Below are 144179 nucleotides of genomic sequence, written 5' to 3' on the forward strand. Positions count from 1 at the left end.
GAAGGACACTCCACTGGACAACACTCCAATCTACATCATTTCACTGTATGACTGCCACTCTGACACTCCACTCTGTGCCACTCCACTCTACAAATTTGTATTCCATTCTAAATATGATCAGATAGCATTGTACTGGTCTCTCATTATCTTACCATCTACTATGAAACCACCATAAGACACACCTTTAATTACGTTACATTTACAATTTATCTCTATATTAATTACAATGCTGCATTTCTGATACCTGAAAAATATGGTTAATAGTGCTACAATCTCTTTCTCTTTTGAGACATTTGATTAGTTCTTAGCAAATCTTTTTTGTCTTTTTTTATGATATTTTTCTGGAAGTTTTTTTCTTCACATGATCAACATGTTAGGCCTGACAGCCTTAGGGTGGTCACCCCCAACGTTTTGCCTGCCTCCCTCCACTTTGTGACACAGTTTTTGCTGGTTTTAGGACTCTGTGCATTTTACCACTGCTAACCAGTACTAAAGTGCATATGCTCTCTCCCTTAAAACATGGTACCATTGGTTCATTCCCCATTGGCATGTTTGATCTACTTGTAAGTCCCTAGTAAAGTGCACTATATGCCCCCAGAGCATTTATATTGAATGGTACTAGTGGGCCTGCAGCACTGATTCTGCCACTGACATAAGTAGCCTCTTAACCATGTCTCAGGCCAGCCTTTGCAAGGGCTGTGTGTGCAGTTTCACTGCCACTTTGACTTGGCAGTTAAAAGTACTTGCCAAGCCTTAAACTCCCCTTTTTCTGCATATGAGTCACCCCTAAGGTAGGCCCTAGGTAACCCATAGGGCAGGGTGATAAGTAGGTAAAAGGCAGGACATGTAGCTGTGTGCCTTTTATGTTCTGCCAGTGAAAACTCCTAAATTAATTTTCCACTGCTGTAAGGCCGGCTGCTTTCCTAGGCTAACATTAGGGCTACCCTCATATACTGTTTGAGTGGTAGATTCTGATCAAAAAGGGGTAGACAGGTCATATTTAGTATGCCTAGAACGGTAATACAAAATCCTGCTGACTGGTGAAGTTGGATTTTATATTACTATTTTAGAAGTGCTACTCTTAGAAAGTGAGCATTTCTTTGCACTTAAATCCTTCTGTGCCTTACAGCCTGTCTCCAAGCCATGTCTGGGGTTGTTGACAGCTCCCTTGTGCATTTCACTCAGACAACCACAAACACAGAATGCTCACTCACACCTGCACACATCTGTATTCTGAATAGGTCTTCCTGGGCTGGAAGGGCAGAGGGCCTGACACCTAATTTTCAAAGGACAGTGGCCTGCCCTCACACAATGGACTGCCAGACACCCTACTTTGACCCTGGCAGATAGGGTTGTACTGAAAGGGGACCATGTGCACTTCAAAACCACTCTTTGAAGTCTTCCCCACTTCAAAGGCACTTTTGGGCATATTAACTGGGTCCCCGACCCCACCACCTCAGACACTTCCTGGGACAGATACTCTGCACCAGAGTGTGCAACCTGCCAAGAGGAGCTGCCTGGCTGCCCAACGGACTCACCTGGACTGCTTTGCTGTGAAGGACTGCTGCCTTGCTGTTGCCCTGCTGCCTTGCTGGCCTCTGGTTCTGCTGAGAAGTGCTGTCCAAGGGCTTGGATTGAGCTAGCCTCCTGTTTCCTTAAGTCTCAAGGCCAAAAAGACTTCATCTCTGCAAAGGAACTCCTTGTGCGGCGAAATTCAACCCATAGCCTTCCGGAATCAACACACAGCCTGCCTAGCGGTGAAAGAATCACTGCATCATCGAGCTGGCACAACGCAGCCCGGCTCCCCGAATGGAGATTGATGCAGCACCAGCGTAGTGACTGGAACTTTGACACACAGCCCGCTGGATCGACACATCAACGAGCCGGAACGATGCAGCCTGCATTCCTGCAGGAGGAATTGATGCAGTGCTGGCTGTGCGACAGAAACTCCGACGAATCACCCACCAGATCGACAGAGCACCTGTGACTTCTTCATGCATGCCCATGATTTCCATGCATCGTCCCTGGGCGTCAAAAGACCCTGCATCATAAAGAGGATTGAAGCCTAAGTGCTGGAATTCGACACAAGGTCCTTGCCATGTGGAAAATAATCGATGCATCATCTGTGTGCCCCCTGGAAATCTGACGCACACCCTTTGTTTTCCTCGCATACCCTCCTCTGCGGTCTCCATGTGTGTAATTTTGACACATACCAGGTACTTTGTTCTTGCAAGAGACACTTGTTGCTTTTTATAGACTGTAGACTCTTCTTATCATTGCAAAGGTGATATTTCAGCTTTTTCTTATTACATTTTGATTGTTTTGACCTTAATTTACTCAGATAAATAGCTTACATTTTTCTAAACCTGTGTGGTGTATTTTTGTTGTGTTTTCAATGTGTTATTGCATGATTTGTTGCACAAATACTTTACACATTGCCTTATAAGATAAGCCTGACTGCTCAGTGCCAATCTACCAGAGGGTGGGCACAGGATAATTTGGATTGTGTGTAACTTACCCTGACTAGGATTGTGGTCCCTACTTGGATAAGGGTGTATACCTCTGCCAACTAGAGACCCCATCTCTAACAATGACCAAACAAAACATCAGTCTAGATAGGAGGCAATTAATGAACATAAGTGCATTGGGGAGGACATTGGTGAGCTATGGCCAGCTCTTGATCTATCCTCGTGTCCTTCTCTTTGGCAGCAATAACAGTAAGGCAAAGGAGACAGTATGTTGAAGTACTGTCATACTACTTGATAATTTCCCTATTCTGCCTCAAAAATTGGACTAACACCGCGGTACCAAGATAATGTAAGGCCAGATGCACCAGTTCATGGTTGAGGGACAGATGTAGCTGAAGAAGTTAAAAGTGCTACTGGGGAGACAGACGCACTAGGTGGTGGGGGAGGTGCTGACGATGCAGAAGAAGTTCAGCTGATCTTTCTGCTTCGGGCTTTCCAAGCACCTTATAATGCCTTCTTTCGGCATACGCCAACCTAATTGAAAGTATTGCCTGCAGGTGTTTCCTCAGTCCTCATTCCTGTGGTCCCAAATGAGTCCCAAATGAGTACTGCTGCAATGAGAACAGGGGTAGGTTTGACTATTGGGCACACTAAGGCCCATATTTATACTTTTTGGCGCAAACCAGCGCCTGCGCTGGTTTGCGTAAGAAAATGTACCACCGGCTAACGCCATTCCTACGCGCCAGGCAGGTGTCTTATTTAAGGATTGACTCTAACCAGGCAGCGCAGGCGTAGGGGAAAATGGGGGTTGTGCCTCAAAAAATGGTGCAAGTCAGGTTAGAGTAAAAAATCATGGCTCTAACCGGACTTGCGCCATTTTTTGACTCACAACCCCCATGGAAATAGCTCCTGTCTTAGCAAAGACAGGAGTCAGGCCCCCCTGCCCAATGTCCATGCCTAGGGGACTTCAGTCCCCTGGGCATGGCCATTGGGCACAGTGGCATGTAGGGGGGCCCAAGTTATGCCACTAAAGAAAATTGAAAACAATACTTACCTCAACTTACCTGTTCTTACCTGGGATGGGTCTCCTCCAGGAGTTGGTGGGGGTGGCAGGGGGTGTCCCTGGGGGCAGGGAAGGGCACCTGTGGACTGCTTCCATGGTCAGAGACCATGAACATGAGCCCACAGGTCCCTTAATGCCTGCCCTCACCCAGATGTTACAAAACGGCGCACATCAGACTGGGTACCGGTTTTTAAGGCCCGCCCCCTCCTGTGCGTTAAAAAGACGCAGGAGTATTAATAAGGCGCACAGGCCTTAAAGTCATTTTTTGGACGGGAACGCCTACCTTGCATGTCATTAACGCAAGGCGGTTTCCCGCATCCAGAAAATGGCGCACATGGCGTAATTTTGACAATCGCCCAGTCGGGCGTCATAGTTTAAATATGGTGCAAGGTTTGCGCCAAATGTGCGTCAAAAGTTTTGACACACATTCGGTGCAAACAGAGTATAAATATACCCCTCAGTATTGTTTATACTGGGTATCACTGTGTTATACATGGAGTCAACTGCATCAAGAACATCTGAATGCCAAATGAGATGTATTATTGTGCAAGGTCTCCCATCTCCTCTAACACTGATCATATTTCTGTGCATTCATTTCACACATTTTAACTGAAGGGTAGCACCAGTACATGACTAATTTAGCCATTGCTTCTTCAACTGCCAGTAATCTGACTGTGATACTCGTTTTCCCTTATATCACCTTTTCTTCCCCTCATAAACTGCTGCTGTTCCTCCTCAAATGTATTTCCTACCTTTCTGCACCCTGAGATGAAATCAGGGTTCCCCAATATGGGTGTGAATGTGATGGAAACATAGATAGACTTAGGGCCCCATTTATTAGGAAATGGCTCAGCATTGTGCCATAAGCAATATTGCTGCGCCAAGCTGCCTCCTTTCTAAAATGCAGGAATGCAAAGTATTTTCAAGAAAAGGTGCATCCCTGTGTTTACCTCTGCGCCAGCGCTAAATCAACTGCCTAGCTCGAACGCAGGCACCCTTGTGCCATGGTGCAAGGATGCCTACATTGCGGTGGTGATTCTTTATGTGCAGGAAGGCAAACCTTCAGGCACATAGACGATCATTCATGGCCTTTTACTGTTTCTAAGTGTGCTGCAAAAATAAGGAGAAATAAAAGTATTTCTCCTTGTTGTGCCATTCTAATGCCACCCCTGGGGAGGTCTTAGATTTTGGCGCTGCCTCAGGTTTATGATTTCTCCTAAATCTGGGGCAGCATAAAAAAGCAATGGTTGTTTCGTGGGTACGTCCACAGCAACACTCATTGCACATCTCGTTGTTTCAGAAGACTGCGCGTGGCAGCCCATATTTACAAGGCGGCCTTAAGCCATGAAAAGGGCTTAACACCACCTTGTAAATATGAAGCAGGGCACAGAGCCACCGGAGCATCGCTAAAAGTGACACTCCAATGGCACAAGGGACTCATAAATGAAGACCTTAGTTTTAAAACGACTCAATCCCACACTCCAGGAATAGCTCCAGTGATAGATTGATGAACAGTCAAACATCCAAGATCAATGCTTTTATTCAAGTTGTGGCACTTTCCATATTGTGCGCCCTAGATATTGTTAAATGCTCAAAGCTCAATTGCCTCTTGAACCTCACTCTCTTCCCTTCCAGCAAATAGTGTAGCTGTCCAACCTAATAATATGTTACTAGGCAAGATAGCCCTTGTCTTCCTGTCTGAGAAGGTAAAATCTTTGAGCATCAATCTTTGAGCATCAAGCAATTCTCAATCTCTTCCCCACCCATATAACAATATCAGCAGCTTCTTTGATGGTCTGGAAAGTTCAAGGAGGGAGGGGCAAGATAAAATCTGAAATAATATGAGGAATTTAATCAGACCAATTGTATTTACAGCTGCGAGTCTACCCGGTCATGGCAGGCCCCCATACCAGCAGCGTAGATCACTGCTTGCTGATCAAAGAAGTGGATTTTCATTACCTGAGGTCTTCTGTTACTGTGTAGGAGTGATTCAAGCTCCCTATTAGTGTACTGATTTTGCTGCTATTTAAAAGAAAATGTTGTATCACATAAGCAAAACATTAAGTTTTAAACATTTGGGATGTCTGTCCATTAGCTTTAAACCCTAATACTTCCCATATTTATCAAAATCTTTCATCATTATGGGGGGCCGAGTAGATTGGTTCAGTTCTAGATATTAGGATTTCATCCGCATACATGCCCATTTTATATCCACCTTTCACTATACACATTTGCTTGATGTTATCAATCTAGTGGACTCTTTCAATTAGCAGCTCCATTGAGAGAGGAAATATCAGCGGGGAGAGAATGCATCCTTGCCAGGTTCCTATTTGTATCTCAAATGGGTGTGAGGAGACTAGGCTGTCTGCATCACAAGTGCAGGGTTTCATATATCCACACACAGCCCACTCTCTGATCCTGGTCCACAGTTCTTCAATCAGTCTGATTTAGGCCCTCATTATAACTCCGGCAGTCTACAATGTGGACAGCCAAAGTCCTGCAAGCCACAGGACCGCCAGTGATGGCGGTCATCCGACCGCCATATTATGACTGCTGGCGGCTCTCCGCCCAATTTATTTACAGCAGCCATACTGGCGGTTGGCAGTGCAGTGGAGATTGCTCTGCTGGCACCACCACGTCAACACATTACCGCCACGCCTATTACCACTTAGTAGTAGGCGTGGTGGTGTTGTGTTGGTGGGGCGCTGGCGGCAGAGCAAGCACCATAGACCCCATTCCCTCCTGGACGACCACCACGAGCACCAGGTAAGGTGACGGTCCGACTGGGGAGAGGGAAGGGGTGTTAAGTGTTGTGTGAGTGAATGGGGGGGTGTTTGTGTGAATGGAGGGGTGTGGGGTTGACGTGCGTGTTTGTGTGTGTGTGTATGCAAGTGTATGTGTGCGTGTGTGAATGCATGTTTGCGGGGGTGTCAAGGCTGTGTGTGCATGTGTGTGTGAATGAGTGAGTGTGTATGTGTGCGTGTATGTATGTATTTGTGATGTGTGCCTGCATGGATATACGGGGTTAGGGGATGGGGGGTTTGGAATGGGGATCGGGCTGGGGGTGTCACTGCTTGGAGGGGTGGGGGTCTTCAGGTGGGGTTGGGTCCTACATGGAGAAGGGATTGGGGAGTCCTTCAGTGGCGACAGGAATGAGCATTCCTGTCGCCAGTATCCTTACCGCCGGGGATTTTGTGGTGGGGCTGCGCCACGGAATCCCTGACGGTAAGGATGCACAAAATACCACGGGCGGTGTTAGGTGGACCACTGGGTCAAAGGTGGTCAACCTTCGGCCAGGCAGTCCTACCACCCTGGCGGTACAGGTGGGGAACTGGCTGCAGTACAGCCAGTTCACTTCCATTGTAAAAATGTGGCAGTCCTGCACCGCCACGCTGTCGGCAGTCTGGCCGCCACCACCGGCATGGCGGAGCAGAACCGCCAGGGTCAAAATGACCCCTATAATGTCTATTCAGTATCAAGGGAAATCAATACATCATTTTACTCCATTCAGTGAACATTACCTATTATATGTTATTCCTGTAGCTCCTCCCTGTGATAAAATCAGACTAATTAAGGTAGACCAAGCCTGGAAGAATTGGTCCTGCTGGCTGCCAGGACACTCATGAATAACTTTGCATCTACATTCAGTAGTAAGTTTGGTGCATATGAACTTTAGTTTGGAGGTGGTAATGGTTCTAGCAAAGGGATTAAAGTGGTCTGCTAGAACCAGGACGAAACTGCCACAGAACATTTTGTAAAAAAAGTACACTACAGCCATCAAAACCTGCATATTTACCATATTTCAGTCTCTCTATTGTGGAGAGCTCCTCTTCAATGTTTATGGGTTAATATAAATGCTCCACTGGTTTGGGTCTTTATATCTCTACCCGTGAGTCATTTGTATTTGCTTTGAGATCTATCATCAACCTTATGTAGGTTTGTGTTAAAATTTCCAAATGCATCTGCCATCTCTGGAGTATTGACTTACAGTGCCATGTCACTTTTATGAGCTTTGCCTTTACTTTACAAATCAGTAATTTGCTGTCTTGTTCATTTCTGACACAATTGCTGTTAGATGTTCCCCCATAATTGATTTCAGCAGATCCCATAAGGTATTCATGCATACCTGTATGTTATCATTTTCAGCCATAAAAGAGCCTACACAGCTGCATATTTCCTTCATGGCCACATCATCAAGGAGGAATGTTAGCTATCAAAATCCATCATCTATCCACCCAGAACGTCTCGGACGTGGAAAATGCCAGTGAGAATGAGGCGTGATCTGCCAATTCCATAGAGCTCTATGTCTGAGTCAAGCATTCAAGGCAGAGTAGCAGAGGATATAAAAGGTGATCCACTCTGGTATAAATACAATGATATGCACAGAAGCAAGTGAAATCAACTAGCTCTGACAGTGCCATACGCCTACTCATCTCATGTGGCCAACCCAATTAGTGCTATCTTCTATGAGTGACCAAGCTTGCAGCAACCTCAGAGATGGTCTGGCCTTGAGTTTGTCCTTGACTATGTTAAGGTCTCTTCCTACACATGTGTCCCCCATATGCCAATTGAATTACATCAGTGACCACATCTTTAAGAAATTTCTGTGGATTTCTGTTGGGTACATAAAAGTTCGCTACCATGAAAACTGTTGAGGTCTGCTTGAGAATCAGGGTCAGGAATGTACTAATAATATGCAGCATGGGATGCACATATCTTTGTATGTCTGTTTCCATCCTTTTACTACTCCAGCTCTCCGGAGCATACATGTCTTCAGAAGCAGAAGAGAGTGACTACACGCTCAGAGTATGGATACCGATTGGATAAAGGTGTCCCACCTTACAAAGAAGTATTACACTTAACAAGTGGCTAAGGCATGATTGACTACATGTTCATTGAACCAAGGGACTCCCAAAAATGTAAAAATGTTGACAGCTACTTGTAAACCTAGACTATAAGTCCCTAGTGGCCCATAGGGTCATGATAAGCAATTGTGATAGTTGTTTCAGAGTAGACCTAATGGTTTGAACTTATAATCAGAGCAATATTCTTACAGAACAGTTGTAAAGCAGAATGAAGGTCCTATGAACTAAATACACACACATGCTCTGTCTCGCTCTTTCTTTCTCATACTCTGTCTCCCTGCCTCTCTCTCTCATTTCTCTTGGCTTGACATTGAAGAGTATTCCCTCCTTTGAAAAGGTAAGTCAAAAATTACCACAGCTCTGAATTTTTTAAACCTGTAGCTTTTTCTAGGATTGTGCCTACAAAAAGAGCATTCCACTAGTCTAATTTCGGAACTATAACATCTTTAGTTATCATGGCCTTTATTTTCTCCTTAGGAAGAGGACACAATCTTTTCATGTACTTTAGGGGGTTAATACGACACTGCCACAGTAGCATTTATCAACTTAACTTATGCTACACCTCCAGAGCTGACTAATCGTTGGCGCCATGACATCAACATATATTAGTGTCCGATTCATCATTTTGCACACAAAGTGGGAATACTGGATACAAAAGACTTTGCACCTATTGTATTCCTTCTTTCTTTGCACACCTGACACTCCATTTTGCCACCAGATATCCTCTGTAACAAAGGAGCAAAAAACTAGACCGAGTGAACATTATGGTTGCTGAACTCACAATAGACTGTATTGTTACAACGCATACAGAGACTGATTACAACCATTGTTTACATTTACACCCCTAACCATGACCTCTAAAACACCTACACCAATTTCAAACAAGTTTCAAACAAGTTTTTGTGCAGTAAAAGTGAGATACGCTGAACTTAGAGTGGGTAAAAAGAGCAAGACCGGATGGTTTCCTCAACCTGTATGATTCTAGGGGACAGGTTCTTCTGTAGCTTTACGGTGAGAGTGAAGCTCCTTTGATGGATCGACAAAGGTTGGAGGGATAGCAGGGTTTGGACTGCAATTTGCTTGTTTGAGGCTAGTTGTTCATAGTACACGTCACACAAGAAAAACATGATATTAATAAATATATTAGCCTAAAACAATATCATCTTAAAGCCAATATCGAAACATATTCAATGCAAGTGATCTTTGGCTAACCACTCATTCACAGTACACAGAAGAGAAGGTGAATAAATAATGTTTCTCTATTTAGTGACACATTCCTCAGAGAAAATATAGGTTTGGTGGGATAACCTATGAATATTATTGTCTCCAAATCTGGCAAGAACTGGACGCGTATGGAGGTAAAACCTTTACCTATGAGGTGGATGTTATCAGAAATGTGCCTCGGCAAAATCAGACAAATTTTAGCAAAATCACATTCAGAATTTTGCCTCAGCTAATTCGGGTAAGCTTTATGAAATTCACCCCATTTTTCTGACACAAAGGGCCGGATTTAACAAAAAGTGTCACAGCACGGTGCTGTGCCAAAATTTGCAGCGCCTGCGCTGCATCACTTTAGAAATGCAGGGATGCACCGTATTTACTAAAATATGCTGCACCCCTGTGTTTTCCTCTGGTGCAGCATCAAAAGCATTAGGTGTTGCAGTACAGCACACACAGTAACACCCATTGCATGCCCCTATGATGCAGAAAACCGCGTAGGAGAGCCCCATATTTATAAAGTGGCGTTAAGCCACAAAAAGTGGCTTAGCGCCACCTTGTTAATGTGGCACACTGCACAGCGCCACCGGAGCATCACAAAAAGGGACACTCCTGTGTATCAAGGGAGGTGTAAGTCACAAACAGGGCTGTCTTCCAGGTGCAGGATGTTCTGCCATGATCGGCGGGGCATCCTGCAACTGGAAAACAGCCAGATAACCCAAAGGTTTGGTGGGAGATGGAGCCTGAAAGCTGGAGCTTCGGAGGGAATACAAAGGGTTGGAAGGATATGCCCATGGGGACAATGATAGGAAGGTAGGGAGCATGTCCAATGCGCAGTGCAGAGTGAGAAGGGTTGTGGGTAGTGTAGGATACTTGTCAAAGACAGCTTCCAGGTGACACTGGTTCATTAGCACCCCCTAACAGTCTAGTGCCATCGTAGGGGCTGCTTTTTGCTGTTGCAAAAGGCTGCTGAAGTTGCCGCTGTTTGCATTTTTGTTTAGTTTTGCAAAATTCCCACTTTGCGAATCTCACGTGAAAAAAAAAAAAAAAAATGATGTTATGAGTTGATGGGATAAGAAACATTGCTCACCTCAGCGAAAACACCCCGCAGTGCTTCAGCAAAAGACGTCTTCTCCAGCATGCCTCAGCCTGTCCCATACAATGAGAAGTTATGAACTGAGTTCCTCATCAATGCTTTTCAGCACCTACGATTCCCAAAGCAAATGGTGCTGATTGGATTCTATGAGGCAAAAGTGATAATCCCTTGCCTTAAACGTGGAACGTTTGTCAACCTGACACCTTGTAGGAGAGTTTTATTCCAAATAATGGAGGCATTCTAGGATTTTACCAGCCATGCAGCAAAGAAAATATGCCCTAAAAATGACCCTGTTGAGCATTGCAGGTTTGGAAATTATTGCTGGTAATTGGTAAAGTGTTGTAAAGACTACATTAACCAGTTTATGTTTGCTTACTGGAAACCCAGGCACAGTAGCGTCAAACAGTGCAGAATTCGAATGCAAACACACTTCCTCCCTGAAATGGGATCTACAACAGTTCTTATGGCTCGAGTAAACGGCCTAGTTATATGTGCCCATATGCTTTTCCCACATGCTCGTTCAACTATTATCGTGAAAGTTTTAAAAGCTATGTTAATGCTCGTTTTATGTTAAGGGTATGTGTGCAGAATTTGTATATTTCGATTTTTATGTTGACTTTGGCTTTGTTGGACCGTTTTTTATTTTTCTAAGAAATGTCCTTATAACTGTCTTATTCCTTGTACAAATTCTTTTTCTAAAGAAAGACGTTTGAATGCAGTGTTTTTTCCAAAATAGTAATGTCTCCATCCTCCTCTTAATGTATTTAAAAATACAGCATTTATTTCTTGCTGATAACAAAATAAAAAGCTTGACATAGTCCCTTAGTAGTTACATTATGGCTATTAACAAAATCTAGTTACTTCACATTCAATGTCTATTTAGATCAATGAATAGACATAAAAAGAACAGATAATTCCTGCAGACTGTCAAAAATGTTTGATAACTGCGCAATCTATTAAAGTTGATTTTTGTGCTACAACTGTTTGGGGATGGCTAATCTGGCTGCACTTAATTTCAAAGGATATACAGATATCACAAAAATACATAGTTATAGAAGATCTAGGTATCATTCGCACCACTTTTTCTCCCGCTATCACCCTTCCAGTAAGTCGCGAAGATATTGCTTGGTCTCCTGACTTCACTGACGGTCCTCAATATTGTGAACACATGCAGCACCGAGGCTAGGGTTTCAGAGTGCCTGATGCATGCGCCTCCTTGTTGAGGAGGTTGGTGCGTGTGCGCCTGTCTGAAGCACAGATACTTAGGCCCATATTTATACTCGGTTTGCGCTGAATTAGCGTAATTTGTTTTACGCTAATTCAGTGTAAACCGAGCTCCATATGTATACTTTGGCACTAGACACGTCTAGCACCAAAGTAATAGAGTTTACGTTGTTTTCTGGAGGGGAAAGCCTACCTTGCGTCAATGAGATGCAAGGTAGGCGTTCCCGCACAGAAACGGGCGATATGGCCTTTGTGCCATATTTATCCCCGTGCTAAAATCCAGCACGGCGGCCTTAAATAATGACGCTAAGCTTGCTTAGCATGATTATTTAACGCCTGGGTCTGGGCAGGCGTAAGGGAACCTGTAGGCAGATTTCTATGGTCAGAGTTTACCATGGTCAGAGACCATGGAAATTGCCCACAGCCCTTCCCTGTCCCCAGGGACACCCCCACCCACCCCTACCCACACCAGAAGGTCACCTAAGGATGGGGGACCCATCCAAGGTAAGTCCAGGTGAGTATTTTTGTTTTTTTTTGCCCAACACTGCTAGGGGGCCCTGACTTGGGGCCCCCTGCACGGGGCTGGCCCAATGGCCTTTTGGGTGGTAGGCATGGCTCCTGTCGTTACTAAGACCGGAGCCATGTCAATGGGGCTTGTGCTCCAGAAAATGGTGATACACTGCCTAGAGGCAATTTTTTTTGCCTCTGAACAGTGTAGCGCCATAATCTAGTGCACAAGCCCCGGTTCCCCCTACGCCTCCCCGTCCCTGTTAGCATCCTTTCCAAGGACGCTAACGGGGCCTTAGCGACGGCTAGCACCATTCCATAAATATGGTGCCCGGCCGTCGTCTAGGAATGGCGCTGGCCGGCGCTATACTTTTTGGCGCAAACCTGTGTTAATGCAGGTTTGCGCCAAAAAGTATAAATATGGGCCTTAGGCTGTGGCTGGGCTGCTCCAAATAACAATGACCTACTAGGTAACAGATGCTTCTCAGTGAATGGAAAACCAAAGAATCAACACGAAATGCAGTAATTTGTAAAGGGCTCCAAACTTTCATTTTGCTCCGGTTTCCCAACTAAAAATCCCAGTTTCACCACGGCATTGTTGTTTTTTTAGTTTGAAAAGGCTTTATTCATTTTATAATAACATTGGTACCTAGTAAATATTACTATAAATTTTGTCATCATTACAATGATATGATACATGATAAAACGTCAGTTCAGAGTGGGTAAAACCAACAACTTAGTTCTTAAAAAAACAGACTTTCAGATACATTTAAAACTGCAAAGTTGTATCAAAATAGATTTAAGATCCAAGAATGATACAGCGAGTGATACATTATGAATGGATTACGAGGACAAAAACACCTTAATCTTCTGACTTAGTGCAAAATGATCATTACAGTGCTAAGAATGTTTTTAAAAAGTCTGATCTCACAATGAAAACCGCCATGTTATGACCACAACATTGATCCCTCCCATATACAGCCAATGCACCGCCTGAACTGCCAGTGTATTCCGGCCACCGACCACGGTGGTCTCGATCTTCAGCCCAGAGGAACACTATTTACCACCCACCATATTACGACGTGGCACACTGCCAGGATTTCCAGGGCGGGACCAAGGTCAAGAAAAGCCTGCCGCAAACGACCCATATAAAAGGAGACACTCACCTCTAGGGACACAGAGGAGTCCGCGACCGCCATGGAACCCTAACTAGACGTCCTGCCAATGCTGTACCAAGCTATGGGAGTCCAGGAGCAGCAACACTGACGAAGATGACGATGGTGAGTACAGCCGCCTAGCACACAAGGGAGGGAGGGGAGAGTGACACACCCACATGCACAACACATACCGCACACATGGAGAACAATCTGCTGAAAAGTACAATAACATAAGCCAGATGAAAAGAAAGCCAGGACAAATACCTGTGATTTAACCACTGTATTCCGGTAGGAATAGCACCCACAACAAAACAAGAACTATATACAAAGGGCCATTGGCCACTCCTATTGTCAATGGCAAACCACAGGGCAACAAAATAGGCCCAACTTGACTCCTGACAGCTCAAGTGACTCCACTGGACAGGGACATCAATGTGGGAGGCAGGCACCTGAGGGGGCAGGGGTGGGGATGGTTTCTTCTTGGAAGGGGGCTTTGGACTTTGATTCGGGATGGGGTGGGCTTTTGCTCCTCTGTTTAGGGGGCCAGGAGTGGGTCTGGAGCGGGAGGTGGGAGTGGCTGCCCTGTGAACCATAGTGGAAGGTTTTTTAGTGGAGAAGGAACAATTACACCAGTAGGGGGCCGCAAGAGAACTGGGAGCTGGAGGGACTGGGCTGGGGGAGCGGGACCTTACTTTTCAGGACAACAAGTGGAAGGTCAGGAGGAGAGAAGAGGTCAAGGTGGGAAAGGAAACGTTTTTTAGGTACAGTGAGGCGGAGTGTGGGAGGAGGTTTGGGAGTGGAGGTAGAGGGAGTGGTTGTAGGAGGTGTAGGTGTGCTGGATTGGGTTATAGGTGCTTGTAAATTGTGTGTGTGTGAGGTAGATGGCTGTTGAGTGTCTGAGTGTGAGCATTTATGTGTTTTAGGAGGAGGGGCAGAGAGGGAGGGAGAGGACAAACAGGTCGTGTCCATGTATGTTGGGGTGGGGTCTGCAAGTGAGGTGGGTGTGCTGCATGTGGTTGTGATGTTGTTGGTGGTGACTGCGCATGTGGTGAATGGGGAGCTAGTCTGTGTGTCTGCTGTTTTGGTGACTCTGGGCAAGGCTGAACAGGTGGCAGGATCTGGGACTGAGGATTCAGTGCTTGCAGGTGTGAGTGCTGATGTGACTGTGAGGGAGGAGGTGGATGGAGAGACAGTGGAAGCAGTGGCAGTTGTTATGTGTGCTTCTGTGAGTTGGCTGTATGCATGCTTGTGGGCGGTCTATGGTGCTTGTGCTTGTCTTTGCGAGTCCTGTCTGTTGTCTTGGATGCATGCTTGTTTGATTGTGTGCTTGGGATGGGTGGGGGGAGAGGGCTCTGGCACTGGGTACAGGTAGTTGCAGGGGGGACATAAAAACTAGGGACATGGCTGCCATCAAAGATGAGGCCAGAGCCTGAAACGATCTCTGTAGGCCTGCAAAGCCACTGTGAATGCCCTCCAGATAGACATTGCATTGCTGCATCTGGGATGCTAGCCCCTGGATGGCATTCACTGTGGTTGACTGCCCTACAGAGATATAGATGGATCTCAGGAGCTCAATAGCCTCCTCAGTGAGGGCAGCAGGGCTGACTGGGACTGGGGCTAAGGTGCCGAAGGACATGCCCACCCTTCTGGGTGAGTGGGCACGAGCAACTGGGTGGGTGGCAACTGGGAGGGTGGTGCTAGAACGAGGGTGGCAGAAGATGATGATGCTGGGGGTGGTCCCAGAGGGGTCCGCCACCACCAGGGAGCTCCTATTGGAGGAAGAATCAGAGTCAGTTGTTGTAGCTCCTGTCTCCCCCGTGGTACTCCCCTCGCCCTCCAACCCACTGGTCCCTTTGGTGTCAGTGGACACTGCCTCCTGGGTCCTGTGGATCACAGCCCCCCACCCCACTCACTGGTGCCCCTGCTCCTGCGCCAGATGATGCTAATGCACACAAAGACAGGAGAAGAAAAGGAGGGAGGGTGGGGAGAAAGAAAGGGAGCACAGGGACAATAACAGCAACAACAGCACAAATGGCATACACATCACAATGACACTGGTAATTATACTAAGCAGTAACAACCACAATACCATACCATTGCCTGAGAACAACAGCTGAAATGGACTCTGCAGACACAACCACCTGAGACTCACTAATCCATGTCTGCCGGTTGACAAAGGTACAGCTACACTACTCGAACAAAGTTACTGCACAGCCTGCTTTTGCCATGTCACACCACATAGGCAGAGCTTCACTCCAACAGTGGTGAGTCAGGATGTAGGCCTTTACTGAAGCTGGAATACCAGTAAATGACCAATACCAATTGTACATGCCACTCACCATAGCTATGCAGAACTTGACAACATAACTTACAGGGGCATACTAAGGCACACACTGACTAGTACCTTACATCCAAAGACCATGCCAGGCATCAGGAAAGAAATGCACACAGTGTGTACTCACCCTCTTGTGGCTGCTGTGCTGCCCTCAAGTGCCCATCCAACTCTGGATTGGCCCCCGCCATTGGAGGGGTCAGGGTCCAACTGGTACCCCTCTTTCATTGGGAGGACATCCCCGGCTGGGCCTCTGCGGTCTTCCGGGCTCAGCATCGCAGATCCGCACACCTCATTCTGCAGTGGTTGGTCCGCCGACTATGGACCCCCAGGGTCTGCACGTCCTTGCATGCCATGCCATAACACTTTCTTCTGATGGGTGCTGACCTGCATAGGACAAACAGACAGAAGGACACCATTAAATACACACTACATTCTGTTACAGCAATGGACTACATACTGCATTGATCCCACAGTCATCTTAAACATCACTCGTACCTCTGTGTACATATTGCATACAACAAACAACACTCCCTAAAGGACACACTGCATGCACACACATACATCTGCATACAGCCATGTCGCATCCAAAATACCTAAAAGGTGCTCACCTGTTGATCTGGAGGCCCATACAACTGTCCAAACAAGGGTAGGACCCCATCCACAAGCTTCTCCAGTTCCTCAGATGTGAAGGCTGGGGCTAGACAGAGGACACAGCAGCTCACGCAGTGGAGGTCTTGATAGGCTGAAGTCAGGAGACAAGTGACATGGGCATCTGAAAATGGCGGTCACATCTGCACCAGTATTTACTGTCACCGCCGGCTGTGATCATCATTGGCCTCTGTGCTCCATAGACTGCAATGTTAACCAACGAGGAGTTCCGACCTCCCTCCACCATGACGACAAACGCCGGCGCAGTGAGGTCATTTTCACCTGTCCTCTGCATGCAGGGCAGACGGGTGCAATTTCCTGATGATAGTACTCATGTTAGTGAAGTAAATGTGCGTCATAGGAACAGATGGTACTTACCCAGGCAATTCCAACTGGTCTAGATTTTAGGTTTGGTGGGTGGGAGACTCTGGCTCTCCAATGAGAACTCATACCAGTGCACTGCTTGCAGAAGAGTAGTTTACAAAACATAAAATTTGAGGGTACAAATCATGTCTCACGACTTCGACTACATCTGTGAGGCAGTATGGCACATGAATGAGACTGTAGAGTTTCAGAAGTCTGTTTGCATGTAGAGTACACCAGAGCAGATTCCAATCATTGGTTGCCTGAAATGTATGAGACAGCTCTGTTTACTGTGATATTGTGTGTGTATCCTTCCTTATATCACACTTGTGATGTTTGGTTTGTTTAGATACCAACCACTGCGGAGGAGGTGGAGGAATGCACCTATGTACAGACCCCCAGTCGACTTGGCTACACTGGTGGAACCCCATATAATTTACACTTATTGTCTGGACAGGTCCACAATCATTGAATTGTGTGCACAATTGGAACCAGATCTCATTCCTGCTCTTCGTAGTCCTACTGAAATACCTCTTACAGTACAGGTGCTGTCAGTGCTCTGCTTCCTGACCAGTGGATCATTTCAGGTGACTGTGGGCTTAGCTGCAGGTATGTCACAGCCAATGTTTTCTAATGTGCTGAGTAGAGTTTTGACTGCCTTGCTGAACCACATGAGCAGCTATATCTCATTCCCCCAAAGGGATGATTTGCCCACGGTTTAGGCTGATTTCTATACAATGGGACACATTCTACATGTGATTGGGGCCATTGACAGGATCCATATTGCTTTGGTCCCTCCCAGGATAAATGAGCAGGTGTTCCGAAATAGAAAGAATTACCATTCCATAAATGTGCAGATGGTGTGACTTGCTGATCAATATATATCCCACGTTACTGCCAAGTTTCCAGGTTCTGTGCATGATGCCTATGTAATTAGGAACAGCAGTACCCCACAGATGATGGCACAACTACAGAGCGAGAGAGTCTGGCTCATTGGTGAGCATGATGTTTCACACAATGTATGTCACTGTATGTCACCTGGAGTTGTCCTCTGTGCAATTGTACACAAGTAATGTGTGTTTCTCACTATTTCCAGGTGACTTCGGCCACCCAAGCCTATACTGGCTGTTGACACCAGTGAGGAATCTGAGGACAGGGGGCAGAGAATGGACACAATGAGGCACATGGACAGACCAGAAGAGTCATTGAAAGAACATTTGGGCTACTGAAAGCCAGGTTCAGGTGCCTCCATATTTCTGGTGGATCCGTACTCTACTCGCCTGGAAAGGTCTGCCAGATAGAGGTGGCCTGCTACATGCTTCACAATTTGGCCCTCAGACGACATGTGCCATTCCGGCAGGAGGAGGGGGGAGACAATGCACCTGTGGCAGCAGAGTACATTCAAGACAGTGATGAAGATGGGAAGGAGGAGGATGTGGACAACAGGACACATTTGATACACCAGTACTTCCAATGACACTCAGGTAAGACTGTAGTTCTGTTCACACCACCATTTCAATGAAGACCTGTGTGGCACCTATGTTATACCAATCACAAATATATGCATTCTGTAATCTGACACTGTTCCATCTGTGGTCAGTCGTGCCAGTGATATGATGACTGTGAAAAGCTTATTCTGCCTATACAATGAACCAGCTGTTTTGCAGTTTAAAATATATGCCCACATCAAACTGTGTCCTCATTCCATACAGTACTTAGAATTTGTTGCTGGGAATCTTGTGTGACTTACAATGTGCTTGCACAACCGCTCTGTGTCTTCATTGTGCCTGACAATTTGGCCTGGACTAGGTGGTCCAGAGGAGGGATTGGCATACTGACAATATGGCATAGCTAAAATTATGGTATCTTGTCTGAGGCCCTTACATAAGTTGTTTCTCTTCATGTTAGATTTGGGGTTTTTGTTTGGCAGTCAGGTTACCCGGTGTCCTAGCAAGGACCCTCACTCTAGCCAAGGTAACGGAGAATCACCCTCAGCTAACCCCCGCTCACCCCCTTGGTAGCTTGGCACGAGCAGGCAGGTTTAATTTCAGAGTGCTAGATGTAAAGTGTTTGTACCAACACACACAGTAATTCAAATGAAAACACTACAAAATGACACAACACAGGTTTAGAAAAATAGGAAATATTTATCTAAACAAGACTGAAACAACAAAAATCCACCATACACAAGTCAAGTTATCAATTTAAAACTAAAAAGAGTCTTCATGTGATTTTAAACACAACTCTAATGCTGTTAGTGTGGAAATGTACCTGGGCGTGTCAAAAATAACCCTGCACTGGCGAGTGTGCGTCAAAAGGGGCTTGCGATGAGTCGATATCACGAGGGAGCACGACTGCGCGTCATTTCTGCTACGGTTGGGTCAGGGTGTGTCGTTTCTTCTCTCTGCAGGAGAGTGATGTGTTGATCCGAACAGGCCTTGCGTCGTTTTAACACGCCCAGAGATGTTTGTGTCGGAAATCTTTCCACACGATGCTTCAAAAACCACGCAGAGCTGGTTGCGATCTCACCAGCCTCCATCGGCGATGCTGCGTGTCGTTCCTCCAGCCGCGTGCATCAACCTTCCAGCTGTGCTGCAGTCGAGCGTCGATTTTCAGCCGCGAAATCGGCGGCGCGTCGATTTTTTATCTGCGTCTCAGAATTGCGTTGATCTTTTCCCCGTGTGGCAGTCTGTGCGGGAATTTCTTACTCTTGTTCTGCCAGCTTCTCCTCTCAGGGTCCCAGGAACTGGATGGACACCACTTGGAAAGGTAGGAGTCTCAGCAGAGGCTCCAGGTGCTGTCAGAGAGAGGTCTTTGCTGTACCTCAGACTTCAACAACAGGAGGCAAGCTCTATTTCAAGCCCTTGGAGAGTTCTTCTCAAGCAGGAAGGCACACAAAGTCCAGTCTTTGTCCTCTTTCACAGGCAGAAGCAGCAACTGTAGGATAGATCCACAAAGCACAGTCACAGGCAAGGCAGCCATTCTTCCTCAGCTCTTCTCCAGGTAGAGGTTCCTCTTGGTTTCCAAAAGTGATATAAAATCTGTGGTTTTGGGTGCCCTTCTTATTCCCATTTTGACCTTTGAAGTAGGATTACTTCAAAGCAAAGTCTGTCTTGTTTGTGAAATCCTGCCTTGCCCAGGCCAGGCCCCAGGCACACACCAGGGGGTTGGAGAATGCATTGTGTGAGGCCAGGCACGCCCTTTCAGGTGTGAGTGACCACTCCTCCCCTCTCTCCTAGCACAGATGGCTCATCTGGTTATGCAGGCTACACCCCAGCTACCTTTGTGGCACTGTCTAGAGAGAGGTGCAAACAGCCCAACTGTCAAACTGACTCAGATAGGGAATCCACAAACAGGCAGAGTCACAGAATGGTTTAAGCAAGAAAATGCTCACTTTCTAAAACTGGCATTCTCAAACACACAAGCTTAAAATCAACTTTACTGAAAGATGTATTTTTAAATTGTGAGCTCAGAGACCCCAAACTCCACATGTCTATCCGCTCCCAAAGGGAATCTACACTGTAATCATATTTAAAGGCAGCTCCCATGTTAACCTATGAGAGGGATAGGCCTTGCAACAATGAAAACTGAATGTCGCAGTATTTCACTGTTAGGACATATAAAACACATTAATATGTGTCCTACCTTAAACATACACTGCACCTTGCCCATGGGGATACCTACGGCCTACCTTAGGGGTGTCTTACATGTAAGAAAAGGGAAGGTTTAAGTCTGGCAAGTTGGTACACTTGCCAAGTCGAATTGGCAGTTTAAAACTGCACACAGACACTGCAGTGGCAGGTCTGAGCAATGTTTACAGAGCTACTAATGCGGGTGGCACAACCAGTGCTGTGGGCCCACTAGTAGCATTTGATTTACAGGCCCTGGGCACCTCTAGTGCACTGTACTAGGGACTTACCAGCAAATCAAATATGCCAATCATGGATGAACCAATTACATACACATTTTGTATAGGAGCACTTGCACCTTAGCACTGGTTAGCAGTGGTAAAGTGCCCAGAGTAACAAAAACAGCAAAAACAGTGTCCAGCACACATCAACAACCTGGGAAACAGAGGCAAAAAGTTAAGGGAGTTCACGCCAAGGATGAAAAGTCTAACACTTCACATCTGGTGTTTTGAGTTAATTGCAGTGCAAAATGTTGAGCTGATGTGACCAGATGAATGTAGGCTGTTATGTTACAGGGGCTCATGTTGCTTTACTTTCTTTTACTTCTCATTTGAATGTTACTAAGGGTTTCCCTTTTTACAGATGTTGGTGTGGTCACTACTGTGAACTCATGTAATGCCTACAGACTGCTTTCACACAGTTTGGTGGTTGGTGTATTGTGGCATGCTCTTACACTGGCAATGTGTTCCCCAAGCTGACTGTACATTAGATGGATTCCCACTTTACAATACATTTGCACAGGATAATTAAGGTGAAGTCATTGCATATTGATGTAATAAAAGCGCAAATCCTTCAATTCTGTTTAAGTGTGTTTATTGAAATGACAAAAAGGAAGGGATAGTGCAAGAGAGTGGGGCGATGGTGGACGAAATCCTCAGTGTTGTGGCCCAGTTAGTTTGTAGCAGAGGTCCAGTATCCCTGGGGCCATAGGAAAAAGGAGCAATGGCAGTCCAAAGTAAACAAGGTGTCTCAGTGGCACACAAGGGAGACAAGTAGGAGAGGCTCACTTCCTGGCAGTGGTTTGGGTCTTGGCTACAGTCTCTGGTAGATGTCTAGCTCACAGGGAACGTTTGCGGGGTGGTTAGTCTGCTGCAGAGGGAGGAGTGATGGTGGTCTGTGAGTCCTGTGGCAGGTCCTCCTGTTCACTAGCTGCAGCAGATGGGGAGGGCTGGTCAGTACACTGGCTAGTGGTAGGGGCCCACTGGTGTGTTGTGAACTCATGCATGATGGTAGCCATATCATTGAGCACCCCTGCAATGGAGGCCATGGTGGCATTGAAGGCCTGCAACCTTTGCATGACCTCCTCTTGGTGTCCCCCCTGCAGCTTCTGGTTCTCCTGCAAGATGGTAAGTACCTGGCCCATCCTGTCTTGTGATTTCTGGTATTCTCCCAGGACATGTGACAGTGCCTCCTGGGTAGTCGGTTCCCTGGGTTGGCCCACCCCTCGGCACACAGATATCCTCCCACTGGCCCTGGCCACATGTGCATGTGCCCCTGAACTGTGTGCCCACTTCCACTAACACCAGGACCTTCTTCGTCTGCCTGTGAGGTGTTGACTCGGGTCCCTGTACAGGTGGGCACACTGTTGATTGGCGTGTCCTGGGGACCGAGGTTTGGCGATGTTGGGTGGCTGCTCTGGTAGTGGAGTCCGATGTGGGGTGCTCTAGGGTGGACTGGGTGTTGCCTGTGGTATCTGACTGACCAGTGGTACCAGATGGGCCAGAGAGATCTTCCAGATCTAGACATCCAGAGTTGATGTCATCACTGGGGCCTTTTTCTGGTGGAGGACTGGGTTAACGTGGCACATGCTGTCAGCTGACATTGGCTTGGGTACCTGTGGACATGTATGATATTTGTTAACTGCATTCTCAGATACATATTCCGCATTTATGGGTTTCCCTGTAAGATGGGTGTGGTTTGTCCACCTCTGGATTGTGTTTGGTGATGCATTGTGTGATTGGTAATGCTTAATGCTGAACATGCATTACTCATTTGTGTGAATGATGACCTTGGAGAGGTGTGCTTGAAGTGAGTAGGGCACGCGGAGGGAAAATTGTTGAGGGTGGTTATGGGGGTCGTTCTCAGTTTGGGATGGAGTGGGTTGAAGGGTGGTAGGGTGATGGGGAGACATGCCATGCAGGTGTACGTAGTGGTGGAGAAGTAATGGTGACTTACCAGTGTCCAGCCCTCCAGTGATTCCAGTGAGGCCCTCAGGATGTAGGATAGCCAATACTTTCTCCTCCCATATTGTCAACTGTGGGAGAGGAGGTGGGGGTACACCTCCAGTCTTCATTATGGCAATGTGGTGCCTGGATGTCATTGCACGCACCTTCCCCCGTAGGTCGTTTCACCTCCTTCTAATGTCATCCCTTGTGCGTGGGTAGGTTCCCACGGAGTTTACCTTGTCCATGATTCTACGTCTTCCTGGTAATGGAGATCTGCTGGACATGTGCACCGAACAGCTGTGGCTCTACCCTGACGATTTTGTCTACCATGACCCGCAACTCCTCATCAGTGAAACTGTGGTTCTTTTGTGGGGACATGCCAATTGTGTAATGAGTGTAGTGTGTGTGTGTGTGTGCAGAGGGTGGAATGTTTGGTGGGGGTGCAGGTTGTGCGACTTTGTGGGATGCTCTGAAGTAGTGATTGAATGCAGTGTTGTTCTGTGTGTTTGGTGTTGATGTATGATGTGTGGTGTGTGATGCGTGAAGGGTGTATAGGTGGCTGTGGTTTGTGTGTGCAGTTCTGGAGATATGTGGGCTGGCAACGCATAGCAGAATTTTGGGGTTTGCAAAGAATTGTGGGTTGTGTGGGGGTGTGTTTTATAGTGATGTTGATGGGTGCATACGATGTGTGTATGTGTGTCAGGTGTGGGTTTTTCATTCTGGCCAATGTTGGCTTCTGTTAGTGTGCAGTGGCAAATTTGACCGCGGAGGTCCACACCGTCAATGGGTAACTGCAATTGAGTGACCGCTGTGGTTATTTTTGGATCATTATTTGGAGGGCGGTTTGTTGTAGGCGTGGCGGGTAGTGGGACCGACTCTCTCCCGCCTTCGTTGGCTCTGACGGGATTGTAATTTTTTGTACTTTTTGGCGGTTTTGTGTTTGTGACTCATGATATGGTGGGCGAATTGCAGCCTCAGCTGGGGTCTTTTGGCGGCTGTTACCACAGCGGTCTTCAGTAAAGACCGCCAAAGTCATAATGAGGGCCTAAGTAGTTAAAAAACTTCACTGGCTCAAACCTGATGGATGTCGCGGCCTGTTAGGCTCAAGTCATCATTACAATCAAAACAATGTATTATATAGCATATAATTGAGTGCAAAAAATGGAATTGAACTATATAACTAAAATAATATAAACTACAGTACCTTACAATATAGCTTTTTTTATTTTTTTTATTTTTTGTGGATTGTAGAAAGAAGAAAAGAAAGGAAATAAGAGAAGAAGTGAGGAACAGAAGGAAGAAGAAAATTAACAAAATCGTGTAACTTTACTTTAAACTGATTGTCAAAGTACTATATTCCATAAATAATGTGAATATGCTTAGCCATAGGTCTGAATAACGTCATAAAATAACTCAAAGAACTTGAAATGTGGCAATTGTGGCCAATGTTTGAGCATGAGTGTTAATTGGGAAAGTAGTAAGTGGTAACCAGATTGAATCCTCTTTTATGAGTTATTGCGTGGAGGCAGCATATATTCTATCAAGTCTGTAATGATAACAGGAAGTTTCACCATCTATTAAAGGTTATCAGAGTTGTGTCTTTCCAGCTGGAGGTGATGCCCTGTAAAGCAATGACAATAAGCAAATCTACAATCTTGCCCAGGACTACGATTGCTAATCCAGATGCGAGATTAGCTTCCCAAAAAAATATGTTGTATTTCAGAATGAAAGGTAATATTTCAGATTTGTTAGATTGTGTTCCAGACTTCAAACCAAAAAGCTGTAATAGAAGAACAATTAAAAAACATATGCATATAACCTTCAGCTGTTACTTTACAAGTTCAACATGACGTATCGATGTTATTATGCTTCTGAAAAAAACGGGGGTTATAAATAACCTGCTATGAAAATAGTATAAGATTTGTGTAGTGCTTCCTGTTCTAGAGGTGTGATGAATCTTGGAGCAGAGTAAATTCCAGGTTTGTAATGAAAAGGAACATTGTAAGTCTAACGCCAACAAAAGTTCAGTTTTAGGATGGGTAGGAAGTATATATATTAGGTGCTGCTAATAATAGATGATGCCTTAGTAGCTAGGGGGTAGGGGGTAAATGCATCAGGAAGTGAATTTGAAGTGGAGGAAAGGTATGAGTTAATATATATTGTAAAGCAGAATTCTTTAAAGGTTCATACTTGTGAGTGGAAGTAGTGGAAAGGCCATTTTTCAGTTGAAGTTCGGGTGAGGAAACAATTGGCACCCTGAAATAACTGTTTAAATTGAATAATACCCCTTTTCACCCATTTGTTCTGATAAATTGGTTATTTTGCCAGTGGAGGACTCTAGGAATGCTTGTTTTGATAGTAGTGATTTAGTAAGAATGGGGTGTGCAAGTAATATTGAATTCTTGAAAGTGGGGGAGGAGAAGGATCTAGGGAGGCATGGGAAGTGAAAAAGGTGATATTGTTGAATCTTCCAATTCACTCCAAACAGAAAGAGGAGTATAATCATCTCCATTCAAATGAGGCAAGATTTGTTTCAATACACAGGAGGAGTTGTAATGTAGGTTGGGGAAATTAACCCCTCCCTGATCAGTAGTTTTACATAAAGAAATTAGGAAGATACGTGCCTTATGGCCATTACATAGACATTTTCAAAGAAAACAATTAAGGCATTTGAAAAACTTCATTGGGAGCTTCACGGGCAGCATAAATAAGTAGAAGTTTATGACAGGTAACATCATCATTATCATTGTAGTCAGTCTGCCCCACCCAGACAAATAAGGAGGAGACAACCTATCTGCCATACTAAGGGCTTCATTACGACTTTCGACTTTTGTGGTCAGAATGATCAGACCGCCAAAGACACTGGGAGGAGGCTGAGGTCATACCAACGGCCTCCTCCCCCCAGTCGTATTACGATGTTTCCACCGGGCTGACCGGCCGAAACATTGCCAAGGGAGCCTAGGCCAATGCAGTGGCACAACACCACCCTCAGAATGCACAGTGTCTTCATTGAAGACAGTGAGCATTCTGAAAGTGCCGGTAGGGGTGGCACCTCATTGCCCATGCCATGTCAGATACCAAGTCAAAGTCAGAAACATGATCATTGTATAGTGAATGTGTAAAAGGCACAATACCATATTCTGAACAGTGATATTTAGCTTATTAAAATAGAACCAGTGAGAACCAGAAAAATCCTTGTAACAACAGTATTGAACATCAACAAGAGGGAGAGTAGATGAAAAGATTATAGTAAAGGATAAAAAAGTAAGATTATGAAAAGGGGAAAGGGAAGGATTGAGTCTGAAAGAGGAAGAGAATATAGTAAAACCTAAAAAAGGTTTTAACCATAAGGTGAAACATGTGAATTAATAGATGTGGAGAAAACAGACAGCCAACAGAAATCACCAAAAAGATGATGGGAAGGACACTCAGAGACACACATATATATATATTTATATATATATATATATACCTTCTGGGATGTAAGTAAGACAAGAATTTAGAGAGGGATTCAATAACACCATTTCAGGGCTATATCGTTAGGAAAACTCGGAGCACTTACCGACATGAAGTGAACAAAGTACAGAGACCAGATGAAGGGAAGGGTACACTTAATGCAGAAGACATTCACAGACCTTGAATGAAGATTGATGTATGTACAGAGGATTCCTACAAAAACAAGAAAACTTAATAAGAACTAAAGGAGCATATTTAGATAAGAGAACTCTCAGAGAAAAAGTAGTGCATTAAACAACTGAGACAAAATACAACAAACATTGGATTACATTTCACCAAGATCTATATCTTGTCCTTTGTGAAGAAAAATAAACGTTTTTAAGTAATCTTGAGATTCAAAGGGCAAAGTTTTCTTTTTATAAGTAACCCTAAACAAGCAGGGATGTTCAAGGCTGTATGGAGCATTCATGGATCGTAAAGCAGGACGGAGCAAAAGAAATTCTGGTTTGTCATGTAGCTGTCACTTTTGCCACATCCTGTGAAAAAAATTCCTTTTGGTCTGATGAAAGCATCTGTTTTCTGGGTTTGGCCACTGAGAGAAAGTTCGTTAAATAAGAATATTATAGAAAAGGAACTATAATTAACCTTGATCGATTCATTGAGGATGTTGTGTAAGATCTAGGGCCAACATGATGTCCTCTTTGTATATTTAGATCAGTTTCTTCCTTGAGGCCAACAATGTTTGGGATGTGTAACTTTAGAAAGGATATCATGACAGAGCCCTCTTCTCTTTCAAGAATTCCATTTATGCATCAATTATTTCACCCATTACGATTTTTTCCAAGTCTTCAGCTTTTTGTTGAAGAATAGAAATTTCCTTAGACGTTGTATCAACTTAAGATGATATATATTGGATATCACTAATTCTCAGTACTATCTCATTCACCCTTAATTCCAAGCTTGACCATTTCTCTTTTATCATCCGGACCATAGCGTTGTTTTCCATCACAAAAGGTTTTAAATTCCTAATTTCTTTCATTAGGTCCTCAGGTGTTAGTGGTAGAGGTGTCTTTATCAGAGATGTAGGATCTGTCTTTAGTCTCTTATTATTGTTAATGTTAGAGTCTTTGTGATGAAGAGTTATTGTTGTAGGTCATGGTGCTGTTTTTAACAAGAAGGACACAACAGGGTCCGTGTTTGAAGACATGAGTTTGGAGAGTCTCAGACACAAAAAGAGTTAAAAGTCACTATTAGGATGCCCATACAGTCAAAGGTATTGTTAGCGGGCAAAACAATCCAGATTGTAAAAGGGATTGACAATAACAATTAAATTTTGCCAAGCCTAAACCTTCCTTTGTAAAACATACTTGTCACAGTTAAGGTAAGCCCTAAACAGCCCATATAGCAGGGTGCAGTGTATTTAAAAGGTTGGACATCTACATTTAACGTTTAAATGTCCTGGTAATGAAAAACTCTTAAGTATTTTTTTTTCACTACTGAAAGGTCTACCTCTACCCTAGGAAAACATTGGGCTACCTTATTACAAGTTGTAACTTTCAAGATAGAGCAGGTAGGAAGGTCAAATTTGGTGTCTAAAGAATTGCGATTTAAACCCTTCTTTAGTGAAAAAGGCAGATTTTAAGTCACAATTCTGAAAATGACACTTTTAGAAAGTTGGCATTTTCTTCTCCGAAGCACTTGGTGCCTGTAGCCTGTATCCTAGGTCACATCCCTAGATGTAGCTGGCAGTTGGTCTTTATGTATTGCTCCCAGACAGTTAGACAAAGGGGGGATGGGTGTTGCCAGAATGGAGAATTTCTGCTAGGATGAGGGGAGGAGCTGTCACCTACCATGCTTTCACATTACAAACACTATGCCTCGGAAAGGCACAACGAGTTTCAACCTAATCGTTTGTGTCCACAGACAAGCTGGGGCCAGGGAAGGGACAGAGGCAGCTCCAAACTCTTCAGTGGGCAGAGGCCTCAAGAAATGTCTCCTACTTCAAACTGGCACCAAGGATAAATAGTGGACCTCAGACCAAACTCCTCATTATGCTCGTTGACCTGTGGATACTACTGAAGAAGGACACACTACTGCCCTGCTGCTTGAGCCTGCCCTGTTTGCTGAGAAGGAAGACTGGAGCTGCACTCTTCATCCCAGGCAGAAGGGACTCCCAGTGTCAGTTGACTGTCCTCCTGTTAGAGCTACAGGGACATAAGAAGCTAGAGAGGCCTTCCTGCAACTGCTAAGCTGGCTTTCTGCACTGAACCTCCTGGGTCTGCAACTGGATCTGCCTGAGCCCTGCTGGCCTCTGTTGGAGTAAGTTACTGATCCCCAAGTGGTGCCTCTCCATGACCTGAGACCTTGACTGGAATGTGAAAGAGCTCCTCTTGGCCTAACTGAAAGTTCCAGCAAATCTGACGCAAAGCGAGCTGAAGCCGTACAAAACCTCAGTGCACAACTGCCAGCTTCATCAGAATCGATGCTAAGCGATGCAAAGCTGCCTGTATAGCTGCCAGCTTCATCAAAACCTACACAGAGCAATACAAAGCCTCACCGGACAGCTAATTGGAACCAATGCAGAGTGATACAAAGCCCCGCAAAGTACTGCTGCATGTGTTCATCAAAACTAACGCTGGACAACACAAAGCCGCACAAAGCAATGTTGCATCAACTATGTACAAAGGATATACAGTACAATTCTCAGAGGACAATACTTAGACCCTTGTCTGGCCAGCACGCTATTGTGGTCAGCCTGAACTTGTGACTTTGTCCCGGTCCAGCGTGACCAGGTAGCCTCATTTTGCACTTTGCGCCTTTTGGTACTTCTTCTAGCTGAACCTTTACAATTTCATATCTCCAGCTCTTTCTATTTTTAGTTAAAAATATGTCTCTTCACTTTATGCTTTTGATTTCCCATATGAATAGCTTTCCCTGGAGTGGAATCATAGTGCTGGAACACTTCAATGAAATAGCTGTGCACTTTATAAATATTTATTATTATTATTATTATTATTATTATTATTATTTTTATTATACCGGCCTGTGATATTTGTTTGGAAAAAACATATTTACTTTGTCACTTCGATGCATCCATAATGATATAACTGTGTTTGCCACTTATTTTTTAAATAAGGATACAGCCAACAGAACGGTGTAGAGTTCACATTTGTTCCTTCTTGCAGCCTTTCTATATGACATTTTTTCAATAAAAAATAGGAAAAACTTGCAAATGAGACTATGAACTGGAAAATCTGCTGTAATCACATTTATTAGTTTGAGATTAAAAAGTATTTGAAAGCAGACACATGTATTGGAACTTACATAGTACTTACCTTGCCGACAAGTGATGGACCTCAATGCATTGTAGCAAGAAAGAAAGAAACAGTTCACAATCATATTCATACCTTAAGTGGGAGAGCTCCTTATGTGTCAGCCAGGAGGGTATGATGCTCTTAATCAGTGACAGATAAAGTGAGTGATTAAATACTTGGAACAGTAGAACAAAAAAATGATCAGTACATTGCAGGTGCCACTGACATTTATGAGAATTGGATCTGCGCCCTCCATTTTTTCTGGACCCTGTTTTAAATCATTCTCATAGAGAACAATAGGCTACTGCTTACTATTATTTTAATGGCAAAACATGCAGAACATAGCTACTGATGGTGAGTCAAGCAGGGGGCTGAGACAGAAAGTGACATCTGTCTGATGGCTGGTGCAGGTGCATGAACGCAGTGAGATTGCCAAGTTCTTCGTGAGACTTATTGTGTGAGAATGATTGAAAGTATGAGTGAGTGAAGGTGAGCATGATTGAGAAATAATGAAAAAGAATTACTGTAAGTGAGTGTGTTACAGTGTGAGGGAGTGGAGATGTGAGAGTGAGAGTAAGTTAAAATGAGTGTGATTGTGTGACAATGAGAGCAGGAATGAGCGAGTCACAGTGAATGAGAATGAGGGAGACAGACTGAGAATGAGTGAGTCCAGGTGAATGTAACTGAGAGCGTGATTGATTGTGAAAGAGTCAGAGAATAGGACTGAGTGCAAGTCTTAATGAATAAGTGAGTGAGAGTAAGAGTGATTGTGAGAGAGTGAGTAAATGAGAATGAGCCAGTGTGAGGAGTTTGAGTGAGTGAGAATTTGTAAAAGGAAATGAATGTGATCATGAGAAATAATTTGTGTGTGTGTGTGTGTGTTCCATATGTGTTTTTTGGCTTCCAGAGACACACTTTCAAAATGCTGCTTGGTTGAGTTTTCTTCTGCTTATCATACATTAATAAAACCTTAGACGTGCTGTAAAAACACAGTTAATCTGTTATGAGTACTAGCAATGCAGAAAAAACTCTGACATTTTCTAGCTACGGTTAACTGAGAAAATGATTACTCATGCTGCTACTCCACAAACCAAACCAAACACCACAAATGTATGCTCATGCCTTAACAAGGTATAGTAATGAATAATAATAACATAATTAATTAAACATACATATCCAACATACATGAGTAGTTTTATTGGAGAGTAACTCAGTTTTTAATATATTGTACACCCAGAATTTTGTTAAATTACTAATACCATTATTCCTAGACGTAATAACCACTATGGGTTCATAATTCCTATTTGCACTCAGCCAGGATTCATTGGCATCAAATACGAACCGCAGGGGCTTTTGTGCCATGATTTGCACCAGGTTTTACTTGGCACAAATCAAGTAGGCAAAAGCTCCTGGGGTTCGTACCAAGTCCTCCCCAAGCGCTACACTGGCCAAGCCCTGTGACTGAGCACCAGTGGGTGTCGGTGTCCACTTGGGACATTTGGGGTGCCCCCTCATGTGACCCGCTTGATCACATGCAATACACTTGCAGGGACCCTTCTCTGCAGGTTTCCCTGTAGAGACCCATTGTTTCTTCTCACCTAGTGGCTAGGAATCTTTACCCTTGGAACAAGGTTGGGGCCCTCTAGAGAACTCCCACTGTTTACCTTTACACCCCCAATTCTTCTTATGGGAACCCTGCCCACCCTTGGCGGAGTCTCCACCATACCTATTTTGGATCCTGGTGCTCTCCCACCAGACCGCTTCCTAGGCAAGCTTACTGGGGTCAGTCAGCTTGCTGTCAATTAGGTGCTGGTGCAGCTCTGGAAAACAAAGACTACACAAGTGCTCCCATGCAATCAAATTGTACAACCCCTCATAAGTTGTTACCTTGCTGCCCTTCACCCAACCACCCAGTGACCTGCAGAAAGATCCTACACATTCCAACCATGTTTGTGATTCCTTTTTCTCATATGACCTAAGATTCTCTTTGTACTGTTCAGGGGTGAAACCATACCTAGTGAGTAAAGCGTCCTTCATGATAGAATAGGTGAGTCTCTGAGGATCCCCTAAGGATGTCAGGGTGTCCTTCCACTCTACCTCAAAGTGCTTTCACAGACCATCCCCAGTGTACCTCAGGGACTATGTTCATGTGGAGAGCTGACTCGTACCCCTTGAACCACAGGTTTATGTCATCCTTACTTTTGCAATCCTTCACTAAATACTTTGAGATGTGTACCCTACTTTCAGGCTGTTCTGTGGTATTTCTGCCACCTTCTCTGCTGGACTACCATTTTTAAGATTCCTTTAAAGTATTAAATACAACTATCAAGTACAATTGTATTATTTAATGAAAAAAATTCCAAATTAGCACTTTACAAAGAAACACTGCTACCCTCCTAGAGCACCTGCGATATCAGGGGGGGCTTTAGCCCTGGTGGTGCCTGGTGCGACTATCTTTTTTGGTGTCCCCTTGCACCCATGATCTCCTCCTCAAGTTCAGATGAGAGGCAAATGTTTCTCAGTTGCCCCTCTCTCACATACATTTCATTTGTTTTAAAGCACCGGTAAAGGCTGGTGTTAATAATCCACTCAGCTATCCATATAAAATACAGATCTCTTCCTTGCAACCTTCTATGCTAATTTATGGTGAGTCAAAACTGCCACTTGACAAAACTCTGATCTTCATCTCTCTCTAGCAGAAACATCACAAGAGTTATCTTGACACAAGAAACTGTGCAGCAGGCGCTTTTACATTGTAAGTTCCTGCTCAACACAGCACCTCTCCTGATGTCAGAGCACCCCTCCAGATCAGCTCTCAGTGTGGCTTCACCAATTGCACTGCCCTAAAACAGGCCTTGTGCTACGACTTGATTGGTCCTCAAACATTGCAAAAACTCATGATAAAGTAGACAAATACTGAAGATAATTAGCATTAGAAAAACATTTGATCTAGTTCAATGGGAAGCATTGTTTATGGTTGTAGGCAAGTTCGGTTTTCCAGGGAAATTTATCCAGACGTTGCGAAGGTTATCCACAGGGGCCCAAGCCAAGGTTTTGGTAAACGCCCACATAGCAGGACTGGTGCAGATATCATGAGGCACGTGATAAGGCTGTACTCTATCTCCAGTGCTCTTTGCGCTCTTTATCGAGCCTTTGGCCGCAGCAATTTGACAGGACTAATATATACAGGCTCCGCTTCCCCTAGCGCCCAAAGTGAAATTATTCACTGATAATATGATTTCATATCTTCGTGCGGATTTGCAAAATATTGACAGAGCATTTTTAAAGTTCAAGGCTTTTTCGGATTTAAGGAGTTATAAAATCAATCTGTCCAAATCAGAAGCTCTTTTGTATAATGCAGCAATATCAGTTTTACCAAAAGATATTCGGGTATTATCCTCCTCTTCTAGCCCCATTAGTTATCTAGGCGTATATGTGTCTAAAAATCCAGCAGACTTATTTCAGTTGAACTACATGAGGGTTCTTAAAAAGATTCAAGGATTATTAATGAAATGGCAGGAATCCACCATGACAAATATAGGAAGTACTGCAATGGTCAAAATGATGATTCTCCCTTTGTTGTTATTTGTATTCTCTAGTACAGTTTTGAGAGTATGGAAAAAGTTCTTCCAAGAGCTGGATTCACTAATTAGACAATTCATATGGAACCATAACAAACCTCGGTTATCGTTAGAGAAGTTAACCTCTTCAGTGGAAGATGGGGGGCTGGCACTCCCCAATACTCAAACTTATTAAGAAGCTACTATTCTGGATTGGGCGTCAAGAGCGGAGCAAAAGGCAAATCTTAATTTCTACCTCAGTCAAATGCTGGCAGAAACGAATACCCAGCTTTCATGATTTCTTAAGTAACCCCGCCTCCCAAAAAGGGTAAGATATAAAGTACAAATAATGTTACAATCTAGTTTATCATTAATACAGGCTAAAGATCAAATGGGTAAGATTCACCCATTAATGAGACTTAGAGATACATGGATGATAGGTTTGGAAATTAGTCAAAGAAATGTTCAAAAGTGGGAAGAAGCAGGGATTAGGACCCTAGCGGACTTTCTCATAGGAGTTCGTATCAAACCTTGGACCTAGTGCGTGAGGGAAAAAAATGACATTTCAGAGAGTTTAAAATTCTCTTACTGCCAAATCCAACACTTTTTAAAATCAGTGGAAAAACTAATAGATGGCTTCAATTAAGGTATCTTTCAGGCCTTTTATAAAACCAAATAGGCATTAGCAGATGGTAGAAACTGCTCCAGGGAGGGTGTTCAATTAAGGCAATATCCCAACTTTTGCTCATAAAAGAAGATATTACCAGGAGTAAAATAGGAATGTAACAATGGTGAAAGCACAACGCAGTTTCACAAAAAGCACTTAGAGGGGTGAATCTTAAAAGAATTACACTTTATTCCAAATGGATGCAATATTATACCCCTGCCAGAATAAAGAAAATGTACCCGGAGGCATCAGGGCTGTGTCCGCGCTGTCAAACGACCTAGGGGGATTGGCTACATATGTGCTTCTCATGCATTCAATTGGTAGGGTATTAGGATAAGATCTTCCAAAGGATTAGTGTCATGTTATCGCACGACCTAGCTCCTAGTCGATTAGTGGCACTATGGAGTATTACGCAAAACATAGATTTGTCCATTTCCGCTATACAAATAGTATTTGTGGGCACCTTGATAGCCAAATCACTGATTCTTCAGGCGTGGAAATCACCAGCACCCCCACTTGTGCGGCATGGGTGGCGAGGATGGAGCAAATACGTGCAAAAGAAAAGCTGTATACTCAGCAAATCGGAGCATTACTGAGATACCAGGGTATATGGGGGAAGATGAGCAATGTGTAAAACGACTGGGCCAGGGCGGGAGATAGAGATTAAGCTAGAAGGCCGCTCCTACAGATTTATTTACAGATGTATCGGCCCAATTATTAATGGGATAAGCGCACTCGCAAGAATAGTAATTTATTAGATTGATCTTCAGAAAATGTATGTCGTGATGATGCAATAGGATTAAGTTGTGAATTATGGAGTGTAATTGCACCTGCAGTAAAATAATTTGTTTTAATAAAAAAAGAAGATAATTAGCATGGTTTAAACATCTCAAGTACTCAGAGATTCCCATACATTCCATTAGGGACCAACCTACTATTAAGGGAACTTATTCCAAGTGAGAGCATCTCCTCCTGCTGCACATACTATGTCTCCCTGTATGAAGGAAGTGAACCTTGTGCAGCTGAGACCCTCAGAAACTTCTTGAAGGGAGTCAACCTGCATTAAGTCTCCAAAACACACAAATATGCTCTTGAGTCCTGAAATTGGGTATAAGAAATTAGAAACACAATCTGCTTCCTTCCCAGATGATGAACACCTTGATCAGAAGACTTCCTATTGAATTATATGCAGTATTTGAGTGCAGCTCATTCCCAGACTCCATAAGCTTTTTAACACCTCCAAGAGGCTTGGTGCTCTCCTGTCCTCCACTGGTGAAGAACTGTGTATCCCAATATTGGTGCTCAGATGAGACTGTTCATGTTTATCCTCCTATCAACCAATTTTCCTCCTAAACTCTGATTGCAAAATCTTCAGTAACATATTAGCCAAATGCATTCTCATCCTTCTACCAGAACTAGTTCACCTAGACCAAACAGGTTTATCCCAAGGCAGAATACCTCCTTAAACATGAGACATTTTTGTTTGATCATGAAGTGCCACTGCAGGAGTGTCCCTGATCCACATGTCTTTCTCTTGTTTTGGCACACACATTTGACACTTTGAATTGGAACTGTAAGCTCTATGCCCTGCAGCATTTTGGGTTTTGCTCACAACTGCTTGGATAGATTTGGGCCCATATTTATACTCCCTTTGCGCCGGATTAGTGTCCCGTCTAGAGTCAACATTTCAGAGTTTGCGTCATTTTCTGGATGCGTGAAACCACCTTGCGTCAATGAGATGCAAGGTAGGCGTTCCCGTCCAAAAAATGACTCAAACACCAGTGTGCCATATTTATCCAACTGGGCAAAAATGATGCACTGCTGGGGAGCGGACCCAGAAAATGATGCCCGATTTGCGTCAAATTTTAATGCCTGGGTCAGGGCAGGCTTTAAAATGGGGCAAACACACACTACTCAATGAAAACTTACACAAGCAACATCATTGCTCAAGGACAACATGGAGGTGCTACTCATGCAGCATGCCATGTGACGCAGAGCACAGGACCAAAAGGCAATGCATAAGGCAGGAGAGGCTATTCAGGACCAGGACAACCCTCCTTGGCCTCAGGGAACATGATATTATCCGGGGGTACAGACTCAACTGGCAAGCCATACAGCGGCTCCTGCGTCAAAGAGAGCCACGGTTAACAGCCAGCCTGCAGACACCCACATTATTCCGCCAGAGACCAAGCTGCTAGCTGTCCTGCACATGTTGGCAAGTGGCTCATTTCAAACTACCGGTGCCCTGGTTGCTGGGGTCTCTCAGCCCTCATTCTCCACCTTCCTTCCGAAGGTTCTTGATGCCATCATCTTTCTCACACCCGCTACATCAGCTTCCCCAACATACAGCAGAAGCATCAGGAGAACAAACAGGGGTTTTACCAAATAATTGGCTTTCCGCATGTGCTTGGTGCCATTGACTGCATACATGTCCAGATTGTACCACCTGCTGCAACCAAGCACCTATACCGCAACAGAAAGAACACCCACTCCATCAATGTGCAGGCCATTGTTGATCACCGGGGATTGTTCACCAACATCATGGCAAAGTATCCAGGGAGTGTACATGATTCCTTCATCTTCTGCCACAGTACCATCAATCGCCACTTCCAGGATGGACGATATGGCAATGGCCTTCTTGTCTGTAAGTCCAGAAACCTAGTAAGATACACACAGCACAGCAACCCTGTAGGACACACAATAAGTACACCACTACATTGACATATGGCCAGGAAGACACTGAGGTGTGACACTGGTAGTTATGTTTGATAACCTGACCCAATGGGATTCACACCAATGGACAAATGACGGCTGCCAATAACAATAGATGCCACTCTAGAGCCACAAGGGACCAATTTAAAACCACACAGTGACAATGACATGGCCTGCACTGTCAGTACAACGTGGCAGATTAACCATTCAATATCACATAAGGCCACATAGTCAATCCCACACCCTTCCAAGCAATATGTACTGTGTAAGGGGTGTGCAATGAGTGTTGCTGCAGGTCAAACACCACAATACACTTAGCATGATGACGCTGAAATGAAGATGACATGGAATTATTGAGGCAGTACCAACATCTCACATCACTCCTGGGGTGACATTGCCAGCTAGCAATATGGAAGTGGACTGTGCTATGAAAACATGTTGATGTGAAACTAATGCAAAGTGCACACTGCTACACATACTGAAAGAGATAATTCCCCATCTACAAAACAGATGTACAGGGAGATGGACCTTCCTACACAAATACATCCACCTCCACAACCATGTTCGCCAGATCACCTGGAGCAAGTTCAGTAGTGTAGGTGCACAGTTGCACATGAGGCAACGGGCAGAGGGAACAAAAAAGGTTTGCATAGAACTAGTCACACATGGGACAATTGTGCATTGTCAATACTGAACACCTCAGTGCTGCCAACGTATGGAGATGTGTTGTGCATTGTCACCCAGCCAAATCAAAGGGCCTCACTGTTGTATTTAATCTGAAATTACATATCTCTAATTGGATGAGATGTCCAGGCCATGTAGTGCAACCATGTTTCCACCACATTGGAATCTATTGTGTGTGTGGAATTATCATGTCACCTCCAGTGAATGCACACTAGAACATCTTGCTCACTACATAACGCATGGGAGATACACACTGAACTGCAAATTTGAAAGCATGCCAGAGATATCAGGTCAATTAGCCAAACACATGTTTTTCAAGGCAAACAACCCAATGCAGAAAGAACCTCACAGAAATCCAGGGTCCCACACAATACCACAAACACATATGAGTCACAGATGACACAAGATAACAACTGACGTGCAAAATGAAATTCAGGTGCCTGGATATCACCGGAGGCAGACTTCTATATTCCCCAGAAATGGTCTGCAAGATCATTTTGACCTGTGCCACCCTGCACAACATTTGTGTTAGGAGCAACATTCCCCTATATGAACCTCAACAAAAACTGCCTGAAGAGGAGGAGGAGGTCCCAGACAACAGATAGTACAAAATGTATTCCAACAATTGTCATTATCAACACTTTGTCACAATATGGAATTAAACACCTCACTGTATCACTCAGTCATGCTCTGGGTATTTATTTATGCATCACATGTTCTCTAGGAATCAGGGTATTACCTCAGAGAGCACTGCAGAAAGACAAAATTTGCCTACTTCTGACGCCACATCACATTTGATGGGTGTGAATGTACAGCAAACATCACACACAGTTTGTTTGAAAAACACCTTGTCTATTTCACATTTGAAGGGCATATTTATAGGACTACAGCTATGAAACACATCCATGTTGCCAACATGGTCCATTGCAGCACATGACACCCAACTATGACACCATCAATCATAAGGTAAAAAAGTGCATCATATATGTGGCAGTGGATGTGAAATAGCATCGATAAAAGGAATGTATGACCAGACCCTTGACATCAGTAAGTGTGACATCAGCTATCTCTGCAAGGAGCATGTGTGACAAGAAGTGCATCAATCCTGAAAATGGATAGCACAAGTGCCCCAGGTATGACAAGCAATGCTCACAAGACATGCCCTGCGCAGTCCATCCGAGGTAATAAGTCCTGCCACTGCCATGTTTTAAGTCTCTGCTCACCCTTCTCTAATGGGCGCAGTAAATGGACTATCTGTACCCTGGGAATCATCATCTACACTCACCCAGACTCCCATTTTGACTCCTGTGTGCTTCCTTTTTCAGTATAGCATGGCATAGTTCTAATTCATCAGCCGGCATGGACTTCATGTCCCATAATGCACTGCCTGGTAGTCGGTAAGACCTGAAATCGTCTGTCCATTGCTTCCCATGGGAAAAGTCTGGTTGGCCGCTAATACTGGATTCTCTACTCCAGGACTTGTGAGAGATTGAAGCTGCACACACATGTGAGCTCTCTCATGCAGGCCAGCCATTTGACTCTACCCTGCCCTTGCTGCTGCCTGGAACTGCTTAGAATCTGCCATTCCCTGAAGCTCCTTGTTGTGCATTGGAGTACAATTCATTTGTGTTTCAGAGCCCTTGTTGTATTGTGTTACAGTGCTGAGTACACTGAAACTGCTCTTTGTTTCCACAGTGTTGTTCCTGCATGTTCCAGTCAGACTCTGCTCCCTGTTTTTCTGCCTTGTTCATGTTTGTTCCTGACAGATCCTGCTTCCTGCTAGCCAGACTGGTTCCAGTCTTTGCGTTAACCAGAGCCATTCCCTGTGCCTACATTTGCCTCATAGGTGGTTTCCATGCCCTCCGTTTCCTCTTGGGGTATTGTGTCTGGTAAGTCTACAATCAGTCCTCAACTGTATAGAATAGTTTAATTTGTTTTTTTTGTTGTTTTTTTTTGTACCGGGACATGTTTTCTAGGAGGTGAATCCAGCCCCCATCCTTTGTCTGGTTTTAGATGTATTCATTAGTGCCAAACAGTGACAGTGTGCTATGGCTGTATTCCTGGATTTATTTCTGTGCCTCCAGCCCAACAAGCAAGGGCTGCTAATGTATATGTAAGGACAATACCTGTTTGTGCCCTGATGGTCCAGACACAGATTCACTTGCATTGTGAATAGCTGTGAGATTAATCTGCACAGAGGCACTGATGTTCCCTGGTGCTGTGGGAAGTTCAGAGCCCTACCCTGTGTACAGATGTAGTGATGAAACCTGCCTGTTTGTCTTTTACTGATCCATGACATATTTGACCACAATAAGGTTGCTCTGTCGTCACTCTTCTGTAATATCTGCTGTACCATAGCTGCGCTATCCCCTTGTACACCAGTACGCCCCCTGATCTTTGGCTTCAGGTCAAATCTTCTTTGAAAGATACTCTGTTAACCCAAGGGTTTGCTCCACAGACTCCTGACTAGACCTGCATGTAACCGTTACACCATGGAGGCAAATACTGACACAGGGTACACATGGCCACACACTTGAACTGGACCCTTTTGTGCAATGAACCACTGGAAATATGTGAACACATGCAGCCTGGGCTGCTGGTCTACCACAGCCACAGCCACAGGAGGAACATAGGTCATTTACATTGGTCAAACTGTGGTGTACATAACAATGTTATGACTGGATTTGAGGCTCTGTGTCACAAACACTGTATCTACCAAAATATTTCAAATGCCTGACTCATGGGTAGTATACACACAAGTGACCATGAAGTGGTAGCCAACAATTCATGACATGTGGGTGGTAACATGTCTGACACAGCCCTCATCCGCCATCCTCGATCTTTTCTGTGTATCGTTTGTCATGGGAAATGTATTGTCCTCAAAGTCAAGCAACTACACACAGCAAAAGAGGCAACAGATATTACAAACACATTTCATGACTGTTGTACCTAATTGATTGGCATCTGATGGTGATACCCATTTGTAACACATTCATACATGAACATTACGCCAAATGTATTGCATGCCGTTCCAACAAAGGCACACAAATAGTTTTAACAGTCAATTCACACACAGAACACACAGGCCATGATTCATATTTTTGTAGCGTAGCTTTGCTGTCCTCTACTGATGCAACACCTGCGCAAACTTAAAATTTCCATTTTAATTTCCAAAGTTTGCGCTGCTGTTGCGTCAGTTAAGAAAGCTAATCCTGCACAACAATATGAGTATTGTGGGCCGCAGTAGCATGGTCTGCCACATGTGGCCAAACATAAAACACACACACTGCAGGTCATACCATCCTATCTTTCTCTAGTTATAGGCTGCATGCATGTTAAAATATGAAAAATGACGCAAACACAGTTTGAGTCAGAAATATTGATGCAAACGCATCAAAAAATTACACAAACGTACAATATACATCAATGGGTCCCTAGTGTTAATACCATTAGCGCACCCCAGGCATGGGGATATCCATCGAAAATTTATTGATCCATGAATGGCTGGGATTTTGATGCATATGCGTAAAAATATTTGACGCAAACTACGTAAGTGGCAAAAATTTACGCACAAGACAAAAAACAGGCCGCAAATGAGACAGGAAGTGATGTGATAGGATATCCTGTTTACAGAAATGGTACAGTGGGTGTACTTTCACTTTCACTTTGCAGTCTGTGATTTTTCTAGACTGTGTGGCTGTGTGTTGGATTGTTTCTGTGTGGATTTTGTGATTTTGTCGCCTGTGTGGTCTATATTTTGTCTTTTGGTGTTTAGTAAGTGTAATTTGTGCCTGTGTAAGTGTTTTTGTGTCTTTTATTGTAGTTAGATTTGTATTTGTACTGTTGGGAGTCGGTTTGTGGGTAGGATTAGTTGGGGTTGCTGGAGGCTTTAATTGGGTTAGATAAGTTTCCTTTTTCTACCTCCTTTCCCTGTTTTTCCCTATTTACTTTCATAAATAGTGTTTTGTATGATGTGGGGAAGGGCGCGGCTGGGGCGCATGGGTGAGGAGAAGCTTGGGGCATTTGTGTGGCTGGTGTGCCACTTCCTCCTCATGATGTTGGAGGCTGGAGGCCGTGTGATACAGGAAGACGGCTGCGCTGGGCAAAGGTGCTGTTCCACCTGAGGAGGATTTTCAACACAGCACGTAATGAGCACCAGCTGAAGCATCACTGGCTGACCTGGTGGCCCGAGAGAAGGACCTGCTGGACCACCTGGGTGTGATGATTGGTGGACCTGTTGGTGAGTACCAAATTGACAAATGTGTGCAGTTCAATGCTCTGGAGTGAGTGCCTTGAAGTTGATCCAGATGATAGGGATTGGGTGGCCTGGCACATGTTGAGTACTTACAGCAATTCTAATGTGACCAATAGCACTACATATATGCACGGATCAGTTAATTTGGTACACACCTTGTTGTCCATTGTTGTGCTGTTAGATAGTTGATGGGTAGGCTGCGTTGGCATGTCATTCCTCAGGGACACATTCTATCATCTGTACTGTGATTTGGACTGCATGTGCTATTTGTGAGGAAGTGTTAGATTATCATCTGCACATGTATCACACAATGATGACACTAATGTTTGCCTGTCTCTTTTTTACAGCTGCCCACATGAATGCCCAGGAAATTTGTGAGTTTCAGGGGCGGGCATCCTCAATTTGGAGGCTGGGTATCGCATGATGGGAAGGCAGTATCATCAAGAAAGAGCCACAGGAGCATAGAGGGCTTTTAGCCAAGGGGGGCCAGCATTGGCCACAACAGGTGCTGCCACCACACCAACTTCAGGCACAGTGGACACTGGAATATCAGCCACTCTAGCTGGACCCTTAACATCAGCAGCACAAGGCACTACTGCTGCGCCATCTATACCACCACCCCCAACCACGGCACCAGCACCTGCAACATCCAGTGTGACACAAACCACTACAGCAGGTGGTATGGACATGGCTGCATTGTGCCACCTACAATGGGACATGCAAAAGATGATTAGGCACATGGACAGTCTCCAGCAAGAGGTGGCCCGCAACAGCAGGAGACTGAGATCTATCAAAAAAAACTCTGAGGAGGGCAAACCTCTGAGTACAGTTTTTCTCACCCCTAATTCCATCCCCTCCCTCCTCTTTTCTCATACTGTTTTTTAGTGGGTTTAGGGGGTTTAGTGATAGGTTAGAGTAGGCTATTAGTTTAGATCGGATAAGTTGGTTGGGTGGTGGGGGAGTTACATTATTACATGTTGGTTTGTGGGTGGGTGGGTGGCTGTGGGTTTATGTGTATTCCAAAAAAAGATATATATAAAAAATAAAAAAATACAAAATACAAAACAAATATATATTTGTTTAGGATTAATTAGAATGTGTTTAGGTTAGTATATTTGTCCTACACGTGTCCCATCATATAAGGGGGGTTGGGGAGTTGATGTTTGGAGTGTTTAGTTACATGTGGTAAATAAGTTTAGCATAGGGTAGTTAGGCCCAGTTGTGGGTAATGTATAGTTAGGATAGGTGTTTAAGCTTTCTTTCATACATATGTAATAAAGTTTTAGGTGCTCCTTTCCGGCATGTGTCATATGCTTGGGGATCTGGGCCTTTGCATGAGTGTACAGTGGCAAATTTGAGTTTACCTGTATGTTCTATCCTGCATCCATATCCCATTCTTGACATGTTTATTCCCCCTTCTCAATGAGCTGTCACATTGGCAACTACAACAAAGCTACATGTCTATGCATCTGCCATCCATTGAACCCACCACTCAAGGTGACTATGGTTCCCATGTATTGGAGAGGTAGGTGTGATTTTAAAGCTGTCATCGTTTGGGTCCTGTGTTGGAATCATGGGCATTGTGGGATGCCTGCCTGTAGCCTGATGTTCATGTGAACCCTGATAAGCTGAGTAGTGTCATAATCTTATGAAGTTCAGTATACATAAATTACACCTATGATTTTTTTTCATTGTACTCCCAGGTGATGTTATTGTCCAAACACTGTTACACATCCATTCCTACTGTATGGTGTGGTTGTGGGATTTAAGTTTAGAGTCATATGTCATATACACAATGATTGTCTTGTGGGGGATGTGGGCAGCATTGAGTTTAATCTTGTAGATACCTTGGGCCTGACATATATAATTTGTACACAGCATTATACTGATGTGATGCTTTAACTTCAGAAATGAGCCACAAGCAGCACAGATGATTGTAAAATCCAGACCCTTGTGCATAGACATCAGACCACATTCTTTCTACACTATTGTATTGACATTCTGTGGCTATTGACATGTTACATGCATCACAAAACTCCTGCACAGTAGATGTGTCACATTACACAGAGACAAAGTGGTTGAGTAGGTGCTGTTTATTTTAAAGGGCTGTAGTGCAATATTTACATTGTCCAGGATTGTAAGTCCATTAGTGTGACACATTCATTTGTGATGCAACACAAATGCAATGTTGAGAGACATGTCATTGGACATTCTGCGATTCAGTGCAGAGGAACATGAATTGCGAATTTGGTAGTGAGATACAATTGCAGTCCATAGTGGTAAGGTAAACAGTGTGTTGGAGAACAGTGCATGTTACCAAATGTAGCAAGACTGGCATGTTGTCAAGCACAGGACATAGGAAAATCACTGCCCATGTGGCATGGACTGGTGCTACCGGGTACTCCTACGGGTGAATGTGATCTGTTCCACGATTTCCCTCACTGGGGCTAGATACTTTCCTTGGACTATTGTCACTACCTTTCTTGGTGACTGCTTGCCTCTGGATGGCTAAGCAGCCTATCTTTATGTTCTACGGTGCCCTAATGGAATTGTTGGTGGATCGTTTTATGTGTAAGATTTGTATATAAGTAGTTTAGTTATATACGTTTTTTTGTTATATAATATTTGTGAATTGGCTTTTTAGGTTTATAGGTAATTTGTTGACACTTTGATTGAATTGATTTAATTGTAATAAAGAAATTACGTTCAGTGAAAATTTGATTTTTTTGCTTAGATATTTGTCTTTATATTTATCCCTGTTGGATATTTTGATTGCTGTATTGCAATTAACATTTAGGCATTCTTTTCCCCATTCAACTTACCCTGCATATGTGTTGTTTCTTTGTAGTCTAGCTGTCCTGTCCTGCGATTCCTGTGATGATCTCCTCCAGTATGACGGCTGCAACCATCTCCTCCATCTCCCGTCTGCAGTGCTGCCTTCCTTGCCATTTTTTCCTTTGTCCTGCACTTGCAGTCATGCCAGCGTTTCTTGCACTCCGTGACAGTTCTCCTGACCTCTGCCATACTGTTTATCTTGTCAACAATGTGTTGCCAAATTGCCTCTCTCCTCCCAATTGGCATTTTAGAGGTAATGAAAAGTTGATGCTGGTGCTCCGTCACCTCTCTGACCAGTATTTCATGCTCCTCTGCGCTGAAACGACACTTCCTTTTCTTCTTGTCTCTCCACTGGGTCTTGTCTGTGTCCTCCTGGCTGGTTCCTGGTAGACTGAGGTCTCCCTTGCTTCTCCCCTGGCATCTGGGATCCATTTTGGGGCTTCTTAGCACTGTTTGCTGCATTTGCACTGCTTTTTGATGCTACTGCGGTGGAAAATGGCGCATATCCGGTTTGTGACGTCATAAACCAGATTAGAGTCATTTTCCCTGCGTTAACGTTGTTTTGCTTTATGGCGCGGCGCAATGGTTAGAGTAAAAAAAAATGACTCTAAACCATGCAATGTTTAGCATTAAAAAAATGACTCAAAACGATGCTTAGCGCCACCGTGCGTCAAAGTATAAATTTGATGCATGGGTGGCGCTAAGAAATGGCATTAGCCTGCGTTACATTTTGTGACACAAAACTGCGTAAGCGCAGTTTTGCGTAAAAAAAAGTATAAATATGGCCTTTAGTTGCTCCATAATAACCCCACATCAAAAGTGCAGACCACACAACATGTGTCTGATCACTATTCAGTATCCAGAGGTACAAATCAGGGATGCCCCATCACCACTGTATAGGTTGTTCAGGCCCTCAAGCTCTTTGCGACTTTTATAGGAGCTCAAGGGTCAAGACTGCAGTAATACACTATGCTATCACACCCACACCGTCATCCTTTATTCATATCATATTATCCTCTATATCCATAACATACATGCTAATCTAAACCGCTGGGTGAATTTACTTCATTGGTTTGGTGTTTTGTCTGGGCTCAAAGTTAACTACAATAAATCCCTAATATTTTCCTTCTGGAAAATCCTACCGGAATATAGACACTGTCTATATTAAAGCTGCCAACCTCGAGCGGCAGAATTAGGAGCTATCAATTTTTTCACTTATAACCTTTCAGCACAAATCCAGTGCATAGTGTATTAGCTAGCTGCCACCACCGAGGGGAGATAGGTCTCTCATGCACAGATACAAGAATTGTTCTAAGATCAATATTTCCTAAAATCCATCTACCCTCAATATCATTACGTCACAGACAAATTATATCTACATTTAAGGATTCTAAAAGTTATAAAATGACCTATTGCTTGTGGCCATAAGATATAGAAATGTACTGCCCACTCATTGATATTCAAATTTCTCAGCTTCTAAAACTAAACATTTAGGATTAGATGTACTAAGATAATGGTCGCAAAAGTGGGCTCAAATTACACAAATCTACTTTCTGCAACGGGTATTTTATTTTGTGAAATTACTTATGTACTAAAAGGTTGGTTAGCAAAAATCACAGGGGGTCACAGGAAGACCTGACTGATTAATATTCATTAGGCAGTCCACAAACTGTTAGTCCCTTCCATTTGCTACCCCCATAGGGATGGTGGTCTGCCAGGAACAGAAGACTACCATTCCCACCATGACTACATTTCAAAATTATTTAAAGAAGCCTGATTTAGTTAAGGAAAATAGGTTGATGATTTTTAAAAAGCACTATTAGTGCCAATAGGTCTGACTTTAAAGGAATGTTATATGATAATGTGAAGCATCAGAAGTAAATAACATCGAGTTGCTATGTAGTTGTATGAAAGCAAATAACTGTAGAATAATACTGATAGGTTAAAAGGTCAAGTGGCAGGTGCACTGTAAAGCCATACCTAAACATCTATGTAGGCTAATGAATACCCTCCTCCCATCTGTTCTGTTGCCAGAGAAAACACTTATCAATGGTTTGAAACTAGAGTACCAGTCGCAAATCATTGATATATAAGGTATCAAATTGCAGTTTGGAAGAGTCATTCTAAACATGACTCTTCCAAATTGTGATTTAATATAAATTGTTATACCAATTTTAAACTTAACTGATACTTGAAATGCGTTCAATTCATAGAAAATAAATTTCTGTGGTCTCAAACCCCCTGTTTTTAGGTTAGGAAAGTTTGCAGTGATTAAAAAAATGATTACAGCTGGCCTAAGTCTCCCAAAAGAAACAATTATCTGGGTAATTCCACCAGCCTTCAACATTAAATTGTATTTCATTGATCACAGTGCAGATTATAATTTAAATATAAAATAGCTAAAGTTATTAATAATGTAACAATGCAATTAATAGAAAAATAAACATTTAGCAAAAGCAAAAAACAGGCAACACGTTTGCATCTACTTTAAGGACCATGTTAAAACGTGCATGAAACTTAACAATGGACTTGTAAGAGAGAAACATTGGGCCAGATGTATCAAGCGAATTTGCATTCGCAAACGGTGCGAATGGCCGTTTGCGAATGCAAAAATGCCTTTCATTATGTATGAAAGGCATTTGCTATGCAATTTTAAGGAATCGCTAAAATAGCGATTCCTTAAAATTGCGAGGCTATTTAGAGAATCGCAAATTGCGATTCTCTAAATAAGAAATTGCAAATAAGGAATCCTTATTTGCGATTTCTTAAGCACATGTATCAAGCTTTTCCTTAATGCGAATTGGGCATTAAGGAATCGCAATTACTACCAAGTAAAACTTGGTGGTAACTATGTGCAAATTAAAAAAATGCAGAAAAAATGCATTTTTAAAATTGACATGTAACGCACACATGCCCCTTTGGCATGTCTGCCCTTCCATGTCCTCAAATATTTTTGGGGGTGCAGCAGAGGGGGCCTTAGGCCCCCAGCACCCTGGGGTTTTGCATTTCCTAAATTGCGAATTCCAGTTAGGAATTCGCAATTTGGGAAATGCAAAAAATTTGCAAATATGGCCCTTCAGGCCCATAGGTGCGAATGGGCTCAGAATCACTATTTGCGATTCGGTAATAGCATTTGCGATTTTTAAGAAATCGCTATTACTGAATCGCAAATATGATACATACCATTTTGCGAATCAGAAATAGCGATTTCTTAAAAATTGCTATTAGAGATTCTCAAAGTGGTTTCTTCATACATTTGGCCCATTGTGATGTGGAATAAATAAGGAAAAAGAGAAGGAAAGCTAAAAAAGGTGGTCAATAATGTGACAGAAACCAGGACTGATAGATCTAATAATCGTGAGAAAACATACTCTCTCTAAAATATATCACACAGCCAGTACTGAAGGATGTAAAGTAGGATTTTTCACCCTTACTAACGACTCCAAGACGGGGCTCTTCTGATTGCCCTAGGTTCAACAATCTTGATGTAAGTTTAGTATCTTTGTTTACCGACTGCCCACCATTTCTGTCTTTTAAGATGGAATTATTTGCAACTTCAAATGACACACTTCTCTGGTTAGATGTGTGATATTGATAAAGCGTTCAAATTTCAGACTGACTCAAACAATATTAACTAACTCTATGGTGTTTGTCCTTCTACTTGTGGCCTGTTGTTGGCTTCATAACACATTAGTCAACAGCTTAATGGATGGAGGAACCAGACCCTAGCTTGGTCAATAAGATTGGGGGTGGGGTGGGCTTCAGATTTTCCGGCAATCAGACTAACATATAGGGGGTTATTCCAACTTTGGAGGAGGTGGTAATCCGTCCCAAATGTGACGGATTTACCACCAGCCGTATTACGAGTTCCATAGGATATAATGGACTCGTAATACGGCTGGTGGTATATCCGTCACTTTACCGTCACTTTTGGGACGGATTACCACTTCCTCCAAAGTTGGAATAACCCCCATAATGTTTAAATACATTATATAACAAGAGGGGAGTATGAGAGGGGCCTGGGGGGGGAGGGGAAAAGGAGAGGAAAAGAGAAAACACAATATTTTGTAAAATAACCAATATTTGTAGGACTTTGAGAGTGAGAGTGTGTAGGCGCGCTTTTGTCTGTGTGTATGTACAAATTCCCACTGAAATCCGACTGAAATCTCACAATACATGAGTGAAAGCACCTGTAGTCAACTATTTATCAGAAAATATATTAGGGAATGTAACATCCCAAATGCCCCCCCTAAAGCTACACCCGTGTGAGGAACTGATCACCTGATTTTTTTATGAATAGATAGTTTTGTCAAGAAATCGTTTTTTTTTATTTTTTTTATTTCCACCTTAACTGCCAATCATTTATAAATTCAGGGGCAGATTTAAGAAAAATGGCACTGCACATAGTGCAGTGCCACTTTCCTTGTACCACATAGCTCCCCCTACCGCCACCATGTGTGCACCGTATTTAAAACACAGTGCACTACGGTGCAGAGTAGGGAGACAATAGTGTGATTTTGTTTACGCCATTATGTACTCTGCAGGAGTAGTGCCAACATTTTGGAGCTACTCCTGTAGAATACATAGAGGCCCATTGTAAATAACGAAAGCCCTCTTTTAAAGCCTGCTCTGAGCAGGCATTAAAAGTGCCGAAAACAATGATGCACGGAAATCTCCTAGATTTCCTTGTGCCATTTTTTCGCCCCCACCAATGAGGGAATGCCCCCTTTGCACACATTGGCCCTCATCCTGACCTTGGCGGGCGGCGGAGGCCGCCCGCCAAAGTCCCGCCGTCAGGTTACCGTTCCGCGGTCGAAAGACCGCGGCGGTAATTCTGACATTCCCGCTGGGCTGCCGGGCGGCCGCCTTCAGGCCGCCCGCCAGCCCAGCGGGAATGAGGCTTCCACGATGAAGCCGGCTCGGAATCGAGCCGGCGGAGTGGAAGCTGTGCGACGGGTGCAGTTGCACCCGTCGCGTATTTCACTGTCTGCGCAGCAGACAGTGAAATACATTTAGGGGCCCTCTTACGGGGGCCCCTGCAGTGCCCATGCCAGTGGCATGGGCACTGCAGGGGCCCCCAGGGGCCCCGCGACCCCCCCTACCGCCATCCGGTTCCCGGCGGGCGGACCGCCGGGAACTGGATGGCGGTAGGGGGGGTCGGAATCCCCTCGGCGGCGCAGCAAGCTGCGCCGCCTTGGAGGATTCCAAGGGGCAGCGGAAAACCGGCGGGAGCCCGCCGGTTTTCCTGCACTGACCGCGGCCAAAGCGCCGCGGTCAGAATGCCCTGCGGGGCACCGCCGGTCTGTCGGCGGTGCTCCCGCCGACCCTGGCCCCGGCGGTCTAAGACCGCCGGGGTTAGAATCACCCCCATTATGTCTTGCGCAGGCATAATGTGGAGAAAGGGTTTATAAAGTGGCACAATGCATGCATTGCGTGAGAGGTGCAACCAGCCCAACTATCAAACTGGCCCAGAGAGGGAATCCACAAACAGGCAGAGACACAGAAATGGTTTAAGCAAGAAAATGTTCACTTTCTAAAAGTGACATTTTCCAACACACAATCTTAAAATCAACTTTACTAAAAGATTTATTTTTAAATTGTGAGCTTAGAGACCCCAAACTCCATTTCTGGCCGCTCCCAAAGGGAATCTACACTTTAATCATATTTAAAGGTAGCCCCCATTTTAACCTATGAGAGGGACAGGCCTTGCAACAGTGAAAAACGAATTTAGCAGTATTTCACTGTCAGGACATATAAAACACATTACTATTTGTCCTACCTTAACCATACACTGCACCCTGCCCTTGGGGCTACTGAGGGCCTACCTTAGGGGTGTCTTACATGTAAGAAAAGGGGAGGTTTAGGCCTGGCAATTGGGTCCACTTGCCAAGTCAACTTTACAGTTTAAAACTGCACACACAGACACTGCAGTTCCAGGTCTGAGCCATGTTTACAGAGACACTAATGTGTGTGGCACAACCAGTGCTGCAGGCCCACTAGTGGCATTTGATTTACACACCCTGGGCACCTCTAGTGCACTGTACTAGGGACTTACTAGTAAATCAAATATGCCAATCAAGGATGAACCAATTACATACACATTTTGTATAGGAGCACTTGCACTTCAGCACTGGTTAGCAGTGGTAAAGTGCCCAGAGTAACAAAAACAGCAAAAACAGAGTCCAGCGCACATCAACAACCTGGGAAACAGAGGCAAAATGTTAAGGGAGACCACGCCAAGGATGAAAAGTCTAACAGCGCCACTTTGTAAGCATGGCCACTTTAGTGCCGCCATAACATAAAAAAAAGAAATTACGCTATGGCAGTGCTAAGGTGGCGCTAGGGGCTCTTAAATATGCCTCTCAGTGTCTAAAAAGACTAGTTTTGTCTCAGTATATTTCCTGTAGTTTTAGTCATTCTATATCACAAGACTGACCAGTTTTTTCTTGAATTCACTTTCTTTTTTGTTTATTTGTTTGGTGACATGTCATCTTCCAATTTTCTGCTCTCACCTTTGAGAAATATGAATAACAAATAACACACAATATCTACAGCCAAGCAGAAGCGATTATTGAAAACATCCAATTCCAACCCCCACCTCCTCTGATAGCTACTACATATTTAAAAGTAAATCAAGATAAGACTAAGGCACTCATTTACAAGAAATGGTGCATCGCTGACGCAACACAGCACTGCATAAAAAATGTTAACTCTGCGGTACAACAAATCCTAATGCCATGCCTGCGCCGAATTTTCAATTTGGTGCACCATGGCATTAGGTTCTGGGCTGTGTAAAAAAATGAATGATGCCAGACTGCACCGCGTCAGAATAAAAAATGACGCTACTGCCGCAAAAGTACAGCTAGGATGAATTGCAGCACGTAATTTGAAGCAAGTCATTCCATTGTCACTTTTGAGCGCCAAAAGTGTTAATAAAACAGTCAAAAAATGCTGCTTCAAAAAAAAAAAAAAACAGGAGACACTCCAGAATCAAACATGGAGAAAACAGAACACCAGAGATACTTGGACAACCCCAGCAACCCCAGTACCAGCCAGGATGTCCAGACAGACTCCAGGAGAAGGGAAGTGGAAGTGCAAGTTCAGTGAGGAGGAGAATGCCACCCTGATGACTGAGGTGACAGAGCAGCAACATAACCTCTTCATCATCTCAAAATTGCCATTAGGAAGGAAAAAGGCCATATGGCAGCGCATTACCAACAAGGTCAACAGTGTGACAGAGGTCAAGAGGACAGTCATCAGTTGTAAGAAACACTTGCATAATTGCAAGCACAGAACAAAGGAGAAACCTGCCAGCAACTGCAAGGCAGCATTGCAGACCGGAGGTGAAAGTCCTGCACCCCAGGAGCTGCCGGATTAGTTGGAGGAGATGGTGGCAGCCGTCATCCCTGAGGAGTTTGTGCAGGAGTCCCAGGGCAGGAGAGTGCAGCATATGACGAACAACAAGAACCACAGGGTAAGTTGCAGGGAGAGGCAATGTGGCAACTAGTCAATGTCATAAGATGCAGGCAGCTCCCAGCACTAAAAGCCACTGTCTGCAGGCCAAAGGGTAGTATTCTGTGAAACTTAGAGTTAAACAACAATGATGTGTAATACTCACTGACCTCCCACAATTTGCACAGCCCAGTCCCGAACTGTCACCTCACTCTCTTCAATGTGTGAAGTGCAGCATCAGTCCACTTTGACCTTACTTTATATTCTGGCATGTGCAAGACAGTGCTCACCAAAACTACAAATCCCACAATAAACTTAAAAAAACATGGTCTAGAACAATACACCAGGCATGCACACTGCTATCTTGCACAACATGAATGTTACAATTCAAGACACTTTGCACCATATAGCTACTCGGTCTCACTTGGCCCTATGCATACTAATCTCATCTGAGAGGGGGCCAGGTGTTGGCAATGGGAGTTATCCACACATAAGGACATGACAAGAGACATGTCTATAGTACCCTGCCTTAAACCATATTACTCATAGCTGACATGGTGGGTAGGGTGAGTGCACAGAGTGTTAGCTGCAATTGAAGGGACCACAGGAACTCCTTGCAAATATTCATTTGGAGGGGAGGGGAAATGTACGAGATGCACACCACAGGACCATGTGTGTACAAACTAATGATGATGTGTGTGCATGGTGGACCGCTGCTACTGTTCTGCATGGTAGGTGCTGACTGTGCATGGCAAAATCACATTTGCTTTGAATGGGGATATTGTGTATACTGAGAAGATGGGAATGGGCATGTGTACTTCATAACACATGCACTACTGGGTCTGACTGTGCAACACTTGTGGCACACCTGGGAAGGGATGGCAGAGAACAACCCATTGGGAGACTGCAACCTATATGTCATGTGGATCGGGGGAACATGTAGCAAGTGCCAAGAGGGTGTCATGTAACATTGTCTCATAGTGCCACATGTAGAAGTTGGAGAATGTCAAACAGGGACTGCACAAGGGATACCAAGAACCACTTAGCCATCACAAATGATAGGACCCAGGACCGAACCCTGGCTGAAGTTGGTGGGCCTAATGATGTGAGGTTCAGATGTAGGTACTTGCCACTAATTACACCACTACTACCATGTGGGGTTAGGCCTCAACAATATCATTATATAACAAAGTAACATATATGAACCCTGGATATGGTCATAAATAATACATGTGTTTTAGGCATGTGAGAACAAACATATGATCTGTGTAGGATAACTTTGTGGCGCTTACCCATGCACCAGGACCCAAAGTGGGTAATCAGCTGAGGCATGTACACAAACAATGCTGTGGACCTGAGTCTCATGACGTGTGCCACTCTGCAGATAAACAACTCTGATTATGATGATCTGGGGGAATGCCAGTAAGTTAAACTACCCAGTAGGACAGGGTCCATCTCCTCAGAGTAGGCACACAGAGCTTGTGAGAACAATACAGAGATACTGCCATTTATTAAGGAATACGGTGAAACTGTGCATCAAAACCCATGCCTAACAGATGTACTACACATCACTGTCGAAATGAGGGCCTCATGTATGAGGAAATGATGCAGTGTGGTGCAATAAAGCAGCTTGCTTTGCTGCTCTGCATCATTTTGAAAGTGCAAAGATGCGTTGCATTTACCAAAATACAATGCATTCCTGTACTTTCCTCAGTGCTGGTGCACAAACTGCTGCCTAGTGCCAACACAGACACCCTTGCACCATGGTGCAAGGGTGCTTGCATTGCAGGGATGATTCCTTATGTGCAGGAAGGATACCTTCCTGCACATAAACAATCCTTGATGGCGTCTTCCTCTTCTAATGTGTGCTGCAGAATGCAGCATACATAGATATAGGAAAAAACAGGGAGAGCATTTTTATTTCTCACTGTTGCACCACATAAACCCCACCCCTGATGTGGTGTGGGAATCTGATGCATTAGCAGTCTTGTAAATCAGGGAATGCATCAGATTCCTTACGATTCTGTGGGTGTTGAGTGGGAACACCCATAGCAGCACCCCTAGAATACACCTTTCATGCAGTGTCATGCGTGAAACGGAGCCATATTTACAGGGCCATGAAAAGCCACACAATATGAATTTGCATGGCCTTGTAAATATGGGCTGGCACACTGCACCGCTGAGCATAAAAAACAATGACACTCTGATTGTGCAGTGTGCTGCATACCTACCATCCAGCTATCACTGGATGTGCCACATACATCAGAGGAAGAAGATGTGGAACAAACATCTTTTACAAGAAAAACTGCTGGTAGCATTTCTCTGTGCCGATTTCCTCTTTCACCTTTGCTCTGTGCTTTAGATCATGCCAATGTACAAATAACTGGCAATGTTCTCAATTTGACTTCCCTTCTGTTGACCTCTCACAGTTGTGGACTGTCATTGCGGTCAATATCTACCCTAACGGCAATGTGGTCCTCCTCTTCACTGGTGCACTCCTCTCCTACACATTTCCCATGTCACATTCTCACCATGGACTCTGTCTGGGCATCTAATGGCTGGAGACATCTGATGGGGTTGTTGTCTCATTAAATGTAAATCAGTACATCATGTAAATGTGCACCTGTAATTAAAGCCACTAACTACAACCTGTGTGTTGTATGTGTGTCTGAAACATGACAAATTTGGACATGTTGCATTGCGTGAAGCAAATACACTGACTACGTGCCAAAGGAATGTATGAATTGGAGCAACAGACAAAGCCACACAGACTGAGTGAAACATATTTGATTAAATTATATGCATGTTGACTATCAAGCAGTTTATGAGGCTCCCAAGCATGTAGTGCAACAGGTATCATGCAGACATTGTGTAAACTGATGTGACTCACACCACAGGTGGCTGGTCTAAGTATGGATCCTCTGAATAAAACCACATTGCTGTGACAACCAAATGATACAATTGTGAATGTGTGTGAGGGGCAGGCATAAGTATGTGTGTGACAAATCCTAGATTAAGGGTGACTGCATTCCACCAATGCTTGTCATATGACCTATCTTCATAGATCAACTGCATATTAATTCCTGTTTTGTGATATGTATCCATTCAGATTGACACATTCACTGCTTAACGATGTTTGTAGATAGCTTATCTGATTCCATTGTCAACCTGACAGTTGCTTGCCAATAGAGAATTCACCTAGTCACACATGCTGCCTAATGACGCCAGCAAAGCCAGAGGTATGTACCTAACATAAGCTGAGCAGAAATGCTAACCCCCAGACAGTAAATCATGATGGAGCCTCAAATGTAGGAAACAACAACATTTAATGAAACCATAAATATGTTACTAAAACCACATAAACTACAAAATCCAACTATCCTTTCCTAACCTACACTACCTAACACTAGATAATACCTACAACTATCTCAACTTTATCTAACTTATACTATACACTTAACACAGTATCAAAACCAACAAACCCGCCCCTGTTAATACACATCTTCAGACAAGGACAACAGTAACCACAGCTAGACATAAACTAAATAAACATCTAGGCCTAAATAATGATATATTTTTTGCATTTTTAAAATGTTTTGGATTTTTTATTCTCCTAGAAATACATACCTTAAACATCAAGCCCCACCCACTAAATACACCTAATAAACCAAACCCCTAAAAATTGACCAACCTTTAAGTTAGTAAAACTGCAATATACTACTACTAACTACCCTACACTAACATATTGAAATTAAGCTATCTATAAACACCAACAATAAAAACAACTATCCACAAGGGGAAGGGATGAAAACATCCATTTGGCTCATCTTGCTCCTCATGGTTAGTGTCCCACCTGCTTTATTTCCTGGAGCAGGACAAGCATGGTGTTCATGTTGTCTGTGGCCAGAGCCTTGCTAGTGGTTGGTGCTCCCAATGTGGGAGCCCCTTGGGTAAAGGCACTCCAGGACCCCAATGCTTTTTCCTTTTCAAAGTTCTTTGCCATCCTCTTATAGGCCTTGTGCACTTGTAGGATGTGGAAATACCTTTCCTCCCTCAGCTCATGCTTTTTCTTCTATTTTGGGATCATGTGCCTTGTGTAATCATAAAGAAAACATATCATACAAAGGTTATCTTGGTAAATGAACATCAACCATGCCATCTAAATAACATTTTTAGACATCACACGTAGCACTATACAATTCAGAAATACATCTTAAAGGTCAAAGTGAACTTATGTCTGCTCAATATCCATCATTTCCCATTTTTTTATGGTAAGGGACCAATACTAAGCTAATGTTGCATAATAGCAATGTCCCATCTTGGGACATCTTGGCGTGACAATGTCAGCAGTGAGTGTGCTGAGGAGCAATGCTGTTGTATGACCATGGTATGGCACACTCATCATGTTGTATTGATCATCAATGTTTCTTCTGTATCCTGCAATGTCCTTGATTCCAATGGCATTAGTCAAAGTAATTTGAGCAATGACTGGAAATTACATGTATTGTTTCACAACAGTATGTGCCTGATATGGCAAGGACACATATCTGGTCACATTGCTACATAGAATCTACATGTGCCAGGTATCATATGTGATATTGGAGGGTGAATAGCTCACTCACATCACAGAGAGATGTATGAAACAAGTCCTATATCAACTCCTGTCAGTACATCGTGGGATGTGCCACCACTTCTTGTATACTCCCCATGTAATTGAATGTGTCCCACTATGCAGTGCATTGCTTGTATACACGTGGCCGATATTCATGTCACCCTGCTGCACACCAACACTCAGTACAACCATTTGATGGGTGTGTGCATGCATGCCCTACATCTCTTCTGCACAGTGATCTTGAGATGGCAATGGCAAACACTGTTCATTGTGTGATCCTGTTTGCAGTGCATTTAGGAGACTGGAATGGCCAACAGTATCTGAAGATGGAGTGGGCATTGTCATGTTGTATGCTGCACAGACATTCCTCCGGTCTAACACACATTGCCAGATCTGGGAAGTTGACAGGGGATAGCAATGTTGATCTATCCAACATTAAGTATGGGGCATCACACCACATGAGTTGCCAATTCAACTGTGTTTCCAAGTGTGGAATGTTGACCTCTGTCCTACCTACACTTAGGGCCTTATTCACAAGTCCCTCAGTCCCGAAAGAACATGATTTTCGGTGAGCTTCCTGTGGCCCACACAGCAGCAACATATTCTGCTGACTACATGATGTCACCCTGCAAATATTTGCAGGACCCTGCAAATCTGGCATATGTCCTTACTGCCATCACTGTGTTCTGACTCATCCCCCATGTGGGCTACCCATACACATTGAACATAGACTGTACTATGAGAAACAACTGCCTATCTGTGGATCTGAAATATATTTGTTAGGTATACCATCCCCTGCCCTGTTCATATATGAACCAACCACCACATATGTTCACAGATCCTGGCACTGTGGTCATTGCTCTTTGTTCATACCAGCAAATATTTGGGCCCTCAGTGATAGAAATTAGATCCTCCTTGACATTAGTCAGATACAAATGCACATCCCTGACACAACCTCTACCTTACTAACCATATTCTTGTACAACATATGGAATTTGAATTTGGATACATGCGTTTTGAACATGGCATTGCACACAGCATACAACATCACACACAACCCGTGCACTACCCATTAGACATACAGGATGACACTCACTGGTAGCATTGGGGTTGCTTACGCTCTCAACCTTCCCAGTGGTGTAAGTCTTGGGTCCGCCTACAAGACATAACATGGCACTATGATTGTTAAAAAATACTGGTTGGCTAGGGTATGCACCTCAGCCAGGCAGAACTTACCCACTCTAGTCAGAGCAAGGGAGTTACACGTCCAAGATAACCGCTGCTCACCCCTTGGTAGCTTGGCACGAGCAGTCAGGCTTATCCCAGAGGCAATGTGTAAGGTGTTTGCACAACACACACACAACACATGGGACGCAATATCCCCACCACAAAGGAAACACAACAACAGATTATATGAAAATATACTGTATTGTACACAACGCAATTATCAGACCAAACATCACATATCAGTACTATCCTGCTACCTTAGCAGTTGTCAGAACATTACACATTAGTTACTCTGCAAACGAGCAGTAGTCACACCTAACACACAGGTTACTTAGTATTCTGCAACATAAGCAGTAGTCAGGAAAACACGTTATTACACCAAAGCACTTGTCATAAGAATATCATACAATGCCCATAATAGGAACATTAGAAAACATATGGCAAGTTAGAAGAACATATTAGCAAGCATGTCCCTAAACTGAACATTTGCATATGCACACAGAAACATCATAAAACAGGTAGGCAATATATCAATCAGCCAAAGTCTGTAGTAAGAACTTTAGGTTATATATATGGACCCCTTTTAGGGAGTACCTGTTTTGATGGTAAAGGCACCTCCATGAAAAATGGGGCCCGGGCGCTCCTCTGCACCGAACGGGGGCCTCCCTGCTCCTTAAACCAGAGGAGGGTGGCACACACCTCCTCTCTTTGGTAGACGGGCCCCTCCGGGGACCCGTGATCATTAGGGGCCCCCCTGGACCTCAACCGGCCCTCATGAGGGAGGGCCAAAGTCAGGGAGTCGTTTCTCAGTGAAGGAGGGGGTTGCCACGCACCCCCTCTGTTCTCAGGGTGGACCCCTCCGGGGCCCACAGTCACTGGGCCCCACCGGGGCCTCCACTGGCCCTCCCATGCGGGGGCACCCTAATAAGCCCAGAGCACCAAACACGGGGCTCGACGGTGCGGGGAGCCTGCGATGAGGCTTCCATCCCGCCCGTTCTGCCCAGGAGGTTGACCGGGCCCCTCCTGGGGCCCGAGATCGGGGCACGGCTCACACAAGGGTTCTGGTGGGGCAGGGAGCCTCGGACGAGGCTTCTCTCCCTGCCCGCCTTTTACTTGTACGCTGCGGCCCGTCCGGGCTGCAGCCGACGGCAGGCGCCCAGGTAGGTGCCTGCTTGTGCCCCGGGGGCGCTCCCTAGAGCGAACCTCCTCCCGGGGACACGCTAGGAGCACGTTTGCTCTGATAGCTTTCCTGAAGGTGCCCCGGGGGCACAAACTGCAGCGCGTCTCCGACACGCTCGGAACTCCAAAGAAACCCGGGTTGCGGCTGTGAATCTTCCCTTTTTAGAATGCTTACGAGAGCGAGGGATTCCTAGCGAGCCCGGTTGCGGCGGTGATTATTTTTAAAGGGAACAATGCAGCAAGGAGCCTTCGAGCTCCCAGGGCTCCATAAGCACACTGCAATCAGCGCTATGGCAGCCACAACCACGGAGAATCACCCCTTGTGAAGAAATGGATGCATGGGTCAGGGGCCACTGCACCCTGCCCCTGGGGAACAGTCTTAAGAAAAGGTCCTAAGGTGGAGGGCCCAGCAGCAGGCCAGCACAAGGGAAAGGCAGCAAGTGCCAAGTCCTTCACAGTGACCAGGCAGGTCACAGGTCAGCACAGCAGCAGCAGTCCATGGCGGTTCCTGGTGAGTCCCTTCAGCCTTTGGGGTCCAGTTGCAAGATGATTCCAAGAGTCTCCAAATTGTGGGGAAAATTCCCCTTTACTTATACTCAGTCCTTATAATGTTTTGCAATGGTAGGGAGAGGAGGTTCCAGCCAGTTACAACTGGTTCTGGGATTGCCCCCTCTCCTTTCAGCACAGGCTCCAAACATCAGTGGGGGGTTAACGACCCTATTGTGTGAGGCCAGGGCATGGCCTTTACAAATGTAGGTGTGCCCCGCCTCTCCCTTCTCTCAGCCCAGGAAGACTATTCAGTATGCAGATGCACCTCTGTGACACCTCCACCCTCCCTGTGTACAGGCTGTCTGAAAAGTATGCACAAAGCCCCAACTGTCACTCTGCCCAGACGTGGATTGGAGTCAAGCTGCAAAACACCAGAGTCATAAGCACAGATAAATGTGCACTTTCTACAAGTGGTATTTCTGTGATAGTAATAAAAAATACACCCACACTAGTAAGCAGCATTTATTATTACCATCACAACCATACCAAACACGCCTCGCTACCCCTCATTAATCAGACAATACCCCTTACACATAAGGCAGGGCATTTCTAATGCAATCTTATGAGAAGGCAGCACTCACAGCAGTGAGACACCAAGTTAGGCTGTTTGTCATTACCAGGACAGGCCACGCAACCTGGCACATGTCCTGCCTTTCTACATACGTGGCACCCTGCCCATAGGGCTAGCTAGGGTGTACCTTAGAGGTGACTTACATGTAGTAAAAGGGGAGTTCTGGGCCTGGCAAGTAAATTTAGGTGCCAGGTCCTTGTGGCAGAAAACTGCGCACACAGGCAGGCCTGAGACAGGTTTGAAAGTCTACTTCAGTGGGTGGCGCAAGCAGCACTGCAGGCCCACTAGTAGTATTTAATTTACAGGCCCTGGGTATAGAGATACCACTGTACAAGGGACTTATAGGTAAATTAAATATGCCAATTAGGTATAAGCCCATCATACCAACTTTAGATGGGAGAGCACCTGCACTTTAGCACTGGTCAGCAGTGATAAAGTGCTCAGAGTCCTAGAGCCATCAGCGAGATGTCAGAAAAACCAGGAGGAAGGAGGCAAAAAGACTGGGATGACCCTGTGTAAGGAAAAAAGCCCAACAACTATGCTACAAAAGGCACTTGTTAGATGTCCTTGAACCCTCATTTCACAGACATTAGCATATATCATTGCTGCATAGCCATAGACACCAAACATACATGTCTTGTCCATCCCCAAACCTCAACATTTTGAAATCAGATACACATGTGTGTGACTTATACAAATGTTTGACAGTCCGCATGTCACAACTATGTACATAGTCACATACATTATGCCTCATCTACATGAAAATCAAAATAGGATAGGTCCTGCTAAAGCACGTCCCAAAGGATGGCAAAAGCTAGCAAATGCAGCAGACCATGGATTGTAAATGTGCACACTTCCTCAGTTTCACCACAGCACATCTGTTGACATGTGCACAGTGGTGCTGACAGCTAAAGTGGCCAACTGGTATGCTAGGGACACTGCAGGACACTGTGGGTGCATGACAGCCTAGTTTTTGGAATCCTCTGTGTCATTCCCTGTCTCTGAAAACCTGTATTGGGGTGTGATGGCCTTTGTGCCTTGACATATTTGAAGCACTAACACTATGGGCCTCATTTACAAGCCCAAGTGTCACCGTGCACCACCAGAGCAACATTTCTGAGATGTTTCTATGGCACAGTGTACCAGGCCATGATCACAAGGCTGGAAATGCATCAGATTAAAATGCCACCTCAGGGATACTGTCACAGTGGTCCAATGGGAATGAAATAGATGACTTCTCCACATTTTTATCTTCCTATGTGTGCTGCTTTCTACAGCACACTTCGACCAAGGAAAACGGAAATTGATGATTGTGTATATGCAGGAAGGTATCCCTTCATACACATGTCAAACATTCCTGTCAACCATGCCCCCTTGCACAAGGGTGCCTGCATTAGTGCTCAACAGCAACTTGTGCTTCAGCGGAGGGGACAAGGACTGTCATTCTTGCAGCGCATTGCTGCGCTCGTTATGTATGCAGGTCAGCGCAGCAACACGACTTAAGGCCCTGCCCTGCCCTGAGTACAAACTTAATAATAACGTAGGCCAAAGGCCACCAAACATCTAAATGCAAGTGCAAGCCAAAGAATCATTCACAAAGAATGTGTACTTGCCAACAGTTTCCCCGACTTAATGTCAAGCTTGTCCAGGAGGTCACATTGCCTGCTTATGGCGTCTGCCCAGGGATGTTTGAGCTGGTGGGGTGGTTGCTCCACCTTGAAGATCCGCTGCATGAGGAAGTGGACCTTCTTCCACCACAGCTTTCAAGCCTCAGTCTTGTAGCCCTGGATTACACGTCCTACCATGGCTACCATGTTCAGCAGGTAGTGGGTCACCAGACAGAAGAACACTCTAAACTCCTGCGTACTCGTATTCTTGGCCCTTCCTTCCCCGACATGTCCCATCGGATATGCACATTTAACAACCTAAAAAAAAAGCTACCCCCAACTACACCTAAGAACTAATCTACCCCAAAGATAAATACCCAAAAATACACAGTAATATATGACACAAAATACAAATGCAAATGAGGGCTAGGGCAGCGCAAGGAGGTGCAAGGGGCTTGTAAATATACCCTCTAAGTGAGTATACTGTTGCATTTAAGGTGCCATTTCCAAATGGGGTTGAATGTGCAGGTACTCTGACTAGTCCATTTCACATGATTTGTGGTGCACATGATTTTCACTCATGCTGAGGTTGCAAAGAAACACACCATGCCTTTGCATGACCTCTGACATACTACATTCTGCATCAGGGGGTTGTTGCTTGTGCATAGCAGTGGGATCACACATGCAATACCCATCTATTTTAACATTTTGACAGGTAATGGTACTCATGAAGACCAAGCTCAGTCCCAAACTAGTCAGACATCCACAGTAGAACATAGACAAGAATGTATTATTTGATGTAATCTTAGACCATCTGCTTCAATGTGTTGTGCATCTTGTAGCTCACATTGGCAAAGTTGGACTGGGCCATTGGTGTTACATGTGCATGAAGGTGTTGAATGAACTGTTGCAAAATGACAGACGATTGTAAAGATATGTAAGCCCCTTATACAGCCCCATGTTGACATCCACATGTTTACATTGGGCATCCAGATTATACATGCGGGTTGTCCAGCACTGATGCACCAAAATGTTCCTCCAAAACACCCATTACACTAAGTGATACTTATGGGATTCTTAGGGGACACACGGTTACTCCATGGCTATGAGTCCATGATGTGCCACACAGCTGGACTTTGAAAGGCCTCATGGATATTGTTGAGAGGCTTGTTCCACCAGATGGTCCATGGGAGAGGTGGCACCAGCATCATCATCCTGTGGTACCTAGGTTCATATATGTATGACTTTCCATCCTAGTAGAGCCCACTAGCAGCTTGGTTTTGGCTTACAGTTTAGGAAGACTTAGGGCCGCATGTACATAGCTTTTTTCTAGTCGCAAACAGCCCAACTCGCAGAATCGGGCCGTTTGTGACAAGAAAAAAAGATTTTTGTTTGTACAGACCCTATTTTGCGATTGAATAATCTATTTACCGAATCGAAAAATAGATTTGCGAGTTGCAGATAGGAAGGGGCGTTTCCTTCCTAATTGTGAGTCACAGTGCAATGTGAGATTGTTTTGTGACCGTGAATGCGGTCACACAAAAATCGCAGTTAGCACCAATTTCAAATTGGTGCTATTCCATTTGCAAATAGGAAGGGGTCCTCATGGTGAATGGTAGCGAAAATATTTCCCTTCCCCTTTGTGAATGGTAGAGAAACCTTTCATTTATGTTTTTGAAATGCATCCCGTTTTCCTTTGAGGAAAACGGGATGCATTTAAAGAAAAAACTGCTTTCTTCAAAATCAGTCACAGATATGGTGGTCTGCTGCCCCCAGCATGCTACCATCCCTGTGAGTGCAGCCGTTTCTAATGGGCTTGCAAAATGCGACCTACCTCATGAATATTAATGAGGTAGGTCATTTGCGACCCCATTGAGAATCGCAAACAGTGTGAAGTACACTGTTGTACATATGGTTTTGCGACAAGCAATTTCCGACTCACAAATGAGTCACAAATTTTGAGTCGCAAAATGCTGGGTCGTATATCTGGCCCTAAGTATTTCTTTCTGGTATTAGTTACGATGAAGTCAACAGTGCAGGTTGTTGGATTTCTCACTGCCAATCTTTGGAGTCCTTTCATGACACATGAAGCTCCTTCCTATGAATATTTGGGTTTAAGTCATACATTTCCACGTTATCCTATGGAGCTAAGTTTCTACTATGCGAATAAACTTTGATGTGCAGTACTCCCCTCACCACGGCATATCACACATCTTTTGAGAAGTACCTGCTTATAGTTACATGGCATACCATCCTTGAGGAGCCTAGGGGAGACCTTAGTTGTGAATTTTATGTAAGAGTAAGGTGGATTCACACTTTGGAAGTACATTTTCTTCCAAAATCTAATTTGCACACATTTAATGTTTTGAAGACAGTCTGCAAGACAGGGCTGACTTCTAAAATGATAGCAGGTAACATAGCAGTGGGCACGCCAGTGCAGGAAATCTACTGGGCCTCTAAATTTCCCTGCCCTATTATATACTAGAGACTTACAGGAGTTTACCATTGGCAATTGTAATTGTGCCACTTTACCATGCATCTTTTATTCAGAGGAGTGGCCTTGGGCCTGGTTAGCAGACCCAGGGTACAGCCAGGGTCAGTCACCACCACTGTCAGTCATTGAAATTTGGGTGAACATGCTAAAAGTATAACTTTCTCACACTGTGACAGGACAGGTAAATTCCCTACAAACTAGTTGTGCTTCTATGTGTTGTTTTATTTTGGTACAATGATACTTGTCACCATACTCTTATGACACTGTGAGAGTCATTCATGCATGTCCCACACATAACTAGTATATGGTACGTCAGAAATTATGCTGCTATTTATGATAAATTGTATGCTTGCTCCTCATCTTCCCCATATGCATCATCCATTACTTCCTACTCCTCATTGTCTTTGGTCCAAGGAAGATCTTGGCCTGCACATATATTCAGCAATATGCAGCACATTAGTATTAGTTTAGTTACCATTGTTGGTAAGTAACGTAAAGTAATTGATCCCCAAGCATACCCAGACTCCTGAAGTAGTACTTGTGTACTCTGGAAGTCCCCTCCACAATGTAATAGGTCTTGTTTAGGACATGAGTGTGGCTCTGCTCGGCTTCCATATGGGTGTGTTTGTGAGGAATATTCACCCAGAGGTGCTGAGAATATCTTTTGTCAGCTGCACAGTGAGTAGAAGTTGATTGGGGGAACGGTCATTACAGATATTGGCCCCACATCAATATACAAATTATTCTGTGTCCTGATTAACTCATACCCTTTGCCAACGGTATGAGACGTGTTATGACATTGTTTGGACTACATGCAAGATGATCACTGATCTGAACGTCTTTGTGCTACACATACATGTGTACTGTTCTCTATCATACACTTACTATTTGTCACACATGTGAGTGCAAAAGAATCTTTCGGCCATTGAGTTGTCACATATTTCACACTGATCTATTGTTGCAGTTTATGAATACTATTTTCAGATATTAGCATCCAGCTTGGGCTTATCTATCACATAGTGATTTAGATCTGTCTATTTTTCTTTTGTACCAACAGTTATTTGGCTGATATGAGTGTTTTCAGTTCAACATGTTTCTTCAACAGCCAATGCAAACAATACACACCAGACATCAGCGGATTGTGTCTGGTACTGTGAGGATAAAGACACTGTTCACACTTGATTGACGACTGTTGTGGCCTACTTTGGTTTCCTGAATGTGGGTGAGTTTTTTGTTACTGGGACATAAACTCCAAGACATATATTAAATTAAAGTATTTATTTACGTTTGACAATTTCATACCTTCAGTCACATGTACTCATGAAAAGAAATTCTGAACAATGTAGACATGTCTGCGTGCACCTGCAGCAGTGTTTTGTCTTTCTTAATCATGTGCTACCTCATCCTCCTCCTCTTCCCTTTGGTCCTCCAGTCGTTCATCCCAGGGGACATTTGTCCGCACACATATATTGTACAGTATAGCACATGCCAAATAATTTTGCAGACCGGGGGGAGTCACCCACAGAAACATCCAGGCAATGAAACAGGGCCTTTTGCAGGACAAAGGTTTGCTCAACTATGTTCTGTGTGGAGATGTATGTCTGGCTATAGGCCTTTTCTGGCTCAGTCTGTAGGTTGGCAAATTGTGTCATCACCCACTGCTGGATCCCATATCCTTGGTAAGCTGAAATGTTAAAAAAGGGACAGTGTCATTGTTTAGGAATACTATATTTGAAAACGTCCTGCCCACGTGTGTTATGTGTAATGGTATTGTCATGCACTTCTCCCAGTTATGACCACATAATGTGTCAATCATGCAGTGTACTGACGTTTACATGGGCCTGTTCACTCACTCTATGTGATGTCAAATGCAGTGCCCAAGCAGATACATCATACAATTCAACATCCTGACTGTCATAATTGTGCAGCAGATTTTGGTGATAACTGATTCCCATTGCTCTAGTCCACTCAATGTTATGTGTTCACACTATATATGTAGAGAGGCAGAATGTTGATTTGAATATTTTTGTAGATCCATCCTAGATAGGTGCTAACATACTGGACATGGCTAACATAGACACATGCATGGTCATCCCCAGATATTGGTGTTAGCCTACATCACATTTCCACATGCCTTTGATTGTCTCATATTGCCTAGGGCAGTTTACATGATGGCATCCACACAGTATGCACTCCCACATACCAACTGAGTGACATGATGTCACAACTGCCATTTCGCAATCCATGGTTGCATGTCGCAGTGGGGGAACATTGTGTACATGTGTGAAGGCATTGTGCCCAATTTGTGCACAAAACACGATTGTGAAGATTTGTGGTTGGTCCTCTGCAGTCCAGCCACACAACTTTCTGCCCTGTATAAGGTATCTGAGAAGGGGATCTGGTACACAAAACTGGGGGTCTCCTGCACTTTCTGGTTCCTTCAAACTAGACTTGCACAAAAGTTGACTAGAGAATACACATTCACACTTGCATCAAGGGCTGTAGGAGTTCTTATTTGCTTTCAGGATGGTATTTGAATTGTGGGAGCACCTTTCTGCCAAGGCTGCTGCCTCAGCAGCATGGTGAGTGATGAATGTGAGTAGCTTTACATATCACACATGTGAGATGGGAGTGATTTTACATATTATATTACATTTGTACAGTTACAAGTAACCTGCCTAAGGGCCATGGTTTGTCAGCTTACATCTAGTCCATGATGTCTCAGCCATGACACGGCTGATGACCCATCTGTGTTGCATGCAAACACTTCTCTTGCACACAGAGATGTTGGATAGAGTTCCTGCCTGCCATGCATGGCTGTGTGCCTTCACATCATACAACATCTGCAAAATTGGCTTGAGATGTATTCACATGTCTGTTAGGGTGATTTACATTGCCTATGTAAACTGAAGCATGGTGCCTGCATGTGTAATGACCCTTATCCTGCAGTCCCTATCCTTGTAAGAAGACAGTGATATGTGTATTGTGTCCCCATATCTATTCATTATTGTGTCTGTTAGGTACTTGCTGTTTGCTTACCTACCATTAGGCCATTTCCATATTGTCCTTTCTGGAATCGGTTGATGATGGACTGCTGGAATATGAAGGCTTCATGCACATTGCCAGGGTATTTGGCCACCACTTTTAGGATCAACCCACGATGGTCAACAATGGCCTGTATGTTGATGGAATGGATAGGCTTCATGTTGCGGTATAGGTGTGCAGTTGCAGCAGGAGGAATGAGTTGCACATGTGTGCAGTCCATGGCACCCAGCACATGTGTAAAGCAAGTGAAGATGTAGAAACCTTGTTTGATTTTCTGCGTCAGTTGCTTAGTGTTGGGAAAGAGGGTGTGGCAGGGTGTGAGCTGATAATGGCAACCAAGACAGAGAGGAGGAATGCTGACAATGATAGCTGTGAAACGCAGGTCACTCGGGCTGAAGTGGTCTGGAAGGACCCTGAGGCCAGAATGTGAAGCACTGCCAGGAACTTGGTCTGTGTTGGGATATTGGTGACCCTGTCAACCGTTGCCTGCGGTCTGGGTGTAATGAGGTGTAGCAGCTGTAGAAAGGACTCCCTCCACAGACGGTGATTACTTATTCTTCCCTGAGTCCAATCAGTAAGGTACGCTGCTGATATATGTGCACCCTTCTCCTGTGCTGCCTCTGCGGTGTGGGTGGTGGTGATTGTGGTGGTGATAGTGGAGGTGGTAGTGATAGTGGTGGTTGTCTTCTTGGCGCTCCAAGCTGAAGTAGGAGCAGGTTCATGGTGTCCTAAAGCTTGCCAGGCTGACTGTGGTCTGTTCTCATTATGTACTTGTGTCAATGCATCATTTTAAAGTCTGGTCTGACCAGGCATTCTTTTTTTTACACATTGCAGACTTTTCTCTACTTTTGCAAAGGGTGGGTCATTTTCTGAATAGCCTGTAAATACAGCTGCGGCAGTCCTGTGTAATTTTTAAGGGAGAACGTATACCTTGTATGTCATTGTTGGTATCTGACGCAGCCAGATCAGATGCTGTGTGAAAATGATGCAGTGAGATGAAAAGTGACACTAGAGGCCTCTAGCATGACTTTGTAGATGTGGAGTTGTTCTTGCACTGCGCCTGCATCAAAATAAATGACACAGCAGCAGCACAAGTGTCTTGTAAAAGAGGCCCTAGATGTCAACAATATTGGGAAGAAAACAAGTAATTTAGTTAACACTAAGCTAACCTCAATATTTTCCATTTTGATTTTTAAACAGCTCTTAGCCTTCACAAAGCCATCTGCTCCTGTAATTCTGAAGTATACATGCAAAAGGCTGGGTACATGAACGCAAAACATTCACAAAAGGTGACTTTTGGCCTATAACTCATTTTATTGAAGGCCAGTATTGATACATTATTACACATGAATAAATCCCACTCAAGAGGGAAGAGTGGGTTTTCCACCAAGGGGTCCCTTGGTAATTTTAACTTGAGGGTTTGTAGGTACTCCGTAACTCCTCTCCTTCATCCTTGAACTCTGGAAAAAGCAGGTCATGTACTCCTCCCAAAGTCATAGGTGAGTCTCTACCGAGTGGGAACGGGAAGATAGCAACTCTAAAACTGATGGTGGTGTAAGTGAAGGGGCTATATCTAGGGAAAAATATTTTCTTATTACTGAAACGAAAATGACCCTTTACATAAGGTCAATGGCACTTTAGCATGATTAATTCCACTTCACGTGCAAGGAAATCAAAATTACTTGTGCACAGATGAAAACTTGAATTAAGATATATTTTCCTGAAGTACACTTGGAAACCTGCGACTGGCACAACTTTCCCACCATATATATATATATATATATATATATATATATATATATATATATATATATATATGTATATATATATATATATAAATATATGTATATATATATATATATATATATATATATATATATATATATATATATATATATATATTTTAGGAAATTCCCTAAAGCTGTTAATCTGTATCCATGCGAGGTGTAATTCTGAGGGAAAGATTTATGATTTTTTTCAAATGTCATGCCATTTGACTACTGCTTGACTCTCAGTTATGGGCATTCACCCTAAATGTGAGGGAAACAGAAGCGGTCCAGGCTATGCTATATATCAAGATTTTTGTACTTGGATCTTAAAGGTAGAAATGTCCTTTCTTGCAGCTGCAGCATTGGCTAAATCATGAGTAATACAGCATTTATAATACATGTATGCACGCAATCCCTGTATCAAAACGTCTCATTTTCTTTTTACAATCGAGTTGTGGCATCTCTATTCCCCTGCAATAAGCAAATGATATAGTTGCTCAGCTAGAATGACCTAACATTGTTACTTCATGACTAGGAGTGTGCGAAATTCACATAATTTGCTCTTGAGTAATTATTTTAAAATTTGGCCAAATTAGCTGTTGTTGAAGAAAGGTCAAATCTGTCATTTTGTGCTATATTTAAGTGCTAAATACCTCCTAGTGTCAATTTTTAATGAAATGACACATTTCACACTAAATCAATAGAGCAAAACAAAAGCACTGCGAAGAACAGCAACCCATATTCTGCTGCTCCTGTGCATTCGCTGTAAATGTTTGCCACAAATGGTGCATTAACTGTATTTTTTAAGGTGAGGTGTACATAATTACATAAAGTGGAATAATTGGGTGATTTTGTGTAACAAGTTAACATGAATTCTGGAAATTACATGAATTAAGCCATCGTAATTTAAAGTTCCCTCAGGCCTTTAGTTGACATAATTTTACCTGCTTCCTGAGGGAGAAGCCAAGGTTCAAAGAAAATCCATGGATTTAGGGCAACCTATTGATTTATTGTTCACGATAGGTCATTACTGCAAAGATAACATTTGTCTGTCTGTTTCTACATATTGTCATACACACCAATGTTTAATCTCACAGTGGACTGATTCTAATATCTTTTTGCAGCATATTACTACATGTTTTTTGGTAACTTTAATTTCTCAATATAGATTACACTTGTATTCTTTATGCCTGCAACCATACTATCATTTTCACATGGCAGAGCAACTCATCAGTGATTTAAGCAGTTTGTATAAAGGATGTTGGTGAAACCTTGATTTATAAGGAATAAAAACCTGTTACATTTTAAAAGGATATTGCAATTTACTTGAGTGTTTCTATGCCTAATATTGGAACACAACCTTTGTCCTCGCTTCTCTGTATGGTCATGGTACTCCTCAGTCACTTGTAATGTCCTCATAATATTAGGAAGGGGCACTTTATCCATAAATAACCTACCCAGTTTTCAATTATATTTCATAATTTGTCAATAGCTGTCAGTTCTGTGTACTAGAGAAATATAAATATACGGCACTCAGCATGTCATGTTTCCCTGGCTGATGTTTCATCACACCTATACAACAAAATCAACATTGCATTAGGTACAAATGTTTTAAAATATTTTGCAATGCTTCTTCACCACTGAGTCCTTTTAGTAAACAATAACATCTCAGATTTCTTATCAATCAAATTTTCTATCTGTTGCTCATAAAATGTTGCACAACTGAGTCCTTTTAGTAAACAATAACATCTCAGATTTCTTATCAATCAAATTTTCTATCTGTTGCTCATAAAATGTTGCACAACCTTTCATTCCTAATTGTAAGCTTCGAGGGACACATCCTGAGTAATAATAATAGTTTGCACGCCTCAGTCATTCTTTTACCCAGCTCAACACACCAATCATCAAGTTATTCTAATATTTCATTTTCTGCTCTCGTGACTTCAAAGATCTAATTTCTGCTAAAATTGCATTCAAAACAGAATCAGAAGAATATTTGATAGGTAAAGACAATCCCTCTAGCTCTTCCAGAAGTAGTTACAGTGTTACTTATGAACTAGTAAAGTGCACTAAATGGAAGGGTTGGAACTAATTTTGCAAGCTGTGCAAGAAGGAACACACAGCACAAAGCCATATTTCCCTACATCCACCGCTGCTGGTGTGCAGTCTGCCTTACATTATGCACAGCCTTAAACAATGGTGCAGAGGTAAATGTACTCTGCCTGGCATACTATTTGTACTGGAAGCCGACTGTAAGAAATGGGGTTATAATTTGAGGGAGGTGAGGCATCTCATTTAATACATGGCAGTTTTGAAATATTGCATGAGGTTTTCCAAAGTATGCAGAAAATGTGAGTGGATAAACATGTCATAAATGGTCCAGTAAATCTGGGACTAATGTGCTATTTCCCATTCTGGACCTCAAGCTTGTAATGGCCAATAAATGAAGTTGTAATAATTCCAGGTAACGGTAATACTTGACCCGAAAAGACAACCCCAGGTTTCCAGTATGCTCGAAATAGGCCCTAGGAAAACAGTATAACCTAACACCAATGCTGTCATTAATTAACTCATACATGCCTCTCTGTGGAATGTCTCTTCATATACACAATAGTGCACTCAAGGTCTCCTAATCCTTCTTGCAACTATTTCTTTATTTTCAATTCAGAAGATAATGTGATCTGACTAGCATACTGATATTTGTTTTATATATTTTTTGTGCCATGAATGTTCACAATGGTTTTTGTCTTTTTACTTCTTTTTTTCCTCCTTGTTGTCTTCATTAGGCTCAGCGAAATTCAATTAATATCGGCATAATCTCATGTAATTTTCAGCATTTCGTGTTTCGGTTGTTATGCATAATGCCTGAGTCAAGCAATTGACTGTAAAAATCCAGTTGGGGAGCACAGGGAGAAAATGAGTGGAATGTGGGCATCTGTGGCTCACGTCACTCTGAATTTTATTAAGTTGTTTTTAGTATGAAATGTGCTGCCGAGGCAAAGAGGGGTGCAAAGATACATTTCACTCAAAGGGCCAAATTTACAAGAAAGTGGCACATCACTAGTGATGTGCCACTTTTCTTGTAGCCTCCTTGCGTCCCCTAACGCCACCATGGTAGCACCGCATTTACAATAATGCACACCAAGGCACATGATTGGGGCAATAGCATCATTTTTTTACACTATTGTAAAGTTATATTGGATTCGCGTAAAAAATTACCCTAATCCAATATAGGGTTAAGAGGCCCATTTAAATCAATGGGAGCCTCATTTTCATGCCAGCTTTAAGCTTGTAGATTCCCTTGCACCATCTTCAGCGACACTCTAACAAGGGAACGCCCCCTTTGCATACATCATACATATATTATGCATGATGTGGCGCAAAGGGTTTACAAGGTGGCGCAAACTTAGTTTGCGCCACCTTGTAAAAATGCTGCTATGGTAGTGGTCCGTTAGCATCACATTTGCAGCAAACTTTTTGCCGCAAATTTGGCACTAAGGGGCGCAAGAGCCTTGTAAATCTGGCCCTAAATTCTCCAAAGGAAAGTATACAATTTTCCCCCTAGTCTTATAATGGTTTGCTGTGAATTTATTTCTGAAAACTATGCGTTTTCATCCTCTCTTTATAGGTTCTTTCTCTTGTTTTGGCTCAGGTTGATTTCTATGACTTATCCCAACTATTCAGTCAATCTTTTTTTGTCAGTCCATTCTGATTAATGTCTTAGATATTCGTAGTTCCGAACCTTGATTGTTTGTTTATTGTTCTCTGATAAGTTGTGACTTTGTTAACCAATCCGTAAAGCTGTGTTCAACCAGCTTCCAACTAATCTTTTCTATTTACATGACTCGGGTACTGGCAGATGCCTTGATGCTGCTGTCTTATTGCTCCGGTAAAAGTGTGACTTTGGCTGGGCCCCTAAAGCTTAAGTTATATATGTACTTTTGTGAGTAGCATTTTCACAGGGTCTATCAAGGTATATTTCAATTGCTATTGCAAGTATCATGGCCCAGAATTGCTTTCTCCTATTCTTTTGACAAATAGAGGATGTTGTGTGTAGTCTTCTCATCGTCTTGTAGTCGCACCACAGTTTGCCTGTTTTCAGCTACCATCTTTGGGCATTGAAAACAGTAACAGTAAATGGAAGAACAGAAATGGATGCTCACGCTCACAAGTCTTTCTGATTCTGACCTCCACCTAGTGATTCTAAATTCTGGGACTAAGGATTTGAATGGTGAGAATGAGAATGGGATTGACTGCCAAGCCCAGCACATCGGCCATCCAACTTTCCTTCCTCCCCAGCACACAATTTGACTAGATTGGGTGATGGGATTGAAAATTGAGGGTGGGAAGAAAAGTAAATCTTGGTTTGATTATTCCCATTTCTCTGCATTTCAGTGTATTTTATGAGAGAAAGACAGACAGACCTCTCACCTTCCCCAGACATGACTGATACCTGCACTCATGAACAACAAACCGTTTAAGAGTTTTCAGAGACAGAAATAAATCCATGTATGAAAGGGTGGCTAAATACAAGGTGTCTGGGTTTTATTTGAGTTCCTGACAAAAACATTACAAATAGCCTGCTGCTGTGAAATAGCAAAACCTTAAACTGTTGTAAGCCGGCCACGCTCGTCATGAGGTCCTATGTGTGAAACCTAGGTATGATCAAAACTATGGAGAAAAATCCCTGCAAAGATAAATATCACAAATGATCCCACTTGGTAAAATATGAAATCCGTGAAGTAAGTGCCACTTATTATTCAAAAGTATTTGCACTGAGGCAGTGCTGCCCACGGGTGGCATGAAACCACCAAATTTAACGTTGCCTGCGTCCGCAGAGAGCAGGGACAACCCATCCTCAGCCTTGTAAAACAGCTCACACTGGCCCTAGGTTTAACCATGACCGCTGTTAAACTTTCATCGTCCCCTGATCATCTGCCCTGGCTGCAGACACTAGCAGAAGCTAATTGCTGAGTTTCAGAATATTTCTCAGCGCACTGACAAATGTTTTTTCACTTTTGAAGCACAAAATAAATTACTTCTGTTGAGCGCAGAACAAGTCTCCAAATTGCTTGACAAAATGTCCCAGTGTGGAAATGCGGGAAATGGTAACGATTTATGTCAGTCTGACCCGTGATGCGTGACACTTGGAAGGCTGAGATTGTTAAAGGGTAGAAATCCTTGATGATGCACAGAATCGATGGCCTTTCCAGGTGGCTATTCAGGAAAATGATGATGAATAACCAAAAACCTGTTTTTTAAATATTCATGTTGTTTTCCTCCACATACTAACTTCTGCATAGCACAGAAATATATCTGTCAATGGTTGAAAGGGGGGGGGGGGAGAGGGGCGGGGGGAGCCGGAGGTTGCAAAAAAATCTCTTCTCCCTCAATGGACAAAAATGTTTTCCCCGTACAATAAAATAATAGTAAAACTATGCTTACGCACATTTCCGCCATGCAAACGCCTGTGTTTTTTTCAACTAGCTGACAATCCTCTGGAACATTCTTAATGGTTCATGGCTATTCCTAAAAATCTGAAAATTGTGTAGACTTTCCTACCGTACGTATTGGGACTTTGTGAGCCCTTAAAACTGTGGAACACTGAGGAACTCTTCAGTGTCCGCAATGCACAGATTTACACTTTTTCCAGAAATTGGCCTCAAAATGTAAACCAAACAAACTGTGGTAAAACAATGGCAATAGATAGCATTAAACACAAATAAACAGTTCCAAGATTTTGAAATACCTGGCATTTTCTCCACCGAATTGTAACCAAACCCAAATAAAACCAAATTACCTCATGGAAACCATTAGTAACTTGCAAACCGCAATTTCTACAAGAGTCTGAGACTGCCTATTTCATATTTACTGTTCTGAAGCTTGAGTTGAAGTCAACACCTGTATTTTCACGCGATTATTTTTTAGTAAAATAAGCAAAAGTGCCAATAGTACGTGCTTGTTCTCATCAGCAGTCTGTATGTGGCCTCCCTTTATTCAGGTTTGCATGCCATGAGTTGAAACTGAGCCAGCAGGCGTCCGTCTTTTGGGTTGACATAGCGGAGAACTAATGTTCTTTGTGGACTTCAAATTACGTTAGAGGCAAAAACAAATCATATTGTTTAATTTGCGCTGAACAATGATCTTCACATTTCAAAATGTCTTCTTCTAAAAAGCACAGTATTGTGTAATAACTGCCCTTCATTTATCAAATGTTCAATGAAAATCTTCAAAAGGAGATGATATTTCCGTTACATTAAAGATTTTGTTTTTGAGATAAGCTAACAATACTAATGATAGGCTGCCTTGCATTGCTAGGCTGCTCTTGATAACCCATTAAAAATATCAAGAAATGTAGCTCTTTTAAATCAGTATTATATCAGTTTAAATTCGATTTATATTCTTTTTTGGCTAGCATGTCATAGGGCTGCATTAAGACTTTGGTGGTCTTTTCGGAAGACCGCCGCGGTGGCAGCCGCCAAAAGACCATCATGTTGGTGGTCATCCAACCACCGTGTTAAGAGTCACACAGTGAAGTCCGCCAAAAAAACAGGCAAAAATCTGCAGCTCTCAGGACACTGGAGGGCGGGAAAGAAAAGGTTCCACCACCACCACCACCAGGCCGACACAAATCCGCCCACCAGAATACAACCCACAAATCAACACAGCGGTTCTTCATTGGTGGATAACCATTGGAGGTGTGAACCGCCGTGGTCAGAACCCACTACATTGGACAGTTTGAATACCCCACACCTGACACACATCCACACACCAGACACACATACTCACTGCACTATATAACACACCCGACACACCCACAATCCTTTGGAACACAAATTACATTCACAGACACCAAGAGCAGGCAACCACAGAGAAAGAGCACCCTTACACCATGCACACACACACACACACACACACACACACTACAGGCATCACACGCCACACACCAGCAAAACTAACACACAACACACATAACAAGCACACACAAATCACTACAAGCGTCCATCATGCACAATGCTCCACCCACATCAAGGCAATCACCTAACACTGCACCCTTACCCAGACACAACCCCCCCCACCACAACCACAACCATATTTCCACAAAAGCACCCACAGTTCACAGATGACGAGTTGAGGGTCACAGTGGATGAAATTGTCAGGGTAGAGCCACAACTCTTTGGAGCACAGGTCTAACAAACGTCGATTGCCAGGAAAATGGAGTTGTGGCAAAGAATCATCATCAGGGTCAACTCAGTAGGCAACCATCCACGCACAAGGAATGACAACAGGAAGAGGTAGAATGACCTAAGGGGGAAGGTACGTTCCATGGCATCACAACACTAGATCGCTTGGACAAGACTGGTGGTGGGCCCCCACCTCCTCCCCCACAGTTCACATCTTGGGAGGGGAAGGTCTTAGATATCCTGCATCCTGAGGGCATGGCGGGAATACCTGGGTAACTGGACTCTGGAGAGTACCCACAACTTCCATGCCACACAATTGTCGCGTCCTACATGCTTCTTCAGCACCCAAATACTCCCCAATTCACTGTATGTCTCACTACACCTCCCACCTATTCACCTAATGTACCTGTCTTGCATGCCATACCTCCACCCAACCCAACTGCCCACACAGCCCTTGGCAAAGGCACAGATAGCAATGGCTAATACTGTCACTATGACTCCCACAATGCACTAGCCCATCTACCTGAATACCTGGAATATGCACATCACATCTTTTGCATGTATGCCTATAGTACGAGCTACACCAACTAGACGATATTACTGATGACCACAACATGGCAATGACAGCAATGCATTGGCACACCACAATGGCAACCAAGGCTAAACACAACTACAGCTCTGTGAGAAATCCAAATGAACTTATCTAGATCTCTAACCCTGAAATGGACTGACCATGGTATGGAAAGTAAGATGGCAGACTCCATGCACATGCACAACATGCAGAGACAGGACGTTTAACCCTCCATACTCACATACTGTCCTCCCATTGTTACACCTTGGTGCAATGGCCAGCCATTTCGTGTGACATCTAGCAAGCCTGACTATTCACTAGGTAACAGTGCTGAACAGTCATGTGCAGTATCGGACAGTACCTGACCCCATCCGCAGTGCCATATGTACCAAACCTGAAGGACAGCACCCAACACGGACCATGGAACACATGTCACAGACTAGCATGTACCACCAAAGTTATGCTGTGCAGCATCTGTCATTGTCATAGCTGGGAATCATGTTAAGACACTGTATGCATCTGACAAAGAGATAACCAAACACAATGCCTCTTTTTAAATCAGGGTCTCACTCCATCCACAGGTACCTCTGTAGTGCCACCACAGAGAGGATACCGGAGACTGCCAGCCCTTCTCAGGATGAAGGCCGCAGTGAGGACAACACTCCTGGATGTCTGTACAGTGATGACCTTCCTGGCCCATCTGGGACACCTGGTCAGTCTACAACTCCCTGCCTCACCCTGCCCACATCAATCCCCCCATTGCTACAACATCACAGCCAACCCTTTGTCCATAAACCAGTGTCCCAAGGACTGTACAAACCTTTGTGTGCCCCACAGTACAGGGATCTGAGTCGATCCATGACATCCCAGACAATGAAGGTCTTGCTAACACTGGGAGTGGGCACACCATGCCAGGGGCACAGTCATTTGGGGGCAAGGGGTGTGGGAGGGAAGCTGTGGGCCATAGGAGGGGGCTGCCAAGGGACTGGACTGACCAGGAAACCATCTCCCAAGTCCTGGGAGCATACAAAATTTCCTAGGACAGGATGGGCCAGATTATCACCATGTTGGGGAAAATCCAAAGGCTGCAGAGGCAATACCACCAGGAAGTTCTGCAGCAGTGGCAGGCCCACAATGCCACCATGGCTTCAGTTGCAGGAGTGCTGAGGGACATCAATGCCACCCTGCATTGTTCCTTGAGCCACCATCAGGCCCCTTCCTAGCAACCTTACATCTGATCCATCTACAGTAGCAGCAGCTAGTGGGATAGAGGCCCTGCCAGGGGAGCCACAGGCCTCAGCCACCTCTCCCTCTGTAGCAGAAGAACCCCCTGCAAACGTGGACGTCCACCCAGACATCTGGCTGGAGCAGATGCCAAGACCAAACTCACAGCCAGGAAGTAAACCTCACCTGGTTTGTGCCACTGAGAGACCCTGTTGACTGTTCAGAGATGTGACTCCATTGTCCCATGGCACTTGGACACTGAACCTGTACAACCAACTGCTGTAACTGCTACTCTGATTCCATCTACCATAACCTCACTCATCACCATAATGTCAATTTATGCACCTTTATATTTTACTTTCAATATTATGATATGCACAATAAATCACCATTGAACACAGCTACTGTATATGTGTGTTCAATATAACAACAACAATTGTCATGCTTGCCAACTGTGGTCTGGTGATGCCCCTCTACATCATACATGCAGTGTAATTGACAGCAGAGGGATGCCTCCTCAGCAGGAGACAAAAAAGCAGATATACCCCAGGACCAATGTCAGAGACATAGAAATCCAGAACCCCACAAGAATGTAGTCAGTATTCCAACCTGCAAAAAGACCATGACAGAGAGAACCGTCAGGATGGAAGGCATGGTGCCACACAGAGCACACATGCAGGTCATAGATGTCACGCCCAGTGTAGCATACCTCCTAAGTAGGGCCCCCCCAGATATTACCACACATCACCAGTCACAGACTATTCACACAAATCATTTACCTGCCATCTGTCATGTACAGCCCTCATATCTGCCATCAATTAGCAATGGCTAAGACTATGAATGCCTCAAGCCAAAAACAGCAGAGGCACAGATTACAAACCACAGTCAGTGGATGGAATGACATGAGAACAGGAGAATGCATCAAACATAGCTCAATACTGGTTTGTCCATTTGAGAAATAAATGTAGGCAACTGTAGTGAACACACATGTTAGATCTGAACTACTGTTACAGTGCACCTTACATTGTATCTGTCAACTTCCACAACGTACACATAGGGATAGGACCACATTACACCCCGATGAATCACATCAGGAGGACTATTGTCAAAAATCCACCTGTGAATGTGGGCATACAAGACTTGAAAAACACCACTCTACATACCTGTATGTCAACCGGAAGTACTGATTGATGAGCTCTGTCCTAGAGTCTGCTGCACCTTCTTTTTCTGGCTCCTCATCACTTGCCATTTCAGCATTTTCAGCCACTGGTCCAGCTGCCTCATCTTCATCAGCTAGCAATGGTATCTGATGTCTCAGGGCTAAATTGTAGTGCATACATCAGGCAGCGGTGATTTTTGCATACCTTTTGAGGTGAGAAGAGGAGGGCACCTCCAGATAGTTCCAGGCACCTGAACCTTGCCTTCAGAAGGCCGAATCTGCACTTGATTACATGCCTTGTTCTCCAGTGGGCCTCATTGAAACTGAGTTCCCCTTCCGTGGCAAGGTACCTCACTGGTGTCAACAGCCAAGGAAGATTTGGAGAGCCAGAGTCACCTGTGTGCACAAATGGAGGACTTGCATAATAATAAGTACAGCGACTGGCCAGAATGTGATGACAGGTGCCATAACTGTGAAATACCTTCATATGCATACATACCAAGGAGCCAGACCCTCTCTCTGTGTAGTCGTGCCATCATGTGTGGGACATTGCTGTTCCGCAAAATGTAGGAGTCATGTACAGATCCTGTAAACTTGCCTGCCACTTGTGAGGTGTACTGGTCTGCTAGACACTCTACCTGAACATTTATGGAGTGGTAGTTCTTCCTGTTCCTATACACCTATTCATTGGCACTGGGAGGGACCAGGGCTACATGGGTGCCATCAAGGGCCCCTATCACATGAGGAATGTGTCCTATATCATAAAAGTCTGCCTTCACATGGGCCAAGTCTGTGCGTTAGGGGGATCTGATGTAGCTGTCCAGGTGCTTTAACAAAGCACACAGTACATCCTTCAAGACAAGACTGAACATGGGCTGAGAAATCCCGGCTGTTAAGGCCATTATATTCTGAAAGGAGCCTGTGGCCAGGTAGTGTACTACTGACAAGACTTGTACAATGGGAGGGATACAATAGGGATTGTGCATGGCTGGCAGGAGATCTGGCTCTAACTGTGTACATAGATCGATGATGGTCTGACGATTCAGACGATATGTCTGGATTATATGCTTGTCCTCCATGGTTGCAAGGTCAACTGGTGGACGGTACACCGGTGGTTGCCTCAATCTCCTCATGGTAGGATATCTATGTTGAGAAGAGAGAATGTACAATGAGAAAAGCAGTAGGCACATGTAAGTACCACATGATATATTAGCTCACACCTAACACTATAGGGGATGCATTGCACTGCAGACATAAACAATAATGACCATGGCTACACGCATGTTGCACCCTCATTGCTGTACATTGCTTTACATATAAGTCAGAAAGGACATATTTTGCATGTGTAATTTAACATGTGTGGCTGACTGAGCTGTCCTGCACTGATCACAGATGTATTATTGGAATCTACCAATATATAGCCCTCGCCTATGTGCCTCTGAGTACCTAAACAGAGCTATCAACAATTAGACAGCCTCAACACGTCATTGTGTCAAGAATGTCACAATTTGAGGCACTACCATGATGGCACCACATAGGGTTACACACCATTTGGGCCAGTATGTGTATGGCACACCTAATTAGCTCATCCAGCGATTAAATGTGCACACAATGGCAGCCGCCTGTCCTGCTGTAGTGAACAATTGGAAGTGACCTGAGTCCACCAGCAGAAGTTAGCATGGCGGTAGGCAGTCGCTACTGCCGTGCTATTTGTCATTGGTTAACTTAGCTGCCTGTGGTGGACTGGGGCCAATGGCGGTGACCATCCTATACGTGGCAGCCATGACGCCATTTTCTACAGCCATGCTCACATGACTCCTGACACTGTTGCTAGCAAGACCTCTATGATGTAAGGTGCTGTGTGCTGCCTCTGGGAACCATCATGCCACATCCTGCAGGTGATAGGGCCCCTGCCTTCACTCCACAAGAACTGGAGAAGCTGGTCGAGGAGGTCCTACCCCTGCATGAACAGCTATATGGGGTGCCAGAGGAGCAGGTGAGTCCTATGGACCAGCCATGTGTGATAGTGGTTGCGTGTGATGTTGATTGGGGCATGTGTAGAGTATATGCATACAAAGGCCATATAGTGAAGGTGTGTGAGCAGAGAGGATGGGTATGTGTGAGGAATTGCTGTGACAGATGTTAAATGTCCACTCTTGTTGGTAGCGTGCATGCATACATGACTTTCTCCTTTTTTCTGTGTCATCCATGCAGGTGAACACCCATCAGAAGAAAGGGATCTGGTGGGCCATCACCAAGCACGTGCAGACCCTGGGGGTCCACAGCCAGCGGAGCACCCATTGTTGCAAGTGGGGAGAGGGACTGAGACGCTGGGCCCGGAAGACTGCGGAGGCCCAGCTGGGGATGTCCTCCCAATGAAGGAGGGGAACCCGTCATAGCCTGCCCCCCCCTAATGGCCTGCATTTTGGCAGTGGCCTACCCTGAGGTGGATGGGTGTTTGAGGGCAGCAGAGCAGCCACAAGGGGTTGAGTATTGACTGTATCCAGGTACTTGGCTCTGGTTGTATGATGTTTGCTGACCCACTGTAGCTTCCGTCACAATGTAGTAAGTGCAAAATGCATGTAGACTAGTAGACATGTGTGGTTCCCACCTTGCCTGAGTAATAGATGTAGCTTCATGGTTTGCTTTTAGTAAATTAACACATCCTGTATCAAGACATCTCCATGTCTGCATGTGGAGATGGTCAAATGAGAATGCCACATGTGTGACTCTATCCTGCCATTTCTATGGATGTGAGCTTGTGTATCACACTACCGATTGAGTATGACCTGGTCCATTCATCAGCATATGAGCATTAGTGGCTCTAAGGTGTTTCTCCACTCCCACATGTATTGATCATATGTATTTGACTGACTCTCTTTTTTGGTACAGGGACTATAGACATCTAGTACTGGTACAGGTATAGACTCCATGTGAGGCAGCTATCTCATGTACAACACAGATATGTCCTGCATAGGACTGTACTTATGGCTTAGTAGTTGTATCCCCATTGTCCGTTCATCTCCAATCTATGTGGTATATGAAGGTAGCAACAGTAGGCAAATATGATTTGGGTGACTGATTTGGTATAATCGGACTCATTGTGCTTCTACATGTGCTTGACTTGTGGGGATATTTCCTTCAACCCAAAATATCGCTTTTGACAATATGCTATGTCAGTGCCATGTGTGCCAATGCCCTACACATTACAGTGGAACATACCTCAGTTGTAGCCTACATCATGTCTCAATGGTTACTTGGGGGCACTTCTGAAGAAGTGGAACAATGACTGATAACCTTGGCCTAGCTGATGTGGGTAATTTTGACAAAATAAGGTTTTGTTTGACTTGGTGATATGATCTTTATGCTGTATCATCATTCCTGTAGCTGCCCTATGTAGTAATGGGATATGTTGTTAGTTCAATGGCAGACGGTTAGGTCCATGTGTGCATAATGCGTACAGGTAATTTCTGTCTGACATGTGTGTTGTCTGGACTTAGGCACAGGTAATCACATGTCAGGAATGGTGTGAGTGATGTAGGTTTGCTCATGTTGTAAAGTCGAAATACTGTAACTGCATGTCAGGTGGAATGTAGGTGTCCTATGATGTAATATGTAGCTTCCTGAAGTTCATTAGTTGTGACACTGAACTCAGTGACTGTCTGTGTATTTATCAGTGTGCAATATAGCCACTGTAGATGCAGAAAGATGTATGAATAGCTGTGCTGAACATGCGTTTGGTGTCTCCAGATCTTCCTCAGTGATTGGGTCAAACTAATTACATGGCTGTACCTCAAACTTGTATTTTACACATCAAATGTGGCCTGTCTGGGAGTCCAACTTGCAGTGGCTGCATCAGTTTATAAATCCATATTGGCTTTTTTGTACAGAGTGTTAGGTCAGCCATGTTATGTGACTGGCAGGTGCTGTGTGGTCTGTGAGTGGAGTAGTCTTCACCATTAAGGGACATTACAAATGGGCATGACTGATCAGGTATAGTTCCACTACAAAGCCTGATGTGTTTTGTTCCGTCACCTGCTCTTCCAATAGGTGGTAGGAGTATGGAGAGGTATGTTCAGGAATCAGGTAGTCATTTGTACCTCAGCCAGGGCAGGATGTGCATGCAGACATGACTTTGCTGGTGATCATGTGGACTACTCCAGTTGTGCTAACTTACTTGGAATGTGATGTGGGTGTGAGTCTTGACATACAAGGGTGGCAAGTAGTGACATGTTGTGACATGATGTAGGATATATGTAATGCCAACAGAGATTGCCTAGCCAGGAGATCTTTAACAACAGATGTTCAAATGTGTGTATGTGAGGAATGTGTTAACCCTCTCTCTCTTTCTCACTCTCTCGCCCTCCCTCTCTCACTCTATTTGTGTGCATAAGCATCGGCAGGCAAAGGAGACGGGGTAGAGGCAAGTGGGGATGCTGATGGCCATGGGGCCCCTGAGTGCTGCAAACAGCGACAGCCAAGGACCCAGTGGCATGGAGGGTGAGGGGACTGCCACGGGGAGACCGGATCTTCGACTTCCTCTTTGGAATCCTCCTCTAGTGGGCACTCCCTGGCATGGCGGACCCTTCTGGGGCCACCCCTGCACCATCTTTGTCATCTACTCCCTTACTACCACCGACTTTCCTGTAGCTCCCACCTGGTTGTCCGTGCTCGCTCACCCAGAAGGGTGGGCATCTCCTTTGCTGCAGACTCCTCTGCCCCTGCCCCTGTCAGTCCTGCTGCCCTCAGTGAAGAGGCTATTGACCTCTAGAAATCCATCTCTTTGGGCCAGTCGACCATCGTGAATGCCATCCAGGGACTAGCAACTCAAGTGCAACCGAGCAATGCATTCTTGGAGGGCAATCACAATGCACTGGCTGGCCCGCAGAGATCCTTTCAGGCTCTGGCCTCCACATTGATGGCAGCCAGGCACCCTTTGTCTTCCGTCCCCCTCCACCGACTTCTTCCCAATCCCACACCCCTCTTCCCCATCCCAGCCAAAGCACACAGACAGAAAAGCATGCACCACCTCAACATCCAAGGCTACAGCTGATAGACACAAGCACCACAAGACCCACCACTGGCATGCACACAAACAACACCCACCTGCAGACACATCAACATCCACGGCATGCACAGACTCCCCCACCACCCCCACCTTCACAGACACTACACCGGATACACCTACAGACACCCCACCGACATTCACAGATCCAGCACCACTCCAGTCCTACCCACAATCAGCACCATAGCAGACCCCCAGACATCCACCCCAGTCACCACATCTGCAGACACCACAACCACCAACACACCCACATGCAGCACATCATGCATATCTGCAGACACCACCTCAACAGACAGTCACCCATCCACCATGGCATCTCCCAGCACCTCCTCCCAAGACACATAAACGCCCACATTCACCACCCAACAGACACCCAGTACCCACAAGTATTCCTTGCACACACATGCACCCAAGACATCCACCAAGACACCTCTTACAACCTCTCCCTCCCACTCCACTCTCATAAACATTTGCAATGACCATTCCTGTGTGTCCAAAAAGGTATTCCTCTCAGAGTTTACCCTCTTCCCAAATGCTCTGTGTCCCTCCCCAAGTCCAGCCCTTCCACCTCCAAGTCCTCCCCTGCCCCCCACTAGTACCCATGACCTTCCCCCTGCCAAGAAGTTGACCCCTCCCAAGTGTTCCCAGCCCGCTCCTAATCCTCACCCTATGACCCACTCCCAAGCCCAAGCCCAAAGACTCCCCTCCCAAACCGAAGCCCAAATTCCCCCCCCCCTGCCCCCAATTCCTGAGGTGCCTGCCTGCCCCCTTGATACCCTTACCCTGTGGCAGTCATAGAGCAGTCAGGAGTCGTGTAGAGGCACACTGATGTGAAATATGTTCATATTGTTCATTGGACTGGCCTACGGCCTTTTATTATGTACATAGTTCCTTATTTATTTGTATATTTATAGTTGTAATATATCTAGGCCAACCAGTTGTTGATCCCTTGGTCAAATATTTGTCCTGCCTGTCTTTCAACATGGCTGTTTTGGTCTTGCCTGCTTTGGTTTGTGTGTGAGTAACGTTTGTGTGTATGTTGGTTGGGCATACCAGCTATGTCTGGGCAGCAAGTGTGGGTGTGCCCTTAGCATTTATCCTGCAGTAATGGCTGTGTATTGTTTATAGGACGTGTTTGTGTTAGGAACATGCATGTAGGTTGATACTGTGTGTATTGTTTGAGTTGACATATGTTATTCGTAGTGTTGTATGCCCTTGTGTGATTATACTGTGTGCGTACGTGTAAGTGGTGGTTGGTATCAGATACGTTGTGTGGTGTGTTTACATGGTATGACGTATGCTTCGTTGTATGGTTGTATGATTGTGTGTATGGGTTGTCAGGTGGTGATATTTGTTGTTGTCTGTATGTAGTGTCAGCTGGAGGCGTGTATTGTGGTTGCTTGATGATGCGTTTGAGGTGTTGTGGTGTAGTGTGAATTGATGGTGTTGTGTATTGTTGTGTTTGCCTGTGCCAGTGCTGTGTGTCTGCGGGTTTGTGTGTGTGTTGGAAGTGTGTTTTGGCCATGGTGTGTGTAGTATTTGTGTGCATGTGTGCACGTGGCTGTATATGAATGAGCATATCGGTGTGAGGGTACATGTGTGTGTGTGTCACCCTCGCCACCCTTCCGGGATGTGTATGTTGTGTGTGCGTTGGTAATTTCACAAATTACAACAGTGACAAGTAAGTGTGTATACTTATGGTTGTTGTTGTTGTTGCCATTGCTGGTTCTGGAGTCTTTGGGTGAGCAGGAGCAGTGGGGGACATGCAGTTCAGGTTCCATGGCGGTTCCATACCGGTATGTATTCCTGAAGGTGGGTGTCCCCTCTTATTGAGATTGTTTCCTCCAGGGTTTCCATGGTGGTGCAACCGTGGCAGAAACCTCGGCGGTGTGCAGCCTCATAATCTGTTTGGTGGGAACATGGTCTCTGCCGGCCTGAAGGTGGCTACCACTGTCTGTGGTGCGCTGACCGCAATGGCAGTGCCAGCGGTAGATTGGCTGTCTTCAGTTGTGAATACCGCCATGGTTATAATCTGGCAGTCATCTCTGCCGACCTGTTGGCGGTATGACTGCTGCCACCAACATGGAGGTCCTGTGACCGCCAAATTGTAATGACCCCGTACTGTTGAAACATATTAAGATGTAAGTTTTGACATTTGAGTTTTAAATACAATAGTGTACAAACAGTTCTCTGATGTAACACTTTACTCAAGCAGTTGCAAATTAACTGTTGCACAGCTCATAGGTGGTCATTCCAACCCTGGCGGTCCATGACCGCCGGGTTGGAGGACCGCGGGAGCACCGCCGACAGGCCGGCGGTGCTCCAATGGTCATTCCGACCGCGGCGGTAAAGCCGCGGTCGGGCCGGCAACACTGGCGGTCACCCGCCAGTGTACCGCCGCCCATTGGAATCCTCCAAGGCGGCGCAGCTAGCTGCGCCGCCGAGGGGATTCCGACCCCCCCTACCGCCATCCAGTTCCCGGCGGTCCGCCCGCCGGGAACCGGATGGCGGTAGGGGGGGGTCGCGGGGTCCCTGGGGGCCCCTGCAGTGCCCATGCCCCTGGCATGGGCACTGCAGGGGCCCCCGTAAGAGGGCCCCTAAATGTATTTCACTGTCTGCTGTGCAGACAGTGAAATACGCGACGGATGCAACTGCACCCGTCGCACAGCTTTCACTCCGCCGGCTCGATTCCGAGCCGGCTTCATCGTGGAAGCCTCTTTCCCGCTGGGCTGGCGGGCGGCCTGAAGGCGGCCGCCCGCCAGCCCAGCGGGAATGTCAGAATTACCGCTGCGGTCTTTCGACCGCGGAACGGTAACCTGACGGCGGGACTTTGGCGGGCGGCCTCCGCCGCCCGCCAAGGTCAGAATGAGGGCCATAATGTCTAAATTATATAGAATGTGCTAATCTCAAAGCATCCATTTGCTTTTTGATTACTGATAAACATGCACACTTCAGATTAATGCGTCTGCTTAACAATGGGGTGACGAAAGGGGCCTGTGCGAAAAATAGGTTCATGTCTTGTCGGTGCACCTCTACTTTCCCCACTTCATGTCTCTGAAAACGTGATGACATGGCTCTTGAATCTGCCCTAATACTGCCTGTTAATTGCAGGAGTGTTGGCTGGGGTAAAACAAAGTTGTTTTTCAGATAAGGATAAGTGTTCTCATTGTTATACTTTTTGACAGCTTTCTCTACAATAGTTTTTATTTTGTTTCTGAGTGAATGGTAAAAATGTACATTTTTGTTTATTTACATCTGTTAGAGTCTTGCATCTTTGATATTCTTTGATGTTTTCATCATGTTTCACAGACATCTTCTGAATCAGAAGGAAATCTATACAGGATTAGCTACCAGAACCAAAATTATCAAAACCTTCAACCTTTTTAAGGGAGAGGTGATTGCGGTGCCAGTGGCAGCAAGGAGTGCGGAGGAGGAAAGGGAACCTAAACTCCATCCCACAGGAGGAGTGGAGTTTTTGACTACCCGTCACTCAACACACTGGGGATGACCCAACAATGCACCCCTAAATGTAATATCTCAGGCCACACTATTACAAACAGTGTAGAATCCCTTCTGAGTAAGGGACTTTCTTTTGTCCCTACTCGGTCCAGAGACCATATTGATACCCAGTGTGAAATTTTACAGAGCCAGAAAAACATGTGAGACACACTATGAAAAGATCTTGGCATGCTCCAAGGGAAACTCTCTTAACGCCTAAAGGAAAGCCACATATGTGTGATCACAGATAGTCAGTTTACCAACTGTATTCATAGTTCAATGAAGGAATATTGGCAACTTTAGTAATCTGTATGCATAGATAAACCCTTGCTCTACTTCAAGAAAAGAAGAAACAAGAGAATCATTGGTCAGGACAGAGCTAACTAAGAAAAAACAAGCACTTGGAGCTCTCACTTGTCTTCTAGAGGTTTTAGTCATTACTGATGCAGCAATTACTCAATATACCAATCTACATCTGACACCAAAGAAATCACTATTAATGGTATAAAACATGAACAAAAATTGCTCAGCAATTGCCATAGTGAAAATGTGCCTTTGCCATTACCTACCCATGCCAAAGACCTACAGACAACTCAACAGATTTCGACATGCATAAGCCCACACAAATCTCACAAAAATTGCAGTATTATGAAAGCCCCATTGGTTAGTCATTTTAAAGAATTGGGACATTCATTGGATTTTAGATGAACTCTTCTCATCAAACTGTATCAATATTCAAGAGGTTGCAGTATTTGAAGGCAATTTTAGGCGTATAATCACAATATGTACAAACATATGTCTAATGCTTTAAATTAAATTGTTAACCTGATTTGCTCTTTTGATATACATGTTATTACTTTCCTCCTTATGACCAGGTTTATTAGATCGTTAGCAACATTTTTAACCACATGGTGATGAAATAATTTACCTTATGTATTTTGATACTCAAACATCAAATCTCGTCTCTTGAGCATATGCTTTCTGAGTTAACCTTATTTTATTTCAAAATAAGTTGATATCACACAGACCTAGATTGTTTTATTTTGGCTTTATCATGATGTAACTTTTATGTGTTCTATTTTTATGTCATTGATTGTTTATGCATTTACAACAGCACATCTGCACCTTGACTTTTCTTGTGGTTCAAAAGATTACAACTGACTGTTGTTCAATAACTGGCATTAAGGGTGTTAAGAGAATATGCCAGTTTGCTGACCATGTAGTGGTTCCTATACATTACAATTCTACATATCTTAACTATTTGTTAATGATTTTCATCACTCTATTTTTTTAAGAAAAATGTCCTCCACCACCTCTATCTTATGGACAAAACTATTTCCTATCCTTTTTTAAATACTTTCATAGCCAGCCATTCCAAAGTGGTGGCCTTTGAGCTCTACCATGCCCTGTTGCACTAGATTTAAATCTCCGGTTCAAGCACTGCACTTATGAGCTGATAATCATGGTACTGATATTCCTACATAGTTGCACACCTAGCATGGATAAGCATTTTCCGAGATCACACAAATAATATCTCTAATGTTGCTCATCAGGCACAAGCTCTAAATGCATGGGTCAAGGTAGCTATAAGATGGAACGAATATCCCTAGGCACCAGAGTGGCTCACCAACATGCCTTAGAACCTCCTAGCAGACACCCATACCTCTGGATTGAGACCAGCTTTTATAGACGGGTGGGAGACTTGGACTCCACTACCTGCCCTCCTCACACTCACGGGTGTGAAAGTGTTAGAAATGGGGTCTTAGGTTGGGAGTGAGTTTACCCCCTATTCAAGCAAGGACCTTCACTTTATTCAGGGTAAGTCACACATAATCCATATTATCCTGTGCCCACCCTCTGGTAGCTTGGCAATGAGCAGTCAGGCTTAACTTAGAAGCCAATGTGTAAAGTATTTGTGCAATAAATCATGCAATAACACAGTGTAGCACCACAAAAATACATCACACAGTGATTAGAAAAATATACAATATTTATCTGGTAAGATGCAGGTCAAAATTATTCAAATTCAATAAGTATATGTTGAGATATCACTGTAAAAGTGGTATAAAGTGTCTTTAGTCTTTTAAAAGCAATAAATGTCTCTTTCAAGCACAAAGTACCTGGTTCGTGGTCAAATTCTCCCCAAGGAACCGAAGAGAAGGAGATGCGTGGAAAACAAGGAGGTGTGCATCGATTTCTCAGGCCGCACATGGTGTTGCATCATTTACTTTTCATGCAGGGACTACTTTGTGTCGATTTCCAGCGCTCGGTCTTGGGTCCTCTTCGAGTTGCGGGGTGTTCGGATGCCTCGGGGACGAAGCATGGATTTCTGGCACTGACAGGACAAAGTCACAGGGGTTGCGTTGATCTGGTGGGCGTTGCGTTGAAATTTCTACCACATGGCAGACGCTGCATCGATTCCTCTCTGAAAGTTGGGCTGCGTCATTCTGTCTTGGCTGTGCATCGATCCAGTGGGCTGTGCGTCAAATTTTTGGTCGCTATGCTGGTGCTGCATTGATCTTCTTGTTGCGAAGTCGAGCTGCATCATTCCGGTTCGGCGTGCGGTGAAATTTTCACCGCAGTGCAGACTGTGCGTTGTTTCTGGCAGGCTGTGTGTGGATTTTTGCAAGGAACAATAAGCAAGCTCTATCCAAGCCCTTGGCGAGCACGTCTCACCACAGCCAGTGAGCAGCAAGGCAGTAGGGCAACAGCAAGGCAGCAGTCCTTCACAGAAAGCAGTCAGGTGAGTCCTTTGGGCAGTCAGGCAGTTCTTCTTGGCAGGAAGCAGGTTCTGGTTCAGGTTCTCTTCCCCAGGAAGTGTCTGAGTTGGTAGGGACAGAGGCCCTGTTTAAATACCCAAATGTGCCTTTGAAGTGGGGGGGGACTTCAGAGAGTGGCTTAGAAGTGCACAAGGTCCCCTTTCAGTTCAATCCTGTCTGCCAGGGTCCCAGTAGGGGGTGTGGCAGTCCATTCTGTAAGGTCAGACTACTGTCCTTTAACATGTAAGTGTCAGGACCTCCACCTTCCCAGCCCAGGAAGACCCATTCGAAATGCAGATGTATGCAAGTGAGGCTGAGTGTCCTGTGTTTGGGGTGTGTCTGAGTGAATGCATAAGGGAGATGTCAACTGCACCCAGCTAGATGTGGATTGTAAGGCACAGAAGGATTTAAGTGCAGAGAAATGCTAACTTTCTAAAAGTGGCATTTCTATAATAGTAATATTAAATCCAACGTCACCAGTCGGCAGGATTTTGTATCACCATACTGACCATACTAAATATGACCTTCCTATTCCTTTCAGATCAGCATCTACCAGTCAAACAGTATATGAGAGTAGCCCCAATGTTAGCCTAAGAAGGGAGCAGGCCTCACAGAAGTGTAAAACCAAATGTAGGACTTTTACACTACCAGGACATGTAAACTACACAGGTACATGTCCTGCTTTTTGCCTACACAGCACCCTGCCCTATTTGTTACCTAGGGCATACCTTAAGGGTGACTTATATGCAGAAAAAGGGGGGTTTTAGACTTGGCAAGTACTTTTAAATGCCAAGTTGAATTGGCAGTGAAACTGCACTCACAGGCCTTGCAATGGCAGGCCTGAGACAAGTTTAAGGAGCTACTTAAGTGGGTGGCACAATCAGTGCTGCAGACCCACTAGTAGCATTTAATCTATAGGCCCTGGGCACATGTAATGCACTTTACTAGGGACTTATAAGTAAATTAAATAAGCCAATTGGGTATGAGCCAATGTCACCATGTTTTAAGGGAGAGAGCGTATGCACTTTAGCACTGGTTGTAGTGGTAAAGTGCGCAGAATCCTAAAACCAGCAAAAACAATGTCAATAAGTGGAGGGAGGCAGGCATGAAGTTGAGAGTGACCCCCCTAAAGCTGTTAGGTCTAACAGAGGTTTCAAAATTAAGCCAATAGTACTGTATTTTTTGTACAGAATTAATTAAAAATAAATGTCCATTTCGTTTTTAAATTAAAATGGCTTATTAATTTTTTTAATATAAACATATTATTTTTGAGTTGTTTATAATACTTATAGAATTAAACTATATACATATATTTTTAAAAAGTCAAAATGAAGCCCCCATCCTAAATGATTTACTATGGGAGGATGTTGCAGTAGCAGGGGTTGACCTTGTGTGCCACTAGACTTACTTTTTGTGGATAGCAATTGACTTACTCTACTATGGGTGCGTGTCTGTCAGATGGTAAATCTGATTAGCTGCCAGACAAAATGTGCATGTTGTATTCTGTAAAATAGATCATTAAACCCTATCCTGTTTCAAAAATGTATTGCAGGAAAACCTAGATCACACATCAAAAGGTTCAAAGTGAATGCTATGTTTTCTCAAGCAACACTTCATGTGACTGTTACTGATTGTTTTTTCTAATATGGTTCTGATCTTATTAAAGCACCAATGAGACATATCAAATTTTAGGCATGATTTACAGTATGCCATGTGGCCCACCTGCTCTCCAAGGCAGTAGTGGCTATGACCTCTGTTTCCACTGGTGGAGGTCCACTTGCCATATATAGAGATCCATTACTGGATTGCAGGGTTCTTGCTGTCTTCAATAAAGCTGCTACAGTGAGCATCATGTTTGACTACCAGCTCAGCAAAGTATTTTGCTGTTAAGAATAAACTCTCTAAGCAGGAGCACATCCTTGAAGATAAAAAAAGAAGTGTCCTCTGAAGTGCAGTGGATTTCTCATTGCAGATGGGACACTGGGTGATTCCCCTACTTGGCACAGTCACACCTTAGATAGTGGTGCCAGGCAGAGAAATCTAGAGATCATCAGTTTTAAATCTGCACTGGAAATTCACTAGAGACAGCAGCATGTTAGCTGGACTTTTCAGGGTACTGAGGAAACATTAGCACTAACCACACTGCTTGTTTGACACTTGATTGCCTTTTAATCTAGTTTAGAGTTCCCTGGCCATTCTGCAGGTATTGCTCAATTGATGTTTCTATTTCCAGAACCCAGGGACTGCTCTAGTTGCTTGACGATGAGCACAGGATGAGGGACATCCTCTCTCATCAAAATCCAGAAAGCCAAGTGCTTGATCATACCTTGGAGGTGGTCTTAATACATTGACTCCCAAGATGGTGCCTAAATATCAAAATACTTAATTACCTCTCAAGACCTTGGTCTGTCTGCAATACAGGTGTAAATATTCTTTTGATTTAGGGATTTGGGCTTTCCAAAGGCAGTATTTTAGCAGGAGGTGGGCTCTTTAATTATCTAGCTTTTACTAGCACTGAAAATTAAGTGCTGCATATATGTCAATGCACATTCTCACTTCTCCATTTAGCACTATAAACAGGAATCTACCAATAGTTCAAAACCATCCAGCAATGCTCCATAGTATGCTACATTTAGCATAGTCCATGACATGGTGCAGCCTTCCACAGTTTATATCTTGTGTTTATTTTAATGCCATTTCTTGCTAAGCACAACATGGTAGTGCACATCTTGGAGGCCATCTTGAAAGTCAATTATTGCAAAGGCAACAATGGAACTAATTACCTGCATCTCCCAGAAACTGCAGGGAATGATTTTAGAGAGTGTGATGTAAATAAGATGACCCACTGATGCTACAATAGACTACACCTTTGCTACCAACAGGTGTACTAAGAGTGATCGCTAGATCATCACCGACATACAAATAGAGTGGTTGTCTGAAACACAGCAGTATGGTAATAATGCACATATTAATGCAAAAGTAGTTTTGTGAAATCATGGAGATAGAAGTAAGTAAACATTTGCAAGGATCCATTACAGAGTACCTCTCTTGTTGTTTACAATAGCCTTGAAAAATTCCATAGTGACAAAACATGTGTCAGCCATCTTGAATTTATATAAAGCAATGTTTTCATTTCTTTCTACATTGTAAACAAGGACAGTTAGACAACGAACACACATTGCATGACAAGTGGAGTGGTCTCCCTGAAAGTATAGAAAGCAATGTTTTCATTGGTTTCAAAACTTTTAAAATTGCCAGTTGAGCAATGGCTAAGCCAATTGCATTGCCTGCTCAAAATTGACAAGCAAAACTGATTGGCCTTACCAATGGTTATATTGTTTTGCATTTAGGATCATCAGGCTTTTCTTGGTGATTCCGAAGAGAGAAAAATAGAGCAACATTCCTACCTAAATGTTGCAGATAGCCTAAGTTACTTGGGGCCATAATTATGTCCCAGTTTGTTTCACTTTTAAACCTGGTAATATGCCAAAAAGATTTGCCTCCTCAGTAGAGTCATAAGTAGGAGATATATATTTATTTCCTCTTCCTTTGTGTTCTGCGTTCTTTCAATGTGCGCTGCATTCTGCAGCATTCACAGAGAGAAGAAAAAGCCTCCCAGGATTGTTTTTGTGCAAGAAGGTGCCCCTTCCTGCAGAAAAACAATCTGCGTGCAACAAAGGCACCCGTGCACGGCGCAAGGCAAGCCATTGTGTGCCAGAGCAGGGGAAAGAACAAGAATTAGCATTTTTCTTTTAAAGTACACACATTCCTGCCCTTTCCGTGTGACACAGGGCAGTGCAGCACCGTGACTTGTTGCGCTGTCCTGCACCACAAAGCCCATAAATATGGGCCTTAGGGACTGATTTAGATATTGGACGATGGGTTATACTGTCCCAACTGTGCAGATATCCAATCCACCAAAATCTAAATCCCATTTTAATCCCATTTTAAATGATGGGATTTTTATTTGGGTGGAGGGGATATCTGTCACTGTTGTGATGGAGTAACCTATCCAGCAATATTTAAATCAGGCCTTAAGTCTGATGGCCTGATGTCCCACAGAGCCAGTGAGGGTTCCTCTGTTGGAAACACCATGGTGAGCCTGACTCTAAATAAAGGAAGCAGGCCATCAATTTAATTGATAGGGTACAAAAATAATAAATACCCCCCCCATTAAAGGAAAAAATGAAAATGCCCAAAATGCATTTGAAATTGGGTACTGAGTCTGCCTCAGCAATCTACCATCAGAAATATCACCACAGAGAGAGATTACCAATGTTATCTTTAATTAAAGCACTTGAAAAGAAAATAGAAATGGAGGTATGCTTTGTCTGCCCAAATATCCAGTAGCCATGAATCGGAATCCCAAATCCCAAAAGGTGTATGTAAGAAGAAATGAATATATATATTCATATATATATATTGTTACGGTATATAGATGTGGAGTTAAGAATAGTAAATCTAAACTTCCGTATATGAACTAACCTTTTAATATTTTGTTTCTCAATATTCTGTCCATAATATATACTTCTAGATCTAAATTCTATTCTGGTGAACGATATACAGTAGTTCGCTAAGGGAGATCTATTTTCTTTGTCAATGCTTGTACTACTATTGTTTTAGAGGAGCACTGAGAGACATAGGGGTTCCAGTCTCACCATGTGCTAGTCTATTAATACTTCTCTATCACTCCCTTTTCTTTGTGGTAACACCATTTTCTGTGACGTTTAAGGAACACCGGAGAGGCCAGAGCAGCACTGAAAATTATTCTGAGGGCAAAGTTGGCGGCATGGAAAACTGGGAAGCTACAACCAGATTCCAGCTTTGGCAATCAACCAATGTTTCCTGATACTGGGCAAATTATTGTATGACTGTGAGCGATAACCATACAAAAGGTACTAGACTTAACTCTGCCACCGGACTATCATCCATTTTGCTTTTGCTTTTTGCATTCAAACACCTGCTTGTTGGATTGAAAATCACCTTGAAGTCTGTCTGGCTGCGTGTGGCACTATATGAACGTTCCTATCAATCCCACAAAAGTAAGTTGTTCACACTGCACAATGTTTGTATGCAAAATGTGCAAAAAAGAAAACACACTGCAGACAGATTGTGTAATAAGCAAAAAAACCTGTAGTCAGGGAAAATTCTAACTATATAACATCAGCCCAAAAAACTCAAATTCATAGAAGTCCTGGGGGTGCCTCAAAGGGACATGGAGCATGACACCATCAGCGTAACTCTTGTCTTCTCTCACAACACACACAAACACTTGCCTCTGACTCTCATCCATGTTTATGAAAGTAGGGAATGCCAGTTTTCTATTTTAATGTTCTCTTTGCAGTTAACCTCTTAGAAAGTGAAAGGAGTAACCTATGTTTTAATGAAAATGACACTAAAGAAGGACGTGTGTCAACGTGGTGGAACAGAGCCAGCCTCTTAACGTCTTAAAAGGTGAAACGAGGTACAGGAGCACTGAAAGATATCTAAACCACTGCCATAGATGCACAATGTCAAAAATGTTTTGAAAACCATGTTGCTGCCAAACTCGTTAACTGCTTTACGGAGCAAATGAAAATCCTTTGACTACACAGCTATTAAAATTAGTCAAAGGTGGCACAGCAGAGTGGTCCAGCTGGAAACTTGACAGGGTGGTGGGTCAACGTGCCAGGGTGAAGACTGCTTAAATGGAGTGCTCAATGACAAATAAAGTAAACAAGCATTTGCATTGTAATAGGTCTTGTGTTTGCAAGAGTTTGAGCTTTTGGCAGTGTAAATGAAAATGTCTTTTATCTAGGTGTTTTGGTCTGGAGTGTAGTGGCTGTATGTGGTGTGGAGTGGATTATGTGGGATGTATTTAAATTCTTAGTTGTAGAATTGTGTGGGGTGGAACTGTGTGGTGTGGAGTGTATTTGTGTAGTGGAATTATGTGGCATGGTGTATAGTTGGGAAGACAGCTGCACAGAATGATAGAAAGGAAAATAGAGAGGGATATGTAGTCTGTGCATGAAGTGGTGAATTAACTCAAGACAGAGGAGCAGGAAGAGTGTGTGAGAAGGAGAGAAAGAAGGAGCGAGAAAGCCACAGATGCAGAAAGAGGGAGGACCTGTGTGTGCAGAAAATGCCCTAAGAAGAGGAGGAGAGCATGGTGGAACAGGCATGAGAAGAAATCAAAAGTAGATAGTCTTTTTATTTGTCATCTCTGGCATTTGGCAGGCTCGTAAAAAATGTTAAGCACCAGCAGTTATGTTTTTACAAAATAAGCATTGGGAAGGTGTGCACAAAGCATGAGGTTAACAAAACATAATGTTCCACTATAGGTAATAAAATAATTCTCAGACATTTATGATTCATTATTCATATTTTTTGTTTTACAAATGTACTTTATAGGCTAAATTAATGTGATATGAAAGATATATGAAGGAGAAGTCATGCCAGGGATTGGTAAGTGTGTAAACAAGGACTACTAATTGTCAACCAGAAGTAGTCACATGTCAGTTGTGGGGCACGTTAATCCACTAATTATTGATAGCCCCTGATATTCGTTGAAAAATACTGCACGTAAATAACACATGGCAAAGAAATAAGCTGCCACACCAGCGCTACTTATCAATAACAAAAGCACCTATGTTGTATAGGGTGCAGAAAATAAAGCGCACTACGGTGGTTCAGGAAGGTAATACAAAACCAGCAATAATCTAAACCAATAAAAAACGAACAAGGACTCTTTTCACATACCATTACAGAATTTTGCATTTTACTTTTAAAATCTTCACTTCAGACATAGTTGATACAGCTGCAAATGTTTTTATACTGTGCACATGTTAACAAACATCCAGTGTACTTTAAAAACACAGGCAGAGTCAGCATCTCCCCCAAGAGTGGATCTCTCCAAGTGTATCCATCTCTGGGGTGGGTGGGTTAGAAGCGAGACAGCATCATTGGGCAAACTCACGGGATACCATGGTCACTCCCATCTTGTGCAAGAAGCGAAAGCGATGGTTTTTGAAGATCCATATGGTGAGGATGGTTAGAATAGGCAAAAAGTTGAAAACCAGTAGATGTAAAGCACCCTGTTGAGAATCCTGTGATTCACCCTTCGAAGATGGGGAATCTTGTGACGTTTTTATTGCTGCTGCAACACCAACAGTGCTCACCAGCCCCGCATATACATGTGATGCAAGCTGTACGGGCTGTTGCTCCCTTATGGTCCCGCAGCAGATACATAGTTTCTACAGCTTGTATACTTGAAAATATAGTCCAGACAATATGCATTAAGGGACTCTGTTACGAGAAACATCCCATGATTCTGGGCAAATCACTTTATCTCCCCATGCCTTCCATGAAAATGAATGTGTCCTTGTGTAACATAACTGGTGCTCACGTTAAGTGCTCCAATACCTTTAGGTAGAGTTCACGTTATATAAAACTGCAAAAAATAAAGATTAGCCTGAGATATTTTACTTGCTCATGTGAGACACTAACCACAGCGCAAAGCAGGGAGAGATGTAGAAAGAACAAGCCAGCGAAAGGGAGAGACTGGGAGATAGGGAGTGATAGAGAGGCATCAAAGGGAAAGGGTAGGACAGAACATGCGGGTATGGCATAATGGCTACAACGACCAACTTTGAAGCTTGCAAACTCGGGAACTGCATTTGAGCCTGCGCTCTGATACCTTCAGAGTGCGGGACAAAAGTACAATAAAATGCAGTCTCCAAACACACAAATGGGAAGGACAAATACTACATTAACATGCAAGCACAGGCAAACAGTGACAGAGTCAGAAAACAAGAAAAAATAGCCCCCCAAAGAACAGATACAGACTATAGCATAATGATAGCATACTTAGCCCCTGCTCAATGAGAGGAATGGAAGAGAAAAAGGAGGAGCACAGAGGCAGTACTGACCACTAGCAAACAATGATTTTTAAATACACCGACATAGACAAATGTCAAGCAACGGGTGGAGTTGAACCCCATAAAGCATATACAACAGGTCGCTAAGTGACAGTCCATTCGCTGGCCAGGCTCAACCTAATAAGTACCTTCGAAGTGAGTAGCCTGTGGAGTAGCCTGTGGAAGGACACTGGCCAGCAGGCAGTGGCCAGTGATCAGACCACATGATGGCATGGATGGCAAAGCAAAGTAAAAGGAGACAAAGTGCTGGCCAATCAGAAGCATGTAATTTAGACTGAAATTGGAGTAGGCTAATGGGAAGTTAGAGGTGGTCCCTTTTAAGATTTTTTTTGCAAGCAAAAAAGTTCGTAATCACAACGCATAAGTGTGCATGCATGTGAAACCTAAATATTCTCCAATCCATAAGTAGCTGAAACATTTGTATATCCTTGTTTTTGATGGTTACAGTTGATAGTTTATCAACTTTAGGTCATCCATAATGAGATCTCAAAGATGCTCAAGGAAAAAGGGAAGCTTTCGGTGTCTCTGCCCATGGTGCAACTGCTTCTGTTGTGCAAAGGAAGTTTGCACAACTGCCACCTGAGCTGTAGTTGTGTGTTAATAGAACTTAGGAAAACATTTTCTTTATTCAAAGGACATAGTTAGACCTGGCATCCTTGGTGTGGTTATCCTGTCTTTTTGCCTTTGCTTTCTGTACTTTTGACTGTGTGCTGGACTTCATTTTTGCTGTTTTGTGGTACTCTGGACACTTTACCACTGCTGAACAGTGCTAAAGTGAAAGTGCTACCTGTGTACATTGTAATTATGATTGGTTATCCCTGATTAGCATATTTGATTTACTGGTAAGCACCTATTAAAGTGCACTAGAGGTACCCAGGGCCTGATTGTGCCACCCACAAGAGTAGCCCTGTAAACATGTCTCAGACCTGCTACTGCAGTGTCTTTGTCTGCAGTTGTGCACTGCCAATTCGACCTGGCAAGTGTACCCACTTGCCAGGCCCAAACCTTCCCTTTAATACGTATGTCACCCCAAGAAAGTGGGCATTTTCTTGCTTAACCATTCTTTGTTTCTGCCTGCCTGTGGAATCCACATCTGGGTCAGACTGACAGTTAGGCTGTTTGTGAATTCACTCTAGACAGTGAACCAAAGGGAGCTTAGGTGTGTCCTGCATATCCTGATGAGTCTTGTGGGGTAGGGTGGGGAGGGAGGAGCACACACCTGCGCCTGAAAAGGATGTGCCTGTCCTCATACAATACAGTCTCCAACCCCCTGGAGTGTGTCTGGGGCCAGGTCTGGGCAAGGCAGGATTTTGTGGACAACAGAGACTTTCCTTTGAAGTTTGCTTACTTCAAAGGCAGAAATGAGTATAAGTAGTGGACCCAAAATTCCAGATTTTTAGAACACTTCTGGATCAAGAGGAACCTCTGCCAAGGAGAAGAGCTGAAGTGCTGGAGGAGGAGTATTGCCCCATTGTTGTGTATGCTTTGCTGGGTTGGCCTGCAGCTGCTGCTTCTGCCTTAAAAAGGACAGAGACTGGACTTTGCTTTCTGAAATCCTGCTTGAGAAGTTTCTCCAAGGTCTTGGACTCAGCTTGCCTTTTGTTCTGGAGTCTTAGCGACATCAAAGACTTGGGCCCATATTTATACTCTGTGCCAGATTTGCGTCATTTTTTTTACACAAATTTGGCGCAAACTTAATTCCATATTTATACTTTGTCGCTAGACCCGTCTATCGCCAAAGTTATAGAGTCTGAGTCATTTTTTGTACGTGAAAACCTACCTTGCGCTAATGACATGCAAGGGAGGCATTCCCATTTGCTAAGACAGGAGTCATTTCCATTGGGGTTGTGTGTCAAAAAATGGCGCAAGTCAGGTTAGAGCCAATATTTTTTACTCTAACCTGACTTCCACCATTCTTTGGCGCACAACCCCCATTCTTCCCTTCGCCTCCGCTGCCCGGTTACCGTCATTTATTTTGCTGCTAACCATGCCGCAACGTCATTCCATAAATAGGGCTTCCGGCTGGCACGTTGGAATGGCGTTAGCCGGCGGTAAACCTTTTGACACAAATCTGCCCTAGTGCTGATTTGCATCAAAAAGTATAAATATGGGCCTTTGTTTTTCCAGGGCCTGGGCTTTTCTGCTGAGAGTCCTAACTTGCTGAGTGGTGCCAAATCCAGTTCCTGGGACCTTAAATGTGAAAGCTGGTAACCTGCAGGGGAAATTCCATGCACTGCTGTGTGCGCGTCAGAAAAATCGACACTGCCTGTCCAGTGGCTGAAAGTTCGACACAGAGCCTGCCTCACAGTAGGAGAATCAGCACCTGTTCTCAACGTGGACCATTCACACAGCGAGTCAGAATTTTCTACACACCGACCCTGGATGCCAAAATCTTCAACATAATCCCCCAGACCTGAGACTGCTTGTCCAGAAATCGACACATCCCTTCCCTGTGAGAAAAGAATCAATGCATCGCTTGCCCGGTGGAGAAAGAATCAACGCACGGCCTCACTTGCGAGAAAGGAATCAACGCATCTCTTGCTTTTCCAATGCACGCTCGCCCATGTGGCTTTATTTTTGATGCATATTAGGTACTTTGTGCTAAGATAACGTATCCATTCATTTCTATGGATTAAGACTCTTTTTACTTTAAAAATTCATATATTTGCTTGTGCATATTGGATTTTTGTCGTTCTGGTCTTGTTTGATGTAGATAAATATTGGCTATTGTTCTAAACTGGTGTGGAGTCCTTTGTGGTGTTTTCACTGTGTTACTGTGTGTGTTGGTACAAATACTTTACACATTGCCTATAAGATAAGCCTGACGGCTCGTGCCAAGCTACCAAGAGGGTGAGCAGGGGTTATCCCCACTGTGTATCTCCCTTACCCTGACTAGAGTGGGGGTCTCTACTTGGACAGCATGTAAACTGACTGACAACCAGAGACCCAATTTCTAACAGACATCATGATTGGTTGGGCAAATCTTGTTTTTAGCTTGGCTGTGTGATTAAAAAAGTGATACAAATGTTTGCAAATGCTTCTACCTCACTAGAGTAAGGCAAATTTTCGCTGCATAGCACACAACAAAAAAACCCAGGCCGATCCTGATTCCTTGCCCTGCTTATTGAGGCCCAGATTGGCACATGCTGCCAGAGGGTACATGGCTCTAAATGTACCAGGTGTCATTATGTATCCTAACCCAACCGCCCTTGTTGAGCAACTTTGAGAGGATTAGCTGTTGGTTGTGCATGCTTTTCTGCTGCAGCACTCTCACTGATGGACAGGGCTATGTCACAGTGCCACCCAGTGCTCCTTTATCCCCGTCACCTTCCCTATGCCGGCATCACTGGTGCCTCCTCGCGGACTGCCCCAGGGCCCTCACCTCTGCCCTTTGATGTTGCCTACTGAACTGGAAAGGTAAAGCACCTGCAGAGCACTTTGATGGAAGCTATCTGTGTAATTATAGCACCAATATGTAACCTGCAGGTCAGAGGTCAGTCCGCTAGCATTCTGGCCTGCTTAGTGGTGGAGGGAGAGTAGATTGTAAATGGGAAGAAAAGCCCTTCAGGGACTGGCAGTAAAATACGCAACAGAGAATGTGTGACTCGTAAACCTCACAGCATCTTCAAGGGTGAGGATGGGCAATGTTCAGGCATGAAGCTCGTGTAACCATTAAAAACACCATGCCGTGGCTTGATGGCTGTGCCAAGATTCTACATCAGAAGCCACACACCCTTCCTTAGTGCACAGGCAGCCTACCTGAAACTGGGGTGACATTACACCCATTTTACAGCACATGGTACCAATTGGTATGATGGCAGGTATATCAGCAGAGCAGGATGGCAGTTATACTAGCACAACACAATAGTATGTCTCAAAAAACAGAATCTACACTCTACAAAGATCACTTAATTTCTCTGGGCCTGAAAATGTTTGTCTGTAATGCAACTGGTGCTCATGTGCTCTAATAACTGCAGGTCATTTTTGCGCTATACAAACTTACAAAAAACCCAGATCTTTACTCTGCCCTTCTTGACATGTTACTGGCTTGATAACTGACTCTCTCTCCCTCCCATGTGCCTAACTTCTCCATATATTCAAGCCTTACAGAAGCACAATATGACACGACATGTGACAGAGTCTCCGAACCAGACATTGTAAGTATGGCAGGGTTGGGGCACAAACTAGCTTGTCAGGACAAAGGTTCCAACATAACCGGTGCCTGACTCTCTACCAGCCCTACCAGAACCTCATAGCCCCCTTTCTTGAGATGTTACTGACCTGGTAGTTGACTCACTGTCCCCAATATACGACTGACTTCTCCAGACATGCAGGCCTTACAGATGCCCCACATGACACATGACTGACTCTCTGACCAGGCAAGGTCATGATATGCTACCAGTGGATTCCCCAGCCTGGCCATCCTCGCAGAGGCCTGACATGTGACTGACTCTACCCCAGCCCTACTCGCCTAGGTGCACTTGTTCCAGCTTTCTTCCCTGGGGCTGAAGAAAAACCTTCCTCTGCATGGGGCACATTTGACAATTTCACATACCTCCATAAATGTATGAGCATCATGCTGAGGCAAACATGCATATTCCAAGAAGTGATCAAATTCGATAAGTGCTACAAAAGCTGTTTTAAAACGCTGGACAGATCATTACCCGCAGAGAGCTTTAAGTCTGTAAGACCTCATGAATGGATCAGATTTCATAAAAGGGGGGATTTTAATGATGTAATGATTACACGCAAAACATTCCTGCATGCACCAGAGTCTCGGGAAGGGGGTCTTTGGGTATGTCAGTCGGGAAAGGGTGGTGGCTGGTGGGGGTTAACGCAGCAGACAGAAGACTGCTTAAATGGAATGCTCGGTAACAAATACAATAAAAAAGTACCGTCTAAGTGAGTAGCCAGTGGCCCGAAGGAGTACTGGGTCCAGGCTTCACATGATGGCACAGATGAAAAAACAGAGCAGAAAATAAAAGGAGACAACGTGCTGGCTAATCAGTAGCATGCGATTTAGATTGGCATTGGAGTAAATCAATGGTAAGTTCAGGTAAGTAATGGGTGAGTTCTAAGCTCCTTTTAAGATTTTCTTCACTCATAAAAGAGTTTGCGACCACAGCACCCAAGCAGGCATTCAGGCAAAACCCAAAAATAGGAATGAATATATTGCTTCTGCTCCTCGGACTTGGGCATGCAGCAGTAAGGTTTCAAATTCCAAAATATGTTTAAGTGGTGTGTAGATATTGCAAATGTAAAGAATGTCTTTATAAAATTGAACATGGGGACAAAACAGCAGTCTGTTTATATTTCTAGTAGGAAAATAGCCTTATCCCTCAGATTTTCTCATGGAGAAACCAATTAGTACCTTCCACGGACGGCCAATTGAAATAGATACTTGTTTGGCAACATATTTAGAAAGGTGTTATCTAGCTCCTCGGAACTTACTGATTATATCAAATTGTGTTGGACAAGCTCTGTAGTGTTACCCTACTGATATGTTTTTTTTAAACGTCTGAGTACCAAAAAGAAATATGGTAAAATGTCACATAATAAAGGACATCTTAGTTTATTAACCTGTGTGTAAAGTTAAAATTAAAAAGATTAGATTGGAACCATGATTTGGAATTTCTCAATGACCCTTTTTCCTAAATAGTTACTAGACATACTCCCTGTGACAATATCTGTGGTTTTTTCGAGTATACCGATGCAAGGACATTTGAGGTATCAGTTATATACATAAAAAGTGCCCTCTAGATATTCACTTACTTTTCCTTATTTGAGCTCTCCATGGTGCAGCGTTTATTTGTGAAAGCCTGTTTTTGCTTAATCGCCACAGGGCCTGATGGACATAATACTTTGGATTATGGCTCCATCAAAGTGCTCTGCAGATGCTTTACATTTCCAGTTGACAATATGTAGTTGCTTGACGATTAGTCTGCTTTGCATGCTGTTAAAAATGTAAACGTTTCTTTAGGCAAGTGGTACAGGCCTTGGTATTATCCATACTTCCCCTATGCCAGTATTCACTAATTTAAGCACAGTCAAACACTATGTAGAACAACCTACTTCTGACGCAGGAAAACACCACCACACCACACTGGTGCGCAAAAAACTACATTGGTTCCTTTTGGAATCAAGGATCAGGTTTAAACTGACATCCATTGTGCATAAAGCAATAATTCTTCACCAAACAGAATGTCTTCATTTTACAATCAAGTTATATGCTAAAAACAAGAGGCTAAGGAGTGGACAGGAGCTACATTTGGAGACCAAGCAATTCATCACACAAATAGCTGCAAGGCAAACCTGCTTTTGGGGAGGGGGTGTAAACATTACACATTTCATAGCACATTTCTACAATATTACATTGCAATTTTATAAATATGAATAATAAACCACTCTCTCCTATTAAAATTTCCAGTTCATGCAATAGTATACTAAAACTATGATGTCTCTGTTATCAAGTGGTCACTAATTGATGCCCCCGATAATAAAACAATACAGTGCAATTCTCTCACTGTGCATGCTGCTGATTCTTGGGCAGTTGTTTCCTTCGAAGACTCAGCAAAAAGCGCCATATCCATATTACAAGTGCCAATGAGTCGGGCCGATATCGGCAGCCTTTACAATATTTGCACAATGTCTCTCTCAATGGGATGCCTTAAGAGTTAAAATCTGACTATCCTCGTCCTTTCTGGCACGGTAGTTCCACATTCACTTCATTAAACTAATAAAGGTGTAATACCTAAATGTTGCCAAAGGAAAGACTTCGGAACACTATAAACACCCTGTTATTTTAGCTTGTCCATATACATGGCACAGGATAACTATATGGCGTCATAAGCATTGCCGAATAATTAAAGTAAGGAGGGCCCCAGAATATCGACAACAATGATTATGCTCTATTTTTGGGTCAGGGCTGATAGCGCGTCCAGTCTTTATAAATTACTTATACATGGACACGCCGGAGGTCGGTGAACCTTTTAACCGAGTTGGGTTCTCCTCATCCAAGAATAGTCGGATCACTCAAATTAATAATCAATAACCATTCATAATCAATAACCATTACTCAATTAATAGATCAAACAACACCTTAGTAATCAATACCAATCAGTATTTTGACGCAACATGACCTTTCAATCATGAATAACCACACCAGTTTATTAAAAGTTAATGAATTTATTTCCCTATAATAACAAAGCTAGCACAATATAGATGAGTCTCAAAATCAAATGATATACGTATACGAACATTACTAGTTGTCCATAGCGGCAGAAGAAACGCAATCTACGCAAAATTTGGATTATAATGCACTCGGTTATAGCAATACAAATCACTAATGTAAGTAACTGAATTTCACTAATTGCATACATCGGTCAGCAGAACAAGATTTCAATTTAGCATGGTGCATCAAATGAATACCTCAACTAACGTCTAATTAGCATTGGCATGTGGGGCTTCATGCAAAAACGAATTTAGTTAACATAAATTGAGAAAACTTCTAGCTTGGGCCCTATCGAAATTAAGCAGTTGGTACCTAAGAAGGAAAACACAATGCATAATAAAATTATCCTTTCATATTTACCAAATACAATCAGCATTCAAGGAAAAGTCTTAGTCCTTCAGGTACCGGTTCGATCAGCATGGGGCAGATTTCAAAGGGGCAAAGTTAACGCAAGTTTTCCTTGCGGCAGCAAGGAGAATGGGGCAAAAGTTATCACATGGGCAAGACGGGGCAAAATTAAAGTTAAAGTCTCTAGGGTGATGTTGGACTTTTGGCCATACGCATGGTCATCCCTAGTCTTTTTGCCTCCTTCCTCCTGGTTTTTCTGACCTCTCGCTGTTGGCTCTAGGACTCTGAGCACTTTATCACTGCTGACCAGTGCTAAAGTGCAGGTGCTCTCCCATCTAAAGTTGGTATGATTGGCTTATACCTAATTGGCATATTTAATTTACCTATAAGTCCCTTGTACAGTGGTATCTCTATACCCAGGGCCTGTAAATTAAATGCTACTAGTGGGCCTGCAGCGCTGCTTGCGCCACCCACTGAAGTAGACTTTCAAACCTGTCTCAGGCCTGCTAGCGCAGGGCCTGTGTGCGCAGTTTTCTGCCACAGGGACCTGGCATCTAAATTTACTTGCCAGGCCCAGAACTCCCCTTTTACTACATGTAAGTCACCCCTAAGGTACGCCGTAGCTAGCCCTATGGGCAGGGTGCCATGTATGTAGAAAGGCAGGACATGTGCTATATTGCATGGCCTGTCCTAGTAGTGACAAACAGCCTAACTTGGTGTCTCACTGCTGTGAGTGCTGCCTTCTCATAGGATTGCATTAGAAATGCCCTGCCTTATGTGTAAGGGGTATTGTCTGATTTATGAGGGGTAGTGTAGGCGTGTTTGGTATGGTTGTGATGGTGATAATAAATACTGCTTACTGGTGTGGGTGTATTTTTTATTACTACCACAGAAATGCCACTTCTAGAAAGTGCGCATTTATCTGTGCTTATGATTCTGGTGCTTTGCAGCTTGACTCCAATCCACGTCTGGGCAGAGTGACAGTTGGGGCTTTGTGCATACTTTTCAGACAGCCTGTACACAGGGAGGGTGGAGGTGTCACAGAGGTGCATCTACATACTGAATAGTCTTCCTGGGCTGAGAGAAGGGAGAGGCGGGGCACACCTGCATTTGTAAAGACTGTGCCCTGGCCTCACACAATAGGGTCGTTAACCCCCCACTGATGTTTGGAGCCTGTGCTGAAAGGAGAGAGGGGGCACTCCCAGAACCAGTTGTAACTGGCTGGAACCTCCTCTCCCTACCACTGTAAAACACTGTAAGAACTGACTATAAGTACAGGGGAATTTTCCCCACAATTGGGAGACTTTGAACATCATGGAACTGGACACAGAAATGCTGGAAGGACTTACCAGGGACCGCCATGGACTGCTGCTGCTGCTGTGCTGACCTGTGACCTGCTTAGTCACTGTAAAGGACTTGCCACTTGCTGCCTTTCCCTTGTGCTGGCCTGTTGCTAGGGCCCCTCCACCTGTGGGCCTTTCCTGAACCTTTTCTCCCCAGGGGCAGGGTGCTGTGGCCCCTGACCCCTGCAGTGACCCTGAAGCACAGGGGTGCTTCACGTGATGTCCAAGCTAGCGCTTAGGAAAGCGCTCCTTTTGGGCATTCCACTAGCGCTTGAAAGCGCTCCCCTTTTATTTTATTTTTTATTGTTGTTTATGGTGGCAGGAGACCGTCACCGCCGCGACCCGGGCTTCCTTTGGCCCTCAGAAAGCGTGTTGTGGTGGCCGAGATCACCGCCGCAGCCCGGGGAGGCTGCTTCCACCAAGCGCGAGTGAAACGCGCTGTATCAGACCCCCGGGGCACCACCTGACGAAGAAAGGAGCCAGCGTGCTCCTGATAGTGCCCCGGGGGCACCAATGAGACTCCTCCCGTATTTCTCTCACCACGGCCCAGGGGAAGGTGAATTCGCCTGCCGGTCGGGCAGGGTAGCCTGGGCGCGGCTCCAGTGATCCGCGGGGAACCAGCAGAGTTGTCCCGCCTCCAAAGTGCTCCGTGTTGCTGGCGTGAGGAGCGGCCGGGCCAGCTGAGAGCCCTGGCAGGCTCAGCCCTCGCTCCCGAGGAGCACGCTTCATTCCTTGAGGCCCGAGTGGCCTCGTCGGAGGAGGACCAAGGCTCGCTGGGCCCCTTCCCTCCTTGTTTGGCCACAGCTCTGGGCAGGTGCGGTGGAGGCCTCGTCGGAGGCTCCCCGTGCCGCGGGGCCCTTTTGTGGCATTTGGCAGGCCCCAGGAGGGGCCCGTCCTTCAGCGGAGGGGGTGCGTGGTGCCCCCCTCCTCCATACCAGTATTGGTGACCTTGGCCCCCCCCTCGTGAGGGCCTTTGGAGGCCCAGGGGGGCCCCTAGTGAGCGCGGGCCCCAGGAGGGGCCCGTCAGCAGTGCAGAGGGGGTGCATGCCGCCCCCTCTTCCCCAGGAATTTAAGAAGGCCCCCCCTCATTGCGCAGAGGAGCGCTGGGGGCCCCTTTCTTCTTTGTCGTCGAGGCACGGAAGGTGCCTGCTTCATCATTCCCAGGTATTCCTTAAAACGGACCAATAGAATCATAACTTAAGTTCTTGCTACAGACTTTGTTAATTATGATATATTGCCTACCTGTTCTATGATGCTTTTACATATGTGTGCACATGTTCCTTTTATGGGCATGACTTGCTAATATGTTTCCCTAACTTGCCATAGGTTTTCTAATGTTCCTACTATGGGCGTTTTATGATATCCTTATGACAAGTGTTCTAATGTAATTACGTGTTTCCTGACTACTGCTTATGTTGCAGAATACTGAGTAACCTGTGTGTTATGTGTGACTACTGCTAGTTTGCAGAGTAACTAATGTGTAACGTTCTGACAACTGCTAAGGTAGCAGGATAGTACTGTTATGTGATGTTGGTCTGATAATTACGTTGTGTACAATACAGTATATTTTCATATAATCTGGTGTTGTGTTTCCTTTGTGGTGGGGATATTGCGTCACATGTATGTGTGTGTTGTGCAAACGCTTTACGCATTGCCTCCGGGTTAAGCCTGACTGCTCGTGCCAAGCTACCAAGGGGGTGAGCAGGGGTTATCTTGGACGTGTAACTCCCTTGCCCTGACTAGAGTGGGTAAGTTCTGCCTGGCTGAGGTGCATACCCTAGCCAACCAGAAACCCCGTTTCTAACATTGGAAGTCAGCGGTGAGGATAGGACTTGCGCTTGCACAATACCATTGTGACTCATTATTTCACTACAGGGATTGCGTTTAGACCATCACATGTTTGGCTTCTCTTAACTTTCTCTCTTTGGTCATTTTTCCTGTTTTCAGTTCTCACGCTTGTGTATTGTGATTGTCACAGTTGAGTTACTTGTACCTTTTCAAGATGGGGCTTACCTTTGATTTAGAGGACCTGCCGTTTTACACGCAGGGGGAATTAGAGGGGTTCTGTAGAGAGAGAGGGCTGCCTGTACAAGGGGACCTCAGGAGATCTCTGAATTTCTTTGAAAGGTTTGTGACATTTACCAAGGGAGGGAGTGTGCTTAGGGGGTACCCAGAGGATCCTGAGTGTAGCGAGGGTTCCCAATGGGAGGGCTCCCAGACCTCATCCCTAGAGAGTGGTAGAGAGACTGATCAGGAGGGTGAGAATGACCGGTTGGGGACGCCAGTTGACAGGGAAGGCCCCAGTGATAGGGAGTCCCTTGCTGGGTCCAGTGTAAGAAGCAGGGCTACCTCTCATTCCTTGACGCCTGATGAGCTAAGAGATAGGTGGGAAGAGAGGGACCTGAAGTTGCAGTTAGCGCGCCTAGCTGTTGAGGAGAGAAGGGCTGAGGTAGAGAAGGCCTTAGTACAGGAGAGAATGGCAGAGGCAGAGAGGGCCTTTGCCAGAGAAAGACTCGCTCTAGAGCGCAGTCTGAAGGTTCTGGATTCACCAGCGCTGCAGGTGGAGTCCAGTGGTGGCAGCAATGTACAGTGCTGTAGCAAAGATGTTCCTCACATACCCATAGATCTGGTACCTAGGTTCCAAGATGGGGGTGACATACGTCAGTGGTTAAAGGAACATGAGAAGGCTCTGGTAGAGCGCAGGATCCCTGAGAAGGATTGGGGAACTGGTCTAGGGAGTTTTTTTCCTGAGGAGGGGAGGGATGCCCTACTGACTCTAGAAGAGAGTGACAGGGAGGGGTATTCCGCTGTGAAGAACGCACTGATTGTGAAGTATGGTTTTTCCCCTGAGGAATACAGAAAAAGGTTTAGGGGTGGTAAGAAACTGTCCCACCAGTCTTGGGAGGAGTTTGTGGAGGATTGCTGCATTGCACTAGATGGATGGGTGAAGGGTAGCACAGTAAACAATTTTGAAGGGCTGTTTAATCTGATTCTCAGAGAGCACCTGTTTCGTTGTTGTTTTTCAGAGTTACGCCAACACTTGTCAGTGTGTGAGCTCTCTGATCCCAGGGAGCTCGCATAGGAGGCAGACTTCTGGTTGCGTACCAGAAGGTCTGGTGTGACATTAGGGGGTGTTCCTAATGAGAGTGGTCTAGGTGTTTCCCAACAAGGTGTGGTGGGAAAGGAATGGAGTGTCCCAGGTAGGTCCCAGTGGACTGGGATGGGTGAGGGACCCCATGTCCCGTCTCTGAGGAGAGGGAATGGGGCTGGGCTGAGGCCCAAGGTGCCCAAGATACCGTCCCAGGCCCCTGAAGGTTCCATGAGTGAACGCCAGGAGGTGAGCCTAACCTGTGCCGTAGGGCCAGCTGTTCAGAAGGATCCCATTTTGTCATTAGGACTTAGGCGGGTGGCTGGTGATAGCGTTCCGCCGGTCCTGGTGTCTGGTAGTCTCGCTCTACAGCGGAGGAGGCGGAAATCCAGGCATAGGGTTGAGAGGGGGCTGCGGGCCCCAGTGGAGAACCTGGAGGGTCAGGGGTCAGCTCTGAGAGCAGAGCCCCCCAGGAATGACCTTGGTGAGACCATTTCTGGGCTGGGGGGAATCCAGACTCTGTCCGATGGGCAGAGGTCAGGAGACCTGCGCCAGCCAGACACTTGTGTGGCCCTTGGGGAAAGTGTTTCCCTGGTGGGGGGTAGGTGTGCCCCCCAGGAAGTCCTGGTGCGCCAGGCAATGATTCAACCGCAGGGTGGTGACTCTGGGTTGGATGATCAGGTTCAGGGGGTAAACTCTGACCTGATGGGGAGTACGTGTGCTCCCAAGGAAGTCCTGGTGCGCCAGGCAGTGGTTCAACCGCAGGGTAGTGACTCTGGGTTGGATTGCCAGATTCAGGGGGTAAACTCTGATCTGGTAGGGGGTAGGTGTGCTCCCAAGGAAGTCCTGGTTCGCTGGGCAATGGTCCAGTCTAAGGGTGTCGTCCCTGGACTAGATAGACAGGTTCAGGGGGTAAACTCTGACCTGGTTGGGGGGACGGTTAGTGTGCTCACCCCCCTGTGTGAAACGTCTGGTGGCTTCTCCCGAGGTGGGGAGATGCAGGACTCTGGAAGTGGGGTTCAGGGAGGGGGAAGCCCGCCCCGGACCCCGGTGCAACCCTAGGGTGTCGTCCCTAGGTTGGGTGGTCAGTCGCCAGGTAGTGATCCTGGGCTGGCGAGAAAGTTGTGCAGGGCTGCTGCACCCAGCACCCTGGCAAGTGTGGATTCTGGTGATACCCCTCCTAGGAGAGGAGGGCGGGATCCTAGAAGGAGGGGTAGAGGGAGGAGAGCCTCGCCTCTAGCCCCTGTAGAACCTATGGGTGCGGACCCTAGGTTGGTGGATCAGTGGCAGGGTAGAGCCCCTGAACTGATCGGAAATGGAGTGGAGACAGGTTGCTTTGCACCTGGGGCTACCGCCCCCCACTCTTTATGGTTTCAGAGACCAGAGGCTCCTAGATGGCCTGGGGCCTGGTTCTGGCCATTGGCAGCTAGAGAATCCCCGTGGGTTGGTCTAGGCTGCCTGGGACGCATTGACAGAGAGATCCCAGGGGAGTCAGGAAGGCGTAGAACTGGAACATGCCCCTGCTGTTGTGGGCCTGGGTCTTTGTTCTATCGCCCCAATCAGGAAAGTACATCAAGGTATTGATTGTTCTCCCCTGGATTTTGGCTGGTAGGGGGTTGTGTTGGACTTTTGGCCATACGCATGGTCATCCCTAGTCTTTTTGCCTCCTTCCTCCTGGTTTTTCTGACCTCTCGCTGTTGGCTCTAGGACTCTGAGCACTTTATCACTGCTGACCAGTGCTAAAGTGCAGGTGCTCTCCCATCTAAAGTTGGTATGATTGGCTTATACCTAATTGGCATATTTAATTTACCTATAAGTCCCTTGTACAGTGGTATCTCTATACCCAGGGCCTGTAAATTAAATACTACTAGTGGGCCTGCAGCGCTGCTTGCGCCACCCACTGAAGTAGACTTTCAAACCTGTCTCAGGCCTGCTAGCGCAGGGCCTGTGTGCGCAGTTTTCTGCCACAGGGACCTGGCATCTAAATTTACTTGCCAGGCCCAGAACTCCCCTTTTACTACATGTAAGTCACCCCTAAGGTACGCCGTAGCTAGCCCTATGGGCAGGGTGCCATGTATGTAGAAAGGCAGGACATGTGCCATATTGCATGGCCTGTCCTAGTAGTGACAAACAGCCTAACTTGGTGTCTCACTGCTGTGAGTGCTGCCTTCTCATAGGATTGCATTAGAAATGCCCTGCCTTATGTGTAAGGGGTATTGTCTGATTTATGAGGGGTAGTGTAGGCGTGTTTGGTATGGTTGTGATGGTGATAATAAATACTGCTTACTGGTGTGGGTGTATTTTTTATTACTACCACAGAAATGCCACTTCTAGAAAGTGCGCATTTATCTGTGCTTATGATTCTGGTGCTTTGCAGCTTGACTCCAATCCACGTCTGGGCAGAGTGACAGTTGGGGCTTTGTGCATACTTTTCAGACAGCCTGTACACAGGGAGGGTGGAGGTGTCACAGAGGTGCATCTACATACTGAATAGTCTTCCTGGGCTGAGAGAAGGGAGAGGCGGGGCACACCTGCATTTGTAAAGACTGTGCCCTGGCCTCACACAATAGGGTCGTTAACCCCCCACTGATGTTTGGAGCCTGTGCTGAAAGGAGAGAGGGGGCACTCCCAGAACCAGTTGTAACTGGCTGGAACCTCCTCTCCCTACCACTGTAAAACACTGTAAGAACTGACTATAAGTACAGGGGAATTTTCCCCACAATTGGGAGACTTTGAACATCATGGAACTGGACACAGAAATGCTGGAAGGACTTACCAGGGACCGCCATGGACTGCTGCTGCTGCTGTGCTGTGACCCCTGCAGTGACCCTGAAGCACAGGGGTGCTTCACGTGATGTCCAAGCTAGCGCTTAGGAAAGCCCTCCTTTTGGGGATTCCACTAGCGCTTGAAAGCGCTCCCCTTTTATTTTATTTTTTATTGTTGTTTATGGTGGCAGGAGACCGTCACCGCCGCGACCCGGGCTTCCTTTGGCCCTCAGAGAGCGTGTTGTGGTGGCCGAGATCACCGCCGCAGCCCGGGGAGGCTGCTTCCACCAAGCGCGAGTGAAACGCGCTGTATCAGACTCCCGGGGCACCACCTGACGAAGAAAGGAGCCAGCGTGCTCCTGATAGTGCCCGGGGGCACCAATGAGACTCCTCCCGTATTTCTCTCACCGCGGCCCAGGGGAAGGTGAATTCGCCTGCCGGTCGGGCAGGGCAGCCTGGGCGCGGCTCCAGTGATCCGCGGGGAACCAGCAGAGTTGTCCCGCCTCCAAAGTGCTCCGTGTTGCTGGCGTGAGGAGCGGCCGGGCCAGCTGAGAGCCCTGGCAGGCTCAGCCCTCGCTCCCGAGGAGCACGCTTCATTCCTTGAGGCCCGAGTGGCCTCGTCGGAGGAGGACCGAGGCTCGCTGGGCCCCCTCCCTCCTTGTTTGGCCACAGCTCTGGGCAGGTGCGGTGGAGGCCCATCGTTGTTCTAATTCAAAGAGAGACCCAGTCCCCTTCAGGGCACATGTCTGTAGTACAACTAGGGTGACGAATAGGAACTAAATAAGGGTCATAATGGACTCATGTAAGTGACTGACGATAACTTTTTGTTTGACTGTCAGCTCTGATATGTGATAGCCAATTTAGCTTGTAGTTGGAGAAGTTTTTTACACTAGGTCCTGAAGAAGCGTCATTGGATCCATGTGGACCACAAAGACGCGAAACATGTCGACCCGATTTTGAGGTGGGTCTTACAGTTTTTTGACCCCCCGTTATTAGACATACAGTTAGAGAGTGGCAGAGCATTATCTCTATCTCACTCTCCTGATCAATATTTTAATCTTGGCCTTCACCCCACATAGACAGAATAAAGTTAAGTACTCATTAAGGGTCCTGAGCCAATTTTATTTTCTTTCTTTGAACTCTCCCCATTTTCTTTCCCCCTACTTATCTGCGGGATAGAGTGGCATCATCGAGAAAAGATCTCCGGCAAAGAGCCCCCCAGATGGGTGGTGCCCGTCAGACATTGCAGCGCCGGTCTGACGAGGAGCTTGTCCGATGATGAAGCATGACACCCATTTGGGTGTGTGAGGACTCTTGCTCCTATTAAATAGGACTCCAGAGTACTCGTCCTGTCTCCCTTTCGTTACCTAGGAACAGTGTATTGCATTATTAGTATCTTTATTGTCTGCACCTGCAGAAACTGACCTTGCTTCAAAGGGGATGAAGCTAGCCTAGCACGAAACCTTGAGATAAGTGTATTAGTCATTTCTACTGGAAAAATACAACCTTTAAAGTAAAATAATATGTCTTTGTTAATACAAGTGAAAACCACGCAGTTAAATTTGAGACCAGGCAACTAGGCCAAAGCCTCTGCTAAATTTAAGCTAAGCATAAAACAGTTTCAACAAGAAATCATAGAATACATTTGCAATTATGACAGATTACTACATTTATCGATTCTTCATGATTAATTAAGCTCGTTTATAATACTGGCGAACTACCTCGTGGGCACAATTTCCCACGTACGTTATTTTTCTTTGCTAAAATCACACTACCTTATATGATTTTGTTACATGATATATGAATATTTGTTAGTCTTTGTTTTTCTGCTTCATCAATGCCTCCTCTGATGACTAATTATGTCATCACATCAAATCTTCCATCACAAATTTTATTTCATTAAAATTCAGTTTTAGTAATTTGGCACTTTAGTCAATTCCCTCTTCCCTTTTGTTCCCTTTGATTTTTCTCTGTATATTTCTACCATTTTATTTTGTTCTTTCTCTTCTCTTCTCCTTTTGCTTCTTGATTTCAATATTTTAATAGCTTTCCATATTCCCCAAATACCTAATAAGGAAATTAATATTATTAATATTCCTTTTACTATTTTCAGTAATATTCCGTTCCAAATGTTGCTGAGCCAATTTCCCACGGAAGCAAATCCTTTTCCAACCTTTTCCCATACTCCTGGTTCTTTCAATTCTTTCAAATCTGCACTTTCGTTAGTTAAATTAGTAAGCATTTTCCTAATTTGTCCACTGTTGTCCGGAATATAAGAACAACAGTGACGTGCACTAATCATTTTGCAAACGCCGCCATTCTTTTCTAAAAGAATGTCTAAAGCAAGCCGATTTTGAAGAGTCATAGCTCTTTCTGCAGCAAGTTCAGCATCAATCAGGATCATGGCTCCTGAGAATTTTGTCAGCATGTTATCCACAATAGTAGACAACTTTCGTATTTTGATTGAATTCAATATGACTCCTACCGAAGGAATCATCACTCCAAATATATCTCCTACCACACCAGAAGCTGTCTCCCTTTTCTGAATGCGATGTAATTCAGACAGCTTTGGAAATTTCTTTAAGTCATCCAGTTGATAAATCTTTGGAAATACTATTCCCAAATAACATATCCCATACCATCCTTTAGGAAAACGATAATAGGCGTTAAGTCCACAAATATAATATACCTCTGGAATAGCTGGGTCTAGGCCATTTAACATGAACGTCCATTTTGCCTGAAACAAAAACACGTGTTTACATTCACTCGTTCCTACAAAGACTGTGTCATAATATCACTTAGGTCTATATACACAAAGTTTACCTATATGTAACGCATCTAAAGCTAGTTTCCCGTGTGTTTTTATTGCGGCAAAAGCATAATTATCTTCAGACGTTCTTTTGTGTAATTCCTTTTCTAATTTCTCCTTTACCACTTTCCTTCTTTCTTCAATGTGATCTAAAAAGCTTTTCTCTACAGGTGAAAGCAAGCATGTAAGGTTGTCTCTATGAGCATAGACTGTAATAAAAGGCAATATTGGTTCAAAGAAACCATTAACTAATTTTATATAATAATCTCTTGCTGTTTTACTCAAGTATTCAATTATGGGGACAAATGAAAATACGACGTCCTGATTTGAATAGAAATATTGAATATACTCCTGGTTATAGAATCTGGTTAGTAACAAACTACATGAAATTCCATACGTAAGAGGCATGCTATGATATGTCACACCTTCTATTACTGAGGTAGGTATTTGTGTGCACACATAACAATCTTTCGCATCCATTGTCTCAACATACTCATTCAGCAAGCGATAGAAGACGTTCGAGGAGAGCTCTTTCTTGTGTAAATATTTCTCGTCTTGTTCGAGTCTCTGCAAAGGAGTTAATTCAGTAGGAGTTTTAGAAGTAGAAGCATCATTCGCGTCTCTTTCATTCTATCTATGCATTCCAAGAACTATTGCTATAATTATTAGTACACATGCAGTTATTAGACCTATACACATGTATTTACAACACTTCATTTTATGTCCCTTTGTAGTGTAGCCTGTCATGATCTATATAGAATCAGAAAGTTGAAGACACTTCATCAAATCAAATTTGCAGATATATTTAAAGCTGAACGAGTTAAATGTTCACACAGTTTTCTTTAGCAGCTTAGGGGGTCATTCCAAGTCTGGCGGGCGGCGGAGGCCGCCCGCCAGACTTCCCCCCTCCGAAATACCGCTCCGCGGTCGAAAGACCGCAGAGGGTATTCTAAGTTTTTCCCTGGGCTGGCGGGCGGTCGCCAAAAGACCGCCCGCCAGCCCAGGGAAAAACTCCCTTCCCACGAGGATGCCGGCTCGTAATCGAGCCGGCGGAGTGGGAAGGTGCGACGGGTGCTGTTGCACCCGTCGCGTATTTCACTGTCTGCCAAGCAGACAGTGAAATACTTGTAGGGGCCCTCTTATGGGGGCCCCGCGACCCCCCCTACCGCCATCCGGTTCCCGGCGGGCGGACCGCCGGGAACTGGATGGCGGTAGGGGGGGTCGGAATCCCCTCGGCGGCACAGCTAGCTGCGCCGCCTTGGAGGATTCCAAAGGGTGGCGGTACACTGGCGGGAGACCGCCAGTGTTGCCGGTCCGACCGCAGCTTTACCGCCGCGGTCGGAATGCCCTTGGGAGCACCGCCGGCCTGTTGGCGGTGCTCCCGCGGTCCTCCAACCCGGCGGTCATTGACCGCCAGGGTTGGAATGACCCCCTTAGTCTCTTATTGGATTAGCAGCTTTGTCTCAAATCGGTTTCAAAAGTCAATCAAGTTATCAATGTCTTATCCGGTTCAAAAGTCAATCAGGTTGTCAATGTCTTATTCGGCAATATTCACGGAATTTCACTTTTCAAGTACCAAAGTGTCGTTCTGCTTCTTTGTTTTCAAGACTGAGAGATAGAAATTCGTCTGACCAATCGTTAGTGGCTGTGTATGCCCACTCTGAACCAGAATATCTTCTGCTCGGTATTCTTTTCCTTTTCAATTTTGCATCTCCTTTTGATTCTCTCTCGCTTATGTCTTGTTCTTTGGCTGTGTCTTTTTCTTCACTCAGTGTTGTTATTACGATAGACACTTCTTTTATTTTCTCCTTCAACTTTGGCCCTTCACTTTCTTGTAATATTTCTTTAGTCGTTGATTTCACTGGCGATATGCTTTGTCTTCGTTTCACGCTGCTTTCACCTGATGGACCTGCAACAGTTCTGGAAGAATTCGCACAATTTCACTCTGTTCTGTCTTGTCTCCTTCGCCTAGGAGGTCAATCAAATTTTCCTTTTCTTTGCTTGTATCGTCTGCTTCTGGGAAAGCCCTCCTCTTATTAGGCTCTCCTGCTTCTTTACCTGTGACAGGATCTTTGTCACCTTCAGGATCTTTGTCACTTCCTGAGGCTTCTTCACTGTTGTCCTCAAAAGGATCGACTGCGTCTTCCTCAGAAAATATTTATTCTGCCTCGATTCCTGCTTGTTCGCTCTCAGGCTCTCTTCGTTCTGTCTCAGTGCCTGGTACTTTCCTGTCAGTTGCTGGTAATTTCAGCGCTTCAATTTCCTCTTCTGTGGGACACGTCACCCTTTTCGTGTGACTGGCGTGAATCCCGTTGGGAACTCCATCACACTTCACAGCGGTGGTAGTTGTCAGAATCACTTGGAAAGGTCCTTTCCAACGTGGTTCCAGACACGACTTCCTCACATGCTTCTTTATCACGACCCAGTCACCTGCTTTCAGGACGTGTCCTGGACCTTGGATCGGTGGCAAGGTGGTTGCCTCCACCTGGTGAGAAAAAGAGCGGACCACATCAGCCAGACCTTTGCAGTAGTCCAATACCATATCATCGGTAATATTTACAAGAGCATTTGCAGGAACTGCTGGAAGTCTCATGGCTCTGCCCATGAGGATTTAATGCGCTGATAGTCCAGTTTTTCTATCAGGTGTGTTTCTCATTGACATTAACACCAAAGGCAATGCATCAGGCCATTTCAAGTTTGTGGATGCGCATATTTTCGCCATCCTCAATTTCAATGTGCCATTCATTTGCTCCACTAGTCCTGATGCTTCAGGGCGGTTGCTACAATGCAATTTTTGTTCAATGTTCAGCGCTGCACACAGTAATTTGATTACTTCGTTATTGAAGTGACTACCCCTATCTGATTCTAAAGAGATCGGGAATCTGAAACGTGGTATTAGTTCTCTCAAGAGTAATTTTGCAACTGTGAGACTGTCATTTCTGCGTGTAGGGTATGCTTCAATCCAGTGACTAAAAATACACACAATCACCAACACATACTTCAGGCCTGCATGCATAGGCATCTCAATGAAATCCATTTGCATCCTGCTGAATGGACCACCTACTCTTCCAATGTGGCTCAAATTTACTACTGTCCCCTTCCCTGCGTTCATTTGTTGGCAAATAACACAACGATGGCAAACTGCTTCAGCAACTTGGTGGAATTTGGGGTTAAACCAATCAATTTTGAATAGTCTAATCATGGCATCCCTTCCAAGATGAGCTTGTCCATGATACAACCTGGCCAATTGCGTTAAAAGGCTGTCTGGTAGAACCAATCTCCCTTCACTTGAAACCCACAAATCATCTGGTTTCTTTATGCATTGTAATTTTAGTCCATGAGAGTTTTTCATCCTTGCTAACATTATTTTGCAGGAACTTTAATTCTTCAATTGTGTCTACAACTTTTAGAGCAAAGGCTTCACTTGGTTCAAGTTCTGGCTCATTTATCAAGTTCCATTCATCTCTGAGCAATATACAGTTCAATGCGCAAAACCTTGAGACTTGATCTGCATATCCATTCCCCAAAGAAACAAAGTCTTGTGATTTCGAGTGTGCACTGCATTTTACCACTGCTACTTCTCCTGGTAACTGGATGGCATGTAACAATTCTCTTATTCTTTCACCATTTTTCACTGGTGATCCTGAAGAGGTCATGAAACCTCTCTGCGAACACAATTGTCCAAAATCATGCACTATTCCAAATCCGTACTGACTGTCAGTGTAAATGGTGACTTTCATTAATGCGGAAAGTTGGCAAGCTCTAGTAAGGGCTTCTAGTTCTGATACCTGTGCAGAGTAAACTCCCTGAAGCCAAGATGCTTCCAGAACACCAGTTATCGTACATACAGCATATCCTGCTTTTAATATCCCTAGTGCATCTCTTAAACATGAACCATCAACAAAAATAATTTGATCATTTTCTTCCAATCGTGTGTCTTTGATATCAGGTCTTGGTTTTGTACAAAATTCAGTCACCTGAAGACAGTCGTGCTCGATGTCTTCGGTGTTCTCAATTTCAACATTTTCACTGGGAAACAGGGTTGCTGGATTCAACGTAGTGCACCTTTTCAGCTGTACATTGGGTGATCCCAAAATTATGGTCTTGTACCTTGTAAGCCTAGCACCGGTCATGTGCTGTGTTTGGGAGCATGTCAGAAGTATTTCGACTGAGTGAGGGACCATAACTGTTAAAGGATGTCCCATCACTATTCCTTCACTCTGATTTAGGCTTATACCAACTGCTGCTACAGCACGCAAGCATCCCGGTAAGGCTGCTGCAACTGGATCCAAAGTAGCTGAAAAATATGCTACTGGTCTGTTTATGCCACCATGGGCTTGAGTCAAGACAGACAAGGAACATGCATCACGTTCATGACAAAACAATGTGAACTGCTTTGTGTAATCAGGCATACCTAAAGCTGGAGCTCTGCACATGCATTCCTTAACTCAATAAAAGCATCCATTTCATCTCTTTTCAACACTATTTCATCCGGCGCATCTTTCTGGGTCAGTTTCAATAAAGGTTTGGCTAGAGCTGAGAAATTGGGAATCCATTGGCGACAGTAGCTCACCATTCCCAAAAACTTTCTCACATCTATCCTCGTTTTGGGTGGACTCATTTGAAGTACGCTTGTTATTCTTTCTTTCATTATTCTTCCCGACCCTTTCTCTATTTGGTGACCTAAATATTTAACTTTCTTCTGGCAGAACTGTAATTTTGAAGGAGACACTTTGTGTCCATTCCTTCCCAAATGGTTCAATAGGGCAACAGTGTCAACCGTACAGTCATTTTCTGTCTTGGATGCGATCAGTAAATCATCAATATACTGTACTAAGGTTGATTCAAATGGTAATTCCAATGATTCCAAATCTTTCTTTAGAATCTGATTGAAAATTGATGGTGATTCCGAAAACCCTTGAGGAATTCGACACCAACTGTAGACTCTGTCCAGGAATTTGAAGGAAAAGAGAAATTGGCTGTCCTCATGAAGAGGCACAGAAAAAAATGCTTGTGACAAGTCGATGACTGAGAACCTCTCTGCATCACAGGGAATTTGAAACATTATCACGGCTGGATTTGGTACTACAGGACAACATTTGACTATTATGTCATTTATTTTTCTCAAATCTTGAACCATTCGGACCTTTCCACTTGGTTTTATTAGTCCCATGATTGGCGAATTACATGGACTACTTAGTACTTCTCTCAGTACTCCCTGTTTTACAAACTCGTCAATGGGTTGGGCGACTTTCATGAGAGTGTCTTGTGACATATGGTATTGCGGAGTCTGAGGAAAATTTACATTGGGTTTTACAGTTACTTTCACTGGTTCTGCTCCTTTGACCAATCCTACCTCTTTCCCCGTCATATCCCATACTTCCTTTCCAACTGTTTCCTGTAACTCAGCAGGAATATCTGCTTCAGTGAGCATTGGATAAAGAGTAATCAGGGGATATTCTTCATCGACAGTTTCCACTCCGTCCCCTCCTAAACTGTCCTCTTCTTCCTCATCACTGTTTGTCTGAATTTTAATTCCATCATTTGAGCACATAATCGAGCATCCCAATTTGCACAATAAATCTCTCCCTAATAGGGATATCGGGCTTGAGTCACATACCACAAATTTATGTGACCCTTGATAGTTACCAATTCTGACTTGCACTGGATCTGTGATTGGGTTTGTCAGATACCTATTTGCTACTCCCACGACTTGAACTGTCCTCCCTGAGAGTGGCAAATTTGGTACTTCGATGCTTCTGACTGTAGAGCGTGTAGCTCCTGTGTCAACCAAGAATGAAACGCTGTGACCCATAACGCTTCCTTCCACATATGGTCCCTTTTGATCAACTTCCAAAGATGCTGCAAGCATACAATTTCCCTCCTCATCTGAACTTTCACTCTCCCATTCATCGTTTATTCCATTCTCACTGTGTAACGGGAATTGGTGTACTGTGTCATTTTGATTAATTCCTTGACCCGTGACCTGTTGAGGAAGCATTACTTGTTGCTGATTCATTGGTGCTAAAGGTATTTGCATTTGCTGATTAAGTACCATAGGAAACTGCTGTTGTATTGGCTGCAACTGTGCCATTTGTACACGGGGCATTTGCACCTGCTGTGATTGTATGGGTTGTAAACCCTGCATCTGATTTACATTATTTTGGAAATTTGGATTTGGACCTCTCAATTTCGGTCCTGTCGTATTCTGAAATGTATTGACATCATTGTTTGGCTGACCTACACCTTCCTGCACCAACATTGGGCACTCCCGTTTCCAATGCCCGACGATTCCGCACGTGTGACATGGCATCACCTTCTTCATTGCCTGTATACCATTTGGAATCACAACAGTATTTAAATCAGGACCATTATTCACAAAACCTCCTCGGCCTCTGCCTCTCATTTGTGGCTGAAACATAGCATTTCCCTGCTGTTGCTGCTGCGGCAACTGTTGTTGGAAACCTTGCAAACCTTGCAAACCCATCTGAGCTGCTCTAATCTGCATCACCATCACCTTTTCTTTCAACCTTTTCTGTTTTGTCTCAGTCTCATCACTGCAGTATTTTGCATAGTTCAACACTTCATCGATCGATTTTGACTGCCAACAAATCAAATGCATTTTAATCATCTGACTGATTTCGGGTCTCAATCCTTCCACAAATCTGAACACAAAAGGGAGCATGTCCTTCGCCTCAATCGTTTCCGTACCACTGTAATTTGTAAACGCTTTCAACAATCTCTCATAGTATGCATGTATTGACTCTTTAACTTCTTGTGCTGTTCTGTCAATTCTCTGCCAATCCACATTTTTCGACGCAACCTTTGTTTTCAAATGCTCAATCACCTTATGGTATAAACTCATTACGTAGGCGATGGTGCACCTCTGTCCCTATCTCTTTCTGGTTCACTTGTTGGCCAACCTACAGCCCTTTTACAATCTTCCCACAAATCTGCTGGAACCACAATTTCGAATAAAGTATTCAGGTCTTCCCAAAGACATTTTGCGAGTTTCACAAATCTATCTGTTTGCTGATACCATTCGATCGGTTTCTCTCTTAACTTAGGGAAGTCATCCGTAAAGGATTGAATATCACACCTGTGCCATGGTACATGGACAAGTATTCCCCCTGCTGTTTCTCTCATTGGTAACATGGTTATCAGATCATCATTCTGTTGCACTTTCTCATTCCGGTCTGGGGTACTTTCTTTCTTCTTGTCCTTTTTCTTAACCCACCTGCTCTCCCATTTGTCTAAACATCTCCAAACCTGCGCGCTTTGCAGTATCTCTTTAAGGTGTGTTTTCATTCCTGCAGATCTCATGTGTTCACAATCTTTTGTCTCAAAGTCTAACCTGTAACTTCTGCTCAAGTGTTTGGTTTTACCTATGTCGACTTTGTTTCTGTCTGCAATTTCTTGTAACTTCTTATGTATGCTGCTTACTTCTCTTGTAATTCTAGGGCACATGTATCTCAGCTCTTCTTCTGTGTATGATTCTAACCTGTTCAGACCCATCGTTCCCTCTACTAGTTCATCTGCTTCCATGCCCAATCTTATTTTATTCAAATATTCCTGTCCTTCCCGCTGGGTGTACTCTGTGGGGAGTTCAGGCTGTTCAACCATTGTGTTAGCTGTTGCACGTTCAGTCCCATTAATGTGGCACTTACGTCTACGGCTACTGATGGTTTCCATAACATTTCTGTTTTTGAAGTTGACGGTACTATTAGTGGTGGACTTGACCTTACCACAGTTGACGGAGCATAAATTGGAATTGGACTAAATTCCAACAAAGACCCAGATCTATTTGGCAGTGTTCCTACCGGAGTCGTTTATTGAGTATTTTCTATGCATCTCATTCCTGTCTCATTTTGTGTCAGTACCCCTTGATCGCATACTCTTGGTTTTGCCTATACATACAATGGTACTGGCGGACCTACAGTGATAGGCAGAGATATTGCGTCCGGATTCTGTCTGTTCCCCAAATTCTGTGGCATGTTAATTCCCACATTATGGTTCATCACTGCTGGCATGTCTAACTGGTTTTCTGCTGTTTGACTGTACCTTGGCACTTCTTGCATCTGCTTTTGAGGCATCAAAATTTGTGTTGATTCGGCTTGAATCAATGTCGGTCTTTGGTAATTCTGTCCTCCCTGCACCATTTACTAGAAGTCATTTCCAAATTATGCTCATCATAATAGCGCCTTTGAACCTGTGGCTGATAATCATTGACAGGTTTCAATTTAGGCACGTCAGGATATATTCTCTGAACTTGTGGTATTTCTGGTGTAAAAGGCATGTCGGGACTACTTTGCCTCTGCGATATTCTCAAATTTGGTGTTACAGTACTGGTTCTGAGGGGCAGTACTAGTGCTTGGGCCGTTTTCGCTTTCCACATATGGTGGCGGGAGGTCATTTAGCAATTGCAAAATGAACTCCTCATCGTCTGATTCGTCTGACCTTTTCAAATTTCTATTGTTTTCTCTATCTCTGGACTGACTCCTGTTTGTTTTATAGGTAGCTTTCCTTCCTTCCGTCTCTGCTTCGTCAGTAATTGCTGGAAACAATTTAATTCCCTGCAATACGTCTGATCTCCAAACCTTTTGAGTACTATCCCATCTAGCATCCGCTAGTGTCTTTTCTACTTTTCTCACTCTTGTCTCAAATTTCTTTTGTTGTTGCCTTCTAGCCATTAGTTCCCAAATTGCTAATGCTTTAAACTGTGCTGGTCTTGGAGGTACTTTCATGTCGTATAGCGCGAATCTTAGATTCTCCAGGACTCTTAGATTAAATGACCCATGGATAGGGAACGCTACACTTCCATGCTTTTCTGTTAATTTACACCATTGCTTTAACCAAAGACATGGTGCGACACCCTTTTCTTCGATCACGATGTAAGCTGGGGTACCCTCAGGTGGTGTTTCTTCTCCTACATTTGCTTTAATATATACATCTCCCCTCAAGGCACTCTTAAATGCTTTGAAAAATGTCATCTTTCCGTCTTTTATTTTCCTTAAAAATGTAATCGAATAAGTGACTTTAATTCCTGGAATACTCTTCGCTTGCCTTTCCCCACCAATTGCGCTTCACAGGACTGTGTCCAATCGGTGCGCGACCCTTCTCACCAACCAACCTATCCCAGCGCGGCTCCTAGTGATGTCACACCCACACACTGCGGCTGACAAAGTCTTGCGGCTTGTCTTCTTTCATTCAGCTTCACTCAAAACTAATTTCTGCAATATATCGCGAGCACTAACCAAAAAGAAGAAAACAAATCTGTCGGTTTACTACAGGAAGGGTAATACAATCGCTTCAGAAACCTTAGGGATTTTTCACTAGCCTCTGCAGTTATTCCATCTTTCTCGGTTTCCCACTTTCGCAAGCAAAATTTGACCCGCAAACTTTACTCTCAACTGATCAATGAACTATTCTAGCGCTCCTTAAAATTCGTCAAATCTCAACGTCGAAAATTTTCTTTCATTCCTCAATATTCATACTGACTCGTTGACCACGCCCGATCAACCTATTAAGCCGAACAGATTCCAACATCAATCAAGTGTCTCATACACCTTTCAACATACTCCGGAGTCTCTTGACCTCGCAGGGCCCGTCTCAACATCAACAACCACGTGGACAATTTTTCCTGCACAAAGCGCTACACACATACGAAGTTCGACGACTTCCCTACTCTCACACTTTGGAGTATCACTCCTCTAACATGTTTGATTGGAGTTCGTAACCCCCTAAAATCCTCACAAACTTCACAATTCATCTGCGGCATAAGCTGTGCAAGCGCAAACCCTAACTTCACTCATACCGTCACTAGAAATGCCGTAAACATTCTCACACCTCCATTTCCTCCATTCACAAGCTCCGAGATTCCAGGAAAGTCATCGGGGATTTAGGGCATCATCATCTCTCCAACTTGTTTTATCAAAGAAAATTCTAACTTGAGTCCGTCTATTGTTCGGATGGGGTCCCAAAGGGCGAAACCATCAATCTCTGCTACCATCTACTGATAGCGCGTCCAGTCTTTATAAATTACTTATACATGGACACGCCGGAGGTCGTGAACCTTTTAACCGAGTTGGGTTCTCCTCATCCAAGAATAGTCGGATCACTCAAATTAACAATCAATAACCATTTATAATCAATAACCAATACTCAATTAATAGATCAAACAACACCTTAGTAATCAATAACAATCAGTATTTTGACGCAACATGACCTTTCAATCATGAATAACCACACCAGTTTATTAAAAGTTAATGAATTTATTTCCCTATATTAACAAAGCTAGCACAATACAGATGAGTCTCAAAATCAAATGATATACATATACGAACATTACTAGCTGTCCATAGCGGCGGAAGAAACGCAATTTACGCAAAATTTGGATTATAATGCACTTGGTTATAGCAATACAAATCACTAATGTAAGTAACTGAATTTCACTAATTGCATACATCGGTCAGCATAACAAGATTTCAATTTAGCATGGTGCATCAAATGAATACCTCAACTAACCTCTAATTAGCATTGGCATGTGGGGCTTCATGCAAAAACGAATTTAGTTAACATGAATTTAGAAAACTTCTAGCTTGGGCCCTATCGAAATTAAGCAGTTGGTACCTAAGAAGGAAAACACAATGCATAATACAATTATCCTTTCATATTTACCAAATACAATCAGCATTCAAGGAAAAGTCTTCGTCCTTCAGGTACCGGTTCGATTAGCATGGGGCAGATTTCAAAGGGGCAAAGTTAACGCAAGTTTTCCTTGCGGCAGAAAGGAGAATGGGGCAAAAGTTATCACATGGGCAAGACGGGGCAAAATTAAAGTTAAAGTCTCTAGGGTGAGAATTCTTAAAGTCTCTTTCTCTGCGACAGAGAAAAGGCATCGAAATGTCATACAAGATGGCGTCTTGCTTCAGGCATCAAAATGGCATCAAGGAAAATGGCTGACTTCTCTTTGTCGGGTGGGTTTAAGTAAGAAACATTCCAAATTCTTCAGGGTCTTCCATTGGAGGGTTCATAGGGTGGCTTCCTTTTGACCAATGAATAGTGTCTTTCTCCTAGTACTCATTTATGCATAAGGTGTATTTGGAGCCTTGGAACACAAGTTGCAACAAAGTTTGCCAATTAATTTTATCACAGTGTCTTTATTGTCTGCACCTTCAGAAACTGACCTTGCTTCAAAGGGGATGAAGCTAGCCTAGCACTAAACCTTGAGATAAGTGTATTAGTCATTTCTACTGGAAAAATACAACCTTTAAAGTAAAATAAAATGTCTTTGTTAATACAAGTGAAAACCACGCATTTAAATTTGAGACCAGGCAACTAGGCCAAAGCCTCTGCTAAATTTAAGCTAAGCATAAAACAGTTTCAACAAGAAATCATAGAATACATTTGCAATTATGACAGATTACTACATTTATCGATTCTTCATGATTAATTAAGCTCGTTTATAATACTGGCGAACTACCTCGTGGGCACAATTTCCCACGTACGTTATTTTTGTTTGCTAAAATCACACTACCTTATACGATTTTGTTACATGATATATGAATATTTGTTAGTCTTTCTTTTTCTGCTTCATCAGGGCTAGTAAGGTGTTTGTTGCTGAGATGATGACAAGCCGTGAATGGCATGTATACAATCTTTCAACCATGTCTGTGTACAGTAAGTTTGTGAGAATGCTTTCCCGAAAGGGGTTAAGAGGTTATCTCAGAGGAAACAGGCAGTGCACAAAGGGAGCGCTATGAAGTGGATTTTCAGGCTCAGATAGTGTTACATCAGCTATGAAAGATACATGCAACATCAACTGGGTACATCTTCATCCACTTGGAGGCTTTTGTGTTCAAGGGATTCTTTAGCATCAGTAAACAACTCTAATGCAACAGGAGAAACGACAATCTCTCCATTAACACCCACTCCCACATGAAAAAAGAATCGTTTAGCTATTTTGCTGTTCAGATAATTATTACTCTGAACACATTTTTATTGCGATAATTTAAGAAAACTGCTGCTCGCTTACTTTACAAATCTATCTTCAACAAGTACTTTCCTCTCTATAGAAACCTACATCAGCAGCTGCATATTTTAATCAAAATGTTTTGTTCACAATAAGGTCGAGAAAAGCAATTAGTTAAGCTATGAAATCCCAGGAAGACACGCGCCAATAGATGACAATGCCAGAGGCCACAGGGGTCAGTTGTACTATTGTAATTCCTGCAATGACCTGATGCATTCCATAAACTTAATCTTACCTCGATGTCCCCTGGCCGTCCGTAAGGCGTGCGCACAGTTTCTACCCGCCAAGCGCTGCTCTATTGTTTATAATGGACAGTTTGACCTTTCAATCTGGAAGATCAAAAACTCCCGTGACTACACATCTGCTGTACATTGTCCCAGGAGGTAGAGGGATTGCGCCAGTGTTTCTAGTGTGACCTCTCAAATGTAAAACAGCAATAGTCATGTGAAGAAGAAATGAATTGGATGGTCCTCGGAAAAGTGTAATGCTTTTCGCACCATATCTTCCTTAAAAATGAAATAAATGCAGGGTCGACTGGATAGGGAAATCTGGCAGTAAGTCAAAGGCTGCTATGACCGATTTGCATGTGGGCTGTTTTTTATGTGCTGTTTGTGGGTCTGTTTTATGTAAGGCGGTTTTAGGTCGAGAGCACAAGGGCTCTGGCCTGTTGTGATCCATGTATGGGTTTCTAACCACATCGACCGCACGCCCATCACTATCAGTCATGCATTGGCTTGCCTTTCAAAAATCCTTTGTTATCTTTGGTAAGAGCTTTAAGTTTGACCCTCCTTGGGGCAGTTTTGTTACCACCTGGCCATCGACCCTGTTATATGGAAAATTGCACGTTTGCCGATACATTTGACTGCGAGCAAATTTGTTTTTGACTTCTGTGTCTCTCCACGGTTATGGCAGCTGTGGCACTTTGAACTGGCTTGCTTATGTCAACTGTTTTACTTTTCATTTTCAGTTTATGTGCCAAGAAAAGTCCAGCTAGGAATTTATAATGCTAATAGCTCTTACTTGAGCAAACGTGAGACCTAATGCATCGCAAATGCGTGTTTACTGTTGATTTTCCCCCTCAGCAAGCATAAATCCATGCTGTTTCCCATACCTGACAAACAATTATACAGCCTGCCTTTACAGATTAAAAAATGACCTGATTTACAAATGTGGCCGCTTTCATAGCTACCTAATCTGTAGGTGGGGAACACTCATTTTAGTGTCCAGGCCTCTCTTCTGTTCTAGTCCAACCCTTAAAAATTATATATAACATTCTTTGAAAAAGCAAAGTTGAAAGTACGAAGTTCAGGTTGATGGTATTAACCCCTCAGGTGCTATGGACGTGACCTCAATGCATACATGATTCCTCTGGCAGTGTCATCCATGCAAACAATATGCAACACATACTCTTCCTCTCAGACAAGACCCCAAAACAAGAAACATATTACTGCCTGCATGGCCAAAATTGCTAACTGGATGAAAGCCAACTGTTTCAACCTCAACACTGACAATACAGAGGTAGTGATATTTGGCAAGAACACCTCACCATTGGACTACAGCTGGTGGTTGGCCGAACATGGACCCACACCAAGAATCAACAACAGGAACCTTGGAATAATTGACAGCAAACTGGACACGACAGCATAAGTCAACACCTTCACTGCATTCTGCATCCATACCCTGAAGATGCTGAGGACAATATTCCAATGGATCCTAGGTAACACTAGAAAAACAGTCCCTCATGCCCTAGTCCATAGCAAATTCGACTAATGAAACACCCTTGGCAACGGGATCACAATGCAACCCACTAGAAGACTACAATCCATCCAGAACTCAGCAGCCAGACTCAAACTAAATCTCCCACATGGAACTCACATCCCATCAAACTTCAGGGAACTACACTAGCTCTGGTACATAAACACTCTCAATTCAAACTCCTCGTTCATTCAAGGCACTACACAACTCAAACCCCACCTACCTGAACAGTTCCCATCCCCCTCCCCCAACCACCCAGACACCTCCACTCCGCAGGACCTCTACTTGCATACATTCTATGAATACACAGAACCAGATCAGGGAGACAGGCTATCACTTACATTGCTCCTAAAGCATAGATCAATCTCCCACTACACATCAGAGCCTCTTCCTCTTGAATTCAGCAAGAAGGTAAAAACCTGACTTTTGATTAAACAATTTGCATAGGCAGGACTAGGCACACACAACTGCTCAACTCCCAGATACCCTCATGGTGTAAATAACATAAATACCATAAAATACCAAAGCACTTCGGTTGGACCTGGCCTTTTTACGGGGTCATCCCCAAACTTTTTGCCTCCTTCCTCCTATTTTTTCTGACCTGTTGTTGTTGGCTTTTGAACTCTGGGCACTTTACCACTGCTAACCAGTGCTAAAGTGCATATGCTCTCTGTGTAAATTGTACTGTTGATTGGTTTATCCATGATTGGCTATTTGATTTACTTGTAAGACCCTAGTAGAGTGCACTATATGTGCCTAGGGCCTGTAGATTAAATGCTACTAGTAAGCCTGCAGCACTGGTTGTGCCACCCACTTAAGTAGCCCCTTAACCTTGTCTCAGGCCTGCCATTGCAAGGCCTGTGTGTGCAGTTTCACTGCCACTTCGATTTGGCATTTAAAAGTACTTGCCAAGCCTAAAACTCCCCTTTTCCTGCATATAAGTCACCCCTAATGTGTGCCCTAGGTAACCCCTAGAGCAGGGGGCTGTGTGGGTAAAAGGCAGGACATGTACCTGTGTAGTGTATATGTCCTGGTAGTGTAAAACTCCTAAATTTGTTTTTACACTTCTGTGAGGCCTGCTCCCTTTATAGGCTAACATTGGGGCTGCCCTCATACATTGTTGAAGTGGTAGCTGCTGATCTGAAAGGAGTAGGATGGTCATATTTAGTATGGCCAGAATAGTAATTCAAAATCCTGCTGACTGGTGAAGTTGGATTTAATATTACTATTTTAGAAATGCCACTTTTAGAAAGTGAGCATTTCTCTGCACTTAAATCTCTCTGTGCCTTACAATCCACGTCTGGCTAGGTTTAGTTGACAGCTCCTTGTGTATTCACTCAGACAACCCCAAACACAGGGTACTCAGCCTCCCTTGCATACATCTGCATTTTGAATGGGTCTTCCTGGGCTGGGAGGGTGGAGGGCCTGCCCTCACACAAAGGACTGCCACACCCCCTACTGGGACCCCGGCAGACAGATTGAACTGAAAGGGGACCTGGTGCTCTTCTAGGCCCCTCTTTGAAGTCTCCCCCACTTCAAAGGCACATTTTAGTATAAAACAGGGCCTCTGCCCTACCACCTCAGACACTTGCTGGAGAAGAAACCTGAACCAGAACCTGCATCCTGCCAAGAAGAACTGCCTGGCTGCTCAAAGGACTCACCTGACTGCTTTCTAAAAAGAACTGCTGCCTTGCTGTTGGCCTGCTGCCTTGCTGAACTCTTGCCTTGCTGCAGAAGTGCTCTCCAAGGGCTTGGATAGAGCTTGCCTCCTGTTCCCTGAAGTCTCAGGACCAAAAAGACTTCTCTTTTTCAACTGGACTCCTTGTGCGCCGAAATATTCGACTCACAGCTTGCTCCAAGGTGAAAAATTCACCGCACGCCGATCCGGAAAGACGCCGCTCGACCCCGCAAGGAAAAGATCGACGCGACGTCTGCGCACGGCTCGCCTGGACAACGCCACCCGACTTCCAGAGAGGAAATCGACGCAACGCCTGCAGTGAGGGAGAAAATTCCACGCACAGCCCACCGGAATGACACGCAGCCGGATAACAAGCCTAGGATTCCAAGCACAGACCCCGGGACATCTGGGAATCCCGTGAACCACAGAGGAGACCTGCCCGTGCGCTGGAAAATGACGCACGTCTTCCCCGCGTGAAAAATAACGACACAAGTCCGTGTGTGAAGGGGCGAAACCGACACACACACCATTTTTCCCGGAAAACGACGCACGCCTTCCCCGCATGAAAAATAACGACGTAAGTCCGTGTGTGAAGGGGTGAAACCGACGCACACACCATTTTTCTACGCATCTCCTCCTCTGCGGGCCTCTGCAGAGATTTTCAACTCCAAACCGAGCCCTTTGTGCATGAAAGAGACTTTGTTTGCTTTTTAAAGACTTAAGACACTTCATATCACTTTTCAGTGATATCTCTACAATTTCATATTGCATCTTTTATTGTTTTGACCTGCAAATACCCAGATAAATAATATATATTTTTCTAATCACTGTGTGGTGTATTTTTGTGGTGCTATATTGTGTTATTGTATGATTTATTGCACAAATACTTTACACATTGCCTTCTAAGTTAAGCCTGACTGCTCAGTGCCAAGCTACCAGAGGGTGGGCACAGGATAATTTGGATTGTGTGTGACATACCCTGACTAGAGTGAGGGTCCTTGCTTGGACAGTGGGGTAACCTGACTGCCAACCAAAGACCCCATTTCTAACAATTAGTGTCAGTGGCATAGTTACATCATTGGCAGGTGGGCACCCAGGAAACCACTTACCCATTTCCCACTGTGATCCCCTTCCCCTAAAATCAATGAATGTTTGAATGTTTGTATGGGGAGGATCCCCTTGGGCAAAGAAATGTGCTCCACCTACCACCTCCAACAGTATCAGTCTTCCTATCCTCTTTTCCAGAGGAGGGACGGGTTGATTTTTCCCTAATCTACCCTGAGGGGACACAGAAAGCCCTCTAAACACCAGAGCTAAGTTTTGAAATAAAAAATAAAAAAGGGGTAGGCAGCCTACCATGTGCAGGTCCATGCCCGTCCCAAAAAATGATACACAGACTTTCACCCACTCTGGGAAGCATATTGTGCAGGTTTTCTCCCAGTCTGCCCACCAGGGGGACTGACGGCCCATTAGACACAAGGGGATATAACAAACAAAATAAAATAAAGGGTTGATTGCAACCCTGGTTTGTTTTGTTTATGTTACGAGCACTAGGCCCAGCCACACAAAAATAAACAGTATAAAATGTGATATACAGAAGGATATCCCAGTTTTGTGGCCTATGTGTAAATGCATAGTTCTAAACATTAAATTGAAATCATAATTTTGGAAGTATTTTGACAATCTAATGGTCATTTTACCTAAATAGTCACTATTCCTACCCATATGAGAATATCTGTGGAGGAAACTAGCTGGGGTTTCAGAGTCTATCCATGCAAAGTGATTTGAGGTGCCCGCTATCAGATATTTGAGATATATCTACTAGATATTCATTCAGGTTTCATTATTTGAGCTCTCTGTAGTGCAACGTTGACTTGGGGAAAATTATTTTGTCTTATTTATTACATAATACTTTGGATTACGGTTCCACTTAGATGTTGAGATTATGTAATTGCTTGATGCTTAGTCCATTTTGTATGCTGTTAAAAATGTTAATGCTTTATTCAGCACAATGTCTTTATGCAGGTGGTACAGGTTTTGGCAGGGGTAGCATTTTTATCTGGACAAGTGAGGAACTGAAGGTGGGAGGAATTTTGTGCATCTTTGCAGATTCCGGTAGTTTACATCACAGAAATTCAAGGACAATATGTGCTTTTAGACAATCTTTGAGGCCTGTAAGGACTTCTGGACAAGAAATTGTCATGGGATCCATGCGAGGCCAATCGTCCTGGACTCCTGTGGGCATCTAGTTTTCAGAAATGTCTCTGTTTGGTAGATTTCCTCAGGTGGTGGCTGAGCAAGAATCCAAAATCCATAGGTACCTAATTTTCAAAAAGGGCCAATTTCAAGTGTGAAAGTTTAATCTGTCAAAGTTGCATTTTGAGCCCTTTTTCTGTCACAGACACTAGGCCTATCCACACAAGTGGGATTCATTTTTGTTTGGGAGACATGTAGGAATGCTGAGTGGTAGGAAATATGTGGATCCTTGCTGACATCAGAACATTCCCTCACAAACATGCGAGGGAATGTGTGTTTTAGCTAAAGTTTTAAGTTTTCAAGGGCTTCAGTGGAAACAAAACCTTATGCGATTGACACAAGTACCTGGAGGTTAGCACTCTAGTGGTCTGGTATATGTTAGAACCTAAGTGCCTATAAAAAGCAGGCTGCTACACGGACATGCCAAAGGCAAGCCCATCTGTGCCAGTCCACATTGGGATGGGACCAGGGTTTCTGCTCTTTTCAACAGACAGGCCGTTCTGTATTTCACCTCACAGCTGCTATTTCTCTGTCCCATTGTACATAGTAAGTGCACTCATCTCTTGGTACCGGGAGAGGGGGTATCTGTTTGTAAGCACTGTGGCCTCACTATCGACTTTTCTAGTAGGGATAGATTTTCAATGAGGGGAAGCAGACCAAAGAGCTTCAGCATTTAAAGTATTAGCCGCAGCTCTTTGGCCCATCATCATGCCGAACTTTCAGATTTTATCCCCGAAGACACACCAGATGTCATGTTCTTAGGGAAACATGCCTTAATCAGTCCAAACACACAGAGGCGGCCCTAGCTCTCCCAATCAGTACTGCATTTAAAGGTGTCATAGAAACCATGAGGAGGGTGGGTGGCATTACTATTATTTATAAAAATCATTGTATCTATCAACTAAATTTAATCAAAGCTCAAGAGTGTGAAAATGCACTTTTTCAGATTTAACTGATTGAGAGTTTCACTTTCTCAGGTCCACTGGTATTCAGACATCCTAGACCAGCGAAATGCTTCAGGGAAACTCTGGTGGACCACTTTTTTTCTGTAACCCCTTAAATAGCCAATTTTAATATAATTGCTGACCTCAACTTACACTTTAAGCCGATCAACCGCAGTCAAGTAGATAATTTAGTAAGTGATTTTGAAGCTATTCAACTGGCACAGTGAATCACAAGTCGCACGCATGTGGCGGGCATCTTTTGAACCCTATTTTTTCTAACTTACCTACCCTATGGTGGTCCACTCCTTTCTCTGTGCTGTGGCCCAACCACTTTATAGTTTCTATTGAATTTCTAAGTTCCAAGTGCCTCAGGCAAGGTGGAATACCAAAACATTTAGGGGAGGCAATGGCACAAACAAGATGTTAAGAGGCTCTGTAACCTTATTAAGCATAATATCCCTGAGCTCAACTTGAATATCAAGCTAGCTGTACAGGAAATTAACTTTTGGTTAGTCTCTGCCTTGGATGATATCATTCCTGTGCATACGAGTAATTGGAAAAAGAGGCCCTGTGGCCACTGGTTTGATATAAAATTGATTGAAAAAAAGAAGCATTGCAAAGTTCTTGAATGCGCCTGGAGGAAATCTTATGTTAATACGGCAAAGAAAAGTTATGTGAGCGCTTTGAAAGCTGATCACAAAATATTTATCAAGACGTGTGCTGATTTTTATGCCAATAATATTGAGAATAGCAGTAATCCTCTGAAGAAATTTATGCTACGCTACATAGCTTACTCCGGGAAAAAATTCTGGGGACTGGGAAGACATTGCAGAGGGTTGGTTTGGAAGACTACTAATTGTTGGATAACATCTCTTTTAAATCCTTGTTGGATAAAAAATAAGATCCAGCTACCAGGATGATTCTCTCAAACCAGCACTGGTGCTTGAAGTGCAGGAGATTCCCATTCCTGTATGTGTATGCCCAGCCATTCTCTCCTTGTTCTCAGCTGTCATGCCCACTGAGTGGAAACACATGAAAGTCATTCCTCTCTGAAAAAAGTCTATGTTTGACCCAGCCTTGCTAGAAAATTACTGACCCATCTCTCTCCTTCCTCTTCTAGTCAAAGTGGTGGTGAAACATGTGTACAATCTCTTGGTGGACACTTTAGGAAGAATCAGCACCTAGACCCTTAGCATAAAATGTTTAGGACTCCTCATAGTGCTTAATCTGCTCTTCTTAGAGCGTCTTAGGCTTTGATGAGGGAGGTTCCAGAGCGCTTATTCAATTGGACTTAAGTGCTGCTTTTGATATGGTGTCCCATGAGGTGCTTCTATGGTGACTATATGAGATTCAGGTTTAGGACAAGGCTAGGGACTGGTTCGCTTCTATTTTAAGAGATCGAACATTTCAGGCTATATCTCCCCCCTTTTCGTTCACCAAAAGATACTTAGAGAACAGCGTCCCTCAGGACTGTTTAATATCTCTGTATAGCCATTGGCTAAAGTGCTGAAATCCTTTTGGGATCTAACTGGTTCCGTATGCAGATGACACCCAGCTCATTGTAGCTTTTTCTTTGGAGTCAAGAAACTATGCTGCTGATTTTCAGAATGTTATGGCTGCCGTTGGTGTCTCAATGCATGTTATTTGTTGGAAGCTGAAAACCAATAAAACGGAGATTCTTCTATTAGGTAAACATTTGCAAGAATTGGGCGATCACTGGTGCCTAATGTGTTAGGATCTCTTCCCAAGTCAAATCTGTAGTGAAAAATCAGACTGTCTGGGTTGACGACTCACTATATTTTAAGTCACAAGTCAATGCATGGTCTACAGTACTCTTTCGCACTCTTAGAGACCTTAAAAGTATTATCAGCTCCTTTTACCCAATGTTCGGAAGATGGTCATCTAATCTTTAATCACCGCTCACCTAGATTGCTAAAACATCTTGTATTTGGATTCCCTCAGGCATGAGAAAAACAGGCTGCAAATTGTTCAGAACAGAGCTGAGAGACTACTTTTTCACATTCCCAAATTTTGTTCAGTCTTGAAGTTACTCTGTAAATTGCACTGGCTCCCCACAGAGTAACACATTCAGTTTAAGGCTCAGTGCCTAACTCATCAGATTTTGAACAAGCAGGGTGCTTCCAGTTTGTCCTCTTTACTTCAACCCTACAGCCTCACCTGGTCCCTTCGATCAGCTGATGCAAATCAAGGGGCTGATTAAGGCAAGGTGGATAGTAAGGGAGTATGCTCTTTTAGAGCGGTAGCTACAGTTCTTTGGAACAACTTGCCTACCCATCTATTTAAACTTTCCAGTCATCTGTGCTTTAGGAAGCAGTTGAAGACCTGGCTGGTTTCTCATAGGCCTCTGTTATGTTCTGGGCTTTCCCTTTAATAGAAGGCTTGCACTGGGAAGTACTTTTTTAGGAAAGCCTTGCACTTTACAAATGAATAAAACATAGCACCAAATCACACCATCCTGGACTTCATTGAATGTCCAGCTTTCAAAATGCCTGGGGTTGGTAGGATTCCCTGTGTGCTGACTGAGGCACAGCTCTAAGTCCGCAGTCACCCACACTGCAAGAATGCAAAAAACAATAGTAAAAAAAGATTTTCTGAGATAACCCTGCTTGCTCCTCAAAGTGATGAAGATGTTCATGCTAGCACAGCAAACCATGCATTAATGCTGCAGTTAGAAAAAAGTACACTTTTTTCCCATTTTCCCCACGAAAACCAAAATTAAAATTTTGGTGATTTTTTTGGATCACTCAAGGGAAATCTACACACCTTGGGAACCTTAAGAATCCACAGGATACTGAAAAGGGATGCACATTTAGCGGGGATACCTCTTGTGGAAAAGAAAATATGAAGGTTTAAACACTATCCCAATTAGGCATTAGAACCGGGTGTGAGGGTAGTGAGCCCTCGTGTCAAGAGGTTAAACTAAACAATACAATAAATTCATTAGATTAGGTAATTCTTTCTAATCTCCCATTGTAAGAAATTGGGCACATACATAAAGTGAAAACACAACATATAAGAAAGCTCCCAAACCAATTTTGAAAACTAGAAAACATTTCTATAAATAAAATGACACCAAAACAACAAAAATCCAATTAGTAGAACCTGAGACTTGAGTTTTAAATGTTTTAGGTGAAAATAGTGTCAATAAGCAGAAAGCTTCACTCACAGTTACCTATTTGCTTTAGAATGTGGGAAAGTCACAAGTTTAGGCCAACTGTGATGGAGAGTGGGTCTTATTCAGGGACAAAGTTCCGCCCGCTGAAGCCTTACCATCTCAAAGTTTGGGAAAAAAAACTTATAGTCACATTGGCAGGGGCCACAAGGAGTAGGCTGTCATTATGAAGAGGAGGTCTTGTATCGCAGACGGTTATGACTGTAGCTCAAAGAGCCACGCGTCACTGAAGCTTTGCGTTTGTTGATCTTGCGATTGTCGCTGGCAATGCAAAGAACAGGTCTAATGTTATCAGTCATTGTGGATGGTTGCTGTCAGCAAAAAGAGCAGGTCCCACTGGGGCTTGGCATTGGAAGATGTACTGGGCAGTATATTCTCAGTGGGAAGAGGTCACTTTGCAGTTGTGAGGAGCCCAAAGCTTTGTTTATCTGCCTTTTCTTCAGGATGAGTTCACACTGATGCCATCCAAAGGTCAATGTCCTGGGGGCACCTCTTGGGGATCAAGACAAGCTCCAGCAGAAGACAACAGCGAGGATCAGGCAGGTCTAGGGAGGACTAATTGGTTCTTGTCAGACAGGACTCAGGACCTTGTGTCCCTGTAGCAGACATAGGAGATCAGCTAACTGAACTTTGGAGTCTCTTGGGGGAGTCTGGGTTCAAGGAAAGCAGGACCAAGCTTCCTTTAGTCAGTAGGGCAGCTCCTCTTCCTCTGACAGCTAGGCAGTCCTTCTTCAGAATCTTCCACAAGTTCAGGGATGTTCTGATGAGAGGTTCTCAAGGTCCAACATTTCAACCTGATGCCATCCTTTGTGTGTGAAAATTCCCTGACCTAACCCCAAAACGGGTTCTCCTCTTCTCCTGCCCTTCCCCTGGTCCTGGATCCAGGTTGTCTAGGCTGACAAAGGAAAGTGCAGGACTGGTGCTATGGTCCTTTGTATGTGCTGCAGGCAGGGACCTTTGAAGCACAATCAGGGTAGGAGACAGCTCATTCTCAGCCAACCTGTCAGGAAGACCCTCACCCTTCACTCCTCACCTTTATCTCATTGTCTGGAAGAAATACACAAGCCGTTCACAGTCATGTGACCCAGGATAATGGCAGGAAGCACAAGTGGTTTGGGCAGAAAAATGCCAACTTTCTAAAACTAACATTTTTAAAAATTTCAAGTTCAAATCTGACTTCACCATTAAAGGGGATTTTAACTTGCAATACATTTGTGTCTAAACATCATTTCTCTATCTGCTCCAAATCTAATCTGAAGGTAGTACTTATTAAAAGTAATAAGGTAACCTAGTGCTAGTCTATTGGAGAGATAGGCCATTCAACAGTGAAAAACTGAGTTCTGCCAAGTACCATGCATCAGGGGTTAGACTAATGCATTTCAGTGTGGTGGTACGCATCACCCAGGGCTGGTTTAGGGGGTGCAACTGGGTTGGTCACCCTGGGCGCCTGCATGGAAGGGGGGCACTGTCTCCAGGAAAGGGCACCAAGTTTAGCAAAAACTTTACAAGCAGAGTTCAATGTGCGTCCAGTTGTCAGGCAACAGTAAAAATATGCTTTTAAAAGCAGGAATACAGAATGGTGCAAGCCAGATTGAGCAGGGTGGGTTAGAGGAGCAACAGAAGTGAAATGCGCACACACAAAAAATGTTCAGGAGCTGGGGCATCTAGACAGAGGGCATCCCTGTATGCTGTTCCCGAGCCTCATTTGAAGCACTGACAAGCCTTATTATGCGGTCTGCAGAGAGCTTCGCGAGATCATGGAATCGTCTCCCTCCATGTATTTATTGTAAATTTTACAAAATGTGAAAGCTGTGTGTAATTGACCAAACACTATGCCGATAGCATAGGGTGTGGGTGGGGTCTGAGCATCGACTCTCCCATATATTTACTGTTAATAAAATAAGCATTTGGAATGCAATTGTCTTTTGTTTGCTTGAATTAGAGCTCTTAGCGTTGTACATTACTTACTGGACTTTTCTTGCCACACAGACTGAAAATAACAAGAGAAAGAGAGCGAGAGTGAGCTGGCCCTGGAAAAGCCCCCCTCTGCTGTTGGTTTATGTTCACAGAGGGAGCTAGTGGGGAGGAGGGACTGAACAGACACCCACAGTGTAAAACAAACAGGCAAATACAAAAAAAAAAGTCCCTTACAGAAGAGATAAACAGGACATAGTGTAATTCTACAGTACTTTGTGCTGCTACCAAAGAGAAAAAGGCAGAACAAAGAGGCAGAACTGACCACTAGCAAGCAAAGATTTTTAAAGGACACTGGCCCTCATTACAACATTGGCGGTAAAAGCCGCTTACCTCCGTGCAGAAGACCGCCAACACACCGCCGCAGCCGCGGAATTCCGCCACAGCTATGATGACACACAGATCGGAATCCGCCAAAATTCAGACACCCACACAAGTCCGCCACACCAAAGGTCGTGATAAACTGTCGAAAACAAAACCTCCACTGTCACGGCAACAGAAATACACCCACACTATTACGACACACAAATCCATGCGGCGGTCTTTCAACCGCGGTATTCCATTGGCGGTACACACCGCCGCACTCAAAATACACACACATTTACAAAACACTGCCACATTGGACAATTCGAAACACACACACCTGATACACAAACACACACCACTCCCACACACCCATTACAATATAAAACACACACCCCCATCACCCACAAACCCCTACGACCACAATTACCGAGAGAAAGCCAGAGAGAGACACCACAAACAACTACCAAGCATCCACAGGCACACAATACCATCACCCACATAATTTCCACACACCTCACACAACACACCACTAAATATCACCGCACTTATCACTACACACACCACCCCACACATCACCCACACCACCCCATGGCACGGCAAAGACACCCCAGGTTCTCTGAGGAGGAGCTCAGGGTCATGGTGGAGGAAATCGTACGGGTAGAGCCACAGCTATTCGGATCACAGGTGCAGCACACCTCCATAGCTAGGAAGATGGAGCTATGGCGAAGAATAGTGGACAGGGTTAACGCAGTGGGACAGCACCCAAGAAATCGGGATGACATCAGGAAGAGGTGGAATGACCTACGGGGAAGGTGCGTTCTGTGGTTTCAAGACACCACCTTGCGGTTCAGCGAACTGGCGGTGGACCCCCACCTCCTCCCCCACAACTAACAACATGGGAGGAGCAGGTCTTGGCGATTCTGCATCCTGAGGGCCTCGCAGGAGTAGATGGACGAATGGACTCTGGTAAGTCAAATCTTTACTATTACATCCCCCACCCTACCTGCATGCCATCACATACCCCAACCCTCACCCTCACCCCCATCACTTCTACTCCTCACAAATGTCCTACTATCACAACCCAACCATCCCAACACCAAGCCCTGCCATGCAACAACAAAGCATGGCCACCCATCACCAAAGCATGGCCACTGCACATACTCATACACCCCCCTAAACGACCATCACACAAGGACCCACACAGGAATGCAAGCACTGGGGTACACGGTCACCCACCTATGGCACACTATGGCACACACAGATGTAATAAACATCCTTTTATACCCCTGCAGGACCCCTACCCAACGTCACCGGAGAGGAGGGTCCACACATGTCCACACCACCAACAGAAGAGGCCCACAGTGATGACAGCAGCTCTGTCCAACTGGATCTAGATGACCAGCCCGGCCCATCGGGGACCTCGGGACAGTCGGTTCCCCTGACACAGTCACAGGCCACTACAGAGCTTCCCCCCTCTGGAAACACCAGCACAGCACCCACCCAGCGGGCCCATACCTCTGTCCCCAGGACACGTCAATCAGCAGTGTGTCCACCACTACAGGGAACCCAGGCTAACCCACCACCCCAACAACAACAGGTACCTGGGGGCAGTGGTAGTGGGCACACGGTCCAGGGGATGGAGGCCCAGGAACACAGGGGAACTGGGAGGGCTGCTCTGCGACAGGGGGAGGACAGGCCCAGGGAACCCACTCTCCACGAGGCCCTCTCCAACATCATGGGAGCCTACCACCACTCCAAGGAGACGATGGCAATGGTACTGGCCAAGTTTCAGGAGACCCAGCGCCTGCAGGAGGAACAGTATTTGGGCTTCAGGGAGGAACTCAGAGCCATCAACTCCACCCTGGGCACCATTCTAGGGGTGCTGAAGGAAGTACTCAACACCAGGAGGGACACTGTGACACAACAAGGGGCCCCTGACACTAGCCTGGACGATGAACTGCCCACCACCTCTGCCGGCGCTAGTGGACAGGAGGCACTGCCACAGGACCACAACACCAGCACCCCACCGCCTGCAGAGGGAGAACCACCCCGCAAACGGTCCCTGAGATCCAGGACAAAGACAGAGAACGATGCCAAGACCCCCGCCAAGAAATGAGACCACTCTGAATGTCATCTTTCTGTCCCACTTTGTCACCCTGTCCATCCTCAAACTGCCCCAGCTCCACTTCCTATGCCTATTTAGCAATGCACCTGTGAGACTAATAGACTGGACTCTGCCATGGACATTCCTCCACCATCACCCCTCACCATTTTACAACTCCCTCCAATATTGAGCATTTAAATAAACACCCTTGAAGCACAAAACAATCTGGAGTCAGTCTGTGATTTTGAAATAGTGTATTAGCAATTACAGTGGCAAAATGCTCTTTCAATTGGAATGTCAACATACCTATGTCACACAGCTCTAGTCCATGAGGAAACAAAGCAGATGTCACACTGTGGGACCCACATCTGTGAAATCGTAAGGGAAAGTGACAACTCAGTGACCATACACAGGGTGAAAACGACAGACAGTAGAGAGGTAGTATTGTTAAAGTACATGTAGTAGGCAGGTTTGTATTCTTACCTGTGTCTCACTGGAAATATTGCAGGATCACCGAGTTCCTGTTGTCGATGTCCTCTTCTTCTGCTTCCTCGTCTTCACTGTTCAGAGGCTCCACAGCTGCAACAACACCGCCATCTGGACCATCGTCCTGCAGAAAAGGCACCTGTTGTCGCAAAGCTAAGTTGTGAAGCATACAGCAGGCCACGATGATCTGGCACACCTTCTTTGGTGAGTAGAATAGGAATCCACCTGTCATATGGAGGCACCTGAACCTGGCCTTCAGGAGGCCGAAGGTCCGCTCTATTATCCGCTGAGTTCGCCCATGGGCCTCATTGTAGTGTTCCTCTGCCCTTGTCCTGGGATTCCTCACTGGGGTCAGTAGCCATGACAGGTTGGGGTAACCAGAGTCACCTGCAAATGGCGAGGGACGACTGTTAGACACACTAACCTGTAGGGATATCCCCAGACCCAGAAAACCATTCCCACTGACTTGCTTCCAGGTGCTCACCTAATAGCCACACACGGTGCCTCTGGAGTTGACCCATCACATAAGGGATGCAGCTATTCCGCAGGATGTAAGCGTCATGCACTGAGCCAGGGAACTTGGCATTAACATCGGAGATGTACTGGTCTGCCAAACACACCATCTGCACATTCATGGAATGATAACTCTTCCGGTTTCTGTATACCTGTTCACTCCTGCAGGGGGGGTACCAAAGCCACGTGTCCCATCAATGGCACCTATGATGTTGGGGATATGTCCCAGGGCATAGAAGTCTCCTTTCACTTTAGGCAAATCCTACACCTGAGGGAAAACAATGTAGCTCCGCATGTGTTTCAGCAGGGTAGACAACACTCTGGACAACACGTTGGAAAACATAGGCTGGGACATCCCTGATGCTATGGCCACTGTTGTTTGAAATTACCCACTTGCAAGGAAATGGAGTACTGACAGCACCTACACTTGAGGGGGGATTCCTGTGGGATGGCAGATAGCTGACATCAGGTCTGGCTCCAGCTGGTCACACAGTTCCTGGATTGTGGCATGGTCAAGCCTGTAGGTGATGATCACATGTCTTTCCTCCATTGTCGACAGGTCCACCAGCGGTCTGTACACCGGAGGATGCCGCCATCTCCTCACATGTCTCAGCGGACGGTGCCTATGAAGGACAAAAGCCAGCACAGAGTCAACCAACTCAGAGGTACGTACCCACAGCTTACACAGAACACGAATCATAATTCGAAATTTGGCCTGTATGAGTGTTGAGGCAAGCCCTAAGTATGTGTGATGCAGTTAAAAATTCAGCCATGTGGGACCCTGAAATGGCGGCTGCCTGACCTGTAAAGTGGGACAATGGGATGTGAGGTAACTGCGCTGGCATTGTACACCGTTGCGGTAGGCGGTCGAAGACAGCGGCGCAATGTTGCATTGGTTAACTTTGGACCCTATGGCTCCCAGGAGCCAATGACGATGTACGCCGGCAGTGACGGTACGCACCGCCGCGGACTTGACCGCCATTTTCTATCTGTTCAATAACTCGATACCTGATCTTCGACAGGAGAGGACCTACACTGCAAGTGCTGCTGTGACCTCGATCTGGAAGAGACAATGGCTCGTGTGTCTGGGGAAAGGGCCCCTGCCTTCACATCGGAGGAGTTGGATAAACTTGTGGATGGGGTCCTCCCCCAGTACACGCTACTCTACGGTCCTCCAGACAAACAGGTAAAT

Source organism: Pleurodeles waltl, chromosome 4_1 (genome assembly GCF_031143425.1).
Source record: "Pleurodeles waltl isolate 20211129_DDA chromosome 4_1, aPleWal1.hap1.20221129, whole genome shotgun sequence".
Classification (NCBI taxonomy): Eukaryota; Metazoa; Chordata; class Amphibia; order Caudata; family Salamandridae; genus Pleurodeles; species Pleurodeles waltl.